The sequence below is a fragment of the Polypterus senegalus genome, chromosome 13 (genome assembly GCF_016835505.1).
Source record: "Polypterus senegalus isolate Bchr_013 chromosome 13, ASM1683550v1, whole genome shotgun sequence".
NCBI classification, from domain to species: domain Eukaryota; kingdom Metazoa; phylum Chordata; class Cladistia; order Polypteriformes; family Polypteridae; genus Polypterus; species Polypterus senegalus.
In genome coordinates, this window is record NC_053166.1 from 69893243 (window position 1) to 70037421 (window position 144179).

Here is a 144179-nt window from a genome sequence, read left to right on the forward strand (position 1 = left end):
TTCTTTTTAGGTCATCAGGAAATGCCAATTTCTGGTATAGTACTGGTGTTACGATGTTCATGTTGTAGTGAAGACCCATTATGTTTTACTGGCTACCTGTGTGTTGATGCTGTGAAGCTGGCACACTGGCTGTTTGTGTTTAAGAGCAGTGAGTAAATGCTCTTTCTGTTTGTGCCGTATATGACATTTGACACGACATGATAGTACCCCACTTAGGCTCAGTATTTTTGTTATATTGGGTATGTTAATCGTTACAATTCACACCCAGGTGTTAATATTCTAAACAAAGTGCCATTCCTTCTGAGCAATTTCAATAAGTCACATTATTCATTTGCTGCTGCCATCTAGTGGATATGTAGTGCTATTAATGTAGGATTATTTCAGTTTATACTGTATGTTTGATGACTTATGCAAAGTTCATTTCATCCAGTAATTGCCAGTAATGGACCATTATTTATGGTTACAGTCTTCTGTAAAAGAAGACGAAAGTTAATTTCCTTGTCTGTCCATCCATCCATCTTGCTAACTTCTTATCCAGGGCAGCTGGAGCCTTTACCTAAAAGCAATATTTTAGGCACCAAACAGGAACAACAATGGATAGGGTGCCAGTCCATCACATGGTGAACACATCTTCATACATACACTTTTTAGCAATGCCAATTTACTTAACCCGCTTGTCTTTGGACTGTGGGAGGAAACCAGAACCCATACAGACGTGAGGAGAACATGGAAACTCCACCCAAGGATCACCTGGAACGCAAATCCTGGTCTCTTTCAGAAAACTTTGCATTCTTTATTGCTAGTTCCAATCATGTTTTAAAGGATGGTGAATACATTTTTTTTTATTTTGAAAGATTTCTTAGGTCTCCTTGCCCCTGACTGGCCACTTGCAGTAATCTCACTTTTGAATCAACAGTACATAATTGTGAGGGCTGTCTACAAAGCTACTGTTTTTCAGGCTTGATTGCCACGCATAACTAAACCAGTGGCACGGACAGTGGCGATGGGTTGTGTTTTGGTCAGACATGCAAGTAAGAATTTCAACGTATTCTGCAAATATGACATCTCACTGCTATTTATTTTCCTACCTAAACATTCCAAATTGTTGTTTCTCACTTTGAAGCTTTCAGAAATGTGGCACCATTCTGTCCATTCCGTCATTGTCCGAAGTGGTCCAGAGTTAGGGTACAGGCTGTATAAGAGCAAAGGAAACTGTGGGAGATGTGCAGGTAACACCCTAAAGAAGAAAATACAGAAGTAGGAAGGTCATTGTTCCTGTTCTTTTTTTTGGGTAAACAGTATTACCCATAACATACTCTTTTTATCAATAGGAGCAAAAACCCAATATTCATGACAATTTTATTATTCCCTCCAATATACTTTACTTAAAGCGTACTTCACAGAAGCTCAGCTACACATCGCCATCCTTAAAATAGCCCAGAGATTCAGCAGTATTCAAATTCATGTTACTTACAGACTGTTAACATTACTGCATGAATTATGTTTAAGACTATACAAAGAGCAAAATTAGTAAATATAGTTTTCATACACTTCGTAAAAGATTTTGTTTTGCAGTCATCTGCAAACTTGAGACCCAACAGTATCAAAATACTGTTAGTAATATTTTGTATTATGTTTTATAATAATGACCTTAAGATCTGTTAGTAATCTATATCTGAAAAAGTATAATTGGAATATAAGTAATATTCAGAAAAATATTATAACCTTTTTTTAGCCCAGTAGAACAATATGAAATGTTACACTGTGTTATGATTTTGTCCTTGGGCTCTCTTGAATATTGCCAAACTCGTGCAGCAAATATGATCTGATTATACCTGGGGTGGTGCAGCATTTAGCCCTGCCACCACCCAATGTGGTTTTAATAAACAGAGGCTTGTTTGAAAAATGATTACTTAGTTACACCTTCTGTCCAGTCAACTGAAGGGAAAGGGTCATGCTTATGTTGGATGGTGATCTTTAATCCATATTGTCATTTTATAGTTAAGGCCCTCTCCATTTCACTAAAGTATTTTGAAACAGCACATAAGTATGTCTTCAGTTAAAGAATAATCCCATTTATTTAAACTTGAATTGACTCGATTCTCTTGCACCTTTGCTGCGCTAAACTCCAACTCAATGCCAGAGTTCAAATCCCTTCAATACCAAATTCACACTCTGATAGGCTTCATCTTACTAAACTGAGCATCAGATTTGGGCAGAGCTGAGTTGTTTCAAGGGGTTTTGAAATGGAAGACAGCGTGTTCTTCAAGAACAACTTGACAAGTCATCAAAATAATTGGGGATTCATATGATATCACCAATCACCAAAAGACATTTGAAAGCCAAAGTTAAAGGAACGTGTTAATAGCAGACACAGGAACCAGTCCTTATCAGGACCTGGACTTAGTGTGTTTATGCAAGTTTGGTAGAGGCCCACTTATACAACTCAAAGCATCCCCCAGGACTGATGTGTGTTTTTGGGAGGCATTTCTGTCTATGAAATGCACAATTAAATGTCAAAATACAAAGAACTGCAGGGTATACTTTATGTTTGATGCTTTGACCATACACCATTATAAACCAGCATGCCACCTACACATGGAAAAACAAAGAGGAAGAAAAAAGATTTCAGGATTTTGAACATTTAACATGGGTGTCAGGGGAGGCCCACTCCACACTAGTGATGTCTGATTTCCATGCCGTTTGGTTAGCTTTCACTTGTGGTCTGACACATTGTACGCATTCATTTCATACATCAACTCTCACACCTGCTTATCCACTTGAAGGTGGCAAACAGCTGCCTATTCCAGAAGCACTGGGTGGAAGATGGGAATGAATGCCAGTCCATCACAGGATTCACTCGCTCACACTGAGCCAATACATAGTCACAAATCTGTCACTCTTACTTTTAGGAATTGGAAGATAAACTCATGCAGACACAGCAAAAACATGCAAACGTCACTCAGGCAGTCCTGACATATAATACTATGTAGTATATTTAACATTTATAGCCATTATAATATATTGTGTGCAGACTATCTCTAGTAGATACTCAAATCCACCAGAGATAAACGTATAGCTCCAGGGAGGAGTAGTGCAGAAAATATCACTGCTATATACTACAGAGATAGTTACATAATAGATAGATTTGTAAGTTTAGTCTTACATCTAATGTTACTCAGTGTTTGCCAGCCATAACAATATCACTTGTAGGTGTTGTCCAGCAGCTCAACCCATAGACATAGAATTACTAGACGCCGCATGACCAGCAACATCATACGTCAACATCACCGCCATATTGCGAGTGGCACTGCTGTGGAACAAAGTAATGGATAAAGATGCCTCACGCATTTACTGCTTGGGATTGTACAAACCGCTGCATGCTCCAAACCAGATACAGGGGGATTACATTTCATAAGTAAGGTTGAACAATTGTTTTGGTTATATTTGGCCATTAGAAAATCCAGCTTTATAATCTTTAGCTACGCCAGGCTAAGATAGCAAAGCTATGCATTTATGTGCTCAAGTGAGCCTCCAAACAACATTTTGGCTAAACGTATTTAGTCACTAACTATGTGGATTGTTGTTAGCTGTTAACATTTCTCAAATTTTGAAGGTTTCCCAAAACCACCTCAGGAAGCAGTGGGAGGTAGCCCTTAGATGTGATTTTGAGAAAGCTGTCCTGTGATGTGTGACGTGCTAGTTTGGTAACAGATGCTGTACCGGCATCATATGATCAAAGCTACCACTTGCTCACATTAAAAAACAAAGGAGGTTTGATGATTCCTTCTGAGGGTACAGTCCAGGTGGTCAAAGTAGCTGAGCGTGTTATCTGACAGTCGACATTAAGGCAAGCTGTCAGCATATCTTTGATCAATCAGTTTGTTCGGACTGAGATTGGTTCAGATGATGTGTTTTTTCTCAAGAAGCACATTGAGGAAACATAGTTTGAAACTGACAGCCATCATTTTATATTCATGTCTTTAGTCTGTCTTCCACAAACTAAGGCTGTGCCATATTGCCAGACTGAAAACTCTCAAATTACAGGATCTGAGTGAGTGAGAGGGAGTGTCAGTCTGTAGGAGATCAGTGAGGTTGTGGGGAGCTTTAAATGTGAAGAGCGGTATTTTATATTGTATTCTGTAGTTAACAGGGAGCCAGTGAAGTTGAGAGAGAATAGGTGTAATATGTTCAGAGGATTTAGAACAGCAGGTTATTATCCTGTCAGAAGAATTTTGAAGAAGTTGTAAGTTATGGATACGTTTTTGTGGGATGCCAGATAGAATAGCATTACAGTAATCTATACATGAGGCGACTGGGCATTAACCAATACTTCAGTACTGTGTTGTGTAAGAACAGGACGAAGTCTAGAAATGTTACAGAGATGGGAGAAGGCAGTCCGAGAAATGTTACTTATATGGGAGGAACTACTTAATAATAATAATTATTATTTTTATGATTTAATAATTGCCATTATTAGTGTAGAAATGGATATAAATAATTGCATTTAAACGATTCACCAAAATATGTTGTATGGAAATGATACTGTTTTAAACGTTTTTTCATCAGCAAATCCGGTTTCCACATCTACCTGTATTAGTTTAAATGGCACTTTTGCCACTTGCAATATGGCGGGCGCACTGATGTATTGTGTCTACTGGGCAACACAGTGAATGTGGTGTCTTCCTATATATGTCTATGGCTCAACCGGCCGGGACCATTAAAGTCATTAAAGGCCTGGATCTTGGTTTTTATCCAGGAAAGTCACAAGCCCACTCTGACTCCTCGCTCAGTCTCTGAAGAGTATCGATCAGAACCTCCATTGGCTACATGAAGATCGCAGCATCGTCAGGAAAGTCAAGATCAGTGAATCTCTTTTCATCAACAGATGCCCGAAAGCATAACAAAATTATTAATTTCTGAAGCCAAAACACTTTTGTTACTGTGTTGGTTAAGATTGTGCCACTCTTCACACACCTTCGGCTTGATCAAATGAGTGTCACAGGTAGGAGTTAAAACAAGGACATTCTTCTATTAAATCTCACTTTGCTGCACTTGTTTTTTAATAGCCAACATCACAACTGAAAGCACTGACAGTTTCAGAATTACAACAGAACTCCAAGCAGCCTTTTCTTCATGCATGGCTGTGAACCTTCTGGACAGCAAAATGTGTAGAAAAGTAGGAAGGCTGGTAAATTTGGCAACTGAGACAAGACTGCTTCTGCATTTCACGATGTTCTCTGTTCAGACGTCTGAGCACAAACTGTGGATAAGATGTTACTCCATTGCAGTAGACAATCACACAAAAGTGGACCAAATCAGAGTCGACAAACAAACTAACACGACCAACAGATGTGCATGAGAACGGACAAGTCAGAAAAGTTAAAAATGGTGATTTTGTGATATTGTACACAAGTTATTCTACCAACCTGCACAGTAAAGAATACACAAAGAATCTTTGACTGCATCCATGCTCACTTTCAAAACTGAAAAAAGTGTGTGTATTTGTATTGCACAATTTATAAACTACACTGCAAAAAAAAAAAAACACTTAAAAATACTGCAGTCAACACAAATTAAAGATTTTAAATATTTTATAGACCTGAAACTTTTATTATACTTGTTGGTTTACTGGCCCAACATAATTTCCCAGATTTGTTACTTTTCCAATCTGAGTTTTTGGAGCCAAGTAGCACAGCTTTGTGTTGAGATCCACAATAAATGAACAACGGAAACTGCTTAAAAAAATAATAATAAAAGAGAGAGATGGAGAGCATTTTCCTTAAAATAATTTGTTGAAGACTACACATATACAATGTATGTAGTACTTTGGTTTACATAAAAGATGGTACCACTCCAATAAAAGATGGGTGGCCAGTCCGGAAAAACTATCACAGGGCTGTGAGGTTACCACAACTCAGTCATGATTCTATTAACTTCTGAGCCTTCTTTTCATTCCATCCCTGCTGAACTTCCACTGACTGACTGCAACATTAGCTTCCAGAGCCTTGCAGATGATCAACTTTGACCGCATGATTCTTGACCTTGCTTCTTCCTACTAGAGCTTTCTCTCACATGTAAACTGCTAAAACCCGCTTCCATTTAAAGTCCTTTTAATATTCATTTTCTTTCACTTGATAACATCTCCTAGGCCACCATGGGTCAGGGCTCCACTTTTAGTGAAGTCTTGGCCTGCCTACAGCTCCTATGGCTGGGATGGCACACACCAATTCCAGGGGAGGCGCAATAAAATCCACTTTTGTGCTGAAGTCAAAAACAATTTTTTCAAGGCACTGGTTAAGTCTCTCAGAGGTGAAAACGTCCATTTTTCTTAATAAAAAAAAAAGAATCAAACTTGAAATAATGAGTAGCAGGCAATGTTTCTTGCAGAAAATCTCAATCTTTTTCATGGGGCATGAGGTATCAGGTTTTTAAATCAAATGTAAAGAGTCACCGTATTATGGATTTTTCCCTCCCCATATGTCTCCGGTAGGACAGGGTCATGTTGGTTAACCAAAACAGGGAGCAGAAGTTGGAAAGAGCCTTTGTCTCCGAGGCTAGGAGTTCAGCCAAGGGTGCTGGAGGCACTGAGCAGCAGTGGCTCGTTTTTCAGGGATGTACTCCATCATGGGTAGCAAGAAATCACTGAACTGAGCAGCTTGCTCCAGTGGCCATTCATACTTTTCCAGTAGTACTTCATACAGGCCCCAGGGCTTCAGGTTTGTGATGTGCCGCAGCTCTCCTGTGTGAATTGAAGAGGAATGAACAAGGCATTATTAGGATTCATTTTTGAAAAAGTCACTCTCACTGTGACGCTCACTCTACAGATTCATTTCACGGGTCTGCTTTTATAGTAGCTTAACTTTTAAGAAGGCATTTCCTGAATGTTTCTGAAATTGTGAGACATCTATTTAGAACTTACAAGTCTGTCAGGCCAGAAACACAAGTCTACTTCTTAACTTAAAAGTAGATGACACACCCACCATTGCCAGAGTGTATCTGTATAATTTCATAAGTTTGGTAGATCCATACCATGTGGGAACCATGAACATTACTTGTAAATATTATGAACATTACTTTTTGTATTTCTGGTTTACTGTAGTTTAATGAATAAACGCCACATATATTTGAATAAATAATCCTACCTAAATAAACTGGATGACCTACTGAATAACTAAATCATAAATACAGAATGTAAGTTGGGCAAAACAACAGTTTTTCGTGTTGTTCCATCTATTAAACCCATATTCATGTTGAAAGATCATCGTCACTTCCATTTAATCACTGATATGGAACGTGGCCTTCACTCTTCGTAGGACTGAACCTAAAGAATATGGCAAATTCATTTGTATCGGCTGAACTGTTTTGGTGTGACAATGTGGTTTTGTAGCCCATGAATTACAACTCCATTTACAGATGGAGCTTTTCAAAGGCCTTAAATTCTACATTTTAAATTGTAGTAACAGTAATATGCATGCAAGCGTTTATAAACTTTGACTTGGTCATTTCGTAGTTGTGCATTTTTTGCCATGACCCCCATGTCCCACTGTTCTCCATTAATTTTTTGAATCGCCCAGTAGCCGCGATTTAAAGTTGGTTCAGCTTTATTATGCATGTAGTTTCATTAAGTTTGACCAAACCTTTTTGAAATGATGGGCAGTTTTTGGGTTGCCCAAGATGCAGGCACACATTCAAGTGACATGAAAACAGTTAATCTTCTGTATACCTGATTAGTACCCTTCCCAATCAAGAAATTAGAGAACAATCAGGCAATGATATCACTGGGTCTGACATCAACAACCATACCTTAGTCAAAGTCATTTAAGTTGTGTGTCCTGCCAATATTAATGTATGGCTGAATAGAAACTAATCCCCCTGCATTCTACACATCCAGTTACATTTGTCTCTTTGCATTAATGACCTGGTGGACCTAATAATGTGGCCACCGAGTGTATAATACCTCTTTTGGGAAGCAAAGTAAATAAATGACATGTGTCTTGATGCTCTTACCTTTTCTGTTGAAATACTCTCGAGAATATTTTCCAGACAGTGCAAAGTGAGGTGGGATCACTCCCAAAAGTTCAATGATATGAGCAATGTGATCTGAAAAGACAAATAAAGACACCATTGCACAGAATAAGGACTGTTTTTCAAAACTATAAATAAAGTCCTTAGACTCTGCCTACATGGCATACCTTCATCTCGAGTGTAGTCTTCACCAGAGTGAGGCTCAAACAAGTAGTCACCAGTGGCCAACTCAAAAGCCTGTCGAGAGAGAAAAAAAAAAGTATTAGCAGAATCTCTGATGGCATATTTTGGATATGTGGAAAACAAACAAACAATTCAGGAAGGGCATTTCAAATATTCTTCTATCCTATACTGCAGTGTTTTCTCAAAGTTTCTAGTGTTGCAACCAACCTTTTCTGATTCTGGGGTGGGAATGGGGGTTTTTCCCCTTTGGGGGGAAAAAAAAAAGGCAGAACATTTAAGCAGACCAAAAGTAACAGTACAGTATGCCGTCACCTTTCTTCATTATTCTTTGATTATGGTTTACATGCCATTAGGGGGCCCATACTGTGCTTTAGCCTGGTGTTTCATGGAGTGTTTGAAGGCATATCAATAACCTGTGCCTGTGCCATATGTGGACATATCATTTGAGCTTCATTTAAACAGTATCTTTAGATGCTGATGATGTAATTGTGGAAAAAAAAATGGACTTTTCAATAAATTATTCAACTGAAAAAAATAACAAATATCCCATTTCCACCTATGAAAAGAGCAAGTACACCCTTGGCTTTAATAGCTAAAATTGCCCCCTTTGGCTGAAACAACCACAAATAGGAGGCTGAGACATTTTTCTCACACCTCCATGCAGAATTCTTTAAGCTCTGCGATGTTGGAGGGATGTCTTGTGTGCACAGCTTGTTTTAAATCCTACCATAGCATCTCAATGGGATTAATATCAAGGCACTTACTTAGCCGTTCCAGAACCTGGCATTCAGCCATTTGTTAGTGGATTTACAGGTATGTTTAAGGTTCATGTCATGTTACAAGATCCACTTTTGGCCAAGCTTCTATCTTCTGACAGATGGTCTCACATCATTATTAAGCATCCTCGGGTATAACGAAGAATTTGCAGCAGATTCAATGTTGTTGAGCTGCCCAGGAAGTGATGCACAAAATCAGCCCCAAACCATAACATTTGCAACACCACGGTTTACAGTTAGTATCAGGTGCTTCTGGTCAAATTCTGACTTTGGTTTTCACCAAACATGTCTTATGTTACTGTGGCCAAATACAGTAACCATCTGTTCAGAGCACATTGCTCCAGAATTCCTGGTCTTTGCTTAGGTGTTCATGGGCAAACATTAGTTTTATCCTGATGTTCTTTTTTGAACTGCAAAGGTTTCTTCCTGTAGATCTAATTTGTGCAGCCACTTTCAAATGATAGACTCATATGTTTTGCTGTCAACACTGGTAAGAGCTATCTGTAGGTCCTGTGATAAAATTTTTGGGTTCTTAGTGTCTTATTTAAATTTCTTTCATTGTGCTCTTGAGTTGAACTTGCTTTAGGCAGCCTGGTCTGGATAAGCTGGCAGTTGCTTAAAATCTTCTTACCTTGCAAATGATCTTCTACCGTTAATTTCCAATTGTTTAGAGATCATTTTAAATCCCTTCTCAAATTCCTAGGCATGTATAACCTTCTTTCTGAAGGCCTCAGAGAGCACTTTCAATCTAGTCATGGTAATAACACACACTTTAACAAAAAGAGCAAACCAATCTAAATGTCACAGGTTTAAATAAGACAGTTTCCTTCAAAATCCTCTCTAATAATGTTCTCATCATGTGCGCCTGATCTGATGCACCAGATTCTAATTTTAGGTATCTGAGGTAGTGATAAATGTAGAGGTGTACTTACTTTCTCCACATGTGAAATTTATTTAAATTATACAACAGACTACAAAGTGTTGTATAGTGTCTGCTATTTCTAGATACGGTTTAAATAAAGATCAATCTTGATATTTCCATATATACAGTATTAAGAAAGAAAAAATATTTAATAGGATGCATTTCTTTATTCACAGATTGTACATGATTTGTAAATTATATTGACTCTTAAACTTTATGGCTATCCTGCCATACCTCACCTTGTACCCAAGTATTGTCAGGAAAACCCCAAAACAGCCATGCAAAGCCTTCCCCAACTTATACCCAGATGAATAATGCAAGTATGGCTTCAACAAAGAAGCAGGTAAAATGTTAAAACATGGGCTGCATGGCAAATGAAAACTGCAAACTGTTAGGAACTCGAGTAAGCAAAGCTGTTATCTGGCTATGCATCAGGGATGCACTGGCTTTGCAGTACATTAGAAACTGCTCTTCAACAAAGGAGGATAAAAAATATGCTCTGAAAGTCCTTCTGAAAATATTAGACATGCAAAGATTCACAATACACACCCTAAACATACTGTAGATATAGAAAGCACTTAATAAAATAAGCTTTACTATATCTCACTTGTAATGATAATCATGAGTCTTTGCAAAGGCTATCAAATGTCAGGTTTCTTGTTTCATTTAGAATTGTTTTGCACAAATGTAATCTAATGCAGAAAAATTGTTATTTATCATATAATTAATGAATATCAGCAATTCTTTTAAATGAGATGTTAGCGCATAAATAAGGTGTTTAAAAATGAAAAAAAGTATACTTTATTTCAATGTTATGGTTTTACATGTTAGAGCATTAATACTCATCTAGTTATCGAAGGCCTCAAAAATCAGATAACTCTAATCACAGGTCACAAAAACCACAAAATAGGTTATATTTGTCATTATTTACTTAGCAAAAAAAAACAAAAAACAAAAAAAAAACCCACAATATTCAGAAGACACCCTCTCCCAATTTCAGTACTCGTAGCCAGAGATAGATCCCAAGTCTAAAGGGCCCACTCTCCCCAACCCCTAACATGTTGAATAAGTGTGTTAAGCATCTTCATTTGGAAGAATATTTGTATCTATACTAAGTCAACAACAACCTAATAACATCATTATAATAGCGGAGTAGATAGTACATACTACATATTGTGCCGGGATTAACATGCTTTATACGAAGAGCTGGAAGCCAGGAAAAAAACACAACAGCCTATATATGCTTTGCATTTAACAATAAAATATGAACATTAAAACCTCTTGACAACACATCCTGCAATAGCATGAACTGGGCTGGCTTCCTTCCCCAGAAATAACCACAAAAATCACAATCATCAGTGTGCTGTCCTCGCTAAGGAAGTCACAATACCAAAATTCTGATAACGTAAAGCTACAAGCTTTTCAACAGTGCTGATAGTGAATGTCACTACTCTACTCATGTACGACTGAAATAGACAAATTACTTTGGAAGGCACAATAATATATAAGAAAAAATTGAGTAAAAACTACCTATAAAATGTCCAACACTGGTGATAATACAACACTGAATCAAAACATGTTCAGAAGAAAAAAAAAATACAGAAGACATGAAAAAAAAACAACCTTAGGAACACATGCCCTGGCTTTCGCTAATTTTACTTTCATTTCATTATGGAGCTAGTTCAGACAGTATGGCATATATGTGATTGGTAAAGATTAATTAGCTAGATGGAACATCAGTCCGGTTAATCTTTTAATTCCAGATTTGTACTAAGGCTAAGCAATAACAAAATTTGATCACTTGTGCAACAAAGGCCATTTTACAATAGTTCTGAAATAATGGAGTAATGTAAAACTAACAAGATTGTTTTCACAAAAGGAAACTTTAAAGTTTGGAGAAAGGTTAAAAAAAAGAAGAAGAAGAGGTACAGATTTGGACAATTAAAGAACCAGGGGTTTGTAATAATTGAAATTTTAATTATTTTGACTCATCCATTAAACATTACTCTTTAGTAAGCTTTTGTAGCCAGCTAATGATGCAAATATAAATCTTATAATACTAAATATTACAAAATTAGCAAACTGATTCCCTAACAAATCAGATTTTAAATAATGTTTTCAGAAAAACAGCTTTAAAGAACTTGTCTTGGAATTAACTAATTCAACTGGACAGATATAAAAATGTTTCAATTTTAATTTTTTATATCGTTTAAAAGCTGTATTTTTCTGCTGCCTGTGAGAAAATGTCAGAGAATAAATGCACATTGTAAGATTTAATAGTCATTGGACAATGTAGCCCTGGATTTTACTGATGTGTAATGTACGAGGCTGTAGCTGCTGACACACACAAGGTGCCATATAAACACCCAGCACTCCCGCCAGCAGTAAAATGCACTGGAGTCTGTAGCGCTACAGTACAAACAATGTTTTGGATTGTGTGGGAATCAAGGATAATAAATGTAATAAAAGTTCTATGAAGAATATATATGCATGCAAACTCCAATTCTTCCCTCCTTGCTTTCTCTTTCTGGAATGCAGTGTTTGATAACAAATTGGTGATTAGTTTCACAATTCCTGTGATGTACTATATTACAAAACAGGTTAAAGAGACATCACTTAAAAATGTTCATAAGTTGTTTCCCCTCCATTTATATTAGTATTTTCTAAGTATAACAATGAGTCAGATGATGTGTTTTTATCTTTAATTGCTGAAGGGGAGTCATTGGTAAGCTGTATGTTTTAAAAATGATTTTTGATTGATTTGCAACATTTTGTTTTTATGGTGTAACAAGGAATTTACTCCAGACATCATAAAGGTTTGGGGCAGCCACCTATATATTGTATCCTGGCTGCAAAAGTTTTAAATAATTAAACAGAGATGTTCACAAGACAGAGTCCAAAACAGAACTGCCAGACTGGAGGTAAGCTGGTGGCTTTAAAGGACCAAGGATGTCATCCAAATAACATGTAGCCTGAAGCGAATGAATAATTATTATTCCTTTATTTTTTCTCTTCTTAAGTTTCCGACCAAATATTTTATTAAACCAAATGGTTCAAGATGAATACAGGTATACACTGGTGTAAACGGAAACAAGTTAGATGAAGAACTGCTGGTTCCTTTGTCATTACATATTTTCTGCTATCTGACGTTAGATTTACCCAATTTTAAGCTTTAGCAGGGACATAATGTGTGTTGATTATGTCCTGAAATGTAAAACCACAAAACTGAAAGAAGGTACATCATTTTCTATTTCACATCACTGGACAACCATATAAGACCAAGTAGAGCAGGTGTTGAAACACCTTCAAGATGGGCAGACCTTCACTCACTTAATGAAAAATCACTCACTTTTCTGTCTCTGGCCCAGACTTTCCTGTCCAATCATGATCACTACATATAATATTTCTCACCATGCAAGCTGTGCTCCAGATGTCAGCCGGAGTGCCATACCCTGCTCCAACCAGAACCTCTATAGACCGGTACTGCCGTGTCTGAATGTCCTCAGTAAAGTGCTTGTGCTAGAAGAAGAAAACAATTCTTTAACTTCTGAGAAGCAAGAGCAGTTATTCTAAAGTAAACCAACTCATGCAGAATGCAAAAAACAAATGAAACATTAAACAAATTCTAGATATTTTAGTGCAATTTGTAAGGAAATCTATCAAAACTTCATTCCAATGCAGTACAAAGTCAATCTCATACTGGGGTATGATGTGATTAATTCATCAGCGATATCAAATTTTCACTTGTGTCATAATCTAAAAGCAACTGACATTGCTCACTTGTTTACCAAGCTAAAATCCCACTTTGGAATCCCACTTAATCTCTTGCTGGTGCCTGTGTCACCTCATTTTCACTCAAGTCCAGCCTAACTATTACAGTTATATATTCATTTCTATTTATATTCATGAATATATTAATTTCTTACTTATGCTTACTACACCTCAAGTCATTTGTCGCTCGTGAACTATCCATGTACTTGGATGGTTCTTGCATTTCAAAATGATGCAGTTATAAACTTCGTCATTACTGTGCTTGAGTTAACTTTTGTATGAATTTAAGAAAATAGTGATGTCCAATTAGGTTTGCAGACTAGTTGTTGCAAGATAAAGCTAAATATGAGCAAAATTGCAGTCTTTTATCATTTTTTAAATTATTGATCCATTAGATTGCAAATGTTGAGTTGAAATCTGGAGAAAAGACAAAATATAAGCTGTTTATTCTTCAAAATATCAGCATGAGGACTTAAATTCTATTTTTTTAAAGATTTCAGGTAGGAAGGAGAGATCCTTACAGCCACCATGATTAAAACCGGCATTTTCTTTGATTTAAAGATAAAGCAGCAAAAGAAAATGCATTTGTTAAGCTACAGACTCTACAGATAATACACTTGGAACACAAAATACATGGGATACAAAAATTGGAAATGATTAATGAACTTAAGGATGTATTATTCAAATAACAGAAACATTTAGATTTACTCAGCATTAAAGAGAAAGGTGCAGCTGAGGTAACTTTCTCTAAAGTTGTAGCTCATTTCCTTTACACCAATAGCAAAAATCTCCTACATATATTTTTATTCTATGCATTTCGGCATTAAATGCTCCCTCTGCTTTAGATTTTACTCAGGCAGGTCATATCACTTTCAATGTTCCTATATAGTATGTGAATAGCATTGGCATTCACTAACACATAGACCTGCACTATACTTAAACCATAAGTAAATTAAAACCCATTTTTATTCACTTGCTGATGACAGAATACATTTTCACTGATAGCCCCCCAAAAATATCATTACATCTGTTTATATTGATGACATGGTTGTTATGGACAAGACAGATTACATTGTACAATACCCGCAATGCAGTATGTATATGTGGCAGTAACAGCAAATTGATTTGATCTGTTAAAGACGGCGAATTTGTCATTTAAAAATGTGGACTATTATTCTTTTCCTTGCACCCACGTTGTGGAGGACAGGAAATGAAAATCTAGACAAATGGACACTGTAATGCAGTCTTTAGACCCTAAGGCTTTTAGTTACCTACAAGCAAATATGCTTTTCACCCCTTTCAAGGATATTCAAAATTTGCTTACCACCCAGCAAGCATTGCCCAAGTCAGCTATCTTGATACTAAGTTTATCTTCATTCTGAGGATCCAGTGGATTCAAGAGAAAATCTGCAGCACTGAAAGCTAAAACAGAAGAGAGGCAGAGGCTACTAAACTCAGAGAGATGAATAAACAACACTGATCAAATTGAACCATTAGGGTTTTAGTACTCCTTTGATTATAACAGTTTATCTGAGGCATATTGGCTCAACAAAGTTCACTGAGGGCTGCTGGGGGTAAAGACGTTTGATACAACCAGTGCCCTCTTGTATTTTTATTCCTTTCTAAATTAAACATGCTGCTGTCCCCAGTTTCCAACCTTACTGTGTCTGAAGGGAGACAGGAGGTGAGTACTTTGGTTAGGTACTGGAGTGGACAAGTCACAGTACATTGTCTAATTGACAGGATTCAGTAATCACTTAAACAGGCCATGGCAGACTCCAATACAAAGCATGGCAGCTGTTTTTTTTTTACCTCATGTTCTCCCATTGTTCATTCCTACATATAATAAATCTGCTATCATTTAATTATAGTATTCTTAAAGGTATTTCTGGCCGCAGATGGCTGTCACAAGAACATCTGCTATCACATTTCAAAAATGTGAATAAACCTTGTTGGAAAATTGTACAATCAAAATAAAATTAGAAACTGTGAAATAATCGTGTTTTTTAATTAACTGAATTGTAGGAACAAAAACAGCTCCCCCTTTAGCTGTCAGTGGATTAAGTTTGAAGTCATGGACCAATTTTTTTGTTTGCCATGTAGACGCAATAAAATTTGAAGCTTACTATTGGGTGAAAGGACTCCTCTCCTGCTGTCTTGCTCGGTAGAGTACCCAGAAAAAGCTGAACCTGACGTAGGCGAAAGAAGAGACCCAGACATCTCTGAAAGCTGAGACTCGGGGCTGGTAAAACGCCCATACCCAGAAGATGTGTGGCCATTACAACCTTCATAACCTAGTCCAGAAGAAGTAGCGCTTGACGGACTACAGGCAGCACTTTCCAAGCTTCCAGTTTGGCATCCATTTATTTTGCAGGTCTTAAGGAATGAGGATGGAAGGTGTTGAGGATTTGAATCTGTAAGAGTGGGTGTAAAAAAAAAAAAAAAAAAAAAAAAAAGGCACAAATGTGACTACTACCCCTCAATATTGACAAATATTTACAACTACAGTTTGTTATCAAATTAACTTTGTTTCTGTAAATGACAACATGAATTACTGCCTAATTCATTAAAATAAAAGTTGACAATAAAATGAATTTCCCTAAAAGCATAACTGTTCAAAACAGATCTAATACTGTACATTCTGTTGTGTAACTTTAAATGTATTGCATAATAATGGAATAAAATTTTACCAGCTTTGAATGAGGTTCACTTGCCAGTATTTGTGGATGTGTTCTCTTACCATATGTGTTACACTCAGGTACTGGGCACACAGTACTCTTGGCAATAGGAATGTATCATAGCCTCATCGACCAGCAGCACTGAAAGCTGTTCCTGGACTCTTAAATATGTAATTTATAAGAAAAGGAAAGTCAATCTGTTCATGAAAATATGCAAAGTGTCAGGGAACATCTATTGGGAAAGCCATGTAAGCATGTGTTGGATCTTTGCTAAGGTGAGCCTGTGACCACTCAGTTTTTGCTGAAGAGGTATTTTTTCCTGTGTGTTGAGTTCACCTTTAGACATTCCATTTTGTAAAAGGATTTTGTCTAGTAAACACATCATTAGTATATTCTGGATGGGATGAAAGCCAGTCCAACATGAAACAGTCTATAAACACAAGTGACAAACGAGAAACCATACAGTCTCATTCTGGCACCACACCACCTGTGTGCTTTGCTTCAGCTGACAGTTTTCATGTTGTCTGTCCACCCGGTTCTTTCTTTCTATTTTTTTTTCATGCAGTCAGCTCAACAAAGTATTTGGTATTAACTGAAATTAATAGCCTAAATTTAATAGCCTTTATAACATTTGGATGACCAAGAAAAATAGCAATGCGAGGACAGTTAATGAGCAACAATTACAGGATTTGAAAAGCTGAGATGGTCGATTTCTGACCTCTCTTAACTGAGAAGTGACCATACCATGACTAGTGCTGCGCAGATTTGACCTGTTGATGACATAACACAGTAAACTCATTTACATTGCCTCAATAACCCAGTGATCACACAGAAACTAGTTTTTAAAATGCTATGTAAACTCTTATTCCAGTTAGAAAAACCGGGTTTTCAGCCTTTGAGAAACCTGATTAACAGAGGTAGATTTTTCTGCTTAGGCGATTGCATTATTCCTTATTCTAGCTGAAATAAATTGTCTCAGTGTTTCAGAAATCACTAAATATATGCTGATGAGCTGAATGTACAGTGCTAAACTCAACTAGACAATCTTGAGAGCAGTAAGATAGTATGTAATGTAACGAGTAAGCTAAAGCAGTACTCTTATTGAAGTAAAAATACTTGCATTACTGTTATTCCAGCAGCACTGGGTGTAAAGCAAGAAAATCAGCACACGTTTCAGGGCCCAATTGCACAGCAAGCACAAAAAGAGGGTGCAATATGTATTCTGGTAATAGAACCCTATAAACAGAGTGTCAGTTTGACTATACATATGTATAAGACGCAACACAATTACTTGAGACGCCATGCTTATTTTAGGATTCACCGTGGCCGATGATCATATTTGTGCAGTTTAATGACCAGAGAATTTTGACAAAGAGGAACACCTGAAGATTACTTGCTCACGTAAACACAAATATTTAAGAAATCAGGCTTCTGCCTTAAACCGATTATGTGTGTGAATGTAAGTAAACTTCTTTCAGCTCCTCCCGTTAGGGGGTCACCACAGCAGATCATCTTGTTTCATATCTTCATTGCGCCTCTCTGACTTTGACCAACCTGAGCTGACCCTCTAATGTGCTCATTTCTAATCCTTTCCATCCTCATCACATCCAATACAAATCTTAACATTTTTAACTCATAAGCACACTATATAGTCCTAAAGATCTGTGCCACAAGCTCCCTTCATTATACTGTCTCTCTCAACATGAACCACTCACTCTCAATAGGCTGCTTTTCCAACCCTCCTTCAAACTCTTGTTCTTCCAATAGAAGGCTTCCTCTTACTGGAGAGCAGACAGGACAGGAATTTCTCTGAGAATGCAAGTCTCCATTGCTGCCTGTGGTAGCACAGGTCAGGGAAGGCAGTGGTAGATGTGGGCTCTGAGTACACAGTGGGAGGGAAGGAGAGGGTAGGGAAGACCCATCTAACTCCTCCATTTTCTGAATGTCTTTAAGTCTTTCTTCAAGTAGTCGCTGTTGTCTCTTCTCCTTCTTCTTCATCTTTTTCTTCTTATTCTTTGAAATCTTACCCGTCTGTAAACAAAAGATATTCCAATCAGCATTTAAAGCTAGCTAAAATAAATTCATCTTAAGATACAGGTGGCTAAATTTCACACCATTCATTACATTCACCAACAAACTCCATGCAGAAAAGACCAGATAAATCAAATAGTGGCAGATTTAGGACTTGTCTTTAAGCAGCTAAAGAAGGGAAACTTAAAAATTGACTAAAACCTTCACAGAAATTTGAAACTAGCAGTCACTCCTTATCCCCCCCACCCAAACCATAACACAGCTGTCAGTGGTGGACCAGTAAACAGAAATGGACGACATGGCTAAGCACAAATGCAAAGTGCTTAATAAAACAGGCCAGAATCCGCCTTGAACAACTGAAATAAAATGCATACAAAAAGCCATTCCACTAAGAAAGCTTCCGTGCTTAAGAAATAAAAAAAGGAAAAAAAAGTAGCGTACACTTTTTATAAAGCTGGGTTTCTTGTTTCTAAGAATGACCAAGAAAGACACAGTGATGGACAGTGAGTGAAGAAGGGTGAACAAACCAGTGACATCATTGCCTCCACACATACAGGACAACAAAAGGGATAAAACCTGCCATGAAGATTCAATGCTATCAAGAAAGAAAAAAACTCTAAACATAAGACAAGGCCTCAAAGAGAGGGAAAAAATTACACATATAAACAAAACTCACTCCAATTAGCTTTGGATTATTCACAATAAATTCTCAACATCAAAGACAATATACAGTATGCTATAAGAGTGTCATGGAAAGAATACCATACTAACAGATGGGTTATTGGACAGCTAAATGAAACCAAAGAACTATTTCATAAAGTAAGAGAGTTGGCTACTTTGGGCACATTAAAAGGAAAGTTAGCTATATGGAGAAAGACATCATTCAGGGTTGCACAGAAGAAAAATGCAGTGGAGGATGACAGAGGAGAAGACGAATATTTCTGACTGGACCAGGACAGGAATCAAAAAGCGGTCCAGGCGAGAGAAGACTGTGAGGCATGAAGACGCACTGTCAACCCTCCCAAAGAAGGACGGTATTGAAAAACAATAACATGACTACATTTTTTTAAGATTCATTCATTTTAATTGTATAACGCAAGATTTAATTTTAAGGACAGCAGTACAAAATAACAGGAGCCAATTATCTTTCAGATATGGTACTCCACACTGTTTGGGCCTCAAAAAATTTGCTTCAAATTTGTTTCACCTTCCCCTCATTAGATCTGAAGTCTAGAATTACTATTACTTTATTTCATGTTTTTGAAAATGCAGTTTGCACTACAGTGCTGAGTTTAAATGTAGGTTAAGTTTTGATGACTATGAATAAAACTGAACAACAGAAAAAAATGACTACTAAAGAGGTAATATATAACAGCTCACTCACTATATGTATGTAATGTATGTATTACTCAATATGAATATGGACTGTGCATGTGTCCAGAATCACAAAGAACAGTACAAGAGCACATTCAAAAATGTTGAAATACATTATTTTATGTTTACTCTCAAGTTACAAAGAACATACATACCAACAAATCTCATGAGTCTATCTTACAATGTATGGTTTTGGTACAGGACTTAACACCTTACACCTTTACATTTTGGTGCCACTGGCGCCAGGTCTCACCACAGTATTCAGCATTAAGTAGAAACCAACTCTACATGGGTTTGCAATGCATTGCAGGCCAGTTAGGAATGAGGGATCCATCCATCCATTATCCAAACCCGCTATATCCTAACTACAGGGCCATGGGGGTCTGCTGGAGCCAATCCCAGCCAAAACAGAGTGCAAGGCAGGAAACAAACCCCGGGCAGGGTGCCAGCCCACTGCAGGGGAAAAAGGGATATATGTAGAAAATGAGGGTTGAATGAGAAGAAAAGAAAAAAATTCTTTAGTATTAAAGCAATGCTTCTGCTTCAGGAGAGAGAGGATACTGACTGAATGCAGCCTTTGTCAGCATTTGGCTTATTACTGCAGCTCCAAAAGATACAGTTCCTGTCTTAAGCAAACTTCAATCTAGGATACATTTACAAATGCAAAGCCACAAAATGAAATATTCCATAGGCACAAGAGAATAATATACCACAGATTTCTATACTGCAGAAGGCCTGTGGCCACCATGTACAGTTGGTTATGCCAGACCTCCAGCAGTTAGCAAACACTGTTTCAGAGACAACTTCCAGAACAATGGACTTGTCAATGGTAATTTCACTGATCTGCCAGTTATTTGAATCCCATTACTTCCACTTGTTTCCCAAAATTTCAAGGTGCACTGCAACCCCCACATATGCCAAACCCTAATCAGAGGGCACTGAATAAGCATAGCGTCCATGGCTGCAGCTATCTTGTCTTTTATCTTCAGAAGTTGTGAAGTTTGAATGCAATATGTTCACAGGTTGTGTAATATCAAATTCCAAGCATATGCATCACCTCCCTCCTCAGACAAAGCAGTCAACCCAAAACTTGAATGCCAGTTGTATGAGTAAACTCCATGAAGCACTCAGCCTGGCAGAACACTACATAGAGGGAAACAAAAGAATCTATCGCTCAATTACATCCTTTCGAGTTTCGAGAATTCATTAAGATATAGAATTCAAAAAGTCATTATTAATTTATCTATAGATTTTCAATGATCAATATATTTTATGGATGTAGTCCTATTTGTGTTCATTTATTTTCTAAAAAAAATAAAGTTTAGGTTTCTGAAAAAAAAATTAGGCCTTCAGTTGTAATAAAATGTTCTAACTTTGAAACCTGAATGAACAAATCATTAATGTATAGTGCACAATAATAAAAAGCATAATAAAAAATAAGTTTTGATTAGGATTGGTAACTCTAAATTTATTTTTTCCCAGGGATATCATTGTAGATCATCTTAACAATTTTCTCCTGGTCATTTCCAAAGTGTGACCAAGATGCAGATTCTAAGGACATGGCTGACCTTCATCACTAGGTCATGGCCTTCATCCTGCTTCATGCAAATCCAAACCCAATTGTTCACACAGACACAGGAAATGCCTGGCAGATGTGGTTGCAACAACCAAATCCTGAGAAACCACACCATAATACCACATTTTCAGCAGGTTACAACAGTATTTTGGTGTCAAGCTCTAAAAATGAGGATTAGTATTTTGACTTCTACTAATTCATCTGCTTTCATCATTTAACAATAATTTGGATTCCAAAGTGCAGTTTGCCTTCCTCAATTATCAGAAACAGAATCACTTTTATTTGCCAGTACTTAAAGTACAGGAATTTGACTTGGTTAATTTGGAGCTGCTTATAACAGAACACAAAGACAAATTACAGAAATAGCATAAGTTAAAAAGAAAAACTTCATACAAAGTTGTAAAATAGTACAATTATAAAGGACATCTAAAATGATGATGTGCAAGTGAGAGTGTGTAGTATGTATGCACATGCACACACATACATGTACATATACTGTACACACACACACACATTTTCATACAGTGTTTGACAGAATGCATGAATATACAAAGAAGACAGTCTAAATTACTGGTTTGAGGGGGCTATGGTTCGGACAAAGAAACTACTGAGGTGTCTGTTAGTTTTAGTTTTAATTGACTTGAAGTGTTTAACAGAAGGGAGTTTTTGTAATAAGTAATGAGCTGGGTGAGATGACTCTGTGGTGATCCTTTTTGTCTTGGTTAGTGACACAAGATGTATACAGATCTACAACAGATGGAAGAACACAGCAAATTATTTTCTCAGCAGACATGCTGTTATTTTTGGAGTGTGCCGTTGCTGAACCAAACCAGACAACAATGGATTACACTTTAAATTATGGCTTTGAAAAATTGAACTAGGTTTGGCTGGGAAATATTTAATTTCTTTACTTGTTGTAAGAAGTACAACCGCTGCTGAGCCTTTTTAGTAATAGAAGTGGTGTTAATGTCTCAGCTAAGTGTGTTTGTGATAGTTGTGGCCAAAAATTTGAAAGATTCCACTATAGTGAATGCAGAATCATTAATTTCTAGTGGGACAGGTTGTAACTGCTCTTTGAAAAAGTCAGTGACCATTTCCACGGTCTTGGAGGTATTAAGGACTAGGTTGTTGGAAACATACCAAGACACAAAACAAGACACCTCTTTTCTATAAGCTGTTTTGTTACCATTAGTAATTAGACCAATAATGGTGGTGTCATCAGTGAACTTAATGGATTTTACTGAAGGATCAGTGGGCCAACAGTCATTGGTGTATAGGGAATAAAGTAGGGGGGAAGGTACACAGCCTTGAGGGACACCTGTGCCAATACGAAGACGGTCTGTGAGGAGGGAGCCCACACAAATGTATTGTTTCCAGTTTGTCAAAAAACGTAAATTAATTTATAGATGGAAGGATTCTGATCAGTCTGCAGAAATTTAGTTAACAACAGTTCAGGGACAATGGTGTTAAAAGCTGGACTGAAGTCTATAAATAGTATACTGGCCTAAGTTCCTTTACAGTTCAGAGGCTACAGCATTAAGTGAAGGCCCATTTTAATGGCATCTTTCATAGATCTATTTGCTTGATATGCAAACTTGAGATTGGTTAGCCATTCAAATATTTTATTAAAACTTATGTAAGAGCAATAGGCCTGTAATCATTGAAGCAGCTTATTTTATTGCTTTAGGGAACAGAAACAATAACAGAAGACTTAAAGCAATCTGGTATGGTACACTGTGCAATAGACTGGTTAAAGATGTCTATGAAGAGAGGAGTAAGCTGCCTAGCACTGTTTGATAGTTGCAGGTAAAACAGAATCAAGACCGAGTGACTTTTTGCAGTTCTGTTGTGGTTGTAATGAGGACAAGTAGCTATAAAAGCAGGGAAGAGATCACCTTGAAGTAAATCAACAGCTTTGTAATCTCCATTCCTGTGTCAAACTTAACCTTACACTTGACTAATCCTTCTGTTGAATCAGGGTTCTTTGTGGAAGCCAGGATACACCATTAAATTAAAACTAAATTTTCTGTATTTTAAACTTACAATCCACACACACACACACACACACACACTCTTAAAGAATTCACAAAGCCAAGTATAACAAAAATGAAATCAACAAAACTGCATGATTCACCAAACTCATAAAAGGCTTTGTTATCCTGCTTATCCAGGACTGCGATGGCAGGTCCTAATGGCCACCGTTACCAAACAACTTTATTTTTGTCACTCTTCTGCAGTTGTATAAGACCCTCATGTCCTTTTATTTATTTTTTTTGAAAGCTTTTCCTATATGCACCCTTCTGTTCTCAGTTGGGATGCTGCTACAATACTGCTCAACTTCATGAACTGCTTAAATGGTATCCAATAAAAACTCCTAGCTTTATAGTGAGATATGGGATTTAAAGGGGTGAGTTAGACGGTGTAGGAGAAACCCAAAACAAAAAGAGAGACTAGAGCGAGAGATATATAGAAGATGAACAAGAATCACTTACACCTGTTATTCTTGGGTTCACACAGATATTTAATCTAACCAAAGAACAAACTCATTGTTTCAGTACACAACACAGCAAGAACAAAAGAAATAACACTGAAATAGAACATGACAGTCTGCCATTATTCTGTACTTCAGACCAACAACTCCTAGTGCTCTCCATAAAACACCACTGGCACCTAACTACAGTATTTTATCTTGTATGTGAGGCCCACCTTGACCTCGAGATTGCGACCATCAGTTGGCCCGGCAGACTCTGACAGAATCTGTCACAAATGCAATGTGCTTTCAGGTGGCACTTCCATGATATTTCTATCTCATTAAGCACAGTGTCACGAATTTCATGTTTTAAAAAATGAAAAAGATAAACAAAAAGCATAATGTTGTTTACAAGATTTAAGTCTTCTTTTATGTGTCTTTTTAAATTATGAATACAACATAAAACACAGAAGTTAAGAATAATAAGATAAAGGGGGCAGAGATGTCAGGTTCCAGCTGGTTTTCTGTCCTGTCAGATCTAAGATGCTGTTAAGGAAATTATTTAAAATTTAATAACTGAATAGAAAATGTATACAATTTTAATAACATTTTAATAAAACACAGAAAAAAGCTAACAGTAATAAAATTAAGGGTGGCAGAAATCTGAGATTCTAACTGGTTTTCTGTCTTGTCAGCTCTATGATGCTGTTAAAAAAGAGAGAGAGGAGAGGTTGGGACCATGCACTGATACAGCGTGCTGCCGCACCCACCACATGACAAACCACCTCAGGATCTGAACGAGGGAGCTAGAGTGCTGCCGTACAATGGGTGACACCTCATTAGTTTAAATGGAACAATGCAAGTTCTTTTTTTTGCCTGGAGTGCCAATTCTGCCACTAACCCCCATGTTTTCCCTGGATTTACGTTAGCGCCATACCCAGGACAATGCAATCGCAAATTAAGGACCTTCCTCGAGGGCCCAATGGAATACAGTCACCTGGTATTTGCGGCATTCGAACTGGCAAATATCCGAAAGAAAACCAAATTGGACTTGAAGGAGGCAGTCAATTTGTTGACCAAGTGCAACTGAGGAGGATCACTCGGAACCATAACATTCACCCAAAGGTGCTGCTTATTTTGGCTAGACTGTCCATTACTACTCTTGGATTAAACAGGGGCCTGCTGGCTCCCCAATAGTCCTTTGAGGCTTATGCTAGTATATATATATATATATATATATGAAAGTTTTATATGTACATATATCTCTCTATTATAAAAAAATCTTGGAAGGAGATGAGACGTGATTTTCTTAGAGAGACACTTTCACGTCCCACGAGACAAGACTTTGTGCCAAAGAGATTTAATTATGCCCGGGAACGGAAATAAAAGACAAAGATTAGATGACAAAGTAGAACGTCATAAAGAATTCAAAAATGTTGGAGCGGTACAGATGCAGAGCAGGTTAGAGATAATGGAAGTACTAAAATTTGAAAGACTCAAAAAAATGATAGTAAAGATTGCATTTGCACAAACAAACAGAAATTATTACTTGGTGAAATAACGGAACAGCGAAACGAGATCGAACGTATTGTTCAGATTTAAACTTTAAGTCGGAGACTTATAGATTGTCTAATTTGTGTTGCCATCAGGGAAAAGTAGTGTTTCTTCCCAATGAAGAGGCGTATTCACAAGAATGAAAAGATTTGTTGTTTGATTAAAGTGAAATTCTGTGAGAAAAAATTTCAAGCCCCGCAAGGCAAGAGCTTATGCAAAGAGATTTGGAAAAGTCCTGCCCACATAACCACGCACACTGTTCAATCATTTCTCATTTTTGTGAATGCTATTGTCAAGACACATTTCTTGTAGAGAGAAAAACGATAGTCACTTATGGGCAGTTATATGTTGCGTTGTCACAATGTAATTCCAAACACAGAATCAAAATTCAATGCGATATTGACAAAAAGGCAAAAATGAAAAGAGATTGAATATATGGACATAGGTGATATGACAGAAGTATGTAGATATTGTTTGGCTTTAAACCTTAAGTCGGAGACTTGTAAATCGTCTAATTCATGTTGCCATCAGGGAAAAGTAGTGTTTCTTTCAAATGAAGAGGCCTATCCATGAGAATTAAAAGTTTTGTTGTTTGGTGAAAATGAAATCCCCATACACGTGAGGCAGAGCGAGCAAAGTGAGCAGGGGAAAACCTCCTAGTTCTCATAAATAAAGCTAACCTCAAACAGTACTCAGTATGATGAAGTGAACTTTAAATTTCTAACTTTCTTAGTAACTTTCCACAGTCTATAGGATGAAATTCCGCTTGTTTTCTGCCTTTATTTACTTCTATGCATGTCTGTTAGGCTAGGGATTTATTTGTCTAGTTAGAGCAGCTAAAGTAAAAATAGTACCGGTAGTTCTCTTACTGCTTTCCAATAGATTAGTTAATATCTAAATAGATATCTGGGCACCAAGCACTCTGCAGAGCGACTTCAGAATATTTATTTCTAAGCAATATATAACAATGCCCAGAAGAAGTAGGAGAGGGGAGGCATTCCAATACACAACTACAGATAAACTCAATCTTTATATCTCCAGACTTCAACAAGGCCTCAATTTTGTTGTTCTTCATATAATATTGATCATGACCTCATTGAAGTGAAAACAAAAATCTTCCTAGAACAGCACCGCATTCAGCAACCAATCCTGAATCAAAACAAGGCACCCATGCATAAAAACTACATTGAACTACTCAGCAGATCCTCAGATTGTTGTCCTGTGGACACATTGGCTTTCACATTTGTTCACCCCTCTAACCCAGGAAGAGACATACAACAACACCCAGAAGAATAAGATGCCTATGGCCACAAAGAAAACAACACCGACACTGTCTTACCCAGAGTGCATGAAAAAGGCCTCGGATATCCAGCATCTGAAATCTCAACAGTAAACTCTATTGATTTGAGGGGAAAACAGCTTTAGAGTCTTAAATATGGTAAATGTGCCTTCCCAGAGGCTGAAAAGTGAAATGTGGAGCTACTACACACAAAACAACCTGACTGATGCCTAATCTCTGCATATTTAAATAAAATACTCTTCATCACTAGAGGGCAGCAATCAGCCTACATTATGGAGTTATGCAGTTGTACTATGTACAGGAGCAGGGTTACAGCAGATGAGAAACTCATTTATCCATTTACTGAATTTGCTCCATCTAGTACATCATCATAAAAGTCTAAAACTTAAACTAATCTTAGGTGAGATGGCAGTGCAACATAGGATACTGGATGGATTACCTGCTTAATTTACCACACAAAATTTTTCTATGTATAATCCTCCTGGAAATCTAATCCAGCTTTTGTATTGTACCTTTGTCACTACTGCTGCCGTAATGCATGGGTTCCTAGTTTTTCCAATTAAAATGAAATGAATCTTGCTCTCCTTCAGTGAATGCTGGAAGCTATTACGAGAACAGGCACAGCTCAAGAGTTCAATAAAAAACAGACCAGCCCAGAATGAAAACACCAAGTACAGTTTCTGTGAACCTTCAGGTTTTGCATTTAAGTGATGTTAAAGTCTCATCCACTCAACTTGGCAGAGTCAACTTAAGATATAGGAGTACAGTAGTTCTGTACACATAACCTATCAGAAGTTAAACAATATGTAGATTGAAATGTCCTGACTCCACACACAATGCACGTGCTTAACAGAGATACTTCGCCAATTCTGATAGTGTATACTTCTCATTTCAAGTATTGGTTTATATTATTTTGAATGGGTGGCAAGAGAGCAAGTGTCAATAAATTTATTATATGAGCTTTAATGTGCCCTGCAGAAGACTGACAGGCGTCCAACTGGAGGGAAGATTGCTCCTGTACAACTGCTACCAGGAAACACAATTTGAAAAACTGGCAAGAGGACTATAACATACTCAACCCATTTCCTCTTGTATTGAACTAATGGAAACTTGGTCAAACAAGCATTTAACAAAATTGCATAAAGATTAAACTTCTATTAAAGTTTAGTGCACAGTGGTCAGCGTTGCAGCCTCACAGACTCCACATCCTTGGTTCACTGTGATCATGTTCTGTGTCTCTGTGGACTTGTATGTTTTCCTCAAGTCTAAATTTTTTCCTGGGTACTCTGGATTTTCTTCCACGTCTCTCCGACATGTGTGTCAAGTTAATTGTAAACTCTCTATTGGATCCATACTGGTGTTTTGCATTACAGGGCCTTGTCATGGAGTGACATCCTGTTCTGGGTACCTGGACATGCAGTATACAGATTACCTTGGACACACAGTACCTTAAAGTGCACTTCTGCCAATACAAGTAGATGCTCTCAACAACTGCAACCCTGAAATGGCTTAAGTGGGTTTGGGAATGATATGCTGTATTTCAATTTCAGAAAAGATTTAAGAAACCCAATATAAGATTGGAAAAAAAGGGTGGCAGGGAATCATACTTACATATTTTCCTTTAAATATATAATGTGGTTAAGTGCTCAAAGGTGAACCTGATTTCTTGAGGCAAACTATTCACCTATTAAATGTCAAAATAATCACTAAAAATAATATAATCAGCCATTTCTTTTAGTGGTGTCTCATCTCTGCTGTAGCCTATCACTTTTTACATTGGTGGTCCAGGGTTGGTTCTTGCTTCAGGCACCAAACACATTTATTAAAAAAAAAAAAAAAAAGTGTTGTCAGGAAATGGATGGCTTGACTACACTGTTGGCTAAAGGAAAATGGCTAAACAATCATTCAGAGCACCACTGGTACACTCTTTCACCTCAAATCCATGCTGATCTCCTAAATCTGTTCCAAGCTAGGAATATTATCATAAGATAAGCAATGCTGCTGGCCAATCAGATCATATGGTATATTCTCGAGTAATTCCCTGCACATTCGTACTTCTTCTATTTTGTCCAGTGAGCCAACCAAATAAAAGCCTAATTAAAATGACTATCATTTCTGGGAATATAAAAGGATTAAATGAAGAGTAAGACTCCAAAATAAAATACTACTAATAATCTACTATAACCAATGGTAAAATAATGTATAAAATATAAGAAATAATGTATAAAATCAAATTTGAAAAAGGCCTTACTGCCACAGTACCAATCTGACCAAATGAAAAATAAGATATAACCAAGTAGTGCTGTAACTTTATTTTAAACAAAAAGGAACAAGGCAATTAAACTAGCATATTTACAAAGGACTAAAATTGCAGACGACCCTGTTATTGTGAGTCTTTTAAAGGATAAGGAAGATAGCCACTCATATTGTCAATGAGTATGTACAATGCTGTGATCATTCCTTTTTACAGCTGAATATCTCTAATACAAATTATATGGTTGTAGATCACATGTGCATGCCTCTTTCCACAGTCTCAACTTTAATTAAATGAAAGACAGTGGAAATGGTGAAGCACTATAAATATTTAGGGACACTCTTTGATAACAGACTAATCTTTGATCTCAACACATTGCAAATTTATAGGAAGAGGCAGACACGGCTTTCCTTTCTTAGGAAACAACTGTTTAAAGAGGACAAAATCATAATAACACTTTTTTACACGTCCTTTATTTTATATGTTGTTTCACTTGCTTTTATGTGTTGGCTTGGCACCCTCAGTATTAAGAATATAAACCATTTTAACAACATTGTAAAAATTAGCAGTACAAGTTTTCGTTAGCTAATCTTGCCACTGAACCTTGTCAGTTTAAATGACTAAAAATCACTGGGCATGTCTAATTCACCAACTGCATGCCGACCTTCCAGCACAATCCAGCTTGCCACTTTTTGTGACAGCCAACATCATGCCGCCTAACAGAGATAGCACTGTATGAAGGCTTAACAGCTAGAAAACGTTCGGCTGCAATATCAACCCTTTTTGCTCTCATCAAACAATCAAGTTTCTCTTTTGTTTGTGAGGTCCAAAACACCTGCGTTCCTTGTATCTTGTTGCTGCATTCTATGCATTGTACTTCTGGATGAGCACTCATTGGTTGTCAGCTCTCACGTTCACAAGCCCACCCTTACGGGTTAGGACTAAATCATGTTTGATTTGTTGGAGTGATTCATAGACTAGTTGGTCTGAGTTGCTGGGCATGTCACATTACATCATTGGCTTCAAGGACACACGCTGCTTACTGCCTCCAACTCACTAAGATTATGTAAATGAATACTATGACTGAAAATCACTGTAGAAGCCATGTAATGTGACATGGTCTTAAGTAACGTGGAATGCTTAGGTAACACTCTAATGCAGGTGATGAGTTTGGCAAATAAAATGATCACTTCAGTCCCTGCAGTCCTCTTCTGACAGGAGGTATATTTTAGCATCTAACCCAATTCTTTAAAGCCATTATAAACAGCACCATCTACAATATGAACTTTACAGCTGATGGAATCTAAAACAGTAGCCTTGACCCCACATATACAGTTGAAGTCAGAAGTTTACATATACTTAGGGTGAATTCTTTAAAACTCACTTTATACCCCTCAACAGATTTACTACTAACAAATTATACATTTGGCATATAATTTAAGACACCTGCTTAGTACAGGGCAAAAGTAATTTTTTCCTGCAATGTTCACAGACAGATTTAACTTTTTATTGACTATATCACAATTCCAGTGGGTCTCAAGTTTACCTACACTTTGTTAACTGTTCTTTACACAGCTTGCAAAATTCCAGAAAAAGATGTGAAGCCTTAAGGCAATTAGATGATTAGCTTCTGAGAGCCAATTAGCCTAACTGGAGTCAACATGTGTATATATGTTAAGGTTTACAATCAAACTCATTGCCTCCTTGCTTGACATAATGAGAACATCAAAGGAAATCAGCCAAGACCTATTGACCTCCACAAATCTGGTTCATTCTTGGGAATAATTTCCAAATGCCTGAAGGATCCATGTTCACAAACAATAATACATAAGAATAAACATAACAGCATGGGACCACACAGCCATCATACCATTCCGGAAGGAAACACATCCCGTCTCCTAGAGATGAACGTACTATGGTATGAAAATTCAAATCAATCCAAGAACATCATCACAGAACCTTGTGAAGATGCTGGAAGAAACAGGTAGACAAGTATCTGTATCCACAATAGAATGAGTCCTATATCAACATAACTTGAAAGGCTGCTCAGCAAGAAAGAAGTCACTGCTCTAAAGATGCCATAAAAAAGACAGGCTTCAGTTGCAATGGCATATGGGGACAAAGATCTTACCGTCTGGAGAAATGTCCTCTGGTCTGATTAATCCAAGATCGAACTGTTTGGCCATAATGACCATCGTTATGTTTGAAGGAAAAAGGGTGAGGCTTGTAAGCCAAAGAACACTATTCCAACAGTCAAGCATGGGGGTGGGAGCATCATGCTGTGGGGGTGATTTCATGCAGGAGAGACTGGTGCACGTCACAAAATAGATTGTGCACCAACATCTCAAGAGCTCAGCAAGGAAGTTGAAGCTCAGATGAAGCTGGGTCTTCTAAATGGGCATTGACCCCAAGCATACCTCCAAAGTTTTGGCAAAATGGCTTAATAAGGACAAGGAGGTCAAGGTATTGGAGAGGCTTTCACACAGAAATGAAAACGTGTGTGTGAGCAAGGAGGCCTGAGAACCTGCCTCAGTTAAACCAGTTCTGTCTGAATGAATGGGCCAAATTTTTGTGGAAGGAATGTTTTGCTCAAGTTAAACAATTTAAAGGCCGTGGAATGGGACCCGGACACAGACAGGCGGACATTGTTTCTGCACCCAACACACTCATTTATTATCACCACCACTATATACAATATATACAAACTTTAGTGCACGTCCCAGTGCCTCCAGCACCGATCCCCCAAAGTCCAGGCCTTTCACAGTCGAAAATGCCTGTCTTCTGGCCGCCTCCAGTCTTCTCTCCAGCTCTGTCCTCTTCCACCCGACTTCCGCCTTCTCCTTACCTGCCGGCCGGGAGCCAATAAGCACGTCCACTCCGGGCACGTGTTCTGCTGGGTCTTGCAAAGGCTCTTGGGATTTGGAGTTTCTTTGTTTAGAGGGCCGGGGTGGCGCCACTGGCCGACTGCGATCCGTCTTTTCTATTTTATCAGCGGATCGTTCAGTCACGTCCCGTCCCTCATTACCTTTAATTATTGCTGCCGTTGCTTTGCCTGCCTCCCCCTTCCCCTTCAGGGAGCTCGAATCCATCGAGGAAATGCTGACCTTACCTCCGGACTGTTGTCGACCTTCTCCTTCCCATAGTCCATTTGGCGAAATCACGTGCCCACTTTCGGCGAATGGAAGGCGACCCTCATGGTCATATGATCGACTGTAGTCCTTTAGAAGTTCCCAGCCTGCTCCGGGATAGGTCACATGACTCTCTCTGTCGAATAGGATCCCCCATTTTCGACTCCTAGATGGGCTAGCCTCTTTGTCATCGCGGCCAACTTGCCTAGGTGGGAAGTACTTCTCCGACTCATCATCAGAAACGAAAAGACAGGCCTCTGAAAAATAGGAATAATAATTTCCCGGTGCATCGGGCGTTTTTCCAGCACATGCCTCTCTATTTAAAGGACGTTTTCCCAGTCCATTTAGGCAGTTCGGCGTGTCCAATGTCTGGCGGCCTTCCTGCTGCCGTAACGCATGGGCCCTTTCAGCTTCAATCAATGCCCGGTCTTCCTCACTTCCCGTCAGGAAGGTCCACGTAATCGCAGCATCATCTAGGGCCTGTTTCCTTGGGCGATCCTCATTCTTCCTCCCAGATTTTTTCCCCCATGGTGTACCGAGGTATAGACAGGCTTTCAGTTGTAGCGCTCTTTGTACAGTAGAGGGTAGCGTTTTTACCTCTGTGCGTTCGAGCGGGACCTTCTTAGGATCGTCTGCGTACACAAATTTTGTTTTGAATTCAGGTCCTCTGCCAACAGACGGCCAGAGAATCCTGCCGGCTACGCCAGTGTCGCAGTAGGGGGCGCTCATACGGCAAAAGCCACCACGTGACCTCGCGCGATGGAGGCCAGGAAGATGGTCAGAGAGGATCCTTCGGTGAGGTCAGTAGCTCCCCGACGGATCCGAGCTTCCTGAAAGTGAAGGGGACGGCGGGCGAAGCAGCACCACAATGAAGCAGGAATAAAGAGAAGCGGGAAGTGACTGAACGGTCTGCCGACAAATTAAAAGAGGCAGATCGCATTCCACCGCTGCAGGCTACCTGATCCTCTTCGGACTCCATGTCCCAGAAGCCTCCATGAAGCCCAGCAGAGCACGTGCCAGGAGCGGACGTGCTCATTGGCTCCCGGCTGGCAGGTGAGACGAATGCGGAAGCGAACTTACCTCCGGCCGAAATAACTAATTATGGACTTACGGGAGCTCGAGAAATACCTCGAGCCCGTGTATTCTGTCTTCCAGGGGTTGAAGGAGCTGAGCTGGGTGGTCTGGAAGCTGGAGGATTGGATTATTGATTGTGTTTATTGTAGTATTGTGATTAATTTATGAGTAGTGTGGAGTGGAGGGTGCTTGTACGTTATTATTATAATACAAAGAATAATTGTGGCACTTTTACCAGGTGTTTGGCGTGGTACCTTAGGGTTCAAGGGAGCACTAGCGCCCCCTACTGCGACATGAAGCCCAGCAGAGCACGTGCCAGGAGCAGACGTGCTCATTGGCTCCCGGCTGGCAGGTGAGACGAATGCGGAAGCGAACTTACCTCCGGCCGAAATAACTAATTATGGACTTACGGGAGCTCGAGAAATACCTCGAGCCCGTGTATTCTGTCTTCCAGGGGTTGAAGGAGCTGAGCTGGGTGGTCTGGAAGCTGGAGGATTGGATTATTCATTGTGTTTATTGTAGTATTGTGATTAATTTATGAGTAGTGTGGAGTGGAGGGTGCTTGCACGTTATTATTATAATACAAAGAATAATTGTGGCACTTTTACCAGGTGTTTGGCGTGGTACCTTAGGGTTCAAGGGAGCACTAGCGCCCCCTACTGCGACAAGGCAATGCTACAAAGTATTAAAGTGTATGTAAACCTGTGACCCACTGGAACTGTGATATAATCAAAAAAAGTGAAAAACTCTTGATTGTGAACATTGTTGGAAAAAATTACTTTTGCCCTGCACAAAGTACAGTACAGCAGATGTCTTGAATGATATGCCAAATTTAAATTTATAGTTTGTTAATATAAAATCTATGAAAGCTCTGAACCGCACAGTGAAAAAAAATTATGGGATAACCCTTATCTCATACGTACGTGAAAATATCTCGTACGTACAAGATACTTTCACTTACGTACAAGATGTTTTCACGTATGTACGCGATAAACTTAGACAATAAAAATCCGCCGCAACACGATTTAGATCTCTGCTGTACTTTTAAAGATCGCAGTTCGTTTTGCACAATGCAACGGGTGACCCAATGTGCCAGGTTTGCCAGTGGATTTCACTAGGATATTCAAGTTTGGCTTTTTAGCAAGGGTACATTTCTTGTCTGAAAACGGCGGGAGTTAAAGTAGCCCGATTTGGATTTAACTCTTTAGATGCACGTTAAATCCCACAGTTTATTGGTGCAGATAAGTGATCGAGTGTGCCAGGTTTACCAGAGAATTAAATTTGTGAACCCGCATTGAACTAGGTAAACTTCACACGCAATAAATACGTGAAATATGAATTCCTTTTGTAGCTTGTGCGAATAACAACCTGCGGGCTAGAAAGTAAATGGCTAACTAATGTAATTTCCTTTTACTGTAAATTAGTGCATTGGTTAGCGGTGCTGCTTCGCAGATTTAACGATCTGGGCTTGAATGCATAGCCTGATTTTATAAACTTGCCAATATTAATTTCTGTGGACTGTAACTGTATGAGGAAAACATCAGACTGTTCAGTGATATGTCCTGTTTCCAGAAAATTATGTACAGTAGCACGCGATGGCATTTGGTGCTCATCTGAAAGAATGCGGTGCACACTCAGTATTGGCAGGTGTGACCTTAAAAGTGCCTGGTGCGCAGGCTATGGTAAGTGGTAAGTTGTACGCACAAAATTGTTTCCCAGGAAGAAAAAAAAAACACCAGATCTCTTCAGTTGCTCCGTACGAGCGTGCAGACGAATACCTGTAAACATAAAGCACGTAACTAAACCGTTACCCTCCCACAAGCCTAATCTTAACCATAGTGTAACGGGGTATACGATGGGCATTTTGTGTTTGACATTCTGGGCATTACCTGACGTAGGTACTGCAAGCTGCTGTTAAACCCAACTCTAACCATCCCACACTCCTTTAATAAATAAAAGCCCATCCGTCTGCTTTTTTATATCACTGCGCTACAAGAGCTGGAAGTGACGTCAAACTGAAGCGCCAAAGCCTTGGTAAGGTCGTAATTAGGAAGCCCCGAAGCACACTTTTGTAATATTTTAATCTAAGTTTATCTCGCGTACACGTGAGCATTACATAAAGTATCGTGAACGTACGTGAAAACATCTCGTATGTACGAGATATTTTCACGTACGTACAAGATATTTTCATGTACGTACGAGATAAGGGTTCTCTCATAATTTTTTTCACTGTGCGGTTCAGAGCTTCCGTAGAAATCTGTGGAGGGGTTATAAAGAAGTTTAAAAGAATTCACACCAAGTGTATGTAAACTTCTGACTTCAACTATACTTACTGTATGTTAGGTCATTAGTCTTATATATAGAGCATTCACACTGAAAATAAAACACAATATGGTAATATATCAAAAATTGTCATACAAAACAGGTCCCTACAATGAGACTGATGTAACATTTAAATCCACAGCCTTGAGGTCTGAAAGTGTCTAGGCCATATTTTAACAAAGTACCATAGACTTCCAGGTCACCATTCAAACAATAATAAAACAAACTCTAGGTTAAAATATTTGAATAACATCTAGGTTTAGAAATTCCTAAGAGAAAGGAAAACAATCTGATACTTTCTACCAGTTCTGCAAAGGTTGTTTTTGTGCAGCAGAATGTTATGATAAAAGTTCCAGTCTAGAATGATAGCTAATCCCTTTCCTTCCAAATTACCTTGTGCAGCGAATATGCTTTAAGAATTAACATTTTCATGGTTTTCTGTGTTGTAGCATATCAGAAATGTAATATGAATTAAGTGTAATAAAATATAATAATATATATATATATATATATATATATATATAAATAAATATAAATATATATATATATATATATATATATATAAATAAATATATATATATATATATATATATAAATAAATATATATATATATATATATATATATATATATATATATATATATATATATATATACACACACACATACATATACACATACATACTGAGTACCAGAGGTGGGTAGTAATGGGTTACATTTATTTGAGTAACTTTAAAAAAAAAAATTGTACTTCCAAGAGTAGTTTTACTGTACCATACTTTTTACTTTTACTTGAGAACATTTGTGAAGAAGAAACGCTACTCTTACTCCACTACATTGGGCAACACTCGAATAATTACTTTTTTCCATTAGATAAAGTCTGACAGACAATTTTCAATCTGCTCTGTGTAGCGTATGCTTTCAAGTTGCGCACACGCCTTCCACTGTGTCTCCAGTTCTGACGCGAGGTTTTGGATGTTCCCCAAATCAAGGAGCTGCAGCTTTGAGGACAGATGTTGCATTTTTCGTTTGAAAGCATTAGCTGAGCTAATCATATTGACCATGGTTTTCTCTTTTCCTTGCAGCTGTAAATTAAGATCATTCAACATGCTGGTTAGATCGGAAAAAAAATGCCAAGTCTCAACGAAGGCATCTTTTATCATCTCTCCATCTTGGAAGGACTTCTTATGCTTAATGATCGAGTGACTCACCCGGAATAATGCTTCGGTGTGTCTGCCTTTGCTTTTGAATTCAGCCGAGTGAAAAATGATGGCTGTCCAATTAACTGTGACTTTAGTTCCTTCTCCTTTCTCTTTCTCAGATTGCTTTTTGTAAGAAAGTCAGTTTCGTAGTTTTTATGAACAGTACCTTTCCACATTTTCCTTCTTTGGAATAGCAATGACAGATTGACAGATCAGACAAACGCACTTCGATTGTGAAATTGTGAGAGAAAAAAATCCTTTTCCAATTCCACATCCAGCCCATAACCAACAAATTTTTGTAAATCCCTTCTTTAGTCGATATAAATTGGAAGGCTAACTAGATCACTTAGATAGCCGGAGTTTTGCAGTAGCTCGCGTGTTTGATCGTGCGTGCAGGATGACCAGTGTGTTAGAGGAAAAGAGATCTCAGACTGGCCACCCTGTATGTCAATCAAGTGGCAAATGTCTTAGGGAGGATATATGATAGACTAACATTTAAAAAAAATTTTTTTTGAATGCAACGCTATCTACCTGCAGTACCTTTCCAATCTACTGGTCGATCGCGATCGACGTATTGGGCACCCCTGGTCTAGGGAATGAAAACAGTTTATTTATATGAATATTCAAACAGAGGTGTTTTCATCCTTCTCTAACTTAAGTTGAACCTGTTGTTAACATTTAAAAATATAATTAAAAAAAGTCTTATTTATCACATCCCAGATTGCTCAAACCAGAAATATTTAGCATCCATGTTGCTTACATTTATTACTGAGGTTAGGGTGTGCAGTAACAAAATAACAACTTTAGGAATCTAGTGGACTATTATACACCAGCTAGTAAACAATACCTAAACATCCATCCATTTATCCCCATCCTGCTTATCCAGTTCAGGGCTGAGTGGAGTTAATGCTTAATCCTAGCAGCTTTGGGCACAATGTGGGAACCATCCCTGGATGGGATGAAGAAATTATCTCCATTATTTAGGATACCCAACTCTTGTCAAAATTTCACAACATTGTAAATTTAAAGAGAAGAGGAGATTGCTTTTGGTTACTCCCAGAAGAAAATTTAAATTTTTAATTTATTCTGAATTTTTATTTTAAGAAGCAGGATTAATCCTCACAATAATGACTTTTCAGAACTGACTGCTGCACATTTCTGAGAATATTTTCTGAAAAAGTATGTCATATTTTATCATATTTGAGATATACAGTGCATCCGGAAAGTATTCACAGCACATCACTTTTTCCACATTTTGTTATGTTACAGCCTTATTCCAAAATGGATTAAATTCATTTTTTTCCTCAGAATTCTACACACAACACCCCATAATGACAATGTGAAAAAGTTTACTTGAGGTTTTGCAAATTTATTAAAAATAAAAACTGAGAAATCACATGTACATAAGTATTCACAGCCTTTGCTCAATACTTTGTCGATGCACCTTTGGCAGCAATTACAGCCTCAAGTCTTTTTGAATATGATGTCACAAGTTTGGCACACCTATTCTTGGCCAGTTTGGACCATTCGCAGCACCTCTCAACCTCCATCAGTCTGGATGGGAAGCGTTGGTGCACAGCCATTTTAAGATCTCTCCAGAGATGTTCAATCGGATTCAAGTCTGGGCTCTGGCTGGGCCACTCAAGGACATTCACAGAGTTGTCCTGAAGCCACTCTTTGATATCTTGGCTGTGTGCTTAGGGTCGTTGTCCTGCTGAAAGATGAACCGTCGCCCCAGTCTGAGGTCAAGAGCACTCTGGAGCAGGTTTTCATCCAGGATATCTCTGTACATTGCTGCAGTCATCGTTCCCTTTATCCTTACTAGTCTCCCAGTTCTTGCCGCTGAAAACATCCCCACAGCATGATGCTGCCACCACCATGCCTTACTATAGGGATGGTATTGGCCTGGTGATGAGCGGTGCCTGGTTTCCTCCAAACGTGACGCCTGACATTCACACCAAAGAGTTCAATCTTTGTCTCATCAGACCAGAGAATTTTGTTTCTCATGGTCTGAGAGTCCTTCAGGTGCCTTTTGGCAAACTCCACGCGGGCTGCCATGTGCCTTTTACTAAGGAGTGGCTTTCGTCTGGCCACTCTACCATATAGGCCTGATTGGTGGATTGCTGCAGAGATGGTTGTCCTTCTGGAAGGTTCTCCTCTCTCCACAAAGGACCTCTGGAGCTCTGACAGAGTGACCATCGGGTTCTTGGTCACCTCCCTGACTAAGGCCCTTCTCCCCCGATCGCTCAGTTTAGATAGCCAGCCAGCTCTAGGAAGAGTTCTGGTGGTTTCGAACTTCTTCCACTTACGGATGATGGAGGCCACTGTGCTCACTGGGACCTTCAAAGCAGCAGATATTTTTCTGTAACCTTCCCCAGATTTGTGCCTTGAGTTAATCCTGTCTCGGAGGTCTACAGACAATTCCTTTGACTTCATGCTTGGTTTGTGCTCCGACATGAACTGTCAACTGTGGGACCTTACATAGACAGGTGTGTGCCTTTCCAAATATTGTCCAATCAACTGAATGTACTACAGGTGGACTCCAATTAAGCTGCAGAAACATCTCAAGGATGATCGGGGAAACAGGATGTACCTGAGCTCAATTTTGAGCTTCATGGCAAAGGCTGTGAATACTTATGTACATGTGCTTTCTCAATTTTTTTATTTTTAATAAATTTGCAAAAATCTCAAGTAAACGTTTTTCACGTTGTCATTATGGGGTGTTGTGTGTAGAATTCTGAGGAAAAAATGAATTTAATCCATTTTGGAATAAGGCTGTAACATAACAAAATGTGGAAAAAGTGATTCACTGTGAATACTTTCCGGATGCACTGTATTATTTCCAGCACAGAATAGAAAACCAAATAAGTCTCTTAAATCTTTTTGTTTTTAGCTTCAGCTCAACAAACCTAACAAGAAATACTAACTGACTGCTAAGAAAACAACTTAAGTTCCTTTTACCGAAAGGCTTAGCCTTCTTGGGGTTGGAAGCGGATCTGAATGGTGTACTAAAGGTTTGTGGCTAAGTATTTATCATTATGAATAGCGTATTCACTGACATGCATTTGAGAACTAAACACTACCTTGAATGTGAACTTGGAGAACAACAGGGATGAACAGAAAGCAACAAGGAACCAAAATGTGTGTTAATCTGTTTTTACTGTTCGAAGAAGGTACACAAATTCAGTGTTTACTAGGGCTGCAGTTCAATTCAAAAATGTAACTGCAATAATCACACAATTAAAATTTGTAATCAAAATTAACTGCCTATTAATAGAAATTTCACATATTTCCTCCATGTATTATAATATTGGTTTGTAAAGCAGAAATAAATCAATTACTTTCTCATTCAAAAAAGTTATAATAACCACTTTCCTAGGTACTGTATATTAAATTATTCCAGTTAGTTTATTGAAAAGTTTTATGTAAGAGAAACAACTGAATAAATGATGAAACACTGATAAGTCAATAGCTCAAAGTAAGTTTTTTTTCATTTTGAGCCAAATCATAATACAAATTAGTCTAGCATTTTGATTGTTTCTGCCAATAATGCAGTCGTTAAAATGATATGAAGATGAATAATAAGATATTATTGATTTTCTGACTATTAAGCAATTAGCTGAATGAGTTACACATTTTTCAAGTCAAAGTTATTTCTTCACAAAGATAATATAATGTTTATGCATTTGCCCTGTGAAATTATATTTCAAAGTCCAGCGTTTCCTGTAAATTAAAAAAAAAATGCTCACATTGACATTTTATACTGGAATTCACGGGGCACAGTTACAGTCAAAAAAAAAAAAAAAATCTCAAAGTCAAAGAGAAGTGATGAACACAAAGCTATGTCTGGTGGTAACTGACACAACAGCTACCTTCTTGGTAAGGACTGAGAGTAGATCCCTTACTTTACTATTTACAGACACTTTCTTAATGTCTGAACATAGAATATAACCAAACTTCCATGCAATGACTGCATTGTTTTCTTGAGTTCTTACAATTGGTTCACATGCAAAAATGGCAACATATGTATGGTAAGGGCACAGTGACACTTTGAATGTTTTACCTGGAACTTTTCTGTCTTTATACATATACAGTACATACATATTCCTGCTGAGAAATGTACATTCATTTTTCTAGGTCTCAACCTGAGAAACTGTTCGACATTCCCGGGATTTGTGACACTGATTATCCATTGATGCAATCAGGACATTACATTAAGACATCAGGACATTACATTAAGACAAAGAATTTGTACCTCTGTCATGAAAATGTTTATAAGTAACTCGTAACACATCTGATTCATTTATGTAATCTTTTAGGTTATAATTAGTTAACACTGTATTTGTGTTGTTCAGTGTTTAATAAAAAGAAAATAATACTAGTGTAGAAAATATGACTGGCCCATATAACAATTAAACTGTTTTTAATCATTAAATATACTGTACTTTTAGCTATTCAAGATCAAATTATTGTCACGTGTATAGAATAAAGTGACATGTTTATTTGTACGTCTGACCAATAAGTAACACGCTTACACTTTTTCAAAGCCTCACTCACTCCCACACTGCAAACGTATGTACAAAGTAATTAGGTTTTGAATGGACATACCTGCTTCTCCTGAGGGGCGGAGCTTACTTGAATCAGAGCAGGAAGTAAGAGGACAGGAAACAGGAAGAAATGGACAGGAAATAAAAAGGCACCATTAGATCAGGCAGAAAAGGCATGAGTATAGGGAGCTGAATGAATTATAGGGCAGAAGAAGATGGACAAGCAGCTAATGTACACACTAAAAAGCTCAAGAGATCTTAGCAGTGTGGTGAAGTGGGTAGGAAACTAGACTGGAAACCATTGAGCTCACTGTTCAGTTCCTATTAGTGACTTAGGCGGTCATCATAAAGATATCAAATTAATCTTAAAACTGACAATGTAAATCAATTTTCGTTTCTGTTCTACATAAACCTTTGAGTTAACCTTATAACTGATTTAATGGAGGATTTTACCATTATGATATATACATTGTTATATTTTTTACTTGAATTACCTGCTTTTCAGAAAAAATAAAAATAAAAAAGCAAACAAAAAAACATCACTGTGCTGACATGGCCTAGTCATTTTGCTTTAGCATGAACTTGTATTTATTAGACCTTTTTCTCCAATAATTCTAGTGAGATTAAAAAAAATATATACACATTGAACACCTCCTTTTATTACATATCTTTCAACCTTTCATCACATATCAGTGCTACTAACAGAAAGACAAAGCCATCATTGTCATGCACTGATCTGACATTTCATTCATACACTAAACAGTTGAGAAAACAATGAAAATAAAACATCTTCCATCCAAATGAATTTGTCAACATTTGCCTATGGAGTGGTCCTTTTCAGAATGTAGCTAACCTGAGATAGTTGCAATTTGGACAAAAATTTATATATACAGTATATATGTAATTGATTTTCATATATTGCAGTGTTTCTCTGTATTTTAATTATTCATATTATAATTCCAATTACTGTATACCACATTGGGCTCATAAACTGAAGTCCACTTGTGAATAAAATTGAACTAGCAAACGACAATTGCAAGTTAGTATAATACAGTTACTTTTACTAAAATAAGCATAAATACTAGTATGTGTAAAATTATTTTTTTAAAACAGCAATTATTTTATTTTAAATAAAATAAATTTTAAATTATTTTATGTTATTAAAACAGCAATATACTGTAAATCAAAGTAGCAAATGGAAACTCAAGGTCACAGTTGGAGCATGTACATGTCTAGAATGTACTGATCTATTGTTATCAAATTGGGAAACTAAGATTGACAACAAAAAAGGTAATAGGGAAGACATGAAGAAGGCTGACTGCATTTACCTGAAGAGCCAGAGGGTGGTGGCCCCCCGGACTGTTGCCATACAGTGGCCTCAGCTGCCATCCTGCGGATGTAGATATCATCAACACACATGAGGATGTTCTCTGGTTTGATGTCCGTGTGAATGATTTTACATTTAGTGTGCAAATAATCCAGGCCTTGCAAAACCTGCAAGAAAAGTACAGTTAAGTACATTTAAAGACATCCATCCATCCTTTATCCAACCCGCTATATCCTAACTACAGGGTCACGGGGGTCTGCTGGAGCCAATCCCAGCCAACACAGGGAGCAAGGCAGAAAAAAAAAAAACCCGGGCAGGGCGCCACCTCACCGCAGGGCAAACACACACACTAGGGACAAGTTAGAATCGCCAATGCACCTAACCTGCATGTCTTTGGACTGTGGGAGGAAACTGGAGTACCCGGAGAAAACCCACGCAGACACGGGGAGAACATGCAAACTCCACTCAGGAAGGACCCAGGAAGCTAACCCGGGTCTCCTAACTGCGAGGCAGCAGTACTACCCACTGCGCCATTGTGCCGCCCCACATTTAAAGACAGCTGGATTCAAAATTATTTGTGGTATGTTCCAATATAATGGAATTCTTATATACTTTCACGCTGTGCATAAAATATACATGAAGTATTACCACATACACAACTACAGTACAAAGTAAAGAGGTGCACCTCCCCCTTACTTGTGTTGTTGCTTCTCACTCATATAAGGATGGGATGAATACACAGTGACAAAAAACAAATCCTACTCCTTCATCCAGCTTTGCCAGCAGTGATCAAATGATCCTGATTAATTCACAGATTAAACATAAACTTCACGAACCAATGTAAAGGTCACAGTAATTTTGGCAATGGCTCAGGAAGTTAAATCCGCCTTCTCAGCTCATTCATTGGCCAAGTGTCCAGCTTAATCATTGGCTACAATTGTGCTTCATGTGATATCAACAAAAAACATGTACTGAGAGACATATAAAACTAAAGATTCAAAGTTAAAGAAAAAAAATTAGAGTGAAAACATTATCAGAAAGAGAATATGCCTACTATCTGTGCATATCTGAGATGGTTCAAAAAGCAGGTCAATTCACCCTATGCACAGATTGTCACAAAATAATATAAATATACGATGTAATGACCAGAGGCGAGTTTACAATTCAAATGCTTGTTCACACCTTAGCGAGTTCCATCTTTGTTCACAAGATAATTTTCTTGAAGTGGTTTATTTAACAATATTTCTGTCTATTATATTAAAAAAGTGTCTGCATTATTCAGCCTTGACCATTTCCCTCCACACTGCTTGCCCAATCATTACTCCTACTGCACACATCCTCTCTCCTTACTATCCTATGACACTCTCAGTGCTAACTCACCTGTCAACAGGGCCGGTTATATTAGCAAGGCAGAAAAGTAAATTATCTATTCATGAACGTTAAATTTTAGTTCACGACAGAAAAAGGGCAGCGAGAGCTCATAATGAACATAGAAAAAAAGAAAATGAACAAAAAAGAGCTGCATATCATAAAAATCAAGAACAATGAGCCATTCAATAAATGAAAATGAGAAAAATATCCCAAGCAATATGTGAACAGGAATACAAAAAAAACTATGTTTATAGAATATAAGAGAATAATGTAATTCATAACATTGTTTTGGATGAGACATTATTGTAATTTAATTTTTTATTTACTTTTTACTACATTTTATTATTCATTGGTATTCCTATCTATAATAACTAAGCACCAAACGGTCTTCCTCTTGCACCCCGTATACTCTTCTATATACCATCTCTTTTAATACAATCGCTTTCTCCAAAGGATAAGAGCCCCAACGCTCTTTGAGTGACTCAGCCGCGAGTTAGCACGCACCTACCCCCGAGGGTTGGCGAGAAAAGCGAGCAGGGGGCAGAGCCCCCTAGTTATTAAAAATGAAGTCTTTGGGACATTATGAGCATATAAGGTCAGTAGGAACAAGACAGAATCCATGTGTGTAAATGAGGGGGAGGTCAGTTGAATGGTGAGGATGCAGGGAGTAAAGCTGGAGAAGGTGGGTGAGTTTAAATACATGGGATCAACAGTACAGAGTAATGGGGATTGTGGAAGAGAGGTGAACAAGACAGTGCAGGCAGGGTGGAATGGGTGGAGAAGAGTGTCAGGAGTAATTTGTGACAGACAGGTATCAGCAAGAGTGAAAGGGAAGGTCTACAGGATGGTAGTGAGACCAGCTGTGTTATATGGGCTGGAGACGGTGGCACTGACCAGAAAGCAGGAGACAGAGCTGGAGGTGGCAGAGTTAAAGATGCTAAGATTTGCATTGGGTGTGACAAGGATGGATCGGATTAGAAATGAGTACATTAGAGGGTCAGCTCAAGCTGGACTTTGGGAGCCAAAGTCAGAGAGGCGAGATTGTGTTGGTTTGGACGTGTGCAGAGGAGAGATCCTGGGTATATTGGGAGAAGGATACTAAGGATAGAGCTGCCAGGGAAGAGGGAAAAAAGGAAGGCCTAAGCGAAGGTTTATGGATGTGGTGAGAGAGGACATGCAGGTGATGGGTGTAACAGAACAAGATGTAGAGAACAGAAAGATATGGAAGAAGATGATCCGCTGTGGCAACCCCTAACGGGAGCAGCCGAAAGAAGAAGAAGAAGTGGACAACTTGCTTTGTGGACTATTGGACACAAGTAATGTAAGATTTCTTTCTTAGATAATTTTTTTATATTGTTTGCTAAGTTCCTGATATAATAGGCATCTCTGTTCTGCACAAAGCATAAGATTAAAAACTTTACTTAACCATTACTAGATTATATATTTATTAGATTATTTATTTATAAAAGCACATTTAAAACAACAGAAGTTGCACCAAAATGCTGTACAAAGAAGCATTCAAATAAACACAAAACAAACAATAATACAGAAGTGGATAAAACAACCAATTAAAACCTCCCATCATACAGTGAAAGACATAAGAAGCAAGTTGGTTTTAAGCCAACTTTTAAAAACCTTGATAGAGGATGATGTGGTCATTCAAAATCTAGGAGCAATCACTGAGAAAGCTCTGTCTCCCCTAGACTTCAGTTGAGATCTCAGAACTATAAGGAGTAGTTGTTCAGATGACCTTAACATTCTCTGTGCCACATAGGGGTGAAGGAGGTCGCAGATGTATTTTGGAATGAGACCATGCAAGGCTTTTAAAAAAACAAAAACAACAAAACAAAAACACGAAGATTTTTAAAATCAATGCAACACCTCACTGGTAACCAGTGGAAAGAGGCTAAAATGAGAGAGATATGATCCTTTTTCCAAGATCCAATTAAAAATCTAGTTGCTGTCTCACATATAAGGAACTACAATAATCTAGCCAAGATGTAATAAAGGCATGAATAACTGTTTCCAAGTTCTTCTGTGAAAGAAAAGATTTTAGCTCAGAAATTTGCCTCAATTGGTAAAAACTAGACTCTGCTACCATGGTATTTTTTTCAAAACTTAGTGGTTTCTGACATCATTATGAATCACTGCTGCCAAGAAGCCCGAGTACCAATTTCAACTGCAGATGTGGTGGGACCAAAAATAATGACCTGTGTTTTATTTTTGTTTAATTGTAAGAAATTTTCTTCTATCCAATATTTAATATCCTCAAAGCATTTCAATTTTTATTTATTTTTTTAACAGATGAAGTGATGTCAGGACTAACTTTGAGGTATAGCTGCATATCATCAGCATAACAATGATGCGCGACATCATGTTTTTGAAGGATGGTCCACAGGGGGAGCTGATATAAGGATAATAGAAGAGGAGCCACAATAGAACCTTGTCGGACATCTTGTATGAGAGGAGATAGCCGAGAGAAGTTCCCATCTGTTTTAACAGAAATAGAACAAGGTAGGAATCAAACCATTTCAATGCACATTCTTGAATGCCCACATCATTCTCAAGCTGTTTTAACAGAACCCATGGTCCACAGTGTCAAATGCTGTACTAAGATCCAATAAAACTAAGATTGCAAAAGAGCTAGAGTCCAAAGTTAATAGAATATCGTTTGCCACCTTCATCGAGCTGATTCAGCACTATGAAGTTTTTTTAAAACCTGAGTGATACACATCACATACTGTACATTGTTAGCCTCCAGATATGAAAGTAACTGCAAAGAAACCACTTTCTCCATAATTTTGGACAGAAATGGGAGCTCAGAAATAGGCCCATAAGTTTGAAAGAGCTGAAGGATCAAGAGTAGACTTTTTCAGCAGAGGCCAAACAATTGCACATTTAATGTTGTCTGGCACTTTACCAGATTTTAGACGGTTGTTAATAACAGCCAAAACAATTGGACTAATAGCTCTAAAAGTATCTTTAAATAGGCACAAGGGTAAGATATCTAGCGGATAAATGTAAGGTTTCATATGCAGGATTATATCAGCTAGCTGAGAAGAGGAAATAGGCTGAAAGGAAGTAAAGTAAAAGGGGCTGGTGATGTCCCAAAATGATCAACGCCTGGAAGAGTAATGCTGGATCGAATGGCTTGGATATTATTTATAAAATAATTGAGGAAAAAGATTACAGGGTCTCAGGCATATTCTCAGGGAAGCTGCTTACAGGTGGATTTAAGACAGTCTTTATGGTGCTAAACAGCACCCTAGATCTCAAGGCAGCATTTGCAGTTAGACAAGATAACAAACTTGATTTTGCTGCTTTCACAGCCTTTGGATAAGACTTTCAGCAAGTTCTGAGAATCTCACAAGAGACCTGCAGTTTGTCCTTTTTCCACCTCTACTCAGCCTGCCTGTATTCCTGTCTGACAGCACAAGTGGTGTCATTTAACCAGGGTTGAACACTGTCTTTTACATTGGCTCTCCTTAACTTTAAGGGTGCCACCAGATCCAGAGTATCCTTACAAGTGAGATCTAGAAGCTTAACCATATCCATAATATCCGAACACACAGAGAGGGCTTCAAACACCAAGGGTAAATGAAAGTCAGAGAAGATATCACAGAACTGCCATGCTGTGTCAGCATTTATACTGTGTGAATAGCGCTATGGTTTAGTGAAACTGATGAGTGAACACAAAAAATGTAATTGAAAAATAACGTGATTAAAAATGCCGGCATCAGAGATCTCCAGGTTATTTGCAGAGAGGCCAAATGTTAGAACTAACTTGTATGTCTCCTGATGTGTGGGACTTGACACTACCTGAGTAAAATGAAGAGTCCACAAGACCTAGAAATTATTTAACCAGGGGTTTTGTCAGACAACAGACATGAATGTTCAAATCTCCTAGAATCAGCATTCTATCAGTGCATGACACCATGAAAGGTAAGAACTCTGAGAACTCCTGGACAAAATTCTTATTATATTCATGATGTCTATGAACCAGTGCACAGTATGGGATTTGTAAGATCAATTTTAAACAGCTGAGCCTCAAAACTGGAAAAACTGTCTACAGTCAAAAGTCTACATTCAAAACTATTCAGTAGCTAGCCCACCACCTCGACCAGTGATTTTAGGTGAGCTAAAAAAGTTATAATCAGGAGGAGAAAGATCATGGAGAGAAACAGAGTCGCCAGCACTTAACCAAGTCTCTGACATAAACAGAAAGTCCAGGTTGCAGAAGGTAAAAAAGGCATTTAAAATAAAAAATTTATTGGCTATTGACAGAACAGTCATTAAGGCCATTTTTAATGAGTCGTTTGAAGGCGTTTCATGGTCTGTTTGATTGGTCTTTATCATACTTGAGTATTTAAGTTAACTCCTCCGAACCTCCCACTTCATCCACCGAGAGAAAATCCAAGAGCAGAATAGATGGTGGCAATTAAACTGATGGTCAGGGAACCGGAGGGCATACCCTGGCATATTAAGTTCAAAAACGCGTTAGCCAGCCCCATGGCAGATCGTACACACAACTGAACAAAACCTGAAAAAAGTTGCAACTTGCTCATGGTATGCCTGGTCAGTCAAAAGTGTCAAGAGCAAGAGAGGGCTTGTGCACTACAAACTATATGGAGTAAATAACATAAAAATATTTTTTGGGTCAAGTATTCCTGGATTTAGTTTCCTGGGCCACCCTCAAATCTCCTTCTGGGTCCGAGACATCCTATAAAATCCTAGAGCCACTATGTTATAGGGTCTGATTTTTGTTAAATACAGAAAACACAATGATGGGTGCCAATTAGTTCAGTCTGTTTCAAATTATTTTAGAGATAATTGTGGGTTTTACCATGAAGCGGTATTTTACAGAGATGTACATGTAATTTTACAGATTTTAACTTAGAACAAAAAGCCCATGTTAGGAACAGCTTTCTAAGTAAAGCAAGCTGGGAGTTAAATCTTGAATAAAGAACATCAAAAAGTTTCCCAAACTAGTTTTGTGATTACAACAGATTGATAAAGAATATAAAGAATTCTCATAGAACCAAAGAGAATGCATTTCTGTACAGAACCCATAATTTCTGAAAAAAGTATACAGCAGATTAAATTCCTCCAAGATGATTCTTTTACAATACAGTACACCACATACAGATCAAGAAACTCTTACCAGTAGGTCTTTAATATAAAGCTACCTCACCTGAACACAGAGTTATTACTAGATCTTTTTGAGGCAAGTTTTGCTTCAGCCATTCTATTTCTATCTAGGGAGCAGTAGGTGTAAGGAAGGAACCAGTGCTGGATGGGGCTCTAATCCATCTCAGCCCACTGAGACTCATCCATGCACCCTGACTCATTCACACTGGGCCAATTTACAACTGGGGTGGTAATAACACAATTTTAAACAAAGTCTTATTGGTAATGTCTACACTGTAATAATTCCATCAAGTAATTATTTTTACCTGCCGCAGGATGCTCTTCACACAAGGAATTGGCAGCCCCATATAGTTGGACTTGATAATCCATTTCAGTAGCTGATGGCCTAGTACTTCAAGTACCATACAGACATCTGTGCACAAAAGTCAAGGTCTAGAAAATTCTGTACCATGAAAACAAGACATGTGAATAAAAATGAACATTTTCTTTTCCTTGGGGCAAACACCTTTCTTCAAATTGGCCTGAAAGAGCTTTATTGTAAATATAAACCACTTAACAATTTTACATTAATAAAAATAAAAACGCACACAAAAGAATACTGAAATTAAACAAAATGTAATGGCTGTTCTTTGTGCAAAAACATTTTGCTTGGTTGTTGCCCTGGTCCATTTGTTAACATATTCTTTGCTGATTAAATTTATAAAATTCACAGTGTTGTCTAGAATAAAAAGCACTTATACTAGCATACATTCAATTCCACCCGGGGGAGTAAATGCTATCATTAATTTTATTTTAATTTTTTTCATTTTTATTACTATTTAATTTAATATTGTTTCTTTGTATCAGTATACTGCTGCTGGATTATGTGAATTTCCCCTTGGGATTAATAAAGTATCTATCTATCTACAGAAAAACAACTTATACTTAAGAGATGTCCATCAGAATTTATTTTTTTACAATGTAATTTCCAGGTAGGTTTTTGCCCGTGTAGACTCAAAGTGAATAGGATGTATACTCCACCCTGCTGAGAAAAGCAGAAACAGTTACACAAATGTAATGAAAGAAATTAATTGCTTTTAAAATTCAATACGGAACTCAGTCAGTCATTGTCTAACTCACTTAAGTCCTGAACAGGGTTGTGGGGTGTTGCTGGAGATTATTCCAGCTAGCATATTACATCTGGCATTAAATAAAGAAAAGAAGCTTAGTAGGTCCCCCTGAATAGTCGCCTGGTAAAAGACTGTAATTGCAAAGACATTTTCAATTCAGCTATTCCAAATTTGTATGAACACAAAAAACTGGCTACTGCATTTTATTTATGAATTGGCACTATGATTCTGCAATTGATCTGGAAATGTTGTACCAATGATCAACCAAAATGCACCTTTTATGCACCCAAGAAACCATTAACAAGACCTCCACTCCTTCCTCTAAAAACCTCAAACATAGCTTAACTCATTGTTCTTCTCTCAACAACTTACAGCTCTCAACCTGGCTGTAAATTCTGCTGTTCATCAGAGACCTAGTGCTGATAGAGTGTGGCTGTAATAGAAGTGAGGGCAATCCCTTTACTCCAAATGGCAGCTGTGGTAGAATGCAAGGGTAGAAGACTTGTCTGGAACTGGGGATGGACAAGGGTGCCATTAGCCCAACCGTTGCTTGCTGAATGACAGCAAGTGCAAAAGCAGAGAGAGAGAGAGAGAGAGAGAGAGAGAACGTTTGTCTTGTTGACAGTGGCAATGACTGATCACCAGTTGATCGGGAGGTGTCATTTTGGTAGCAATCAATGATACTGTCTGTGTAAAAACTTTGAAGGTAACTTACAGTACTGCCCACAACCACCAGGAGGAGTCCCCAAAATAAAAGAGAGAGCACGCTGAAGATTCTTACAAAATGTCTGGAGAACACCGACCAGGAAAGGAGCAAAATAATGCTTATCTTAAACCATAAGTACAACTACTTTGATTTCAAGAACTATTAGCTGTAATTTAATAGATAGGACAAAACCAGTTAATGCGTTATGCTACTGGTGTCACTGTAACTGAAACGTGGTAACCTTGTGATGGATACATTTTTGGTTATTAAGAGTTTCTCATTCTAAATTCACTAAGAAAGTACAGAGCAGTATTTTACACAAACACAGAGAAACCTCTGCACAAGGGGTGGTAAGCCAGCATAGACAAGCCATAAGCAAATGAACGCCACAGTGCAAACACCTTGAACATATGTATTGAAAGACCAGAATGCATAAGTTATATGTTCTTCAGGAAAAGATCGACCTAAGCCAAGAGATAGAATTAAAGTTACACTAGGTAGTTTCGCCCCCTGCTTGCTTCGCTCGCCAACCCCCTCAGCCTGCGCTACGCCCCAGCCACTTCACGTTGTGAAGAGGGGGGCTGAAAGCACTCCAATGTGACGCGGTCGGTCCTATGAAACCCCCTTTTAATGAATAAAAATGAGTGTGCAAAGGGCATTGTTGACACTTATACATAAAACTGAACATAAATAATCTATTAGGGCTGGGTGATATATCGAGATTTTAAAATATACTGGGATATAAATACAACAGGATATGGATTGAGGCAGTATCGCTGATATAGAGTTTAAATAAAGTTTTGTTTTAACGTTGTGGAAAGACTTTTTTCTTATGCCTCACTGCCTGGTCCAGGATTCACTACATGTACATTCCAGTCAGACGTACCCTTACTGAGCTGATCGCTAAACTAAAACAATTTGTGTTGACAACTGATATGTGGTCAATCCACACCTGCAACCCATATTAAATGTGATTATTCATTTCTTTGAAGAATGGGAGATTAACCGTGTGTGTCTGCATGTCCCTAAAAATCACACTGTGGAGCACATAGCAGAAACTCTGCAAGATACCCTGGAAGCTGGATGAAAAGAGGCTCATTGCTACCTGAAGTGACAATGGGAGCAACAACTACTTTATCCAGCAATTGGTTAGTGCAATTTAAAAAAAAATTAACATTAACTGCTTATGTGTTATATTTATCAAAGCCAGAATTAAGCAGTAAAAAAAACTTTCAATGAAATGTGTGACATAGATTTATTCACTAAAAAAACAAGTGCAAGTTAAAATTGTAAACAATTGAAATGCATGTGTAGCCATGTGTTAATCAGATTTCAATAGGCCTAAGTGAGCTTCCTTTTAACATACAGTCATATGAAAAAGTTTGGGAACCCCTCTCAGCCTGCATAATAATTTACTCTACTTTCAACAAAAAAAGATAACAGTGGTATGTCTTTCATTTTCTAGGAACATCTGAGTACTGGGGTGTTTTCAGAACAAAGATTTTTAGTGAAGCAGTATTTAGTTGTATGAAATTAAATCAAATGTGAAAAACTGGCTGTGTGGCTAGTTCAGGGACTGGGACCCTTGTTAAAGTCAAGGGATGGATGAATTCAACCCAATATCAACAAATTCTTCAGGATAATGTTCAAGCATCAGTCACAAAGTTGAAGTTACGCAGGGATTGGATATTCCAACAAGACAATGACCCAAAACACAGTTCGAAATCTACAAAGGCATTCATACAGAGGGAGAAGTTCAATGTTCTGGAATGGCCGTCACAGTCCCCTGACTTGAACATCATCGAAAATCTATGGGATGATTTGAAGCAGGCTGTCCATGCTCGGCAGCCATCAAATTTAAGTGAACTGGAGAGATTTTGTATGGAAGAATGGTCAAAAATACCTCCATCCAGAATCCAGACACTCATCAAAGGCTATAGGAGGTATCTAGAGGCTGATGTATTTGCAAAAGGAGGCTCAAATAAGTATTGATGTAATATCTCTGTTGGGGTGCCCAAATGTATGCACCTGTCTAATTTTGTTATGATACAGTACATATTGCATATTTTCTGTTAATCCAATAAACTTAATGTTACTGCTGAAATACTACTGTTTCCATAAGGCATGTTATATATTAAAAGGAAGTTGCTACTTTAAAAGCTCAGCCAATGATAAACAAAAATCCAAAGAATATGACTGTAAATGTAAAATATTAAAAAGTAAAAGCATGTTTTATTGCAGAACATGGCATGGATGATGACCAAGAGTAACCTGGCAATTTCTTTCAGCAAAAGAATTGTGGGCTTCTCCTACAGCTGATGGAGGAGGAGGAGGGAGCTGGCTGAATTTCAGATGCAGCTGGGTTTGCCTGCACACCAGCTCATCACAAAAATACCAACACTCAAGGGATCAAGAAAGAAAATGATTGAGGGGGTTCCAGAGCAGGAGGGAGCACTTTCAAAAGTCCTGTCCTCCGACAAAAAATCCAGACATCTTGTCTTACCCGGCAAGATTTAGAGGTACTTGAAGTGGTCCAAAAAGCTGTGAAACCTCTTTAGGAATTCACAGATGCTTTGTACGAGGAGGACTATGTTACCCTTTCATAGGCCCAACCAGTGCTCCAAATTTTCAACTCTACCATCCTGGCACACGATGAAGGAGACATTGAGCTTGACAAATCCATGAAATCTGCCATTGTGGGTTACATGAATAAAACATATGCTGACCCATCATCTAGTGACCTGTTGGACATGGCATCATTTGTTGATCCAAGATTTAAATCCACTTATATTGCAGCTGACAGGATCGAGGCACTAAAGCTCAGAGTTGAATTGGAAATGGAATTGTTGGCCTCTGAGGAGAGCTGCTGCAGCACAAGTGACTCAGCTGAGATCAACTCTATGTCTAAGCCAGCAGACCCGCGAACAGAGGTACCACTTTAAAAGAAAAAAATCCCTTGCAAGCTTTAAAATTCAGACAACAACCCCCACCTGCCCCACAGAATCAAAGTGGCAAACAACTGAGAAGTAACTGTCCAACTACACAGAGTCAGGGCCAGCAGAGCACAAAACAGAACCCAATGCATGATGGAAGGAACATGCAGTCATCTTTCCCACTTTAAGCTGCCTGGCAAAAAAATACTCATGTGTCCCTGCCACCAGTTCACCATCAGAGAATGTGTTTAGTTGAAGTGGCAATATTGTCTTTTGTCACTGGGCATCCTTGAAACCTGAGATGATTGACAGGCTGGTACTTCTACCTCAAAATCTTTATACCAAGATGAAATGCTTAGATAAGGCTACCTCAGCAAAAAATACTTTGCAAGATAAGTGGCTAAACAAGTTAGTGTTGTTACTTGCACAGTTGTGTACAATATTCTGTTAAGGAAAACCTTAACGCACTTGTTATTGGCTACAGTTTATTAACTTGTTTGTTAAACAGTGGAGAGCAAGTAAGGGACAGGTCATATATTTATTTATATTGTTACTATTATTTTATTTTAATATATAATTTTAAATACAATTTCAGAACACTGAGGCCTGCCATTTTTTATTTACATTTAAACATTTTATTTACATTTACACTATGTTCTTAACCTGAAAGCAGATAGTTCTTTTAGGTACTGTGGTCATGTAAGTTAAATATATATTAATTTGTTATGTATTTCAACCTTTATTTTGATTAATAAATACATTCTTGTGATTTCTTATATGGCTTTAGCTTACAAGTGAAAATTTTAGCTACTTCACAAACATATCTAGATATTTGGCCATTCCGCCAAAATATACTGAGATATGATTTTTTGTCAATATTGCCCAGGTCTAGAATCTGTATTCATAGTAGATTTTTTAAGAAGCACTTCTATCAGTTGCACACTCAGACCTCATTTCAATACAACACTGAAAACAAAGATGAATTAACTTTAGTGTCAAGCAAGTGACAAATTTGAAAGTGAATCTAAATGTCAAGGGCATTAGTGAAAAAGGATACGCACTCCATTGACACCAGAGATTCGGAAGTCATCAATGAGCTGTACAACTTTCTCCCGTTTCGGATCAGTAGGATCACTATCTCTCACCTGCACAACAAACAGAAAGCAAGCAGACTTGACTGAACAACAGTGCTCATATTTACTCTGATCATGCACAGTGGATCATGAATGCTTGGCTCTTGAGCACTCTATGAACTTTGTAGCGTGCCAGTCATGCTGGGTAAAAAGTACATGAACATCTCCCAGTTAAATTCATCTAGTCAAGGTAGGAAGCCTACCCTGTCTGGTGCTGCAAGAATATGGCAACTGAGTGGAAATACTCTGGTCAGTAGTGGTACTTGAAAGTAAAGATGTACTTACACATTTCAGAAGTTTTATCTCATCTAGTGCGGTCTCAGTATAATGCTGGGCACTCTTCACTACTTTCAGTGCAACAAAGCGTTTTCGACTGTGAAAGAAAACAAAAAAGTCACCCACACATAAAAAACAGTTACCAAAACTACTTTTGATCAAACAGCAGCTGAACTCTTACATCTGATTAAAACAAGTCTGTCTTACTGGTCATTTCAAAATATATTTTCTCTATGACAAAGTACATTCCAAGCATCAAAATCATTCAGACATGATCCAATGTGACCGGCTGTAAAGCCCTGCAGTGCTCACGGAGGGTTAGACAGACAAGAGAATAGAGCCAACGTCAGTCATGTTTGCTAAAAGTTGTAAGAGGCTATAACAACTGAGGCTGAGGGATGTAAATTCTATAATAGATGTACTTGTTCATCATTAAAAATGACAAGATGAGAAACTCTATGGAAAGGCAGGACAGTTTAATTATTGCAATTTCTTCTTTATTTATTTAAAGCAGGGCATTATTCTCCAAGTTAAGGCATGTTTTTATGCAAATGACCTGAGGAGTTTGTTTTATTTGCCACAGAAGTTTTAGAAGTGTGTTAAAAGGTCAGTGAGAAATCCAGCCTCATCAGCTTCATCCCAGAGGGAGCAGGACTAAGAAACCCAAGACTCCCTCAAATGCTCTTTTGGAACACTGTGAGCAGCTTAGTAACTTTATTACCATGGTTTAATGAAATTCTTTATTTTACTAATCTTCAGTACAGGCTTCTTCTAAGCGCAGCTGTCTCCCATACTTGATAGTCCAAACTGCATTACACATGAAATCTGTGAGTCTAAAATAAAGAGGTCAACAGGACACTGAGCAGTGGAGAGTGCTGGCTTTCATGTCACACCCAACAAGAAAGCACTATCAGGACTGTCCTGAAAATATCTGCCCTCTCAAATTAGGATAGCACAACATTTATTACACTGGGCTACAAAAAAAAAAAGCTTTTAACAAAAACACTTATTTAAAAAAACAATTTTTTTGAAACTGATATATTGTGGAAATGGTTTGCAACAGAGAAATTTTGATTTCAGAAATGGATTCAGCATACCATAATCAAAGTAAACAAATTTTTTTCACAGAAGAATTTTGATGCAGACCTGTGATATTTGAAAAAAAATTCTATGTTTGCATGGTTAGTGAATGTTATGTTTAGCTGAAACTCCAACATTACATATTAAAGTAGTTTTACTGGTAGACTCTATATCCAGGAATGATAAAATGATAAGGGCCTGATTTGTGTCTTCAGCTTATTTGTAGTTAATTTTTTTTGAGTCTGCACATTAAGTCAGCCTGCATTGGTACAAATTGCATGGATTTTACAACCTTTTGGACAAACTCTGCCCACTCAAATTTTCCCTGTTTTTTAAAAGCAGCTAAATACAGCAATGATAAATGCATTGAAAAAAAGATGCAAATGATAAAAATAATTATTAAATTCTGTGCAATCTGCTCTGTGTTTTTGACGTAAGACACAGATCCTAAATATATTTTACAAGAATTGAACTACATAAATTTAAGGTTTAACATTAAAATTTCACAGGTGGCCTCCAAACAATGTGCAGGAACATCTTAACAATCATCAACAGAATGGAATGCACCTGAACAAGTTTCAAGTATCATTGCAAAGGTTCTGAACACTTGTGCCAATGTCATATTTCAATTTTATTTTTAATAAATTTGAAAACACTTTGTCATTTTGATGTATTGAGTGTTGCTTTATGTGGAGAAAAATTAATTTAAATGATTTTAGTAAAAGGCTGAAACACAGCAACACGCGAAGAAAGTGAAAGGATCTGAATACTTCCTGAATCCACTGAATGTTTCTGGGTTGCAAATCCAAATTACCAGGAGAAAACCCCAAAGAACATGGAGATAAAGTGCAAAGTCTAGCCAAAAACTATATGTTTTAATTGTGTAGATACTAGTCCTCTCCCTCTAAATCCACTTTGTCTTCAAAAAATATTAATGAGTATGTCCACAAATGGGCAGCCCTATTTGGCAATGTACACTTTACAGATAACTTTGGGATAAGTGTATAGAATTCAGTCTTGCTAGGGGCCATGGGCTAATATAGTTCAGTCTCACAAAGTGGTGACCTTTATTCACATTATTGCATTTTGTTCTCATTCCTTCAAAAGTCAATTCTTTTTGCACTGAAACACCACATGTTTAACATTTAAGAAAAAAAGTCTTCTCAGCCTTAAAGCTAATTTGACTCAAAGAGAATATTTTTTCCCAAATACAATTGTCTGGCCATTTTGCATAAACCTTTAACTAGTTTAAGGTTGTTCAGCAAATCTCAAGGCAAAAAAAGTAATAATAAGAATAAAGCATGTTTACCACCATGTGTTCAGTCTTAAACACAGAGGTCGCACAAATAATTGAGACCAGAGATGCAAACACCATATTTTGTTGCCAACTTCAATATGATAATTAACCTTCACATGTCTTAAGATAGCCAAAAATGTATGTGTACTTTAGTTTTCCCCTCAATGCAAACTGTAAAATTATCAGGTAGTCAGTATAATAACTTCAGCTAACCTAGTAAAATCCTCCTGAAAAGCCTTGGGTTCCTGGGGCAACTCCATTTATCTAAACAACCATTCAACTTATTTAATTTAAGTTAACAATCAGGGTAAATATGCAACTTTATCTGATAAAATCATGGGTAGTACTAGTGAGTGGTTTTATTTTGCTGTTGATTTATAAGTTAGCATATTTTATTTTAACCATACTGCACCAGTACCACAGTCAATGTAGGACATAAAAATCAACATTATAGGAAGTTTTTGATTTAATGTCCAATCTATAGTAATAATCTAGAGAATAAGCTGAGATCTAACAGCACATAGTGCACTCGTTCAAATGTTGTGGAATACAAGAATATTCTAGGTTTACATATGAATGCTATGTCAAATTTTAAATGTGTTACACAGTACGGTGGTAAAGTATGTAGCACTTGGCTACAGAATGTTGTGCACAGGATAACAGCAACTGCTTCAGTCTTACACAGGATAAATATCTAAAGCAAAGGATGGACCTCACTGAACACATTATTATACCCCATCAAACTGACTACATCAATAGCTTTATAAGCTATAATTGTAAATGATTTCCCCAGGGTTAACAATAAGTATTAATCTTACTTGATATCCCAGCAGAGCCATACAGTTGAGAAGTGTCCCCATCCAAGCTTACGAACTACATGGTAACGACCATTGAAAAGATCCCCAATTTTAACAGGATAATAGCCCCCTGGGAAAAAAAAGAAGCAGCAGCAATGTGATTTTGCTAATTTAACATTGCACATTTTATTTAGCTTAGTAACACAGATTTTTTTTTCCCATCATAAGTAAATCAAGGCAGTCTGTGCTACAACTCCCTGGACAGAATGTGTTCATCAATAACAGCCTAAGAGAAACTGAATTGGGATCACCTTATCCCATATATGCAAAAAGTATAAAAATCAGCTAGCATCCATACTGATGGTAACAGTATCAAAGCCATATTATTTTCACTTTCATCTGTTACCATACAGCCAAATATAGTACACACCACATCATTAAAGTGTGCACTGACATAATCTTGCAGAAAAAGAGATCAATGTCAATATTAACTTGAATGGTGTCCAGGTTCTTAAAGACATGTTAAGGATCTTCCTGAGGAATGAATATTAATCTATGAAACGGGAAGCATAGATGATACAGAGACTGCAAAGATTATTGTCAGAAGAAGTCAGACAAGCTTCGTTCTCAGATTAGTTTTGCAAAGGGACCAGGAAAGGAATGTTTTCATGTTGCTCTGGTATGTGCAATATCCCAAACGTCTACATGACCCTGACGCCACAGTATCTGCAGTAAGATAATTAAAGAATCCTCCTTGAATCCATGTGATAGAGCACATGAAGATATATCAGAAAAGCCATGATTAAGATACTGGAGCATTTGGTCTCTTTGGGTTTTTTAATATTACTAAACAGGTGCTTGCAATAGGCATGTTTTATTAGCCCACTCCTCTTTTAGCTATACATCTTATCTGCTTAAACCACTTTAGGCATCCACTTCATCAAAGGAATAACTCACCCAAAAATAAATTTAATACTACTTACCCCATGTAATTTGTAGAGATAGCAGAGAAAATGTTTAATGTTAAATTTTTACGCAGAATAAATATAAACAATTTTTCAGGTATAATTGGGGTCTATGGTGACAAACAGCAAACAATATTAAAAAGTACAAATAAAAAAATCTCTTGTTACTCATCTTCCAATTCACATATCAACTCATCCAGTTTAATGCTCACAACATCCCCAGCACAAGCAGTTTTACTAAAATATTCTCAAGCAAACCACTACAAGCTACATGGGGTTACATACATACACACATATACATACACACATATATATCATTTTTGAGTGGAATATTCCTTCAAGGTCAGTGGCACATTAGATAATTTCTAGTAGGAATAGATGACAATGTTGACAACTGTAGTTTCTGAACCTCTTTGTCAGCTTACATGACTCCGTGACATCCTTCTAGCACACTTTCAAATTTCCCCAAGAACTGCAAGCTCACTATATGCTGACAGCAATTAACATGTTGCCTGACAGTGTTAAAGTCTATACAAATGCTTTCCAGGTATGGCGAGTTTAGCTGAATTCATAGCATTTTTTTCCTTTTTTTCTTTTTCAATTGTATCTTAGTATGTCAAAACACAAGAAAGAGGAGACTCTCTTCTGTTTGTGTGATCCAAAACATCATCTTTCCTTATTCCTCAGAGGTGCATTCTACATATAGTAAATCCGGATGAGCACTCTTTTGTTGTCAACTCTCATACACACAGAGACAACTCTTATGACTTAAGACACAATCAAACCAATCTGATTTTGTTAGGGCAAGTTACATAGCATGTACTTTTCAGATATGAAGTGGTACAGTGTTGCTGTGATTAGTGCTGCTGCCTCATGACCCCAGGAGACTGGGCTTGAGCCCCAGCTTAGTTCTTGTCTTGGTGTCGTCTTGCAAATTTCAGTGCTTTTGTCTCAGTACTTTAGCTTTCCCACTGAATCTCTAAATGTGTGCGAGTAAGGTTAATTAGTTGCCTTATATATGCTGGTGTGGATGTGTACCCTGAGTTGGGCAGGTGTCCCAACTAGAGTTAGTTCCTGACTTGTATCTGACGCAGTTCTCCTCAACTCTATACTGGAGCTCAATGAATCAGAAAATGTGTTTTGACATGTACCTATGGTTATATATACTATGTCTGCTAAAACTCACCTAGGTAAACATAATCAGCAAAAAGCAGGATGTTCCCATCCAAACTCTCCCACGCTGGCATGGGTACTCCCTCAATCAGACCTGCAGAACCTTGACTCGGTGAAAATTTAAGTGACGGTACATACAAAAATAAACTGTTTGAAGTGGCTGACACTTACTTCACATAAAGAAAGTAGCCTTAATATTTTATCCCACAGGATAACCAAATGTTTAAAAGTAAATTTGAGCAAATGCTGCCTTACCCCTGCAGTAATCTGATGGGTCCTCTTGTTCTTCATCATCTGATCCAAGAAGTTCTGTCGGTGGTGGTGTAAAGTTGGCAGGGGGTGGGGTTAGCATAGGAGGGGGTGGGGTCAGAGAGGGTGGTGGTAGTGGTAAAACAACAGGTATTGGCAGAAGAGGTGGAGGTGGCGGTGGAGGTGGGGGAGAGGCTGGTGGTGTAGTGGAAGGTGGCAGGTTGAAAATCTCAAATAGGTCCTCATTGTTTGGGCTCTGGAGTCTAAGGAGGAAAATTCAAAAGACAATCAAGCAATAGCTAAAATCATGACATCTTTGGTAGTGAGCTCAAGGAGGACAGGAATAAATACAGCCACTTTCTTTGAATATTTACTCTGGTAGAATTTTCTATCTCATAGCTTTAAGTTAGAGATGGGGGCCTTGATTTGAACTGCTGGATAAGTCTCTATTATCTATTAAGTGGGGATGTTTCTCCATATATTTAAACAAGATTTTTGGAGAGTTAAATGCAGTACTTCAGAAGGTCTCCTAATGCTAAGCAATTCTGAATATTCACAGATCCACATGATACTTCTGCAATTACCATGCCCTGTTTTGCAGGTTTCCATTTTTTTTTTTTTTTTTAATTATTAAGATCAGTACTACTCTGCCCTGTGGCTTGTTACTAAAAGCTCCTGTATCCCAGCTTTAACAGGTCATCTGTTACATGGGTCAGTGACACGATAAAAAATGCAGAAAATAAATAAATAAAATAAAAAAAGCAGACTTTAGTGCAGGAAATACTGTATGTATACTTAAAGCTGCAAAGCAAAACACTTGATTAGATGTATATTTCATCACTAAAATACTCCTTACTTAATGAGCCCTTCATCATTCAACTCATAGAAATTTCTAAATGACACCAATAAATGATGCATATTATAATATTGTATACAATGGCATCCACAAGGGAAGGTCACACTTGCGTATCCGGTCCCCTGCCAAATCTAGTAAGTTAATTTTACCGAAAAAGATGCTAAAATTCAGACTTAATCCATTTAACTCATAAAAGGGTGTTGTTCGTTTTTAAATACAGTTTGCGTGAATTTATTCAACATATTCCACTGCTATTCAGTATAGCAATTCTATATAACCAGTAGTGTATTAAACACCAACATTTTTTTCACAGTGTAAATAGAGGAATTTTAGATTAGTTTTCAGCAGAAGAGTACAAAAACAAGCAAAGACACAATACCATTCGTATAGCAGTAATGTAAATTAACATGCAGCAATGGCATCATGTTAATTTACATTACTGTTATATGAATGATTAACAGCTACAGCAAGCCCAGCAACAATCTCTGCCCTCTATTTCTTTTTCCATTCTGTTATGGTATGTAAAATACAAGACATCAGATAGCCAAGACTATTCTGTTTGTGAAGTCCACAGCCCCAGTGCTGCTTATGGCAGCTTCCCAAAATATTCAAGCACTAAGAAATTAAAGAAAATAGTTAAGAAATTATAAAGAAAAAAGTCATTATAAAAAATATAAGACTAATAATTCCTGCAATAAGAAGGCATATTAGATTGATAGCAATGGTTAAAAAGGATAATGGGAAGGGTAAAATACAGCTGAAGAGAAATATTGCAGAAAAGGTGAACAAGATTCTTTCAATATTTTAGCATTAAAAGACAGGTCAAGAAGAAGATAAAGAGTATTAGGAAGTAGGAACCGTGTGGGCAAGTTAAAACATACAGACATTGGAACAGCAAAAACTTTCAAGTTGCACTTACAGTGGGATGCAAAAGTTTGGGCAACCTTGTTAATAGTCATTATTTTCCTGTATAAATCGTTGGTTGTTACGATAAAAAATGTCAGTTAAATATATCATATAGGAGACACACACAGTGATATTTGAGAAGTGAAATGAAGTGTATTGGATTTACAGAAAGTGTGCAATAATTGTTCAAACAAAATCAGGCAGGTTCATAAATTTGGGCACAACAAAAAAGAAATGAAATCAATATTTAGTAGATCCGCCTTTTGCAGAAATTACAGCCTCTAAACGCTTCCTGTAGGTTCCAATGAGAGTCTGGATTGTGGTTGAAGGTATTTTGGACCATTCCTCTTTACAAAACATCTCTAGTTCATTCAGGTTTGATGGCTTCCGAGCATGGACAGCTCTCTAACTCACACCACAGATTTTCAATTATATTCAGGTCTGGGAACTGAGATGGCCATTCCAGAACGTTGTACTTGTTCCTCTGCATGAATGCCTTAGTGGATTTTGAGCAGTGTTTCGGGTCGTTGTCTTGTTGAAAGATCCAGCCCAGGTGCAGCTTCAGCTTTGTCACCGATTCCTGGACATTGGTCTCCAGAATCTGCTGATACTGAGTGGAATCCATGCGTCCCTCAACTTTGACAAGATTCCCAGTCCCTGCACTGGCCACACAGCCCCACAGCATGATGGAACCACCACCATATTTTACTGTAGGTAGCAGGTGTTTTTCTTGGAATGCTGGGTTCTTTTTCCTCCATGCCCCCTTGTTATGCCCAAATAACTCAATTTTAGTTCCATCAGTCCACAGCACCTTATTCCAAAATGAAGCTGGCTTGTCCAAATGTGCTTGAGCATACCTCAAGCGGCTCTGTTTGTGCTGTGGGCGGAGAAAAGGCTTCCTCTGCATCACTCTCGCATACAGCATCTCCTTGTGTAAAGTGCGCAGAATGGTTGAACGATGCACAGTGACTCCATTTGCTGCAAGATGATGTTGTAGGTCTTTGGTCTGGTCTGTGGGTTGACTCTGACTGTTCTCACCATTCGTCGCTTCTGTCTATCCGAAATCTTTCTTGGTCTGCCACTTCGAGCCTTAACTTGAACTGAGCCTGTGGTCTTCCATTTCCTCAATATGTTCCTAACTGTGGAAACAGACAGCTTAAATCTCTGGGACAGCTTTCTGTATCCTTCCTCTAAACCATGATGGTGAACAATCTTTGTCTTCAGGTCATTTGAGAGTTGTTTTGTGACCCCCATGTTGCTACTCTTCAGAGAAAATTAAAGGAGGAGGGAAACTTACAATTGACCCCCTTAAATACTCTTTCTCATTATAGGATTCACCTGTGTATGTAGGTCAGGGGTCACTGAGCTTACCAAGCCAATTTGAGTTCCAATAATTAGTTCTAAAAGTTTTGGAATTATTAAAATGACAACGGTGCCCAAATTTATGCACCTGCCTGATTTTGTTTGAACAATTATTGCACACTTTCTGTAAATCCAATAAACTTCATTTCACTTCTCAAATATCACTGTGTCTGTCTCCTATATGATATATTTAACTGACATTTTTTATCGTAACAACCAACGATTTATACAGGAAAATAATGACTATTACCAAGGTTGCCCAAACTTTTGCATCCCACTGTATTTGAAGTTTATACTTAAGAAGAAGCCAATTACCTCCAAAACATTTCAGGGACTACTAAGGAGACACTTAGTGACTTGGACATTGTATAGAGTGAAGTATTGCTTTTATTAAATAGGTAGAAATCTAACAAATCACCAGAACAGGGTAGTATTCATCCTCTAATGCTTAAGGAAAATAGCGAGCATATACAAAATAAAAAGGGTAATGGGACTGATCCAAGTAGGGCAGTAAGCTTAATGTGCACCACAGGTAAATTAATAGAAGCAAATATTAAGAAAAATACATATCTACAACAGGTGTATGTATTGGAAAATACTCAACAGGGTCCAGATGAAGAAAGCTGCGTTTTGCTATAAAGAAGCAACAAAAGGATACAATGAGACACATGCATATAATATTATTTATCTGGATTTTTAGAAGGCTTTTGATAAGGTATCACATGAAAAGTTGGTGATCAAACTAAAAGAAGTGGGAAATCAGTGCACGGTACGTAGGTAGGTACAAATTTGCCCCAAACATAGGAAGCAAAGGAAGATGTTGAGGGGACCTTTTCAGAAATAAATGATGTTAAAAGTTGCGTCTCTCGGGTATCAGTGCTGGGGCCACTGCTCTTTTTAATATACATAAAGAATTGGGAGAAGAATGCAACTAATACACTGGTTAAGTTAGCATAAATCTTGGCAAGTTGTTGAATTTTGGAAACCAGTGAAGATGCAGACTTATACAGATTAATATTTGTGCAAATATCTAAACACTGATTGCTACATAGGCTTGAGGTGAAAACATACCATAATACTTTATTTCCACCTTCTAGTTTGGATTGACTAAAAAGTGAGGGTCAAAACTGAAGTGCAAACACACACACACACACACATACATGAAACAGCTGCTCAAATGGTGCATCTTAACATAAGGTGCAAATTACTAGGTAAACAACAGTCCTCCACAAACATAAACAAAAGAAAACTACAACCAGGTACCCCTGAAAAACCAAGCCTTCATTTACATAACCTTAGGAAAATCACAGCTCTCATGGAGACAGGTAGTGTGACAACCCCAAATGATGACTGTGACTTTTCAAAAAAAAAAAAAAAAAAAATCATCGTTTGAATTTACCATAGTGAGTCGCTATTCTTAAAAATGATCTCTTGAACCAATAAGCGATAAATCAGAAATGCCATGAATATAATGCACGCAAACTCTGGAGAACAAGGGTGACAACAAGGAAAAGTGAGTGTTTAGACTGTGTAAATGGATGAAGGGCATGTGGAATTTTGATGCCAACATATATCTGTTGTCACAGACGGCTGGGGTTCTTACCTGGCCGGGACACCTAAAAGGACCGGAAGGTGGCATAAAAAGCTTCCGGGTCACGAGGGGGCAACCGCCCTGGATAAAAAAAGGACCATGGGAAAGGGACAAAAAGATTTTAACTAGTTGGGACCCGTGGTCACCACCAGGGGGCACCTTAAGCCTCAAACAGACAAGGAGAATTGTCACTTACACCACACCAGGCAAGATGGCGGATGAACCTGCCAGGGACGCCCAGAGTGCTTCCGGGGCAAAGGGCAGCACTTCCACCACACCACAAAGTGTTGCCAGAAGATCGTCACCAGTCACCTGGAGCACATCCGGGCTGGAATAAAAGGGGCCACCCTCTTACACTCAAGGAGCTAGAGTCGGGAGAGGGAGCAGGACCAAGTTCCCAGAAGGAGATTGGCAGCTAAGGACTGAGGAAGAAAGGACTGAATTGGGGTGATTATTGCTGTGTGCATTGTGTGGTGTTCTGGGACTGTGTTTATTATGATTAATAAACGTGTGAACTTTATAAAGATGTGGTTTCCGGGCAAGTCTCACACTGTTCATTTGAGAAACAAATGAAAAAAATTTGGACGTGGTCTCCCCTAGACTTTCTCGTATACTCAGATATGGGGATGGATATTTGAGGAGTAAACCGGAAGACAATGATTATATTTTTATATCATGTACATTAATGAACAATCAACAACAAATTAATAATATATCGAACAATTATAAAAGTAAAGTTGAATAAATCGGACTCTGCAGCTGTATGAATAAAAGGTAAAGTACCACTTCCGGTTAATGGAAATAGCTCAAAAGTTCATAGAAATCTATGCTTTGTACCTAATACTTGCATGCAAAATTTGGTTGACCTAAGTGAAAGCATACTCAAGTTATCGTGTTTACTTACACACACAATTCCAAAAGAGATATTTTGGGACTCAGGAAGGTTTAAAACATCAAGATTCATCAAGATCTCAAAATGGCTTTCCCTATAATTCATATATGAGAAAGTAAAAAGGATGGTTTGAGATTGTAGATGTATTACAAATACCCAATAGGCAATTGCTCAATTACGAGGATGACTATATGAGTTCATGTCAACTGGATGCCAAAACGAGGTGAGTAAACACATGTTTACAGAGGTGAAAGGAAAACCATTGTGTGTCTCATTGGTAAAAAAATAAAATCAAATTAAAAAAATCTTACAAGCAATATATGAATCATGAACGCTAATGAACTAAAAGTAGGGTGAACAGAGGTCCTGTATTACCCAAAATGATCGCATATTTTAACTTTAATTTCGGAATTATGACTTATTCTATGAAAATCTGCATTAATCTTATACATGTTAATAATTTCAGTTTATGTAAACATTGTTCTGTTCAGATTGCTTTATATACAGGGCACTGTTAGGTCTACACATTTAATTTCTAATCACTTGACCTTTATTCAAAACAGACAAAATCTGACCAATCATATGTTCTGTAACTGAAAAGACTAGAAAGATTTCTATAACAATGTGTATACCTGGTGAGAAATACAGCCCTCAGATAGAGAACAAGCAGCTAAGCATTTCGACCAGAGAAAAAAAAAAATCAGATTTTTCTTTCTATTAGTTTTTTGCCGTCTTAGATTTAACAAGGGGACTTTTTTATGCTTTCAGAGAAATCATTTTTGGGTAGACACTAAAATTGTTGTCCTGAACTTAAATCTACTGAATTTATGATTCTGTATGGGATGTGGGATGTATGCATGTTAATAATAGTTCATACAGTTAAACAAAAAAATCGAGTTCTTGTGTGTTTTTGATAAGAACTAGCTTAACCATAAAGGGAAAAAGAGGTGGTTTAGTAATGAGAGATGCAATTCAAGGTAAAGTTATGTACTGTAAATGATTGAGTTAACTGGATAAAATATTATTTTATCTTTTTGTCATGGAGTGTGTGTGTGGATTATTAAGATTTAGATTATTAGTTAGTTCATTAGATTATTAACACAGGTTTGTTCATTCAAAGAAGTGCTGAGAACGATAGTATAACAAGGCCAAATTTAGATTTTATCTAAATCAGAATCAGAATATTTACACCTGAGAGAAGAATGAATCATACTCCAGAAAAGCCCACTTATAGCTCACAGAAGAGAGTGATGAAGAACCCTAAGGAGACAGCTGTGAGTCTTAATGAGGCAAAATGCAGTTTAGAAGCACATCACTACCACTTTCAAAAGTGATCCAAAAGCCAAACGAGTACTTAAGTGGCAAGGGTGATAAACAAGAGGAAGTTCACACTCCATTTTTAATAAGCAGAAACAAGCCGTGTCAAATATCAACAGTAAGTTTATCACACTGGACTTTTTAATCTAAAATCACTGCAGGAAAAAAAATGGATACAGATGACCAAATGTGCATGTCCTTGGGCATTTTTGACAATGTAGAGTTTAATAATGCAACACTTTTAAAGACCTTTTTTGGGAATATGCCAGGAGACTCTTTAAATGAAAGTCCAAAGATGGTTCAGGGTCAAAAATTCTTTTGGTCCAAGGCCACAATCAGGCAGAAAGACCAATTATTATATGACTGATCCTTCTCCAAGACAAAGAGGAAATTGTTTTTACTGTGTAACACAGAGGGGAACATTGATATATTGTATAACAGTAATTGAATCCTTAATTCCCAGACTGTAGTGAAGATCTTGCATTCAAATGAGATTCATCTCTTGAAATTAAAATAACAGTGCAGTGATAGCTAATATTGATTTCTGAATCATACTGCAATGATTATAATTTATAGCAAAATAACACATGTTGTGATCACTGAAAATAGTTTCTTTGTGAACAGCAACATTTGTACAGCCAGGTCCCTGAAGATACATCAGTAGAAGGATATTGCTGGTTTGAAAAACAACAAAACAGCAACATGCAATAGCTGTCACCTGTGATGACATGATGCTTTCATCAAAGCTCTCATTTAAACTTTGTGATTGCTGATCAAAATGTCCGGAGCAGCACACTGGCTGATGGGAATTGTTGCTCCCATTTCGGTATTTGCACAAGACTGCAGATAAGATGAACGGGGTGGTGGGTAATACATATTAAACACCTTTCTTTCTGGATCAGTTATGTAAAATTAAATTCACTCACAGCCACAGCACCTGGCAAGCACTGCTAAATGCGTCTTCTTCGAGCTTCGATGATCTTTACTCACTTCATCTCTACAGACGGTCTTCATTTGCATAAACCAGCAATCGTCATTTCTCCATGCAATTGCTGTCAGTGATGTGATAAAATGGGGGAAGCGGTGTGATGAAATGTCCCACTTACTACAGCATTACTAATGACAAATATAAACAACCAAAAAAAAAAACACACCAGCTAATTTTCGATTTTCCATAGATACAAATCCATCAAGGCATTTTTGAGATTTTTGGGAATTAATTTTTCGATTTTGTCTGTTTACTCCTAAATATTGAGATATATATCTATACTAATAAAAGGCAAAGCCTGACTGACTGACTCACTGACTCATCACTAATTCTCCAACTTCCCGTGTAGGTAGAAGGCTGAAATTTGGCAGGCTCATTCCTTACAGCTTCCTTACAAAAGTTGGGCAGGTTTCATTTCGAAATTCTACGCATAATGGTCATAACTAGAAGCTATTTTTCTCCATTTACTGTAATGGAGTTGAGCTCGAAAGCCGTGGGGGGCGGAGTTTCGTGTGACATCATCACGCCTCTCACGTAATCACGCATTACGTAGAAAACCAGGAAGAGCTACAAAAAGCGCTGAAGAAAACATGCATTATATAATTAAGAAGGCAGCGAAACAATTAGAAGCGAGTGAGTGACATATAAAACCATATTCAGTGGCTCACGTGAAATGACACAGTGCGCAGACAAAAAGCAACAGTTCCAAAGAGTGCTGAACAAAAACCGAATTACACTGCTACGCTCAAATAGACAAACCGCACGCCGTGGCAATAGTAGAGGCTTCGCCTCTAGTGCTGACTTTCAAGGTTCGATTCCCGAGAAGGGATGCACTAAGTATGTACACTCGCTTCTCAATTCATTTTAGCCTCGCATCCCCTTGGTTTGAGACGATGAAAAATATGCGTTAACAGAAAGACAGATCACCAATTGAAGCTTTATGAATAATGGATACTTTATTCGCGATCAATGATTGTTTTGGTAAAGCCATACTCAGTGTATTCATTAGATGAACGGTAAAAAAGTAAGAGCAAGGGGAGGGTAACTTATTGAGGCACACAGGCAAAACCACAATAGCACGGGCTCGATGTACTGTAGTGCGTCAACTCGATCTGAATTGCGCGATCACATTCGAAAAATATTTCTTTTCAAGTTCTATTTAGTCCATATGTGTCAAACTCAAGGCCCCAGGCCACATCCGCCCGGCGTGTAATTATATCCGCCCGAGATCATTTTATATACTGTATTATTGTTATTAATGGCCCGGGATATGAAGGCTGGTAACACAATAAACTACAGATCCCATAATGCAGCGCTTCAGCTGCCTTGCCGAACACTTACCGCGTTAATCAAGTCTAGCTTATGATGCTGCAAGTTATTGCGAAGCTAGCCCACACGATGCCAAGAGAAAAGGTGATTCTGAACATAGAGCCTTTAAAACCGATGGGAGGCTGAGTATATGTTTACTGACATTGCCGGTAAACCCGTGTGTCTCATTTGTGGAGCTAATGTGGCTGTAATTACAGAATTTAATCTAAGACGGCACTATGAGACAAAACATCAAGATAACCTGAAAGACCTGAATGCAATGCACAAGATACAGAAAGCAGAAGAGTTAAAGAAGAATCTGACACTTCAGCAGACGTTTTACCGTGCAAAATCACAAAGTGATTTCAAGTGAAGCTACTTTTATGGGAGACACAAATGCACCAGTGCAACTTGCCCCACTTTCCCTGTTGCCAAGTAATGTTGAACCAAATCGGCACAACGGTGTTCCCAAATACGCACTTTGCTGATAAACTGAGCGCACTGAGTTCGCACGGCGCTTTGGTGACTTTGAAGAACAAAAAAAGAATTTTGAGTTGTTTCGCAACCCATTTGCCGTCGATGTGGAAACTGCACCTGTGCAGATTCAGATGGAGGTGATTGAGCTGCAGTGTAATGGCACACTGAAGGCAAAGTACGATACTGCAAGCCCGCACAGTTTATTCACTCCATTCCCGCAGAAATGCTCCAGCTCCGCCTACATGCGGCTCGAACCTTGTGCATGTTTGGTAGCACATATCTGTGTGAGAAGCTCTTCTCAGTCATGAAGACTAACAAAACAGCACACAGGAGTCGCCTCACTGATGAGCACCTGCAGTCCATCCTGAGAATCTCCACAACACAGAACCTCACACCAAACATAAACAACTTGTTGCCAAAAAAGATGCCAGGCGTCCCATCTGATAAAATGACATAAGAGCAAAGACAACTGAATGATTTGATTTGTTATTGCTGAAAAGAACAAATTTTATTTATATTTCCAGGTTTTGTTATGCACCATGTTCATATTTGAATTTGTATAATTTTGACAGGATATATTTTTATGGAGAGCAAAATCTTTTGGGATATTTAAAATTTAAGTTTATTTTTTATATAAAATTACATAAGAGTAAAGAAATTTGAATGTTTGTTCTTTTAACATTTACTTTATTTCTAACTTGTATAATTTAGACAGGATATATTTTATGGAGAGCAAAATATTATAAGTTATTTAAGGTTTGAGTTGATTTATTCCGAATAATATTCTGTCGACTAAATAAAAATTCCTTCTATTTAAAATTTAAATAGAACTTGAACAGATACGATAGTTCATAATATCCAGGCAGACTTGCACGTAAGAGCGGAGTCATCCGTTTTAACAAACAGCGTATTGCACTGATACGAAATAGCCTGCCCATTTAATTATTTAGGAATGGATAAATAAATTAAGATTTTGTACAAATAATGTTTTTCATTTTTCTTCCTTCATGGATTCTGGCACCCCAGCAACAGTTGCTCGCACAAAGACTGTATATATATATATATATATATATATATATACTAGTAAAATACCAAGCTTCGCAGGTGAAATACTGTCTGAATATTTTTATTAATAAAAAAGTAAACATTTTTAGACTGAACGAAAATATGTCAAAAATTAATTGTTAAGGATCTCTCTGTATACCACGTTGTCAGTTCGGCCCTCTGGTTGTAATATGACTAAGCTGTGTGCTGAGCTCACTCTTGAGCATGCAACATACAGTTGGCCATGTGAAAAGCAATTCCGCTTCAAATTAATGCCAACCTTTTGTAGTGTTTGTCCCTGAGACTTATTAATTGTCATTGCGAAGCAGAGCCTTACTGGAAATTGAACGCGTTTGAATTAAAATGGGAGATTAGATGGTATAACGGGGATGCGAGAAATAAAAACTGTGTCACTGAGGCACTGCCAGTAAATATAGTTGCTTCAATTAGGTTGTTTTATAGAGATGTGACCTGAAGTCTTGTGCCATTACAAAGTTTCGGTGGTTGTAAGTTTCTGCTTCCTTGGCGAAGGTTGTAAACGAAAGAAGACACCGCAGTGACACACAGAAGAAACCCGTGGATTAAATAAAACCTACACAATAACTGTAACAATCGTAACAAATGAACAATAAAATAGAAGAGAACCCGTGAATTAAATAAAAAGGTTGCTTCGTTGGTGAAGCAAGGAAAAAGCACTTTCTTATATGTCGCTCGTTTTTAAAACAGTGCAGAAGCTATGAGAAAGCTGCTTCCTTGGCAAGCTCGTAACGAAAGAAGACACCGCAGTGAACACAGAAGAGAACCCGTGGATTAAATAAAACCTACACAATAACTATAAAAATCGTAATAAATGAACAATGAAACAGCGGAGAACCCGTGGATTAAATAAAAGGCTGCTTGGCAAGCAAGGAAAAAGGACTTTCTTATATATCGTTCGTTTATAAAACAGTGCAGAAGCTCTGAGAAAGCTGCTTCCTTCGCAAAGTAAGGAAATGACTGAAGAGACGGCGGTGACGCGATAAGTGTTCGGCAAGGCAGCTGAAGCCCTGCATTATGGGATCTGTAGTTTATTGTGTTACCAGTGCTTCATATCCCGGCCATTAATAACAATAATACAGTATATAAAATGATCTCGCGGGCGGATATAATTACACGCCAGGCCAGATGTTGCCTGGGCCTTGAGTTTGACACATATGGAGTAAATAGAACTTGAAAAGATGTATTTTTTCGTACATCGAGCCAGCGTGCTATTGTGGTTTTGCTTGCATGCCTCAATAAGTCATCCTCCCTCGCTCTTACTTTTTACCGTTCATCTAATGAATACACTGAGTATGGCTTTACCAAAACAATCATTGATGGCGAATAAAGTATCCATTATTCGAGTATGTAGATCGGGATATATATATACATATATATATATATATATATATATATATATATATATATATATATATATATATATATATATATATATACCCGCAGCGGAGAAGTAGTGTGTTAAAAAAGCTAGAAAAAGAAAAGGGAACATTTTAAAAATAACGTAACATGACTGTCAATATACAGTATTTGTTTTGTGAGTGTTACTGAGTGTTGCTGTCATCAAGGATTTGATTATCATTATTTCTTTCAATCAGGTTCGTATTTGTAGGATGTGTTGTGTTCAAGTTACATTCCGTGTTTGTCAATCGTTGTAAAGATGACAGGTTTCTTTCATCGATTCGTTTCTTACTGCATCAATAAACAGCTCGTCTTCCTCTTTATCTGAGACCAGACACACTGCATGCACGGGTTTTTTTTACACTGTCTTCCTTTAGCGGGACATTGACTTTTTCCACCGTGTGCTTTGTTTCCACAGTAGCTGCATTTATGAATATGCTTATCAGACGCTTCATATTTTTGCTGCCTTTTCAATTGTGTAATTCGGTTTTGTTCAGCTCTTTGGAACTGTTGCTTTTTATCTGTGCACTGCGTCAGTTCACGTGAGCCTCTCGGTGTACATGCATCGAAGTTTCCCAGCTGTGCTGGTGCCATCTCATGCTATGTCCATGGCTGTATTTAATGTTACCTTAGTCCTGGCACTTAAAACTTTCTCTCGCAGTTTCGCTGAGTTTGTGCCAAACACCACCCTGACCATCTCATCTTCCTCTCCATAAGCACAGTCGTTCACCCGTGAATATTTAGTGGGAGTTTGCTATTGGATTGCCGCTGACGGACGGCCTTATATGGGCAGGCACTAAATTACAAACGCCAGCGCAGCCTGTCTATGAACTTAATTTAAAGTGTAGGTTTACATCGTGCTTTGTTTCCGAAGTAGCAGAACTCATGAATATGGTTGTATATGTCACTCGCTCGCTTCTTATTGTTTCGCTGCCTTCTCAATTATATAATGCATGTTTTCTTAAGCGCTTTTTTGAGCTCTTCCTGGTTTTCTATGTACTGCTTGATTACGTGGGAGGCGTGATGATGTCACACGAAACTCCCCACGGCATTGAAGCTCATCTCCATTACAGTAAATGGAGAAAACTGCTTCCAGTTATGACTATTACGCGTAGAATTTCGATATAAAACCTGCCCAACTTTTGTAAGGAAGCTGTAAGGAATGAACCTGCCAAATTTCAGCCTTCCACCCACACGGGAAGTTGGAGAATTAGTGATGAGTCAGTGAGTGAGGGCTTTGCCTTTTATTAGTATAGATAAATATATATATATATATATAAATATAAATATATATATATATAAATATAAATATATATATAAATATAAATATATATATAAATATAAATATATATATATATATAAAACATATATAACCCATAACTGCATGACACTTCATTTCAAAATAAATAAAAGGTGGGAGGAACAGTGCTGAGTCCATATTTTCAATTCAAAACTAGCACCACAGGAATACTGATATATAAGGAATTTCTTGGGAACACTTCTTTCCAATGAAATCTGGAATGTCATGTGGAGAATGCATAAACTCCTAAACTCAACACATCCAGCAAACACTGACCAAGTCAGGATTTCAACTTAATATCCTGAAGCTGTGAAGTAGCAAAACAGTACAGCGCCACCATGTCACAATTGTTTGAGAAAAATAATGTACTAATTATAATATAGTCATTTTTTTTAAATCTTTAAGATTCTAGATGGAATTAAATCCTAATTTGAAATAAGAAACAACATTTCCCAAAGAAAAAAAAAATATTCATGACAGAGGAATGTGTAATGCTAACCTTCACGACGGTGAACACTCACTTTGTGTCATTTGAAGTCACTGCAATTAGTTGCAGGGGTCTTCATTAAGCAACTTCTGAATTTAATCTTTGGCAAAAGCATGCCTTCAAGACACTTGAAGACTTATCCATGAATGACAACTTCTTGTCATTCTAACTAGTCTCTGAGAAATGCAAGTTGCTACAAAAATACATTTTCCATTACTTGCAAACAAGTGATTTTTCACTTAGTTTCTAGTCCTATCTATCCCCTTCCTTCTCGTTTACAGAGATGTTGCTACAAAATAACCCCATAATAAAAATTAATATTAGGCTACAATACATCATCCAGACAAACTCCATTCTGAATGCAGAGATGGAAGCAGGATCTTCTTTAGTGTCTCAATATATTATATGAGACATATAACCTCCCACAAATACCAACCGCATTTTGTTCAATGTTCAGTCTAATGTAACTGTCTTTTTATACTGTTAGCTTGCGACCTAATTTTGCTAATCTGGAAAACTACAATAAAGACATCTACTTTGCACTGCCTCAACGGCATGTTGTATTATGTATATTAACTTGGAGAAAAGATTAATTTTCTAAAAGAAATTCATTAAAGCTATCCTATACAGTATAGTGGCCTTTCTTCAAAACACCATTCAATTTTCAACCCCAGAGCAGTCAGATGCCCTTTCCTTTTGTTCTCTACTTCCTGTTATCTGTTGTAGTGGATTATCACTGGGGGGAGAGAAACATCACAAGAGAGACAACATTGAATAACTAATATAGATGTCATGTGCTGTATTATTTAAAAAAAAAATTAAAATAGTATGAAGGTTAGCCATAACGTTTTTAGGCATATATTAAAATTAAGACAATAGTGCAGTAGAAATTCCAAGTCATTTTTCACAACATTCTCCATTACATTTTGATATAATCTACTATCATGTTATGTTTGGTATATCATTTGATATATACATGATTAACAAATGCACAGACCTATCCACAGAAAGCGCCACAGCTGACAATATTATAGCACAAACCAAGCCATGAGGTCAAAGGAATTGCCTGCAAAGTTTAGAGACAACATTGTGTCGATGCACAGATCTGGGGAAGGCTATAAAAATATTTCTGCAGGACTGAAAGTTCCCAAAAGCACAGAAATCTTAGTAATTCTTAAACTGAATAAGTCTGAAACAACCACAGATCTTCCTACTGAGCAATTGTGGGACAAGAGAGGTGACCAAGATGGTCACTCTGGCTAAACGGCAGAGAACCTGTGTGGAGATAGGACAAACTTTCATCAGGACAACCATCACTGCAACACTCCACTGATCCATCTAAAAATAAGTCTCTCCTCAGTAAAAGCACATGGAAGCCCATTTGTAATTTACAAAAAGGCACCGAAAGGACTCTCAACCTGTAAAAAACAAGATTCTCTGGTCTGTTTCTGATGAAACCAAGATTAGCATAATGTCAGAAGGAAATGAGGCACCACTCAGCACCTGTGCAATACCATTGCAACAGTGAAGCATGGTGGTGGCTGTATTTTTCAGTGATAGGGACTGGGAGATCAGATGTGTTTGAGGGAAAGCTAAAATGAACAAACTACAGGAATATCCTTAATGAAACCCTGTTCTACAGCACTCTGGACCTCGGACTGGGCCAATGGTTCCCGTTCCAAAAGGACAATGATATGAAGCAGAAACGAAATACAACACAGGACTGGTTTAGGGATAACTCTGAATGTCCCTGAGTTGCCTGCCCAGATTCCCGGTTTGAAAACAATGAAACATCTCTGCAGAGACCTGAAAGAAGCTGTCCACTGATGGTCTCCATTTGACTTGACAGAACCCGAGAGGATATGCAGAAAAGAAAGGCAGAAAAATACACAAATTCTGGTGAGAGAAGCTTGTGGTGTCATACCCAAGAAGAATCCATGCTGTAATCGCTGCCAAAGGTACTTCAACTAAGTACCAAGTAATGTTTTTCCAGTGTGATATTTAATACATTTGGAAATGTTTTGCCTTGTCATTCCGAGGTATTAAGTAATGATTAGTATGGGGAAATATAACTTTAGCAGAAGGCTGCAGCATAGTAAAAAGTGAAAAAGTGAACATGTCTGCGTGGGTTTTCTTTGGGTGCTCCGGTTTCCTCCCACAGTCCAAAGACATGCAGGTTAGGTGCATTGGCAATCCTAAATTGTCCCTAGTGTTGATTGGGGTGTGTGTGTGTGTATGTGTATGTGTGCGCCCTGTGGTGGGCTGGCACCCTGCCCGGGATTTGTTCCTGCCTTGCGCCCTGTGCTGGCTGGGATTGGCTCCAGCAGTGTTAGGGTCCAGTGGATAATTTTGTATACATTTGGCACACTTACTCTTCGAGAAAATTTGTGAGGGCATTTCAATTTTTGTTAAGAGCATGCTGTACCGTGTTTTGAAATTTCAAAACCTCCCACTGAAAAGTAGTGGTGAATTTGAAACTTGTCTATCTTAAAAAAGAGAAACATTCTGTGCAACTTCAATTAGAGATTAGATTTCTGTTTCAAATTTATGTAAAAAGAGGTTACTTCAATACATTTATTTTGTATATTTTTCTCCTTTACTAGTCAGACTAGCTCTTCAGTACAAGTTTGTCAAAACTCCGCAGGAGGTGCGCGTTTACACTAGCCACACATACATCAGCTCACACCTCCTGGTTTGGGTAAATTAAATGTAAATGCAAAAACAGGAGGGTCCTCCATCTCTAGTTAAAAGGCATTTGAACTAATTAATTACATGGGGAAGCTGCAGCTCCCCTAATTATTGTAAACATAGGAAGGGTTTACAAAAGGAATTGCAGTTGATATGCAGCCAGTAAGGTTAGAGCCATGGAGCATGCAACAAGGACTGTGCTGTGATGTACAATTTAGATGGTTCTTGAAGAGGCTAATTGGGTCACAAATAACAGGGACTGAGGAGAACTACAGTGATCTCAGTGTGCTGAAAGAGCTGCCTAGTGGTAAAATATATGTGTTGTGATTTAGGCTGTAAACTGATGCTTCATATCCTGTTTCTTTAAGAGAAGCCATTTGTGTACCGTTGTCATGGTCACATCCCACATCTCTAGAGTATCCAGGGTCATGACCTTGACTTGGTCAACAGCTGGCATGAAAGGTCAACCTTTCACTTGGCTCCTTATCTGATCTGCAGATAGAATTCCTTACTTTCATTTTGATATTGTTTTCTTTCTTTTCTTGTATTGCATGGTTACAACTTATTACCTGTTATTTGCCTTTGACTTTACCTCTCATCTAGGTTACGGTTGCTAAAGTTTATTTTCTTTTGTTTTGGCCTTTTGCCGCCTCTCCTGGTTTACTCACAAAATCAGCCCTCCTGTTTTTCTGCTGAGTCAGGACAGTATGACTAAGACTGAGTTGGGGTTACAGTTTATCTGAGCCTGAAGAGATGCTTTTGCTTCGGAGTATCTTGAAAATGAAACTAAAATCTTTAAGAATAGTGTCTCCTTTGGTATATCAATTATACAATAAATTAGCCCATTTCCAAGTTGCTTAGACACTTTTAATGAAACTCTGGGTTTTTATTAATAGTAAAAACTAGGTGGGGGCCTTTGTGAATTTGCTTTTCTAGTTCCATGGAGTAATATTGATTGTGATTTTATTCTAGTGTTGGTCATTTTGCATGTATAACTATTTCTTCTGGTAATTTTTTTTATTGTATATATGCTGGCATTCAGTGGGAAACTGACTACTATGATATTGTTACTAAAGTTTAGAAAGAGGGGATTGTATTTACCACACTATTTATTGAGGCGATTACTGGGAATTACTTTTGTTGTTATATATATAAAAAAAAACAAAAAAAAAAAAAAAACACACACACACAACATAATTCAATATTTCTCTCATACTACAATTTATCAGCAAAGCTCAAGATCTGCTCTCCTTCCCTGTCTGAAGCAGTCAACAATTTTATCTTGAGACTTTAACAGAGACTTTCGGTACTCCTTATAAAAATGCTATTTTTAAGAAATTTGAACAACAGTCACACACACCCACCACAACTGAAAACAACACAACAATTGATGCAGGACTCTGCTGTCTATGAAAACTATTGTGCCACCATAAGCATGTCTGGACTATATTTTTTAACAACATTATATCATAAAGTGCTGTTAAAATGCACATATCTGCATATGTTATATAGTAATTCTTAAAAATGCATAGATTAAATTATTTAAACATAGAATTTTGATTAATTAAAAGTGGCACAATGATAACCTCCATTGTTGCTGAGATATCACCAAAACTACATGAAAATTGACAGAATTAGTTTAATAACTATTCATCAAACAAACCCCATTAAGACAATTCTCTTCATTAAATACCGAATAATAAAGCTGTTTTCTTATTTTTCATCACTTCAGGGTTAACATTCAAAGGAAAAGCCTTTCCTGGGATTATTATAACTTTTTCCATAATCTTTTTTAGAATAGTGATATACAAGATAAAGAATGAAGAGATGTGAGCAACATCCGACAGGCTGACTGAACCATGGCACATGACCAGAGCATCAACTGTGATAAAAAAAAAAAACCTGTTTTTGCATGTACCCAACATCCAGTCTCGCTCCATTCTACAGGTGGTAGTGAGGTGTACTTATAATGACTGTGAAGCACACACGTTTCATAATTGTCCCAATTTCAGTCTTCATAACTGCAAAAATTCAGTTTCTTTGTGGTATGTAAACTGAGAAAGGGAATTAAAATGACCTTATTTGTTTATTCAAATGTTTGTAAAGTAGCTGTTTGTAATTCTGGGTAGACGAGCAGAACAAACAGTTTTGATTTTTTTAAGTTTTTAAAAAAGCACAGATATTTCTTGAGGACAATCACTTTGCCAAAGACAATGATGCTGATAACAAAATAAACAGTAAAAATAATTAGACACAGCTAGATTTCAACTGCTGTATGATATGCTGCTTAAATCTAAATTTAATTGAGCCTTAAATTTTACCAAAGAAATTAAACACACTTCATTATTTTAATTGCTTGATTTGTATGAGCAGCTGCTCTGCCACGGGAGGGTAAAAAAAAAAAGAAAAGTCTCCTTCCTCACTCAGGGATTCCCGACAAGCTGAAGCCATGTCTCATCGATTCCAAGTGTCAGGCCTGGAGGAGAATGAGAGCTCACACGCCACACCAATTTCTGTGCGGGTGGCTGCCAGCTATTTATTTATGCCCTGATCTCATTCCTGATCTGGCTCTGTTCAACACAGAGAGGCTGGACAGAGCTGTAACAAGAGAAGCTATTTATAGGCTACAGCTGTGACAGCTCCTGGGTAGGGGGCTGGGCTCAGGGCCAGCTCGCTCTGGTTTTTTCACACAAACCAACCATTTGATTTGGTTTAATGGTGGGAAGGCAGGGAGGGGGTCTTTCAAAAATTTCCAAAAATAACCAAAACTTGTGATGAAACATGACAGATGCAAAGTTCATTAGGACAGCTCTCATATACCCAGGTATAGACATTAAGGGAGAAAAGACACAAGAATGAGCCTGTAACACTAGTGATATCAAGCCTAAAGGCCCACAAAAACCCATTAATCGAATGTGTTCAACTAGCTTACCATCTTTGAGATGTGCTGTTTTCACTAATCTAAAATAAGGTAGGCCAAGGATACTGTACATGAAGGTCATGCCTAAGTGACAAAAATGAACCAGAAGAGTTCCCAATGTATATTTATTTACTTTTTGTTAAGCATCATTACATTTCATGAGTTCTTAAATAGCAAATTGTCCCACTAACACATTACATTGCTTACATGATGCACAATATTAAATTTCCTTCGTTTGATATCCTATGATTAAATACTATATATTAGAGAAATTGTAAGGAGAAAGAAACTGGATCTTGTCAAAGAAATGCTGCCATATTTTACAGAGAAGATGAGTATATCCCATTGGGCGATCAATTTTTCTTACACTAGATACTGTAACACATCATTTAGTCATTGTAAACCAGACTGTAGTGCAATTTTCTTCAAGTTTATGGTATGCTCGCAACATGACAAAGGCCAGTACATTGGAATTATTATGTAGAAGGGCTGCATCAACAAGGGCATTTCCAAAACAGACAGTTAAAGGATGAGAGTCTACTGAAATTCCAAGGTCGCCAAAAGTGAAGTAAAAATACATGTTTAGTCAAGTCCCATAATACAGTAAAGCTAAGTATGGCTAAAGGTGTCTGGAGCTTGAGGATACCTTTCATAGCATGATCAAGTCAACTTTTGATAATTAGGTTTAGAGATCACAGATTGAATGCCTTGCTTTTGAATCTCACAACCAGTCACTTCCGGTCTACAATTTATATTCATATCCAGTCACTTTCTGTGTTGAATTTATGCTCTCACCAAGCCTGTATGTTTATTTATGGATATTCTAGTATTCTTCCTAATCTAAAAAGGCATGTTGATTAGGTCAACCAGACATTCTAAACTGGCTGAACATGTTCAATGCAGGGATCTGTATTAATGCACTTTTACTGATGCACACAGTGTGCTATTAAAAAAAAATTACAAAATATCACAGTATGCAAAGTTGTAAAGCTATATTGGATTAAGCGAGTTTGAGAATGTCAGTTTATAAATCCATGTCTGCTATAAAATAAAAAGCAAAGTATTCTTCAAAGAGTAGCTTTCCAGTCATCGTCAGTGACTATGAGATAAGATATTTCCTTCATCTTTAATTCAGCGAGATTTAAAGTGGGTTTTTTTTGTACATTCTGCCATAGCACTGTAGAGATTTTGTCTGTTACTTGCAGAACTTTTCAACAGCACAGTCTCTGTAGTGTAGTTCTCAAAATGTTTCTGACTTAAGAACCCCATTTGTAAACATCAAAGAAATGTAGGCCCACCTAAGGCCAACAGCCATTCGTTGCCATAAATTTTGCATTACAATTATCACATTCCTTACTCTATAGAAACTTGTGAAAAATAATTAGCAAATGTACAGAGAATAATAATTGGTACACAGACTTAAATACTGAGTTAGTAGGCCTAAATGGGCTGTTTATTGGAAAGCACCTCCTTACGTTCAGTGTGTGTGCTAATCCAGATGTTGTGTCTTTGGAAGGTAATCTAAGCCTTGCAACACAAACATACATTAACAAAATTCTGTCAAACTCGCTCTGTTCCTCAGGCCCTTTCTATATTGCAAACTAATTCCCAAAATGCTAGTCTCTGAGCTAACATGCTGGTTCTTTTGAGCTATTTCCACTAACCGGAAGTGGTACTTCACCTTTTATTCATGCAAATGCAGAGTCTGATTTATTCAACTTTACTTTTATAATAATTGTTCAATATATTATTAATTTGCTGTTGTTGATGGATCTTTAATGTACATAATATAAAAATCCTATGAAAAAGAAAAGGAAACATTTTAAAAATAATGTAATATGATTGTCAATGTAATTGTTTTGTGACTGTTATGAGTGTTGCTGTCATCATGGATTTGATTATCATTATTTCTTTCAATCAGGTTCGTATTTGGAGGTAAACTGATTTGGTCATGAACCGAAGCAATTGATAGGATTGTATGTAAATACAATTAATCCGTTCCAGACCATACGAACTGTATGTAAATATATATTGTTTTAGTTTTTAAGCATAAATATAATTATACCATAGAATGCACAGCGTAATAGTAAAGTAAATGTAAAAACACTGAATAACACTTAGAAAACCTTGAACAACAGAGAAAACTAACACTGCAATAGTTCGCGCTATAGCACTACCAACCGCTGGCTAAAAGCACTTTTTTTAATGAGTTTTAAGCACAGGGAAAAAATTAACATTTGAAAAAATCCGTAATTTAATAAACCACCAAGAAAAATATTGCAACAATGCACGCTCTGAACAGATCACTGGAAACAGAAGTGAAAACAAAATCAAGACCAGTGCATTCTTTAACCGCCTTTCTACCTTAATGCGTCCAGCCTGTGTGTCTGCGTCCATCTCTCGCGCTGCCTCTGTGTTTGTGTGTGTTGCGCTCTCTCTCGTGCTGCCTGTGTGTGTGTGTGTATGTGTGTCGTGCTGTCTTGCGCTCTCTCTCTTGCTCGCTGCACAGGAAATGCACAGGGAGAGACTGAACATGTACAAACCGAAAGGGAAACTGGCTTGTTCGTATACCGAGTGTGTGGTCGCGAATATTTAGCTCAATTACGTGAGAGGCGCGCCGATTTCAGCAGTAGCTGCACTTATGAATATGCTAAGCACAGTCCTTCACCCGTGAATATTTACCTTATATGGGCAGGCACTCAATTACGTGGGAGGTGTGATGACGCGGACGCAACTCCGCCTCACATGGCGACCGAGCTGCAGGCTATAGCCGTATATATGGACGAAAGTATGTTCCAGTTATGACTGTTATGCGTAGAATTTCAAAATGAAACCTGCCTAACTTTTGTAAGTAAGCTGTAAGGAATGAGCCTGCCAAATTTCAGCCTTCCACCTACACGGGAAGTTGGAGAATTTGTGAGTCAGTGAGTGAGTGAGTGAGTCAGTCAGTCAGTGAGGGCTTTGCCTTTTATTAGTATAGATAATCATTGTCTTGCAGTTTACACCTCTAATATCCATCCCCATATCTTAGTATACAGTAATCCCTCGCTATATCGCGCTTCGACTTTCGCGGCTTCACTCTATCGCGGATTTTAAATGTAAGCACATCTAAATATATATCACGGATTTTTCGCTGGTTCGCGGATTTCTGCGGACAATGGGTCTTTTAATTTATGGTACTTGCTTCCTCAGTTTGTTTGCCCAGTTGATTTTATACAAGGGACGCTATTGGCGGATGGCTTAGAAGCTACCCAATCAGAGCATGTATTACATATTAACTAAAAATCCTCAGTGCTATAAGATATGCTTCCCGTGCGGTGCTCGATTGTTTGCTTGTCTCTGCCTCTCTCTCACCCTCTCCGACATTTTCTGTGCCTGACGGAGGGGGTGTGAGCAGAGGTGCTGTTTGCACAGAAGCTGTTTGCCTAGTGGATACGAACGCACCTCTAAGAAATGCCGGCGCTTTATCGCGGTGCTTCCAAAAACACACTTATTGATTTTTTGATTGTTTGCTTTAATCTCCGACGTTCTCTGCGCCTGACGAGGAGATGTGAGCAGAGGGGCTGTTTGCTTAGAAGATACTGACGCTCCTCTAAAAAATGCTGCGGCAAACTTAAAAGCACACGTATTGACTTTTTGATTGTTTGCTTTTCTTTGCGAGCGATCTCTCTCTCTCTCTGAAATTCTCTGCTCCTGAAGAGAAGAAAATATATTTGCATTCTTTTAATTGTGAGAAAGAACTGTCATCTCTGTCTTGTCATGGAGCACAGTTTAAACTTTTGACTAAAATGTGTTATTTCATGTCTAGAGGGCTCTAATAATGCTAACAGTGTGGGAGAGTTTCTAAGGGCTTAAAATATATAAAAATAACCATACAAACATATGGTTTCTACTTCGCGGATTTTCATCTATCGTGGGGGGTTCTGGAACGCAACCCCCGCGATCGAGGAGGGATTACTGTACAAGAAAGTCTAGGGGAGACCACTCCCGATTTGTTATTTGTCAATATTTATTAATATAATGCTATCTTACATTCTCTGTGCTGCATGCTTTATGTATATGAAGGGCACAGCAGAAGTAATTGACAGGCTGCACAGATAATACCACTAAGAAATAGGATGGACAGATGACTGAAGACAGGGCATTGTCCTGGACAGGAGAAAAGAGACATGATCACACTGTGAAATAGAAAGTGAAATTTCATTGAAGCTCAAGAAGATGCAAAGCTCAACGATTAGCAAGCACTGTTGTTTGCTGTTGACCACCAGCACTTTTAGTTGTGTACTGGCTCTTGCCTTAGTTATCTGTTCGTGTTGCTGAAAACTGACCCTACATCCCACCCCTGCTCTTTGATCACAACACTTAAAACATTATGGGAGAAATGCTGGTCTTAGATAGTGGTGCTTGAATTTCTAATACGGAAGCCCAAGAAATTGTGTTTGTGGTGCTCAAAGCTATTGCTCTGTGCTCCTTGTGCTTCACATTGACACTTCAGCATTAAACATGGGGTACTGGCACTTCAAGCAAAGCTTTGCTTATAAATTCACATCTTAGGACATTAAAAGGGGGCCACATACAACTGACAAAAAAAAAGACAAAATAAATATTGTACTTTCGTCATTGGGATAAACAAATGAAATTCATAAAAATCTTTCCTGTAAAATGGTGTTTTGCAATGACCCACACGTGAGAAGTGAGGACAGTAAACACTTACACATCACATTGATAGTGTATAGTTTGCAAGAAGAAAAGAACACTTAGCTATGACAACTTTACAATTCACCTGAGAAGAAGCAGGTTATATATGCCAATGTCTTTCTTTTACAAAGTAGCCGAGCTACCCAATGTTTCTTGAGTAACTAAAAGGGTGGATATGTAAAAGAGTTCTTACAAATGATACACTACAATTAAACTTGTTGTACATAGTACAGTATATAACTTTTTTTAGTACTGGAATGCTTGTTTATATACCATAGTTTTTTTTTTTTCCTTCTAATGCAAAAACTGAAAATTTCAAGAAATAATTTTGGAGAACCTAGCAGGACCCCTGATTACCAGTGGGTATTTCATACACTGGTGAGGACCACTCACTCTGACCATGACATGCTCTTCAGGGGTGCCAAAAAATATATATCAAAAGCCTTACTTATGCTGCTTCAATCCACCTAATGTGGCCTGAAGCCATGACAAAGATAGTAAGAGAAATACTTGATAAGAAAAGTTAAATGTAATGAGTGGGGATTGAAATACGATTTATTGGTTGAAAGGCAAGCATGCTACTCCTCACATCCCCATCACAGCTCACTTGGTGGTTTTTCACAGTAGTATTTCTTGTCATTCACTCCAAGCTGCCCCTACAACCTCCAAGGACTAAAGTTGTATATCAAAGGCCTGACTACAGTAAGTAGCAGCAGTTTTCCACTTTCCACATCTGTGGCTTAAAATATAGAGTTGTTCTTTATTGATATAGACATAGTTACCCAGCAAATCACCATGATAATCTGACTAGGCCAACAAACTTTGTTTCTGTGGTGTGAATTCATTAATAATGTTCTTAATACAAAAAGATTTTCTTTTGTTGGTTAGAGGAACATTACTGGTGGCTGAAAAGATGAGGACTCAAAACATGGTATCACTTAAGGCACCAAAAAGGCTTGAAACATTCCTGCATTCCAGGATCTGCAAAAATGTGTTGCCTAACTAGAACTATTCCATACCATTTGGAAAGGTCAACTTGAAGTCAAATGCATAAAACTTGGACATCATGGAATCTAAATATCAGCACTAAATGCAATGGCATATTTGACCAATGTCTACATATCAACAAACTGCTGCCAAGGAAACATTTTGATATTAGAACATGATAAAATGAAGCAAATATCAGTATACAAGCTAAAGTATTTCTTGTTAGCGCTTAACACAACTGAAGACAGCCAACCCCACTGGATACTCATTCTTTTTGCTGGACTTCACCTGAACAAAAACAACAGGATGAGTAGAACAACATTAGCAGTCAACTAAAAAACATGGCAATGCTGCTAGGAATGAGTCATAGTCAGTCCGTCACCTGTTGCTTTTGCCCAGTGATTAGGTGCCAAGTGCAAGCAGACAACGGCTGTGAACGGCGCTCATTCAAGCTTGAGCCTCTGAAAAGCGGTGACTCAGTGGACTGCTGTGCCGTGTTGGGGGATGGGGGTGGGCAGGATTGTCTGGATGACTCACAACAGATGCAGTGATCACTTGCTAAACAGGAATCATCACTTTTACATGCAGATAATGAGGTTTTTGAATGCAACTTCATTTCTGATCTAAAGTTAAAAATAATAAAACAATGAATGAATAAAGCGTCATCTCATGAGCAAAGACACAGCTCTCTTCAACATTAGTAGGTGAAAGGAAGGAATCAACTCTGAGTGGTGTGCTAGTCCATTCTAGGGTACACCCAAATAACTCTTAAGTGAAACTAGGCAGGAAAGTTGGTATTTTTCTTTCTTTGAGCTGGATGCCAAGCCACAGGACCAGCAGCAAAACACCTAGGAAAAGAAATGCTATCTGAAAGATTTGTGGGAGTATCCTGGTTGAAAACCAACATTATATAAAATCCAAAACAATTTCATTACTACACTACAAATCACTGCATGAAAACAAAGTGCCTAGACCTCTGGTTTACTTCATTCTTTCTAGGAAGAGACCCCTCTGTTTAAATTCCCATTCTGACACAGCAATTTGATTCTGTGTGCTTTGTAAAGGAGATTTTAATGTGATATATAAAGTTTGATAACTTACGTTTGACATTGGAGGATTACTGCAAAAACAAACACTGCTCACACATAAAGGACCTACATACAATTGCAAGACAAGTTGCTGTTAAGTAAACCCATCATAAAACAGCCATACCAGCCTTCGCACTGACAAAACCGCGACGGACAAATGAGCGCCGACAAACCCGCTAACTGGTTTTCGACAAATGCGCGCCGAGAAAATCGCGAGAGAGGCCAAGAGAGTGGGAGGCGTACGTGCGCATTATGTACACATTATGTGCTAGGTTATAACTGCTGAACAAATAACTCAGTCGAGGGTTGGCATAACGCGTCGTACACAAAGCAGAATTACCAGCAGTCAGGCAGCCAGCAAGTCTAAATACGCTCAACTATCAAGACGTCTTGCTGCAATTCTTCCTACATATGCAGGGCGTGATCTTAAGGACTATCTGCGTGCCGTGCTGATGGCATGCCGCACCTCATAATATTGACTTCTAAAATAAACATTATAATATATGCTTTAAACTAGTAATTCATATTTAATGAAACTTACGTGATTTTGTCGGAGCGATTTTGACGCCGCGTTTTAATCGGTGCTATTTTGTTGGCGCTCATATGTCTATCGCGCAAATGTCGGGTCACATCTGTTACTAATACAGCCAATGCCCAGTCCCAAAATTAACTTTTCTTTTTTCAATTCTTTTAAATTCATTTGTAGCATCTAACACTTAAGGGAAAAAAATAAAAGGTCTGCCTTCCTTCTACCATCAAAAGAACAATTACTCTTGAGTTTTTCTCTTTTAATACTTTAATTCTGCACTGCTACTGATTCACTAATATTTTTATTCTGACGCTGCTTCAAACACATTACAAAGATTTGCATCCTGATGATGTATGTGGTTTCATGATGCAATTTCAAGCGTGCACTTTGCACACTGTTAATGGATTCCCCAACATCCTTAGCTATGTTGTCATATGCTATCCCCACAAACAGGCTTGACTTTACGATAAAGTAATAAAAGTAACATTTCTATGTGACACAAAGAAAACCTCAAAACAAGTGCAGCTGGAGCAAACTCTCTACTTCTTGGTGGAGGATAGACCAACAGGCCAGTTGTGTGTGAGCACAAAGTCTGATGCTTCCAAGACAGGCTCTGGACACAACCCTGAAATGAACTGTATGTTGAAAAATGGATGAAAGAAAAAGCTAATTATACTACTTGTTAAAGAGAGCACCTGGAAAAAGGGAATTTTTCAGAACTTCGGGGGTCCTTTCTTTGAAATTCTAAAATTGAGTTCCTGGTGAACAACAATCCATTTCTGCTCTCATTCTAACCGATTTCTTACTTAGAAGCGTAATTATTCCCCTTTCTAACTACCTTATTTCTAGTTCTAAATATGTTAGTTTAGAAGCATTTGAAAGCATGCAAATACATTTACAATGTAACTCGTTAAATCATACACCCATCCACTTCCAATCCAGTTACCCTGTTATCAATGGACACAAACTGTGCCCAGGCCTAGATGGGGAGTTTCATTTAAATTAGGGCACATTAAAGTAGGCACTGCCACCACTTATATAGGGAAAATGTAGAATTGGCAAATAACCAAGCCTATATATCTATAGGGATGCCGGACGAAAACCCATACAGACACCGGGAAAATATGCATATTTCACACAGTAATGCTGACAAGGATTTGAACCCAAGACTCTGGAGATTTAAAGTGGCAGCAGAACCTGCCACAGTGACACTAGGCTATTTAAATAATAATTTTAAATAATTAATCAATATAGACCTAACACTTTCAGAAAGGTTTGATTTTCAGATGCTTCTAACAGTCACAGCTGGACTAAAAACAAAGAATGTCTACTGTTGATACTAAATCTGTTTAACCTTAAACAAGAACTCTTTAACATGGTACTTAAAATGCCAAACGCAGTGATGGTACCTCCCACTAGAAAGTGTCACACTTGTCATAAATAGATGCTGATCCTGACAGCAGACATAGTCTCAACCACTTCAGTTTAGCTAGATGCATGTCTCTGTCCAGCTCCCCAGATTTTAAGCTGTGTCTGCTTCACTTTCTGAACAGCCATTTCATTAAACGTTAAGCCGCATAGACTGTATACTTAAGTCTGACATGCCTCTCATTGATAAAGAGTAAAATGGAGAGAATATAGAAAGAACATCAGTAATTTGATGATGTGTACCAATTCTCATGCAACATGACCAGATTAACTGGTCTCACATTATATACTCCACATGTTTAAACAGTCACAGTCTACAACTTGAGCAAACAGCAACATCTGGATGCCTACAATTAAGACTGACTGAAGACAATACAATTTAGGAGGACCTATATAATTTAAGAAGGGTTCAAAAAATGCTACATTCAAATATTTATAACATTTAAGAACACCTTTTACAGCATTGATGGCACGCTAGAGCGGTCTGATGGTTCTCTCTACATCTGCAAGAGTTTTCTCCTGCTAGCTCTAGTTTTCCCTTCATTACACATACAGTTTGGTTAATCTACAACTCTAAAATGGCCTCACAAGACAGAATACAGGTGTGTGTACCATGTGATGACCTGGCACTCAATATGGGGTTGCATACTGCTTTATATCTTACACTGCCAGGACAGGCTGCAGCCCCCATGACCCTGAAATGGAAATGTGTTGGTTTGGCAATGATTGGTTAAAAAATAAATTGCACTTTACACGCACAAGAACATTTTTTAAGTAATTATAAATAAGATTGTGAGAGATTATTTTATAATGTGGTGACACAAGTGGCAGGTCTAGTGTCTGCTCTGGTGTACCTGTGTGAGTGTATAATATCTTCTGTCAGCACTGGCTTTTCCTTCTGTCATTCTTTGTTGTACTGAACACTGTGAAATGCACTTCATAAAATAATTACTGGTGTGGGGACAGCAACTGTTCAAAGTGCAGCTTGAATGCATTATCTGATGTCACAACCAGATGATAACATGAACATCCGCTCCAAGTGACCTTCAACTGGATAAGCAGGATAGAAAATAAATGCCTGGTTGAATGTTTTACAGAAAATGATCAATTGACTGATGGCAAATAATACACTTAATACGCTTTGTAAATATGTATAGTGCAGAATCAGTATTTTAGTACAAACTATTAAACCGAGGATGAGCTGGCCCTTGGTGCCTGCCATGGCATGTTCTCCGACTCACCCAGATTATTGCACATATATTGATACCGCAGACTAGATTCTCACATGGCCCAACTACGCCAAGCAGCCACAGACTGTTACACGGTTATATAGCAGGTGCAAACAAAGTTCCACTTTCCCCAATAACATTCACCGTCTTCTAGGAAAAGCATCTCTGCTTCTGAAACCATTTTAAAAGTTGCTGGTTAATCCCATATTGCCCACTCCTGCTATAACCCAGGCTAAATCAAAGACCTCTAGATGCCTTAGAGTGTCTACTGTTTTCCTTAGGTACAGAATTGCAAGATACTGATGAAAGGACACTGCCCTTTGTGGGAGGTACTGTTTGCCCTATGTATGATCAACCCATAAAGACTGGACAGAAAACACAGATTAGGAAATAAAAAGCTTTAGTACTAACTTGTTGACTATAATAATTCAAATTAATACTTCAATTAAAAATTATTTATAATACATGTGCGACTGTTCTCGTATTAGTTAAGTCATATTTATTTGGTAATTTTTGTGCGTTTGAAGGGGTTGTAGTTATTTGTTAAAATATTTCAATATTTCTTGAACTTTTATTTCCACTTGGTAAATGAAGTACTATCTACAAGACAACTAGTAGGTTAGATTGCATTTGTACTGCAACAGGATTGCCTAGCTTTGGCATTCTATCTTATCTCAGTGGTCAGAGTGCCTGTCAGACACAGGAAAAGGATGGTTTGTACTTATTAAACCATAGGCCAAGGACAATAAATGAGAAAGGTTTTGTGCAAACATTACATAACAAAGCATTCTCAAATCCACTTAAGTAACAAGGGGCACTGAAGTGTATCCAAGCAGCATTAGGAACATGGCAGTAACCACTAGCCCACCATACAGTACATACGAGGGCAATCCCAAAAGTAAGGTCTCCTATTTTTTTAGAAATACAAACAACCGTTTATTTTCTATAATATTTACATCATTTTAAAGGTTGAAGAATTATTTTTCTACATAATCGCCATTTCAGTCGATGCAGTTTTAGAATGCCCATGTCATACCAGCTCGCCGCCATGTCCTTCAGAAAGTTTTGAACCTCATCTTTCACCTCTTCGTCGGAGCAGAATCGCCTTCCGGACAAATGTTCTTTCAACTTAGGGAACAGGTGGTAGTCACTGCAGTGACAGCATCCAGAGTGATCTGCAGATCTTCACGCAGGTTTTCCTCAACCTTCGTGACTGTCTTGTTGGAAATTAATGGTCTCCCGCTCCTTTGTTCGTCGTGAATTTCAGTACGACCAGCTGTAAACTCTCTACACCACTTGCAAATGTTTTTGACATCCATGAACAAAGGTCCATACACTTCCGTCAATTAGCGATGAATTTCAAACGGTTTAATGCCTTTTGCATTCAAAAAATGGAATAACTGCGCGAACTTCGCGGTAGCATTCAAAGGGATCTCCATTTTCATGGGCTGCCAAGCCAAGATTGAGCATCCCAGCGAAGCCACACATGCTTGTTTGGGAGTGGAGGAAGCACCAATCACAACAGTGTGGCCAACAGCCATACAAACAGTTTCTCTACAACCCCACTGTTTTGGGGTCCTTACTTTTGGGATTGCCCTTGTATTATGATCTAATAAATATTTATTACCAGTGAGGGAAATTCATGATCTCTTTTGTAAGGTCAAGGGTGCCCTCCCAGCCAGCAGGAGCTATAGCAAAGACTGGTGCAAATTAATGCCAGCCTGATACATGTGAATTTAAGGAGCTGGTACAGTGTGGTGGCTGATCATGTCTTTTCTATAAAAAGATGACAGGTTATACCAGAGGTGAGCAATATCGGTCCTGGAAGGCTGCAGTAGCTGAATATTTTGGTTCCAACCCTATTTCTTAATGAGAAGTTGGTTATTGCTGATGAAGCACTTATTGCTCAAGTGACATTCTGATGATTCATTTTAGGGGTCTCGCTTGTTAAGGTTGTCAATACTTAATTGCTTATTTCAGTCTTCAACAGCTGCATTGTTTTTAATGGCTCCGTATTAGCAATAAGATGTTAATGACAAAGGAGCCAGCAGTTCTCCATCTAACTTGATTCCATTTACACCTGTGTACATACATTGTGCACTGTTTATTTTTCTCTTAAGTGTTTTATTAAACCAATTGCGACAGGCTCAAGTGATCCATTTTAGGCTTCAAATCATTTGGATTATATCCTTGGAAAAGAAAAAATCTACAATATAAGAACATAACATTGCAGACTAATAAGCCATAATAAGACTGGCAAGGATTGGCTTCTAATTAAGCGATTGGGTTAGAATGAAAACCTGCAGCCACTGCGGTCCACCAGGACCGACATTGCCCACCTCTGGGTTATAATGTACATGCACTATAAATATACAAACACACACACACAGATACATGCTTGCTCGTCTCTGGGTTTTGCACACATCTGATCCACAGGGAACACTGTGAAAGCTGGTCATTACTTATATACAAAAACACACACACCTACACATTCCCATACCTATACAGTTTATATACAAAATTACACATATGCTCTCATCAGAACTCCAACCATATGCTGTCCTTGGCAAATACGTCACCACATCCCTTCCTCCTCTTTGCAACACACAGAGGCATGTCAGCTTGCTAAATTCAGCTCAGGCATATTCACTGCCACACAATGTGCCTTTCCAACTGCCTTGGTGCGCCGTTTTGAATTAAAATGCATAAGTCTGCAGATATAAAGTGAAATATAAAAATCACTGCCATTACAACACCAAGCACATACTGTACTCTCTCTTAACAGCCATCAAACATTTATTTTCTCTGTATTCTTATCACATATCTAGCCAAAGGATGTGGCAATCATATTTATTTACTTAATTAAAACTACAGTATAAAACAGGACAGCCTTTGAGCAGGACATAAAACTGTTAGACAAGATGAACTGAGTGAAGGAACACAACAGAAAAGGCTACGAAAAACCTTAATAAATAAGGGGGTGTAAACCTTGAACAGAGTACAGCAAATTGTTATTTTTTGTTTTTTCAGCAATGACCCAAAGCCAATATTCAGGAAGAGAACACACACACTAACACACTTACTTGTAAATGTTTAAAGATAAAATGTAAATTATGAGTCAAAGAAAGCCATGTGAGAATTTAGGCTGCATTATCTAAAGGACTTCTCCCCAATATGGTCTTAGAGCAGGGATTTCAAAATACTTCTTGTTGTGTACTCCAAGTTGTCCGTTACTGAGGACTATATAGAGATATAGAAGGGGAAACAAGACTTGGTGTCTAGCTAGCTTCAGGGGAAAGAAAGTATTTTAACAGAGTGATTTTGTGTAGAATCTAACTAGGAAAATAGCTGAAAATGAGGAACACAAAAAATCCTGTGGCGAGTCCCTTGCGGAGCAGGACAACTATAAACGGTGACATCACATTAGAATGAAAAATAAGAGGTGAATATGTGGAAAGATGTGCAGTGCTGAGTGAGATGCCTCTCTCAATTTCCCTTTATTTATAACATTCATATGTTAAACAGCAATCAACTCCTAAAACAAGTTTGGAAAATAAAATAAAAAAATATAAGTGTTAGAATTTAGAGTGGCATCCCTACCTACAGCTGCTTTCTACTTAGCCAGTACTGCTAAGAATGGGACGAGCGAACTATGAGGCTAAAATTGGATTAAAGAGCTTGTAGTAAATAGATCACAAAGCCTTCAAATTACTATAAACAGTACATAAGTTAAATTAGCCCACACCATATCTTGGCATGATATTTTGTAAATCTCTCAACTGTTATGTGGTCTTTATAGATTATTTCAAATAAAATCTGAAGTTCACATAAAACAAAGAGAAGGTTTGACTTTGTCACCTTTAATTATTGAAATCTTTCAATGCTATAACAATATTGTACAGAATAACACCAGCTGGGATAACATTATATAATAATAATAAAAATAACTTTGAGAACTGACAAGATTTGAAATTCAGCTTACCCAATTCAATTATCAAACATCAATGAGCTCATATAGCTTAATATAACACACCTGCCACAACTCAATAAGAGTTATGTCTTATATTATCTAAACACTGGAAAAACTCCAAGTTTAACTACAAGAATAGTCCAAAGCTTTTCGGAATATGGTAAGAACTCATTAATGCTGTTCTATGTGTGCATGTGTAAGTATACTGTATATACAGTGTACACTCACCTAAAGGATTATTAGGAACACCATACTAATACGGTGTTTGACCCCCTTTCGCCTTCAGAACTGCCTTAATTCTACGTGGCATTGATTCAACAAGGCGCTGAAAGCATTCTTTAGAAATGTTGGCCCATATTGATAGGATAGCATCTTGCAGTTGATGGAGATTTGTGGGATGCACATCCAGGGCACGAAGCTCCCATTCCACCACATCCCAAAGATGCTCTACTGGGTTGAGATCTGGTGACTGTGGGGGCCATTTTAGTACAGTGAACTCATTGTCATGTTCAAGAAACCAATTTGAAATGATTCGAGCTTTGTGACATGGTGCATTATCCTGCTGGAAGTAGCCATCAGAGGATGGGTACATGGTGGTCATGAAGGGATGGACATGGTCAGAAACAATGCTCAGGTAGCCCGTGGCATTTAAACAATGCCCAATTGGCACTAAGGGGCCTAAAGTGTGCCAAGAAAACATCCCCCACACCATTACACCACCACCACCAGCCTGCACAGTGGTAACAAGGCATGATGAATCCATGTTCTCATTCTGTTTACGCCATATTCTGACTCTACCATTTGAAGGTCTCAACAGAAATCGAGACTCATCAGACCAGGCAACATTTTTCCAGTCTTCAACTGTCCAATTTTGGTGAGCTTGTGCAAATTGTAGCCTCTTTTTCCTATTTGTAGTGGAGATGAGTGGTACCAAGTGGGGTCTTCTGCTGTTGTAGCCCATCCGCCTCAAGGTTGTGCGTATTGTGGCTTCACAAATGCTTTGCTGCATACCTCGGTTGTAACGAGTGGTTATTTCAGTCAAAGTTGCTCTTCTATCAGCTTGAATCAGTCGGCCCATTCTTCTCTGACCTCTAGCATCAACAAGTCATTTTCGCCCACAGGACTGCCGCTTACTGGATGTTTTTCCCTTTTCACACCATTCTTTGTAAACCCTAGAAACGGTTGTGCGTGAAAATCCCAGTAACTGAGCAGATTGTGAAATACTCAGACCGGCCCATCTGGCACCAACAACAATGCCACGCTCAAAATTGCTTAAATCACCTTTCTTTCCCATTCTGACATTCAGTTTGGAGTTCAGGAGATTGTCTTGACCAGGACCACACCCCTAAATGCATTGAAGCAACTGCCATGTGATTGGTTGATTAGATAATTGCATTAATGGGAAATTGAACAGGTGTTCCTAATAATCCTTTAGGTGAGTGTATATGGGAAGGTTATTGAACAAGTAAGAAATGCTTAATAAATTATTTGCATTTTCTATCAAATAACAAAAAATGCATAACTACATTTTATTAAATTTATGTTGCCTAAAACAAGATAAGGTAATGTAATAGAAATTCAAATTCACAAAAGCATGTAGCCAAAAAAGCAAATAATGGTATATAACAATACTGTATAATACCCTGAAATAATAATAATAATAAAAAAAAAAACAACACCACCAGCAATCACAACCCACCCTCCCTGAAAGTCAAACAACAGAGAACTTGGTTTGCAAGGCAAGGATCACATAGGAACTGAAGGCGCAGTTCACCAGGGGTGCCTTTGGTAGTATTGCCGCACCACATGCACTATAGAAAAGGTCATCCACCTGAAGCTAAGCATATACAGGCCTGGCCAAGGCTTGGGTTGCTGCTGGAGATATTAGCAAGGCCAGCAGGGGGATCTTACCCTGTGGTCTCAGTCTGGATCCCAATACCCCAGTGCAGTAAAACCCTTCATAAAGGGTAAAGTGTATCCTAAAGTCCAGGCTAAATTGCCTTCCACAACCTAGTCATTCTGCTCCCCTAATCATCTCCGGTCTCTAAGTTGCACTCTCTCTCACCATTTCACCAACTACTAGCTCATGGTGGTGAGCGTACTGTAACAAAAATGGCTGCCATCATATCATCCAGGTGGATGCTACACATTAGTGGCGGTTGATGTGTAGTGAGAAAAAGCACTACATAAATGTAAAGACTTATTAAATACAGAAACAAGAACAGAGGAAGAAAAGGAAAGGCAAAGAAACATGATTCATGGACCAACCACTGCACTAGGTAGTCAAAGATGCTGCTGGTAATTCCCAGTGTCCCAAGTACACGTTCTATCTTCACCATCTAAAAGGAGTAAAGCTGCTGGGAGGAGACTGTGATACTATGAGAGACTCATCAGCAGGTACAGCATGTGTCTCAGTTAGTGATGCTTTTTGCAACTCCAGTATGAGGAGGTACTGTATAATTATCAAAAACTACAGGAATTTTAAGCAGAAGGTCAACAAATTATACATACTTGTGGCTCAGACTCTTAGATGATTTAAAGTGTAATACTATTTCTTCAGTCTTTTATTATTAAGCTAGGACTGTGCTCCCCTCCCCTGTTGATAAGTGCACAGTGGAATGTTTTCTTAAACAAGGAGAAAAAAGCCTTTTTAACAATATTTCACACAAGTGAGTCCCTGGACACAAACTCAAAATCTCCTTACTGTGAGACAGCTGCACTATCATTGCGCGATCTATGTGGCTTGTCGACTGCTAACACACAACTTAACCCCTACTGTTTGTTTTTTAATATATACTTATTTTAAATTTGTTGTATTGACATGAGAGTATTATTGTTGTATTCTCCTAATAACGACAAAAAAAAATGACATATAGATGTATACTACAGTATATGACATAAAATGAGTGTTGCATGAAAATGTTGCATGGTCTAGGTAATGCTTTTATATATACAGAGTAGATTTAAAGCATTTTTCTGCTAAATAAGTAATAAAACAGCGGGCATTTTGCCAATTTCCCATGAATGCACATTTTTCTACACATTTTTAACATTTTCTTAAATCAAAGTTAAAGTAATGTACATAATGTGTCTACTCACATAAGCTTGACAGAATGGTCCCGGACTGTATGCGTCCTCTGGTGGTAGACCACCTGGACCCTCTGCAGTTTGCCTTTTAGACAAAGATTATCTATCTGCTCCACAACACTTACTCTAACCTGAACAAAGCTGGCAGCACAGTGAGGATTGTGTTTTTTGATTTCTCCAGCACCTTGACTACTTCCCAGCCATCCCAGTTAAGGGGTAAACTCAGAGATATGTAGGCAGATGAGCCTATGGTGTCCTGGATAATGGACTATCTGTCAGGCTGACTCCCGTTTGTGAAACTCAAGTACTGCGTTTATGATGTGGATGTGAGCAACACTGGAGCACTGCAAGGCACAGTCCTGTCTCCTTTTCTCTTCACTTTGTACACCTCAGACAATTAATATAACACAAGGTCATGTCACTTGCAGAAATTCTCTGATGATTCTGCACGTATGGGGTGTATTGATAAGGGGGATGAAACAGAGTAACAAAGTACAGGAAAAAAGGGGTGAAGGTTATGATAAGGAAGGCTACACAGTGTAAGCTTTCCCTGTTTGACCTTCACTTTTTTCATTTAGCAGACAAATGCTTTCAGTATCTCTTCTATAATGAAAGGAAACATATAATTTGTTTGCATACGGACAAAATTAAAATTGCCCTGCTGCTACGGGCACTACCAAACATACAACAAGATACAGGTTGCCCAGAAGACAACCCTTCCTGGTCTGGACCTCTGCAAACCATTGTGGAAGGACAGAGGGTGCTGCATATGTGATGAAACTGAGAAACCAACAGTAAGGGCCAAAGCATGGTGCCCTTGGAAAAAAACTTAAAATCCTCAACCTAGACACTAGAATGCAAACCAAATCTCTGACAGACAGGGGTACAAATTACTAAACAACAACCACCTGGTGAGAAACCTCAATTTATGGATTAGTATGTTATTCTCCCTCATTCCAAAATATGTGCATGTTAGGGTAACTGTGTTAACAGTGTATGGGGGTGTGGGCCTTGTGGTGGACTGCTTCCTGCCATGCACCCAGTGTTGCTAGCTTTGAGGATTTTATTCATCTGTCTAGCTATACGGAGAAGAGAGAGAGAGAGAGAGAGAGAGAGAGAGACAAAAACATATACAAAGATACATACAAAGGGGAAAAAGTCCTATTTTACTGAGGTGACATTTTTTGTTAATTTTGTTTGATATCATTGCTTAAAAAAAAGAAACGTTGCATGCAGCTAGACAAGAGGGGGATCTCCTAACCAACCGACGTGGACCCCGACACTGTCTCATGGTACGCCCACTGAGGTTGAGTAAGGCGTCTCTAAATTCAGAATGCAGCTTATTTATTTAAAGAACGGTGACCTTAAAGAAGGTACTTCGTCAGCTCCAGGTGTTAACTTTATTGCAGGTGTCATAAATATGAAACCCGAAAGAACGGCAAACACCCCGCCATCTGTGTAATGCCGGCGGCACATTTCCCCCCAGGTCACACGATCCTTTGCCGAGCGGTCGTGAGTATTTGTGGAAAAAGCAAGTCACCAGCAGCTCCGAAAGCAGGTCGCCTATATATTATTTTTAGCGCAGCACTTAGCCGGAATCAGCAAGCCTCTCACTCACGCACACGCGGACTGTCACTTTTCATTTCTGTATTCTTCTGAAGTAACCCCGCCACTCCCATTCCTGTCGCCCCCCAGGTTTTATAGTAGGTGGCTGACACTTACTCGGGCTGAAGGTTCGAGAGGTCTCCCACTGTCTTGCGGTCCCTTTTGCCTTTTCGTTTGGTTTTCTTGCCGTGACCGTTAGAGTTGGGGTTAGCAGAAACTACAGTGGATGGGAAAGAGAGAACAGTAAATGAGGCAGGCATGTATCTGGTGCAATTGCTTTAGCCTCCGTGTAGCACCACACCGGACCCTCTGAACCCACCTCATCCTTGACATCTAGTCGGCTTGTTTTGTTACAGATAATGCTGTTAAAGGAAGCAGATAGCTATACACATTTTCTATCATCCTTAACGCTCTTTTTCATTTAATATTAAACTCCCTTACCTTTCACAGAGATCATTTCGCCTGCTGTCTGCTAACCGTGCGAGGCTGACGGTGAGCGCATGCGCAGTGGGCACAAAGTCCGTTCAGGAAGGCCGGTAGAGGGCGAAAAAAAAAATCCCATTGGCTAGGAGTGCAAGTTTTCACCGGCTCGGTTTATTTATTTTACTCCTCCAAAACTGCGGGTGCTGCGGAGGACGAGTAGGTATTAAGTTTCATATTTCTAGTGTAGACAATTAAGTCCCTTTTCATTTTTTGTCGAATTTAGATATCACGCGCTGGGGCAAACTGGTAGAGCACGCACACCGGGTTTAGTGTCTCCCCCAGCAGCATTCTTCGGTTATTTCTGGCTATTCCCAGGGTGTCACTGCGTTATAATCCGTGCAGTGTGCGATGGGTCTGCCTTTACATCTCCTCCCAGTCGGCTGCCAGTCCTTACCGCACGTCCATTTAGCCTCAAGTAGCGCCCCGAAGTACTCGCCGCCTTTTTCAGTGGAGTGACCCAGCAGCCCCTGCGTCGGAACCTCACTCGAGCCGTCGTCTATCTGAGGATGTTGGTGAAAGGCAAATGACTCGCCTCGAGGATCCTCTGCCATCTCATCTTCTCGTCACTCACGAACAAGAGTCGCAGTCCATATCTGACCTAATGGAGAGCGTGGGAGCTCCACGCAGAGCGCTACTTTATTTACCAAGCACTGCGCCGCCCTGATCTTTATATCTTTATATAAGAGGTCTGCGATATTAATTTCATACATTTTTTTTTGTTATTTTTATTTGCATTTATGAACATAAAAATAAAATTAGAATGTTTCCAACACGACACATTTGCTGTCAGCTGAAAACTTAAAAGAAATGTAATTAAAATTTAAATTTAAGCTTATTCACGTACACACCATTGTAAATTAACATGAAAATATTTAGTTAATTCAACACGAATGACTGTAAAGAAAACAACAATATGTTTTTATTGACTTGCATTTAACTTCTCTAGTTCTTGCCACTTTTTAGTTTTTCTTAATCCAAACCTTAGTTTGGTCGTCCTTCCTTTATACACTTTTTTTTGGTGTGTCCCCATGAATCATCCAGTAGTAGTCCTCCATCACTAACCAACATCCCTGGTACCTTCTTTCCATGTCCTTAACATCTTGATGGAATCTTTTACCAGCTCATTACCCTCTGCTCCCAAGATTTTTAAGGGAAACATTTCAAGTACAAATGCAAAAAGTGAACTTAGACTCATATTGCAACCCAGTTCCTTAAATGTAACTACAAGGAGAATCAAAAAGTAAGGGCAACTTACCCTTTAATACCAGTCATTGTGAACACATGAACATAAGTTATCACTTCTCCATGGTCTCTCTGCAGGTCAATACATATCTTACATGGTTCCACTACCTTCTTCATTCCCTGGGAGAAGAAGCTTTTTCCAAATCCAGGTCTGCACCACTACCTTAATCTAATGTTCAGAGGTGAACCTGCAACCGCGTTGAACCTCTAAGTGGACTGTGGATGTGACAGTTGCATGGATGGTGGTAGATCAGGGCCGTAAGGGGTGTATGGAAGATGTTGAAAACACAGCTGTTGTGGTTGCTGCATCGGGGATATGTGTTGTCATGTAGCAGCAATGCATTTCTTTTTCTACAAATTCCCAGTTTCAGTTTCTCTCTAAGCGTAGCACACCAAACTGATCACTGATTGTCTATGTTCCTGAAAATGTGCCAGAATAGGACCCTTTATGTCCCAAAAGAAGCCGATTATGATTTTCTTGGAAGAGGGCTGCCATTTGACTGTTATATTGACTGGAGAAGACTGGTGTTTCCACTGCATGCTTTCTGACTCACAGTGATGGACCCATGTCTCATCGCCGATGATAATTCCTTTCAAAACACTTGGATCTTCTGTTTCAGGAATTTGGTTGCAGCCTCCACACATTGTTGCTTGTACAGATCAGTAAGCTCTTTGGGTGTCCGTCTTGTGCAATCTTTACTGTACCCTAAGTCACAATGGCATGTGCCGATCCAGCTGAAGTTCAAATATGCAGGAATAGCGGACAAAGGCATTTGTCAAGTTGATGCAGACTTCTGTGTGCAGTGTTGATGGTGGACCAGATTGAGCTTCTTCTCTTTAAAAACATTTAGCCATTCATAAACATTGCGTTGAGTATTGCTGTTTTCACTTGCATACTGAGGCAACATCCTGTGGTGACTTTCAGCAGGTTTCACTGCCTCTGCCCAAAGAAATCTCACTACAGCATGTTGCTCAACAATTTACTATTTTATTTACCCTTTTAATTCACTTTTTTTAAAAAAATATGTTCCACTACAATGGAACACACAAAAAAAAATAATAATTGAGTTACTTATGAACACTCCAATGTCAAGTGTTTTTTTTTTTTTTTGTTTTAATCCAGGGTCTCCTGACTCACCAGTACAAGAAAATCCACACATATGTGATGTGATAGTTTAATTCCCAGAATGAACCTGTAGAAAAAATGTGTGTGTACCTGTGCACTAGCTGCCAAACACCTTCAAAGTAATCTTCTTTCGCAGCTTTGTATTTAGTTAGACCACATTGCCATTGCTGGAAACATACTGCATCTGGAACTCAGTTTCTGGAATACCCTTGAGTTCCTTTGCCACATTACACTGGATGTCAGAAATGCCTGAAAACCCATGTCCCTTCATAGTAGTCTTTTTTTTTTTTTTTTTAAATGAGCCAGAAATTTCAAGGGGCCAATCAGGTTCTCTGGGTGGATGATCCAATTTGGTAACTGATATTTTAGCCAGGAAGTTGTAGATACTAAGCTCATCATGTCTTGGAGAATTTTAATGATAGATAATCCACTTCTGGCATTGTTGTTCACATCATCTCTTGCCTAATTGAACCTTTTACACCACTCAAAGATGCTGGACTTTTTCATAACATTCTCAGCATGTGCCACTTTCAACAGCTCCAACATTTTAACAGCATTATGCAAGACTTCAAGGTTTTTGAGGTTCCCCCATATTTTTGGCCCTGTAGATCTGGAAACTCCATTTTGGACCACATTTTGTGCAGGAAATTACACCCTCATGATAAGGCATAAACCAATAGGTGTCTTCAGCCAAACTGATCAGAAGGTTCACCTCCTAATGGGAAACGAGGGGTCAAATTTACTCCTTTTCACAAAACTTTAAAAAAACAGGCATTTCAATTTAGTCTCAGAACACACATGAAACGTCTGGTACAAACACATCAGAGAGGATCCATCTTTTGATTGGTAATATAGGCCAGTGGAGTGTATTTTATTCTACTTTGAGGTTGCTGACCTCAGATACGAAAATATTTTTTATATTTAAATCTTTACTGGTGGTCCTTGCACTCCAAGAGCCACTTGCAGAATAAAAATGACAAATTCCAAACATAAGCTTGTGAGGTATCATTTTAGACTATTTTAAGGTCAGTGATTACAAATATTGTGTTATAAATTTTTGACTCTTTACTATGGATCTAGCCCTTTAAGGACCTTTAAATATTTACATTGAATCATACATTTTAGTATTTCAAACTAAGGCCACAAGGGCTGCAATTTATCTAGCCTCTGCCTTTATTATCTAGATGCTGCCTTTATTTTGACAGTTGCCTATAAGCAACTGACTCACTGAAATTTGAAATTAACTGGTTTCAGTAAGCATATGTAGGAATTTTTAACAATGACAATAATTCTAGCAGGATTACTCCTATTGTGCACTATAATCTCATTTTATTTGACAAGAATCATAGCCAAACCTGATTTAATAAACAGACCTTGAATGTTTGCGGCTCTGGCCGATTACCTTTTTACTTTTAAGAAAGGCTGTAAAAGTATTCTTACAATATATTTCTTTATTATACAATTTAGCAGTAAATAAATACATCCAGATACACAGGCAATTTAATGTGTTATATACAGTACATACATATACAGACAAACTATACACTGGGTGTATTTACTGTACAAAATAATTAAATAGCATAAATTTACAAAGTAAAAGAGTAGCAAAAAAAATTCTCATCAACATCAAAAGGAGAAAGACACACAATAAATGAAAAAAAAACAAAAAAACTGATAACAGAAATTTCCAGCTGACTTTACACTTAATGACTAGAGCCTTATTGTTAAAACTCTCCAGTCACACATCTAGGTTGACAGGGCTTTGGCACAAAAAGAGTTCTGAATTCACATTCCACAGGTCTCAGTTTTGGGTATAGATACCTTTAGGTAAACCATGTTAGAATGCTTCTGGCGTACAATACTGGCAGGCATCAGGTACTGATTTTGGCCTCCAACCACCACAACAAGCATACAATACAGTCCTTCTCCCTTCCCTGCCATTGATCTTTAATTTATTAGGAAGGGAAAAAGTACAACCATGCTTATTTGTTGGTGAAAGATTTTCAGAAGTGTAATGCCAGGGAACTGGATTTAACCTGTCCAATAAATGTAAAAACACAGTTCATTTATTCCTTGTTTAGTCCTCTTTTGCACATAAAAAGGTTATTGCATGTTTTCTACTTTAGAAAGTGCAAAGAACAGAGGACTGTAAAGCATTTCTAGTTTGCAAACATCTTATTTAGGGTTACTTAATATATTTAAAAAGAAAAAAGTGCTTACATATTAACAGGCAAGATTCATGTGTATCTGGTGTTCATAAATCATCAATTTATCAACTTGGCAAAACCCTTGTATATTACCACAAATGGACTGACTAGACATTTTCTAATGGTGCACAGGCTCTGAGGGGTCTTCAATAAACTAAGCCAGCTTTCTATAAGAAAAAAGGCACCGCATCACCATGAGTTCATAGTGAAATCCCCAACAGCCTACAGTCCATGTGATAGACCAGCAAGCGTCTTAGACTAAACAAAAATAAGATGTGCAAAAACAGACATCCCAAAGCTGAATACAATAGGTAATGAACAGGATACATTTCCGATTATGTAGCAACTTGCATCTAGAAGATCTTTTTAGCGCAAAGCTCAATAGTTTTCCAATGAAATCCAAGGTCTTTAAACAAATTATATTTTTTTAAAAGTATGGGATTGCAGAACTACATAAAATGTGACAGCACACCATACAACAAAGAACTGAGTACAATTAATGTGGTGACAAAACATTGTTGTCCAATATACTGTGGAATCAACATGGGAGGCCTAATGCATGTTGGCATGAAAATAACTGCACAATATTCAAGGAGGAATACAACAACAGTTAAAACACACATTATACTGCAAGATAACCAGAAGAGAAATGTAAGAATTAGTTGTGATGCCAACTAATAACCTCTCACCCCAATTCATTCCACAGTTCTTTTGCTCATTATATTAAACTATTACACCATAATTGATACAATAGTAATAATGTTTAGTTATGTCAAATTCTAGAAACATGTACTTATGCAGTGCTTCTAAATTTCAAAATATTGCTATCTGACACAAAAATGAGAAAAAACAAACATTAACTACACTAGATAGCTGCACAGTATGGTCCAGCACAGATAATCTACATAATTTTAAATAGATTTTTTTATACAAAAGTTCTTTAAAAATGTTTCTTAAAAGAGTCATTTTTGGAAAATTTCATATTACAAAATCTTCTATTAAAAATGTAGTTTTAAACAATTTGCCATCTCCCATATGAAATACAGAAATTCACAGACACACAAAGGCACTTTGTGTTGACATAGACTGCAACAAATATTTATACATATATTAACAAAAAGAACATTTTTGAACCCTTTGCATTGTAAACATTGAAGATCAGTGTTGCCACTAATGTAAGATGATAAAATCCCAATGGTATTTCACAAATGCGTACAAAAGCCTAGGCTACTGGGCAGTCCTGAAAGCAAATACAGAAATCCAAGTTATAACTGGAGATCCAAACACTTATAAGGAAGAAAAAATGTTCATCAAGAGCACTGTATGAGACATAAGAGGTCAGGACAAAAAGGTTGTGAATCCACTGCAGATGCTTTGTTACACTGTTCCCAAATTTCAAAGCTCAAGGTCAAGTCCTCTGTGATGACATTGCAAGCTCAGCGATAACTGGAAGTCTTTTTTGAGGAGCAAACTTGCACTTTGCAACTCCAGTAGCTGAATATTTCCAGATTAACCTTTTCAGTGGCTGCACAAGCAAGAAACAGGACCCAATGGAACAGTAATATCATAAATCTGTTACTTTGTTCTCCACAAGTGCTGCCAACTGCTGAAGACGGCATGCTAGTTGCATTTTCTGTCCAACTGGATCTTCTTCCAGTGCCATAATTATCTGAAAGAAAGGGCAGGCAAAGACTAAACATGCAGCAAGTAAATCTATTAAACATGGCATGGAATTTGCTTTTCCTCCTGTAGTGTAACAGACTGAGATGATCACACTAGATTTCTCTTAGCTCCGTAACAATTTGCAGTGCACTACTGGGAAATTCTGATTGACCTGGCTGTGCTTGAGATTACAGACTGATCTAAGATGTGTGGATATGTTTTTGTTTTCCCTCAATTAAACACAAGCTAAAAACATAAAATAACTTAATTGCTAAAATGAAAAAAAAAACAAAAAAAAAACATGAAAATAACTATAGTAAAGGTCCAAGACTGAAACTGAAAAATGTATTCTCATAATTCCTTCTTAAGTAAAATTATAAAACACACATGCTTTGCTGTAGATTAAAAAACAAAAAAAATTAAAACCATCTTTGTACATTAAGGAAAAGATCAACAAATGTGCAGTCTGGAATGAAACTATCACTTACAAGATTACCTACAACTCAGCACCAAAGATACAATATGTCAACACTACTACATTTTCATTTAAAAACTGTGTTTTTAAATGAAAACAAACTCCAGCCATACTACCATTTTCACATTACTTACAAAATGATCTTTGTCCACATTAAAACATTCGAGAATGCACATGTAGATGTTTGCCTAAACTGGGAATGTGCACATCAGTGGAAAAATCCTTGAAGGGGTAGTAATGCCACTGGCCATTGGATTTATTACAAAATTATCAACCAGTAAATTATTTGTCTTTTGCACACATATGTAATAGTGCTAGGCAGTATAATAGTTCATACCAAAAAACGTTTTTTTATTTTTCTTATGATATTGATTTTTCTTATACCGCAACACCAGTTTAAATTGCCTAAACAACGTTCGGAACATGGCACAGCAGGAAACTGTTTAAGGAGGGACCTTTTTCACTGCTACACCACTAAACACGTATGCAACGGAGTACATGCGGTAGTGGAGGTATTGCGTGGTGAAAACGGACAAAGAACATTCCAAAACTGAAGCTGTAGAAGATGATAAAGTTGAACATGATGACACAGAAGAACTTTTGCCGAAAAAAAGGACTTACGTCCGTTGCCTGGTGATACTTTGGTTTTAAAAGGTCGGATGTGGACCATTACGTTCTAATCAGTGAATACTGTTTCTATACTACTGGATAAGACTGCAAGCCAAGTTGTACTTGTTTTATTTTTTTTCAATACCGTGTAATGTACCAGGGTACTGTATAATAGTGTGACGACATGTTGACTTTATTCACGACATGTTGACTTTATTCTCGACATTTCCACTTTAATCTCGACGCTTATGACGAGAATAAAGTGGTCATGTTGACTTTATTCTTGTCATTTCTACTTTATTCTCTGCGTTAATGTCAAGATTAAAGTCGACATGTTGACTTTTTCTCGTCATTTGTCATTAAAGTAGAACATCGTAAAACTAAACTTCATCGTAAAATGAATATTTAATTTACTAGATTCCTCAAACCCCGTCATAAGTTATGTAGAACACTAAATGCTTTGTGTTAAGTGTTCCCTGAGCCATATTAAATCAGCAAGTGCTTCTTAAACTGACTTCTTCTTGTACTGAGGAGGCACCGGCAGCGATCGCCGAACAGAATACATTTACTACATTATATTCCTGCTCCCTGAATATTTAGAATGCTAAGATAAATACTTGATATAATTTTCATGATGAAATGCAGTAAAGCATGTATTACTCATGTGGGGGCACGGTGGCATGGAGGTTGCACTGCTGCCTCGCAGTAAGGGGGTTCTTGGTGTACCCTGCTTTGAATTTGCATGTTTTTCTGGTGGGTGTACTAGGCATGCTTCAGTTTCCTTTCAAAGTCATGTAGGATATGGGGTTTTGTTATGCTATATTGACCCTGCTATTGTATGTTTTGCTCGTATGTGCTGGCGTTCAGGATTTGCTCCTGCCTCGCACACAATGCTTGCTGGGATGGGCGCAACCCTGAATGGATGGCATAATTAAACATGTATAACAAAGATTTTTTTTAAAGTTCTGAACACTCCATGGTCTAAGTTTATAACTAGTTTTAATTTCACAAAGACGTTTATCGTGTGGTGATTGATTATGTGGAGAAAGAAAAAGGAAGGATAGGAGCTGAGGGTCTGGTATATCAGAGAGAGATAGCACGCATGCAATAAAGAAAGCCCACTCAGAAGAACATCCATTGAATTCTGTGTTCGTGTCTCCGAGCACCAGATCACAAACCCAACATTTACACAATATATAAGTTAAACCTGTGTGATACCCATTCATACATCCAGTTTTTTGCAGTCTCGTCATACCTACCATAAAGTTCTCTACACTGAACGTACACCTGAGGACCACTTACTGCGAGGGAGCAGCACTACCATGACACTACTGTGCATGTTTAATACCTGCTTTAATGCATTTCATTCTGAAAGTGATATCAAGTATATATGTTAGCATTCAAAATTTTCAGAGAGCAGGAATATAATAAAGTGAATGTACTCTGTGCAGTGATCGCTGCCGGTGCCTCCTCTTAGTGCGGAGGAAGTCAGATTAAGAAGCATGTAGTGATTAAAAACTGGGTCGGGGAACACTTAACACAAAGCATTTAATGTGGTACATTAACTTATGACAGGGTTTGAGAAAATCTAGTAAATTAAACATTGATTTTAGGGTGAACTTTAGTTTACGACATTCTACTTTAACTATAAAATAAACTATGAGAATAAAGTGGAAATGTCAACTTTAATCTCAACATAAGTGTCAAGATTAAAGTGGAAATGTCGAGAATAAAGTCAACATGTCGACTTTATTCTTGACATACTGTATAGTATTTTTTTTTCTTCACTGTGGCCCTAATACGATTCCATAGGGCTATACCATAAATAGCATTATAAATGCAAGTTGCAGTTTTATTATTTATGTATATAGCTTAGCTTGAAGCAAGGTCCATATTAATGCAATTTGCCTAAATGATGGTTCAGTTGGTAAAGATGTCATCACCAAGTTGCACTTGTTTTATTTTATTTTTATTTGGTGAATACTGTGTAATGCATCTGGGCTTAAAGTCCTAAAGTATTAGAATTATTACTGGAAGTTGCACTATTATTTATTTTATTGTTATTATTTATTAGTTTAAATATTATGCAGTTTAATGATGGTAAAGTTGTTTAAAAAGTCACTTTGACGTGTCAGTGGACAGAGATTGTTATCAACAGAAAGTGTAGTTGGTTTACAAAAAATATTTACTATTTATTCCTTTTCTAAGACATGTTCAGTGCAATACAACTTTTGACAAGCACCTCTGGATATTTTACTAAGTCTAAATGCCTCTTTGGATTGTTGAAAATATGTTGTCAAAATTTTAGTTTAAGCTGTTTGCAAACTTTGTTCAATAAAAAGGTTCTATATTTTGACTGCATCTGTCATGCAGTGTGATTCCTTCACTTCATTAGTGCCACCCCCTTGAAAACTATCACTTTATAGGGTCATGCAAGCCTATATTAATACTTGTGTGCACATTAAAATGTTTTTTGTACAATGTACAATTCCCATGACAGTGGAATAGGTTATTCTTAGCCAGTCTATTGCAGTAATTGCAGTAGAAAATGTGGTTAACATCCACTCATACATTGGGAAAAAAATACCGTTAAATACCGTGAAACTGGTATAATTTTGAAAAATACTGTGATATAGAATTTTGGTCATACCGCCGAGCACTAGTATGTAACATTCAAAACTATACAAAATACATCCTAGATGCATACAGGTAAGCACACGCTGCCTCAGCCGTGCTGTCTATTGATCTGCTGTCATACATTCCTGTATGGCCCTCGCAGTTCAGAAACAGTTTCATCCGAAGAGCTATAAATGCACTCAATCAGTCCCTCAAGTGCTCCTTGTAGAACTATTTGTACTTATTAGTACAATTACCTCACTGTAAACTTCCAATACAGTTATAATATTGCAAAACCTGAGCCACTTTATAGAGTGCGTATTTACATATGATGACGATATCATTTTTAAGATGAAATGCCGCAAAATATGTTTATTACATTATATAGATAAAATGTTAACATAATTGAAATAATCTATATTGTTAATAATTAATCATGCAAGGACATGATGGCGCAGAGATAGCTAGTTCAGGGATTGTTCCTGCCTCACGCTTTATTCTTGCTGGTGCTGACGCGACACTGGAAGGATAGATGGACAGATTAATTAAACATGTACTACGAAGATATTTCAATTTTCCTTAAAAGTTTTGAAGAATTGGCATTCTAAGCTTACAGATGGTTTAACAACTATTACAGAGCTGATTGTGCGGAGATTGGTTACTTGGGGAAAGAAAAGGAAGGACAGGAATTGGAGGTTAGTACGTTTGGAAGAGACAGTACTGCTACAATAAATTATTTTATCCAAGGTCACGCACGGCGCAGCAAGCATCTTGTGGGAAGCATGAACAATCTATGGACAGGGCACCAGCTCATCACTATCACTGCCCCACCGTGTTCCCATGTTTAATAACATGATTTAACTCCTAACATCATGAAAATGATAACAAGTATACATCTCAGTATTTTAATTATTCAGAGAGCTGTAATATCACAAATGTAATGGATTCTGTGTCCTGTCAGGGGAAGAGAAAGCCCATTTAAGCAGCATGTAGCGATTCAAACACAGAGCATATAGAAGAACATATACAAAACAAAGCATTTAATGTGCTACTTTAGTTACGATGGTATTTGAGAAACTAGCAAATTAAACGATTTAAAGATGAAGTTTATGATGTTCTACTTTAATGACAAAATAAACTACATGATTAAAGTGGAAATTTCGACATTAAAGTTGACATTGAGCTTTTTTCTCACTGTGTCCCTATTATTTTTTTCTTTTCTCTGTACCCTAATAAGCTTTCATATGACACTCAGGCAGTGGCTATGACTCGCCTTTTCACGGCGACTTTGATATCTGACAACTTCTTTTTTATTTCGGGAACTGTGCGACTTTGTGAACTTGAGCTTTCGAGTTTCTCCGACAGTCTGTTACTTGATCAACTTCCTTTTGTTGTTTATACCACTTGGTATTCGCTGAAATTCTTCTATTTTCCCCCGTGCTTTTACTATTGCCTTTTCACAGAATGCTGAACTTAAGAGCTATTTTTTTTGATTTGCATATTCAATGAGGCATAATTCTGGGAGGAGTTTGGGTGGGGCAGCAGCAGCATGCATGTGCATTACTTTTCACGCTGACCGGGATTTATGGAGCGGAACATGGAAGTCGGTGAATGCACATTTTTATGCATCTGGATTTTTTGTGTGTACGCAGATTTCCACTTTTGTCCTTATGCCATGTTTTAGTGTGAATTATACGCATGCTGTTATGCATGAGGCCCCAGGATCCAATCAGGGAAGGGGCACAAAATTGTACAAACCAATCAGTGTGAGATTAGTGTCGGCGTTTTCAAAAAACTACACTTTAGCCCATCCACATTACAATGGTTAGGTTGCAGTATAAGGCCCTGAAGAGCGTTTTCAAAAGTTTCAGTTTTCAGGGGTTGAAAATGCTGAGAGGCAAGTGTGGATGAAAGGTGAAAACGCAGACTATTTTCTGCTTTTTGAACCAAAAAAGTAATAGTGTGAGTGGGGCCTAAAAGTCTCAATGTTTCCGACTATCAAACAATTTTTAACTGACCATTATGAAGACTGAAGGTTCAGCCAGATACCTTATCAACAAGCCAGCCAACACATACAGCACTGTCACACTTGTCAAAGCTACTTTGCCAGAAAATAAATGAATCATGAGCTGACCCAGGCCACAGAGGCACAACATTTCTCAGCCACATCTTATTATCACTGATGAATTGTGCATTATTAAAATGAAACTTCTCACCATTAACAAGTGCAATAAATTGTTCCAATTATATTAGAAGAACCAGACACTGCTGCAAATTGCCTTTTTATATTGGCAGAAACATGTTATCGTGGTTGCATATGTAAGAGGTTGATTAACATAGTCCATATATGGTTGTTGCAGGCTGGCAACCAGGCAGGTCTTGAGGCATGTTCATGTATGCACATTTACAAGATAATTGTGATTTACAAAAGGTAAACTGCATACAAATATACAGTATATTAATTTATCTGCTTCTTGTTGTACACATACTTTCACGCAAGTCTTGTAGCATCAAATGAATTGCCAAACAACAAAATTAAGGTTCAGAGATCAAGCTGACTTCTGAATGAAAACTGTATTTGTTTCTGCATATGTTTGTGCATGTGTGTCTGAATAAAACCCACATGACTATTTTACTTTTACTGTAAGAAATGCATCAATATTAAGCAGCTTCCTTATTTAAACCGTCATCTAACAGACAAATCATTCTAAAACATTTTTAAATACAACACACATTGTTACGACAGACAGATCAGTCTGTCGTGGTGAAAAAGGAGCTGAGCCATAAGGCAAAGCTCTCAATTTACCGGTAGATCTACGTTCCTACCTTCACCTATGGTCATAAGTTGTGGGTAGTGACCAAAAGAATGAGATTGCGACTACAAGCGGCCGAAATGAGTTTCCTCCGCAGGGTGTCTGGGCTTTATCTTAAAGACAGGGTGAGATGCTCAGTCATCCGGGAGGGGCTCAGAGTAGAGCCGCTGCTCCTCAGCATTGAGAGGAGTCAGATGAGGTGGCTCGGGCATCTGATCAGGATGCCTCCTGGACGTCTTTCTGGTGAGGTGTTCCAGGCATGTCTAACTGGGAGGAGGCCCTGGGGAAAACCCAGGACATGCTGGAGGGACTATGTCTCTTGGCTGGCCTGGGAACACCTCGGGATTCCCCTGGAAGTGCTAGAAGAAGTGGCCGGGGAGAGGGAAGTCTGGGTATCTCTGCACAAGCTGCTGCCCCCATGACCCGACCTTGGATAAGTGGAAGAGGATAAAAGGATGGATGGATGGATGGACACACATTGTTAAGAACATAAAGAAAAATAAAATCAAACAAGAACATATTTAAAATGAAAAAGATTACAAATTAACTGCTTTTGCAAATTGATACCCTTGCACATGTAGAGAAAAAATTACTATATACTGGCAAATTATACTTTTTACATGGTCACACAGTCTGATCCATTGGCAAATGATGACATATCTGTATGAAAATTACACAAAATATTATTTAACAGTTTACAAAGTGATTCAAGTTAGGGCCATGTCATAGGAGATCAATATTTTTTTCTTTTTGTAGCAAAGAAGTTTAAAGAATGTCATTAAGAATTTAAGAATGCTGTCCTAATTGCAGAAATGCATTCATCAAAGGTAATTCTTTAAAAAGGCCAGTAAAATTACTGTTTTCAAAATACATTGGAGCACAGAAAGTAGGACAGTGCAGCTCTGATTTATAGTATCTGCAGATGAACAAAGTCTTGCTACAACACTGAATTCAAAATACAAAGTCAGACCCAAAACATTTTGATCTCAAGTTGCCCAATGATCACTTGTTTTTCTAACTCAAAACAGTTTTTCATTCTCAGTATGTCTGCCTGCCAGATATTGCACCTGGTGTGTTTGTTCTTATTTCATTTCATTTTCAAAATTAACAATCAGGCTGATAGACATCTAAGATGACGTGGCAGTTATTACAGCAACAAGTAAAGAACAGACACTTGGAATACAGAGGTCTTAAAATACAGTTGGTCAAAACATTATTTGCTTGCCTACACAGAGTATAAAAAAAAAATAGTAAAACATTTTCATGTTTTCCCAATATTTTTTTTTAACTGGGAGCATAAAATGCCTAATTTTCTCATGAAAATGAAATATTGTACCCGTTTTATTAAATAAGAAATGTGACAGAAAACTCAAATTTCATTTTTCCACATTAGAAATTTTGGTCAGTCTCAATCTGAGATTCTGGCTTTGTCTTCGGTTTCTCCTCATAGCTGGTTTTGCCTAGTACGCATCTTCACTAGAGGCCAAATATTGGCTCCTCTCAATCTAGTGGAGCAGTTGCTCTACTCATTGTTTCTCCAGGACAATCAAGCTCTTAGCATGTTGTATAGTCTGAACCCGGTAAGCCTGCTTAGGAACATTATTTCAGCTGGTTGTGCCCCATAGCTCATATTTGTCTATACTGAAAACTTCTGAGCAGAAGAGGAGATGAGGACATGAGGACATATATCAAAAACGTATTCAAAGAACGTGGTACCTGCATTATAACTATTGCATTGTGTAACTTCCACAGTAATAGTGCCATTGCTCCAATTCCTTGCTCCATCTCCCAATCAATGTTAAGATCAACAAGTAGTAACCTTGTCTTTTCCAGGAGAGGACCATGAACTCAGGAGGCACGGTGGCACAGTGGGTAGCACTGTTTCCTCGCAGTTAGGAGACCCGGGTTCACTTCCCGGGTCCTCCCTGTGTTTAGTTTGCATGTTCTCCCCGTGTCTGTGTGGGTTTCCTCCAGGTACTCTGGTTTCCACCCACAATCCAAAGACATGCAGGTTAGGTGCAGTGGTGATTCTAAATTGTCCCTAGTGTGTGTGTGTGTGGGTGCCCTGCCCAGGGTTTGTTTCCTGCCTTGCACCCTGTGTTGGCTGGGATTGGCTCCAGCAGACCCCCCGTGACTCTGTAGTTAGGATATATAGCGGGATGGATAATGGATGGATGGACCATGAACATTTCCTAATAATGCTGTACTTAGCTGGGAGCAAATCCAACAAACATCTATGATCACAAGTAGATGAGGCCATATATTCTTAGTCTGAAGATAATACATAGGAATGGAGATATTCTCTTGGCAGAGTTCTATACTCACTTTAAGGTTTATTTGATGCCAAGTATGAAAACACATCTCTTGCTCCACAAATGCAGAAATGAAATGACACAATACAGTACAGTAGCAGCTTTGAGACTCCACATTCATGTACAACTTCCCAAAAAAAAAAAGTCTGCAAAACAAGTGCAGGCAGAAATAGCAAACTACTTTGACCCCACAAATATCTCTGCAAAGATAAAGAGCTGATCTATTATTTACTGGCTAGAGTAGCACATTGCATCACCTGGTTTGAGCATCAGTCAGAGTTTTAGCTGTACAACAATTAAGTTTCCCAGGTAGGCTTACAGTGTTGTTCCAGTAACTACCCTACTGTGCTCATCTTTAAGTACTTAACCCCCTTCCGTGCAATATTGATTGGGCATGTTGAATAAGATACCCTATTGTACTACTAACAGCATTTACAGGCTATATCTCATCTACAGAATCTGATACATCATCACAAGATGCTACTGACACTCACTCCCTTTGAAAAAGGTGTTTCCTCCAGATTTAGGGGTCACCGAAAAGGATTCTTTTGAGAACAATTACTCATTCTTATTGAAAATGGGTTAAACTGCATCCAGCCCACTTTTCACAAACTGTTGAATGGTTTGCCAAAACTGTCAGAGGTTAACTGAAATTCATTCCCCATGACCCATCACCAGTCCCTTCCCACACATAAATCTTGAAGGTCTTGAATAGAATCCATTCAGACGCTCTGTCCCTTACACACTCCCAAGACATTAAAGAAGGTTTTTTTGGCAGAGAGCTGAGCCTCTCCCAATCAAATGCATCTACTGCCAGATCTCTGGATGCTCTATGTGTTCTTGTCAGGATGCCAAGCAGGCAATCTGTCATTGTTTGCCAGTTCACCATCAAGTATCAGCTGACAATTCAGCAGCTCTCTCTTCCTCTCTCTCTCTAGTAATATTAGCTGAATAAATCAGCTTGATGAACTGAATAGTCTCCTCTCATTTGTTAGATTTTTATGTTGTATAACATCATCATCATGGAATGTCTATTTAGGATTACAGAGTGAATGAACAGTAAATTTGTTAAAACTAAAAATGAAAAAATAGAATTATTGGCTATAATGGGAAAAACAGATTAATTGAGAAAACTTGACCATCTTGGCCTATGTGTAAAACCAGATAGAAAGAATGTAGGTGTTATTGTTAATTTTTTGCTGAATTCCATTTCCTAGTACGTAGGAACGTAACAGTTTTAGCCACACTTTATTGGCTTACAGTATCTTTTGCAATTGATTTTAAAATAAATAATAATAAAAGGCAAAGCCCTCACTGACTCACTCACTCACTACTAATTCTCCAACTTCCCGTGTAGGTAGAAGGCTGGAATTTGGCAGGCTTATTCCTTACAGCTTACTTACAAAAGTTAAGCAGGTTTCATTTCGAAATTCTATGCGTAACAGTCATAACGGTCGATAATGGTCGACAACATCCGTCATGTTGAACTTTCTTATTTACAGCCCCATCTTCACGAAATTTGGTAGGCGGCTTCCCTGCGCTAACCGAAACCGATGTACGTACTTATTTCGATGGTATGACGCCACCGCCGGCCGCCATATTGAACTTTCCAACGTCACTAATTCTCCAACTTCCCGTGTAGGTAGAAGGCTGACCCCATCTTCACGAAATTTGTTAGGCGGTTTCCCTGCGCTAACCGAAACCGATGTACATACTTATTTCGGTGGTATGACGCCACTGTCGGCCGACATATTGAACTTTACAATGTCACTAATTCTCCAACTTCCCGTGTAGGTAGAAGGCTGAAATTTGGCATGCTCATTCCTTACAGCTTACTTACAAAAGTTAAGCAAGGTTTCATTTCGAAATTCTACGCATAACGGTCATAACGGTCAACAATGTCCGCCATGTTGAACTTTCTTATTTATGGCCCCATCTTCACGAAATTTGGTAGCCATTTCCTTTATCATTCCAACCGTACCCCCATTAACATGTCTATCGAGATGATCACAATTGATCAAAGAACTGTCACTTACAGAGTGGTTTCCATGCCCGGAGAGGGCACTTACCTTTTTCATTCTCTGTGTTACATATTGCACGGCCATATCAGGCTCACTCTTGATATCCGGAGGAACATTGTGTCTTATGTAATGAATGACTGGGACAGGTTCAAGGTGTGGACTGATGATGGTACAGGAGATAATTATACTACACAGGAGCTCTATAAAAGAGTGAAATGCTTAAGCCCTTCACCTATGGTTCTGCATGTGAGTTGATGGCTGCCGCTAAATTGTTCGGTTGTCGCTTTCAAGTGTACCGAAATGGCCAAATATTTTACACCTTTCGACAACTGCCAGTGCCTCTTAAACATCTTAGATTCACAGGTGACGATTTCAGTAGTGGACACTTTGATGTTTATGAATGTTTAAACTCTCAAAACCTGGATGTGAAGTTATCGATGAAACAGGTTGTATGCTTACAACGCTTGACAGATGCTGAATGTCACTTCAACATAAGTCCTGCAAATACTATCGTAATTAAAACAAACCATGAAACTCAAACCGATTATGACAGCAGCAATCCAAGCTGTGAGATTTGAAACAAGATTACTGTTCACATGGCCAACTGTATGTTGCATGCTCAAGAGTAAGCTCAGCGCACAGCTTGGTCATATTACAACCGGAGGGCCGAACTCAAAACGTGGTATACAAAGAGATCCTTAACAAATAATTATTGATATATTTTCCCTCAGTTTAAAAAGGTTTAATTTTCTTCTTAATAAAAATTTTAAGGCAGTACTTCGCCGCTGCGAAGCATGGGTACAGTGGAACCTCGGTTCACGAACGTCCCGATTCACGTACAACTCGGTTCATGACCAAAAAGCTCGCCAAACTTTTGCCTCGGTTCAGAACCACACACTCGGTATACGAACAAGCCAGTTTCCCTTGCCTGCCTGAGCTGAGCTGAGCGAGAAAGAGAGCAAGAGCGAGCGAGCACGTGCCTGCTGGGGAGGGGGAGGAGGAGATTGCTGCACGTGTTGGTTTGCACTTACTGGCTGCAGATAGGCAGGCTGGGGAGGGGGAGGAGGAGGAGGAGATTGCTGCACGTGTTTGCCTGCCTATTTGCAGGCTGTACGTGCTAGCGCACCATCCCCCCAGCACAGGCAGCCTGAGAGAGAAAGAGAGAGAGAAAGGGAGCGAACCGCATGGCTGCAAGAGCTCTCTGTTCATTGTTCTCCTTCCATTGGCTTCTAAGCAAGTGAATAGTGGTGAGAAGAAAATTGAAATCGAAGTAAAGAAAGAAATTACAAGAGGTGGAAAAACTGTTTACCAGTTTACTCATTTACCAATCTGAGAACCCTCGTGCTTTCAAGCAGCACAATGTAAACAAAGCCAGACTGCCAGTAATGTGGGGCGCAAAAACGAAGGATTGGGTCACAAGGAGTTTGTTTTTGGAATGGCTACAGGAGGCTTTCACTCCCACAAGCTAAACAGCTAAAAGCACCAGAAACCCAAGAAATCACAAGAGAGAAAACACCTGAAGGAAAACACTTCATGCCAGAACTCGACTCATGCAAGGTTAGTTTTCTTGGTGGTTTGTACTGTACTGTACAGTAGTTTTTGTATTATGGATTTTTCCAAAGTTAGTTTTTCAGATCATGCGGTGATTTGTTGCAGTGTTACTTTTCTCTTTTTTTCAAATGTTCGTTTTTTTCCCTGTGCTTAAAACTCATTAAAAAAAATTGTTTACATGGAGGACTTCATTGTGTGATTTGTTGCAATGTTACTTTTTTGGTTGCTTGTGAGTTGGTTTTTAAATGCACTTCGGATTTGTCCGCTGTTCGTTTTTTTCTGCTGTGCTTAAAACTCATTTTAAAAACAGTGTTTCAGGCTTTAAGCGATCAGGCTTTAAGTTTAAATGTGCTGATAAAGAGAAGCGGCTATTCCATCCCCCACCAATTTGATCTCCTGCAATCTTTCATGTTTTGGTTGCTTGAAACTTTTTATATTCTAGTAGTAGATGACAAAATGTGCTATATAATGTATGAAGCCTGAAGTCCAAATAGCAAAGAAACATTTTCACAAGAATAACACAATTGCACTTTTATTCAAACATATAATGCAGAAACAAAAGCCGCCTTAACATGCGACATTGACACCAGTTTACTGTAACTGACTCCGTGGTTCAATAGACTCAGCCCCGCTTGGGAATCAAGGGTCGGGTTCGATCCTGCCCCTCCGTTTTGAGAAGTAAACTGCTCTTGTCTTACTGTTTTAGAATAAAAGCATACATTTGATTTCAGTCTGTAACAGCCGGTGCAATTTTTGTTTTAATGTTCGCTATTTTTACCACGATGCATACTGCTGTTCCTGCCAGTCCCGCATGTTGCTGTATGCTTTTCTTTTGTACTACAGGACATGCAGAGGAAAGAATGGTAAAGACCAGTAACCGGCGCTATATTAAAACTCACTGTTAATATTTGAATGTGATGATTTTATATAGCACGGAATGAAAATCTGCACTTCTTAGCATTGCACCATGCAAGTGTCGTATCAATCGCCTACTGTAACTTGCTTTCTTTTTCTTGGTTATACAGGTAGTTTTGAATAAAAGTGCACTTGTTTTGTTTGAGAAATGAAGTGTCTGCGTGCACTTTTCGTGGCATTACACGTGTATTTTTTGAGCATGCCCGTTTGAGCAGTATAAAAAGTATTGAAAAGTATAACAAAACAACGGGCAGATGGGGAGTGTCTGATGATTGCATATAGCGCCGAACTTACTGCTCTTTACTATTCTCTCCTCTGCGTGCCCTGAGTACAAAAGAAACAGAATCAGCTCTGCGTTGTACCACGATGCATACTAACGCCCCCACCGGTTCTGACACACAGGCGGCTGGCGAAGCTGCCTTCAGTATCTCACCGTCACTTGATTTTCTTTTTATTCAGTTTTATTGAGTGTTCCTGCCAGTCCCGCATGTTGCTGTATGCTGGATAGAGAAGTGTGTACACTGCTTCTTACAGGAAAAGCGATGGAAAAAGTGCACTTGAATAAAGTGCACTTTTGTTATACTTTTACACCAATATATGTTCCTGTGCTTGAGCGACACGGGCAGATGGGGAGTGTCTGATGATTGCATATAGCGCGAAGTTACTGGTCTTTACCATTCTTTCCTCTGCATGTCCTGTAGTACAAAGAAAAAGCATACAGCAACATGCGGGGACTGGCAGGAACACTCAATAAAACGAAAAGCAAGTGACGGTGAGATACGAAGAAGGCAGCTTGCCAGCGTTGTGTGTCAGAACCGGGGGGGTGATTGCGCGCTTATGCATCGTGGTACACTAGCGTCTTTAGTGAAAAACAGTGTTTACAGCGATCAGGCTTTAAGTTTAATAGCGTGATCTCCTGCAATCTTTCTGGTGTCAATGTGCATGTTAAGGCGCTTTTGTTTCTGCAGTTATATGTTTGAATAAAAGTGCAATTGTGTTATTCTTGTGAAAATGTTTCTTTTTTGTTTATGCCTACATTTTGTTGCTTGTGAGTTGGTTTTGCATGCACTTGGATTTGTTTTAATGTTCGTTTTTCTGCTGTGCTTAAAACTCATTTTTAAAAAAATGCTGCGCGAGCACGTGCTACAGAGAGATTAGAGAAGCGAGCGAGCAAGCGCAGAGAGAGGGAGGGCAGCTGACAGGGAAGGGATGGGGGGGATAGTGTGTGTGTGTGTGTGTGTGTGTGTGTGTACGCGCTCGCTACAGAGAGAGAGAGAGAGTGCGTGAGCCAGGCTGCTCCTGTAGCTGAGGGAGGGAGGGGCTTTGGTGGTGTGTGTGCTACAGAGAGGGGGGGAGAGAGCGCGAGCGAGCCAGCTCGTGTAGCTGAGCAGGGAGCCTGGGTGTTTTGTGTCAGTGTTATTCAATGTTTTTACATTAGTTTACTATTACACTGTGCATTCTATGGTGTAATTAACTATATTTGTGCTTAATCTTTACATATATTTACTTACAGTTTGTATGGTCTGGAACGGATTAATTCTATTTACATACAATCCTAAGGGGGAAACTGCTTCGGTTTACGACCAAAGTTCTGGAACGAATTATGGTCGTGAACCGAGGTTCCACTGTATTTTGCTAGTAACTATATACAAAGCACAGTTTCACACATGTATTTATTTCAGAATGGTTCTCTTTATGCACTATAAATCATTCTCTCTGATCCTTACAAGTTGGCATTCTTGATTTACAGTAAAAGAAGTTTTAAAAGACTGAGGAAGCAAATTATTTTATGTACCAAAAATGTAGAATGTTTTGGCACTTATACATCAAGTGCAAAAAGTTATTTAAAAAAAAAAAAGTACACTAACAATAATATACTGTTTAATTTTGGTATTATTAGGGTTACGTAATATATAGGGTTATAATTAATATATTATAACACAAATTATTTTGGCTTAAAGTTTGCTTAACATACATGTACGACGATATGTATGACATCTATTTATATGTAAAACATTGTGGCAGTTAGTATGATCATCACCTATTAACATATTCTCCTGTTCCTTCTTGTTATTCTGATGTTGACAGTGGTACATGGTGTCACATTTCTCTGCAATTCTACAGACGCTCTTTCATTATCAGAGATCAAGGAATTTGTGACAGTAATTTGGATAATGTAGCATATACCACAATTCCAAAGGAAAGTAATGGTTCCATTTGACCTAGATTAACAAGTCTTTTTGTTTTTAAACTATCTTTGACTGCAGTCACCAGATATTTATTTTCTCTAGAATTATGTCATCTAAAATAGGAGTAGTTTTCTCTTTTCTGTTGCCATCTGGCCATATTCAATATGAAAGCTAACATAATAAATCAGTGACTCTACAACATATACATTTTTAAGAAAATAAGGTAATGATTTTAACAAGTTTTAAGTTACTATGTGGATATTTGTTGAGGTAAATACTCACTTTTATATGTAATTTCAGTAGCTGTTTTTTTAAACTAATATCTTTTTATCTTGTTTATTATAGATTTAATAAAGCAGTTGGGGTCCATACATGAAATGTGCAATTGTTTAATTACTATTTTTTATTACAATTAGTATATTATTAATGTTGACTGCAGAGCTGAGTCAGGCTATATCTAGTTGATATTTTTCTGCAACCATTACTAGCTCCTTTACTGTAACATCTCAGTAAGTAAATATTTATTACCAAGGTCTAGTATCTCTATGCCCTATCCTACATAGACCTGTCATTTGACTGGTATCAACAGTTTAACCAAACTCGTTTCTATTCAGATGGCTAAAAAACAAACACTCTACACGGAATTGGGGTAAGTTACATCAAGTTATGCTGGTCACCAAGCACTCACTAGAGAATATCATTCTACCATTGCTTTGGACTGGGTTTTGGTATGTTTTCTTGGTTTGGGGTTTAAATTAATTAACTGATAATCACCATGGGAATCTAATTTTTTTAGTAACTCCTCTTATTATCACTATTTTCAAAGAGAAATATTACCAAGGCCCCTTACAGTATAGCTCAAAGGATAATTTAGGAAAATAATAATCAAACCTCATAATCCTGGGTTGTACCATAATAATTTAGCAAAATAATCAGGCATTGATTATAGTTGATTATAATCAGTCAATAACAATTTATTTGCTTAAAATAAGGCATATATTTTTGAAAATATTAATATTAGGTTAAAGATGAATGAATAGTTTTTTAAAACTTAATTTTTATTATTACCTTGTCGTAATATTTATTGATGTATTTGTACAGCTCATGTAGAGCCACCAGGCTGTTCATTTCAGAGCCAAAATTCTGAAAATATAAGAAAAAAGAAAAAGATGATTTAAGTGTATGTTCCAAGAGTATAAAGTGGTTATCTGCATAGGATTCTTTTTCTGCCATTCCAGTTCATGTAAATAAGCCCGGAATGTAAAAGCACAGAGAAAGTTAAATGTTAGTTTTACAAAAGTGCATATAATATTAGATGGCTTTATACAGTATATAAAAATTATATATATATATATATATATATATACAAATAAACACACACACATATACATTATATAAACATACACACATATTTACAAGACCAACAGTCTCTGATTTACATGCATACAAGTTCAATCATACACACATTTAAATGGGTGACTTGGTGCAAGCATAATTCAAGGCTGATAACTAAAAGTGCTAGAGAACTGGCTGAAATGTGGCTATCCACACCATTAACAGACATTTGGACATGAAACCAGGATATGCAAGCTTGAAAAGATGAAGATGCAAATAATAAGTAAGCCTTTATGACCAACAACCTCTGAACCACACCTTATCAACACCCCCGTCTCACGCATATACCTATCCTCCTCTCCTTATTTGCTGTATATATTGCCTTGGGTTACTTTAAGTCTAATTATTTTCCTCTCATGATTCCTGGTAGGATTTGAAAGCTTAGGAATAAAAAACTAATTTAAGATACAGGATTGATTTGCTCCCTTTGTGGATTTCCAGCTACAAATATGAAAACTGTATCACAGACCTTTTGCCTCCATATATATATATTATATATATATATATATATATATATATATATATATATATATATATATATATATATATATATATATATATATATATATATATATATATATATATATATATATATATATATATATATATATATATATATATATATATATATATATATATATATATATATATATATATATATTATATATATATATATATACACACACACACAAAGTATATATGCTCAGCAAAGAGGCCAAAAATAAAACCAGGGGCCTCATGTATAAATGGTGCGTGCGCACAAGAATGTTGCATATGCCCATTTCCACTCTCACAATGCGATGTATAAAAAGTAAACCTGGCATAAAGCCACACACATTCTTATGCCATCTCAAGCTATTGCATACACAAGTTTTTGGCTTGATTTTGCAAACCGTGGCACCCAGCGTCAAAGGAGTGCTACGGCGGTGCAGCGGTAGCGATGAGCTGACACCCTGTTCAGGCATTTTTCCTGCCTCACGCTGTATGCTTACTGGGGCTGGTGCGACCTTAGATTGATTGAAAAATAAAACATGTACGACAAAGATATTCCAGTGTTCCTTAAAAATGTTGAAGAATCAGCGTTCTAAGGTTACAGATAGCTTGACATTTATTACAGAGCTTACTGTATGGCAATTGGTTACTTGGAAAAAGAAAGGGAAGGACAGGAATTGGGGGTTAGTATATTTGAAAGAGACAGTACTGCTATAATAAATTATTTCTTTGAGGATCTTGCACGGCATAGCAAGCATCTTGTGGGAGGCAGGAACAATCTCTGGAGGGGCGCCAGCTTGTCACTAACACTGCGCCCCCATGTTTAATGCATGCTTTAATTTCTATCAACATGAAAATGATATCAAGTATACATCTTAGTATTTAAATTGTTCAGAGAGCTGTAATATCATTAATGTAATGTATTCTGTGTTCTGTTGGCGTAAGAGAAAAACTGTTTAAGAAGAATGTAGTGATTCACACTCATAGAGTACATAGAAGAACACACAGAATACAAATTTCAGGCTATTTATACTGATTTGCATATTCAAAGAGGCATAATTCTGGGAGGAGTCAGGGAGGCAGGCGCATGCACGTGCATTACATTTCACGCTGACCAGGATTTATGTATCAGAAGAATGTGGAAGTTGACGTACGCACAGATTTATGCATCTGGGTTTTTTTTGTGTACACATATTTCTGTTTTTGTCCGTATGTAATGTTTTAGTGTGAATTCTACACACAGCGTTATACATGAGGCCCCAGATGATCAAAGGAATATAGATAGATATGAAATGTTCAAGACAGATATCCCCTTATTAATTTATTTTTTAACAAAAGTCCAATAAATAATATAACAAACACCCCACACCAATACACACCACAATTGCTAAAACGATAGAAAAACTTCTGACTTGGCCAAAGATAAAACAAGCAGCCACAGCCATAGTGAGGCATTATAAAGGCATATTGTCATTCTTATAAAAGAGCTCCAGTAGCAATTCTTAACACACGTTTGCTGAATAATCCTTTGTCTGAAAGTGCTTAATACTAATGTGTCAGAAGAAGGATAAGAACATTGTACTGTACATAATGGCACTCAGTTTTTTTTTTCTTTCATTCTCTCCTTCACTACTAATTCCAGCAGGTCAATAATGCATCCCATAATTGAACCTACCTTTCTAATCAGCTTGTTCATTTAGTGAATGATTTTACCATCCCAGCACACCACAGTGTAGAATATCACACTGGCCATCATAGAGTTCTAGGACATGTAAAGGATGTTACTACCCTCATTAAAGGAGCAAAGTCTCTCTTAGAAAAAAAACATGTTCTGCTCTTTTTATATAGTTCCTCTGTGTTACCAGAACATCCTATCACTGATGTGAACCCCCACATATCAGTAGCAGTGCACCTCCTTCATATTCACTAATGACCAGGCACAGAGGCTGTTTGGTGTGGCAAAATCCAGTTCCTTGCGTTTGCTGAGCTTATCCCCTAACAGGGATGGCTTGATGGTATTGAGGGCACTGGAGAAATCAAAATTCTTTCTACACCAATAAACAAAAGTTCTCCACCTGACTCTTATACTCTGTCTCATCCACCTTATCAACAATCTATGAATTTCTGCAAGTGACATGTCCTTGTGTTATATTTATAGTGCAAGGTGTACAGAGTAAAGAGAAAAGGAGAAAGGACGGTTCCTCCAGTGTTGCTCAAATTCACATCAGAGATGCAGTCTGATCCATTATCCAGGACATCATAAGCTCTTCCACCTGCATATACCCGAGCTTACTTCTCAACAGGGATGGCTGGATGGTACTGAGGGCACTGGATACATCAAAAACATAATCACCATAGTGTTGCCAGCTTTGTCCAAATGAGAATAAGCCTTTTGATATGAGTGATATAAGTAGTAAATAACAACAAAAACAAACTACAAAAAATCAAGAACAAGTATTTTCCTTTAAACTGAAAATAACATCAAGTAGCTAGGGACTACAAGCAGGACCATCATCACCATTGTGTTATTTTGTGCATTGCCCCCTTTACCCTTTATGGCATTTTTAATAAAAACATGAAAAAACTAACTCACACTCACCAGCTTAATTTTTCACATTATAAACAGTTATATGTTCTTGATACTGCCCATCATGTCTATTTTTGAATATACAGACTATCCTTAAGTGTATAGAATCTGACATTTTTATTTATTTGCTCATTCTTATAAAATTAAAATCTTTTTTCAACAAACTTTTTTTTTATGAAATCTAAAATTATTTTTCATAATCATTCAAAGGTCTAATGCACTGTAGATTTAAATATTGGACTAAGTATATGTAATGCAGATAAATGTATTACACAACTTATTTCCACAAAATAACTTAAAACATACAATTTATTTTGGCTTTCTTGTTCCAATTTATGGTAATGACTGCCAGCACCTACCTAGAAGCACGGTCACAAGACAACTATCCTTGCTCTGCATTTACTTAAAATGGACTGCTTTAGTCACCCCCTGGTTTGTGAGGGGGAAAAAAGAAAAGTCTCCAGCAACAGAAGAAATGGTACAATCTGACTTGAGCATATTGCACAGAAAGAGGAAACACTCTTAAATGCTTTACATTCAGTGTATTACAGTGTATTGCACAACTGCACCATCAAAGAAGAAAAAATGCTTGGTGTTTAATGGCTAATTGTAGGCAGTACTTTGACATGAAGACCAGTTCCAAAATTTGCTGATTCAAATAATGAAATGGTTTGTGCTGCTTAAGATAATGGAAATGGTGAAGACAAATGAAAGCCACTTCTTCAAAATTTTAAATCTAAAGTATCATCCTTAGAGATTTTTTGAAACACAACATGTTAATCATTTTGGTATTCCCCTGAAGTTCCCTTCTTACTTACCCTTGAGAGCTCAGCAAGACCAGAGTTCATCTCCTGATAACACCCTGAGCTGGTAGAACGAATATCTCTGTAGTACCTAATACAAATTCAGAAATTAATTCCAGTTTAAATTTAGGCAGAAAGGTACATACATTTACTATTGTAGTTAAAGCTCATACAACATTACAAAATACAGTTGGTATAAACACAGGAAAAAAAAAATTTGGATAACAGGTGACATAAATGTTTGAAGATGGTCCATTTCTTGAAAAACGATTTAAAATACTAAACTCACAAAGGCACACTTTCAGTCTTTCGGTGTAACTAAAGGTACATGTAAACAAGTCAAATACAGTAAAGCACTGTGAATGGTTTACTACCATATGTTTTTGTTTGAATTCATCTTAAGAATTAACTGCTTAATAATCTATAGATGTGACTTTTTCCATAATGAAATGTTAATATTCCTGCTATATAAACTGAAACAATTGTAGCATTGCCAGTTTTTCAAAGAACAAGCCTACTAGTCTCTGGAGCGGTGGTACACACTTACCTGGTGTGATCACTTGAGCACATTTAATTACTTCTTGTAATAAAAAGTTTCAGAAACAGCAACATTTGTACTATTCTTATAATTTCAATAAAATAAATTACTTACTTCTCAACCAGCTTTTTGTAGCGTGGGATTTCTCTAGCATACAGTAGTTTATTAACAGGTGAGTCCTATACAAAAAACAAAATTAATTAACGCAGCAAACAAGCAAAGTTCTTAAAAAACCCACAGTGTATGGCAACAGCCATCACAGATTTCAAGCTACCTTGAGGCAAAGAGTTAGAAAATTTGAGTGGCGATCCATAATTGACATAACTTACACACAATATTCACACTTGACTAAGTTTGAATTGATCAAATTATGTGAAAACAAAACTGCAAAAAAGGGGAAGTGTTCTGTTTTAGCTGGGTCAACAATATGCATTTTACTCATCACAGATAAGGTAATAAAATACAGTTACTAATCATCTGCTATGTATGGCCATAATAACTGCCACTCCATGTGGTACTTAACAGTAATAGACTCAAAACATTTTAGAGGACAGGGAGAGATATTTTTTATATTCAGATGAAATAATTTTTTTTACAAAATTTTGTGGTTGCTGACTTTCACCGCATCAGAAAGTCTCTATGTCCAGTGACTATTCAAGGAATGGATGTAGACGTGGTGCATTCCTACAGATACATGGGGGAGCACATCAGTGACAAGTAGGACTGGTCTCTCAACACAAAGGAATTGTATAAAAAAAAACAGAGAAGGCTCTTTTTTCTTAAAGAGACTGTTCCTTTAATGTTGATAATGACTTCATTCACAAATTCTACTACTCTGTGATGGTCCGTGCAGTTTTCAATGCTGTGCCAGTAATATCACTTCAAGAGAGGCCCACCAAATCAACAAACTAATTAAGAGGGCATACTTAGTTATGTGACACACTCTAGGAGCCCCCGGAGGTAGTAGCAAAGGTGAGAATTAAAACAAAACTAAATGTAATTATGAACAATGCTGCACATTCTGTCTCTACCGCACTAACAATGAGGACTTTCAGCCAAAAAAATATTTAGCACAAGTATGTCAAGAAACGCTACTGGGGCTCTTTTATACCAACAACAATAAACCTATATAATGCCTCACTGTGAATCGTGAATTAGTTAATGATTAAAGGTATTTTATTTTAAATGTATGCATATGCTAATAAAATCATAACACATTTTGTGAGGTGTCATATCTTATTTGTTTAAGCAATAATCTGACATAAAACATTTTGAGATGATGTAAATGTACAGTGGGATGCAAAAGTTTGGGCAACCTTGTTAATAGTCAATATTTTCCTGTATAAATCGTTGGTTGTTACGATAAAAAATGTCAGTTAAATATATCATATAGGAGACACACACAGTGATATTTGAGAAGTGAAATGAAGTTTATTGGATTTACAGAAATTGTGCAATAATTGTTCAAACAAAATCAGGCAGGTGCATAAATTTGGGCACTACAAAAAAGAAATGAAATCAATATTTAGTAGATCTGCCTTTTGCAGAAATTACAGCCTCTAAACGCTTCCTGTAGGTTCCAATGAGAGTCTGGATTGTGGTTGAAGGTATTTTGGACCATTCCTCTTTACAAAACATCTCTAGTTCATTCAGGTTTGATGGCTTCCGAGCATGGACAGCTCTCTTTAACTCACACCACAGATTTTCAATTATATTCAGGTCTGGGAACTGAGATGGCCATTCCAGAACGTTGTACTTGTTCCTCTGCATGAATGCCTTAGTGGATTTTGAGCAGTGTTTCGGTCGTTGTCTTGTTGAAAGATCCAGCCCGGCGCAGCTTCAGCTTTGTCACTGATTCCTGGACACTGGTCTCCAGAATCTGCTGATACTGAGTGGAATCCATGCATCCCTCAACTTTGACAAGATTCCCAGTTCCTGCACTGGCCACACAGCCCCACAGCATGATGGAACCACCACCATATTTTACTGTAGGTAGCAGGTGTTTTTCTTGGAATGCTGTGTTCTTTTTCCTCCATGCATAACGCCCTTGTTATGCCCAAATAACTCAATTTTAGTTTCATCAGTCCACAGCACCTTATTCCAAAATGAAGCTGGCTTGTCCAAATGTGCTTGAGCATACCTCAAGCGGCTCTGTTTGTGCTGGGGGCGAAGAAAAGGCTTCCTCTGCATCACTCTCGCATACAACATCTCCTTGTGTAAAGTGCGCCGAATGGTTGAACGATGCACAGTGACTCCATCTGCTGCAAGATGATGTTGTAGGTTTTTGGTGCTGATCTGTGGGTTGACTCTGACTGTTCTCACCATTCGCCGCTTCTGTCTATCCAAATCTTTCTTGGTCTGCCACTTGAGCCTTAACTTGAACTGAGCCTGTGGTCTTCCATTTCCTCAATATGTTCCTAACTGTGGAAACAGACAGCTTAAATCTCTGGGACAGCTTTCTGTATCCTTCCCCTAAACCATGATGGTGAACAATCTTTGTCTTCAGGTCATTTGAGAGTTGTTTTGTGACCACCATGTTGCTACTCTTCAGAGAAAATTAAAGGAGGAGGGAAACTTACATTTGACCACCTTAAATACTCTTTCTTTCTTACCAAGCAAATTTGAGTTCCAATAATTAGTTTTAAAAGTTTTGGAATCAATAAAATGACAACGGTGCCCAAATTTATGCACCTGCCTGATTTGGTTTGAACAATTATTGCACACTTTCTGTAAATCCAATAAACTTCATTTCACTTCTCAAATATCACTGTGTGTGTCTCCTATATGATATATTTAACTGACATTTTTTATCATAACAACCAACGATTTATACAGGAAAATAATGACTATTAACAAGGTTGCCCAAACTTTTGCATCCCACTGTAGTAGCAAACACTTTTGCAAAGTAGTGTGACCAATTGACCGCGGTGGTCTAGAAGTACAAATTGTGGCTTGTTATGTGAGCCTATGATTAATTTTCCTACTTCCTCAGTTGCAAATATCTTTTTGATGATAATAAGGAGAAAAGTACCTTTAAAATGTGTCATATTTGGAATTTTTTAAATATTTGTCTTTCTATACAAGTTAAGCACAGAAATATCATGGAAATTGATCAATGGATATTTCAGTTGCCAAAAGAGTATATATAACTATTTTTGATAGTTTACCAAGTTTCAAAGGTCAGGAAACCCAGTCTTCTCAATTTCATGAGCTGGACAAGATTTAATTTAAAAAATGTTTATTTTTATACACATAAATAGCTGTGTAGTATCTGCATATCTGTGTAGGACACACACTGCAGGAATTGTTGGGAATGAGGCACTGAGAAGTCCATGTCATCTCTCCCTGAGCCACAACACGCAGTGCTAACAATATCATCCCAGTTTAGCTGTGGATGATAATTTAATATGATACTTTCTAAGATAACTTTATTATAAGTACTGTAACAATGACAAAAATAACACACATTTTACATCATTATATATATGCATTAGCACGGTATGCTAGTGGTTAGAATCTTGGGTATGAATCCTCAGTCGAGTACTCTCTACAAGTTGCATTTTCTCCATGTGTCTATGGGTTTCTGTTGGTTCCACCCACATTATAAAGATGTGACACTAAACTCTTTTGGCTCATTATGAATAAGTACAAGTGCATGATTGAATAAGCAGTGCAATATACTGACATCTTGTCCAGAACTGGTTTCTATTTTGACCCTTATTATTAATGCATCTAAAAATAATAAACATGTGACACAGTGACATGGCCATTGAAGTTTAAACTAAATTTGCGGCAAATCAATCCAAATCTTCAAATCCCTCTTTGATCCATGGGCAGTCACTTAAAGTGTCTGGTTTGAATTCAGATCATTCATCCTGAATTAGCTTTATCTAAAGTGACTATATATGTCTGTCATTTATATGTCTGACAGTTTTTACAGAATTCATTGTGTTTCATATAAATTGTTTCATATAGATATTACTATTTCATATAAATATCTCGCTCCCACAAACTAGAGCATCTGAGACTGGCTGTGGAAAATGTGCTCCCACAGAATGACTTGATTGTTATCAGTAGTTGAAAATTACTAGTTTTTCCTTGCGATAGTCAGGACTATAGAAAGTAGTCATTCATAATCTAATGCAGAGAGTTATCTTTTTGATAATACAGGAACGCTACCTGAATGAACATGATGCTTCAACACAATGCTGCTGAACATACCAATTCAACTATAAAGCAAAGCATCAGGTACTCACACGGCCCACTTTATGTTCTGATGTGGTGCAGGAGTCAATGAAGGTCTGGGCGATGACTGACAGGATAGCATCAACATTGTCAGACACTTGAACATCAAAGATGAATTGTGGGTTCTTTAGTATGTTAACCCAAAATCTCAAAGGGAGACTAAATTAAGGGTACAAAGAACAATTCATCAGGTTTTAATATTATAAACAGTCTGGAACAATAAGAATATTGTTAAACGTGGACACAAATCACCATACTCGTCTACTCATGTCACCTTCACAGAAAACAGTCTCAAGCTTTTTGATCAAGTGTTAAATGCAGAAATGTTCAGATTAACCATTTTTCAATGTTTTTGCTTGTACAAAAAGAGATGAAAGAAGCTGAGAACTGTTGCTTAGCATATTTACCTTTAACAAACCCATAATAATGAATGTAGCTATGCTAGCAAAATTACCAATACTTATCCTGTGTATACACAATAACTATCAGTTGACAAATTAATTTACTGAACTGTACATTTTTGAAGGTGAGAACATAAGTTTTTGAATCTAGCAGTGAGATCCATTTGCAAAAAAGTAGTCCCAGAAAGTGGTTTTGACATAATAAAAAGATAATACAATATGCCCACTGTTGGTCATGTGAAGTGATTTTGATATAAATTAATATAAATGTACTATGTTTTTATACATACACAGAGATAATTCAAAAAGTGTGCAGAACGTGAATACTTCGTGAATCAATTGTGTGTATGTTTGTATATATATGTTTATAAACAAACACCACTAGCCCTGTAGGCCACACAAACTCCATGCTGTACAAAGCATGAAATGTCATTTGTAACATGGAATTACAAGACACAGCAGTACTGCAAAGGCAAAAAATATTATTTTAGGTATGAAAGGGGAAAGTATTCGGTTTATAGTAAATTATGTTCTTAACGTTGTAGCAATGTTTTTTTTTTTAAGACATGGCTTTCTTGTCCTGCAATATCATAGAAATATTTCTTAAATCTATAAGGTGGAGTGGGGCACATTAACTAAGTGTATTTTGTGTAGGCAAAAATTAGCTTTTATTTTTATTAAATGTATACACATTTTCAATATGCATAAACCTAACGGCTGATTATAGTGAGTTAAATCAACTTGTTTTTCTTAATGACTGTGGGCCACAGAAATAGATTTTATCTGAGATTTATGCAGAGCAGAATTTTATTTTTCTCTTTTGCCAGCTGATCTGCTTATGTTTAATAAATTATGATTTTACTTTTTTGTATGATGATTTGTGTTTTGTTTTTAGCTACATTATACCTGTATATGTATACAATGCTCTGAGCGTACCGATGTGAAGCATGATGCAACAAAAGTAGGAAATTTAGTTGAAATTATACTAGGACAAAGTAGTGCCCAAGCTTTAAACAATGCTCTCACCTTACTGATGTGAAGCATGATAAAACAATAGTATGAAATTTAGTTGAAATTATATCAGGACAAAGTAGTGCCCAAGCTTTAATAGTTCTTATAAAATTTCTTTGAAAAGTGAGTATGAAGTGTTTTTTTCCTAATACACTGATATCTGAATGGTATTGGTCCTGGTACACACAGACCAGGTAAGAATGACCCTCCAAATGCATATTGCTCTCTAACAATAGGAATTAAATGACTTGATTTTGTCATTTTCTGAATCAGTGTTAACTTGGTTCTAAAACAAACAAATGCTAGGAACTTGAAATTCATCTGTTTTAATACACATGTGCTAATCTTTGGCTATTTACAAAATCAGTATTGCCAGAGTAATCCTTCCAGGCTTAGGCTCTAAACTTTCTAAGTAACCCTTCAATTTCTGAAAGCCTGAACAAGTGGCTTTTTTTCATTTATAAAGTTTGCTTATAATGTCATTCAACAAACATTAATAAAAATTGTGCATGATGAATAAGAATACTCCTTAGTATGATAAATATTACACATTTCCTGGTTTTACCCCGACAAAGCAATTCACTTAAAGGTTCAAAGATATAGAAGAATGCATTTTTTACTTAAAGTCAGTGGAAAAGCAAAAATATTTTTTTACAGCATAGGGAAAAGCAGGTGACAAAACATGCATTATATAGCACACCTATTTGTTTTCCAAATGTGAACAGTTTCTTCATCATCTATACCATGTTTCTCTGCCGTTTCATCCAGGAAATCAAAGAAGTACCTGACAGCAATTGGTACAGGACAGTTTGTGCTAAGGATGGATTGAAAAACATCATCCACAAACTTCTGAAGAGTGCCCTGTGTTGAAAGAAGCATTGAAAATCAATATCTCTGTATGTATCTAATGTGAACATTTATTTCAGCATATTAAACAAAAAAATAGCACATTTAGTATTATATACAGTATTAAGCCTTAGTAAACATTCTAATTCTTGCTAGTTCATTTTCATACTCACTTTTACATTTTTGTCAGATTTAGAAAAAGACAAAAATGTGATTTCAAGTACTGTATCCCTTTTTCATTTTTTTCCTATAGAATTATCTCTGAAGAATATACAGTATTTGCTTGTTTCTAAGTGTTCATAAGCTGCTTGTTCAAATGCAATGAAAACAAAATTCTGCAAATACATGCTTTTCTAAAAGAAATAAATAAAATTATCTGCAAAAGACATTTTTGCATAAACAGCTGAATTGGCCGTTAAACTTGTAGATGAGCAAACATCAAGCACATTAAAAAGACCCTTCACATAAATTTTCTCTCTCTCTCTCTATATATATAATACTAAGCCTAAAAGTGCAATGATTTTGTGCAACAAGTTTATGTCACTTTTTTGTCACGCTTTAAATTGAGCTTATTTTAAAACCTACATATATATGTTTGATATCATTCTTTTCAGAATTTATCAAAGTTTAATGTGCTGTTGTTAGATTTCCAGATTCTTATTCCGTTTTTAAATTATAAACAAAAAAAAAAAAATCAAGAACTCACGTACTGTGAGACTTAACCAAAAGTGCCAAGAGATTTAACCATGCCCGGGGCTGGAAATAAAAGTCAAAGAGTAGGACAGCTGCTGTACAGGCTTTTAAATGTTCGAAGCACTGTGTGAGATGCAGATCATGCAGCACAGCAGAAGAAGCAAGCCAGCAGCTGATCGAGTAAAGAGGAGGTAAAAAAAAAAAAACAAACTGTATTTGTTTCCCATTGTATCACCATTTATGAGGGGGTTTCAGAGGAGTGACCGTGTCTCCTTGTGGTTCCCCCATTTACAACAAGAGCAGCAGACTGGCCACAATTGGGGGTTGGGTGCTAAAGGCACCAAGGTGGCTTGCTCCCCTAGTAAAACTATAAAAAAAGGAATCACAATCCATAATAATGATAAACTATTACAATGCAATAAACTTCAGAATAACTGTTTATACTTATTACCATAAATTTCATCATGAGAAGTTCTTCAGCAAAATGTCTAAAAATGTCAATGTGTAATATTTTTTCAGTTTACTTTTCAAAGAGACATGTTTGGGATAACCCATCTGTCATGACTGGTTTATATCCATCTTGATGCATGATGGGCAGTACTCATTATTGCTATTAAAAGTTGTGCCTGCCCTGTCCACATAGGTTTAATCTTATAGCCTTGTTTTCAAGCAAAATAGTTTAATGATATGTGTCTTAATAACATCAGCAACAGAAAAATAAATCCGTTTTCTGTATCTGATTTTTCTTTAAACAGAGGTCTTAAAATTGCAAAATAAATTATGTAAGTAGGTAGTTTCACAATCTGAACACTACTTTCTATTTGTTTTTTTTTTGTTTTTTAAGTAACCTTCTGTTGTGTAATCTTGGAATTATTTGTTAAGATACACATCATTGCTTCTAAGACTGTAATTCTACCACAAACTTCATAAAGCACCTCTCTATGATGACAACTTTTCTTTAAGGTGATTCACAGATGCACAACTATGAAACATGAACAATGTACATGGGTAAGAAGTTATTTGTTGCTCAAGCAGTATAAAAAGAAAAACAGGATCATACAGTTATTATATCTGGCTTTTTATTAAAAGGAACTCCTGTCTGATTTCAAGTTAACATACAACACAGCATAACACTTTTGTAGGGCCTTAATTGTTTCTACAAACAGGTTAAATAGTGTTTCTTTTTTATAGGGTATGTAGTGTTCTAAAATAATGAACCACAGTTTGGCCCAGTTGCAATTCATTGCTCACACTAGAGCTGAAGAAAGCAAGACATACTCTGTTACCTTCCAAAAGTACAAAGCCCACTACAGAGATGTCTACTGGGTTTAATTAAAATTATTTTTGGAAGGATGCAGGTCTCCTCAGACTCATGCCACTGTCAAAAAGTACATAAGCAATGCTCAGTTTGTAAACTGCCCAAATGTGACAAGGATCTAAAGGACATGAGAAGAAACAGTAATGCTTATGAACATATGTCAAAAACCAGTCTGTTTAATTATCCTATTCTCAATTTATCCAGAGCCCATCTTTTTTATTTAACTTCCTCTACATTCTCATTCCACAGACAGTAGAAAAAAGCAACATTTCATGTGCCTACCTTCATTGATAATAACCTTGTTAGAAAAATCTCTGGAATGGCTTTTGCCCGTTCTCGCTCCCGAAGACTGCTCCTCCTATGCTTTGGAATCTCTGGCTCCTCAGTAGATTTAACCAAATGCCACAGCTTCACACCACCATCTTCTCCATCCTCCAGCATAGGGGTCTCTGAGAAAAGATATGCATTAGCATTAATCATGACAAAGAAAGACTAAATCATTATAGAATAAGACACTTGCATGTAAGATTAACTGAATGGGGACTGTAAAAGCTAAGATCACTTCAGCTATGAATGTATATAAAAATAAATGTGGAGAAAATGTAAGACAACCACAAACACATGTAAAGAAATTTAACAATAGCAATGTGTGTTAATAAAATTTCTTGATTAGATTAAATTAATTATCCTGAGCAGGGCAATATATTTCCATCCTTTTAATAAAACACATTAATATGTACAATAATCTGTAGCCCTGAAAAAATGGTCCTTGAAAACTATTCTCTTTTCTCTGACCATGATACAAAAAATAATTCATAGGTAGCAGATAGCAAGCAAGTAGACATGTCAAAGGTGGGCCTCCAGTCTTCAAATGTTTTTAATGTCCTAAGTTAAACTTCCCTAGAAAAATGCTGAAGGAGGGCAGCTTATATTGCATCCGGATTGTTCTTAATATTACAAGAACATTATTTACAAACTCTTAAGATGTCATGTTGGTTAGGCTAAAAGAGAAGTAGTGGTTGTGTCTAAAGAGTAGGGCTTCAGTTCAATTAAAAAAAAATTATTGCAAGTAATCGAATCGAAATATATCATACTTCCTTCAAGCATATTAAGAAACAAAAACATAAAATACTGGTTCAGCTTTAGACCACAATCGGCACTGCTATAGCTCAGGTTGTGTTTAACTGCATGTACACAAGTCAACTCTGAGGAAAAGTTATTAATTCAGGCAATTCCACTCTGTGTCTCATGCTCTTTAACTGCTCTGACATAGGCAGCACCTGCACTGTGCTGTCTCAGGTCAGAGATCCCTTCATAGGCAATCGAAAACATTCCACAGCAAACGTATTCGTCATCAGGGATATATATATGACCTGCGGTGGGCTGGCGTCCTGCCCGGGGTTTGTTCCTGCCTTGTGCCCTATGTTGCCTGGGATTGGCTCCAGCAGACCCCCGTGACCCTGTAGTTAGGATATAGCGGGTTGGATAATGGTTGGATATGTATGACATTCTGTTCTGCACTCATACCTCTACCTTAACAGCTTATTGCGTTTCATCGGCAAATTTGCATTAGCAGACATCACTTTGTGTTCCATCTTGTTCTGGATGTTCCACTATACTATGAAATATGTACAACAATAGAGGTAAAATTGTGTCCCTTACCGATTCAATACAGTATGCTGTATTTTATGTTCCAATGTAGACGATTCCACATTACAATGGGACAAGTGGCGACTCTACTGGTGTGTGTGAGGATGAAAACCATTACCAAGAAACAACACAGGAAACGATCAGGCAGTATCAATAATCATTCATTCACTTGCCACTGTTTCATTAAGTGTGAAGCAAGCTTATGTTGACAGGATTAAATTAATGCAATTTGGGGCTAATCACAGAAATTTTCAACGTATTAATTGTACATGTTAATGGTAATTAATTAAGCAGCTCTACTGAAGAGAACTCACTGATGCGAGTGAAAACACTTTAATACAAGCATGCTTATATAAACAAATAATACATTTCTGGGATCAAAACTGTTCTAATAATTTTGCTAATCTTTTCATCATACATGAATAAAACTGCACTGTAACCACATTCTCCAAATAAAAGTTAATTCCTTAACTCAAACTGAACTTACTCTCTTCATTCCATCCTTCCATTTTTGTTTCTTCTATTGGAAGAACTGATGTGTGCATTAATAAAAGCCACCACCAGTCCACTTCTGCTGGTCTAACTTAAAAGCAGAACTTTTGTTTTTTAAAAGTGTGGCTTTCTTTCACAGTATGTGTGCATCAAATCTGTTATATTTGTGCAAGAAATAATGGGTGTTTGGCAGTGTTATTTCTGCTAATGAAAACTAAAATTGGAACAAAATGAAAATGAGATAATAAAAGCTAAAACAAGTCTGAAAACTAGAACTAAACAAAAATGAGAAAATAAAAACTAAAACCAGTTTTTGTAATTTTAACTTTGATTCTATAGATTAATCATTTCAATCATTAGTTTCCCATCTAGAATTAAGAGAATGTACCAAAGCCTCATCACTCGCTAATGACATATTCTGTGGATTTCATTGGACCTAACTGACCCTCAGTCATGGATGAGAGCAAAAGACAGGCAGCCTTCACCAAACTTCAATGAAAAGGCACTTAAAATAAAACACACCACGCATTACATTCTAAATAGTTTGAAAATTAGAGCCTTGGTGAATTTGTCAAGCTTGAATAGCCCACTCCCAAAAAATGTTCTCTTTAAATGCTAAACAAGGAAAGAAATTCAAAAAATGCACCCTTACTTTGCCAGATATTACTTGTTGTTGATGGTACTTTTGCAATACAGTGTAGAAAGCAAACAATGTTATCAAATGAGCCGACATTACATGTGTACATTTAGTTTTTATCAGGTTATTGGTGCTGATATTTCAATGTGTGCCATATAGTGTTATATAGTAAGTTCCTCTCACACTATTCTGATGAACTTCTCTATATTAAATGCTTCATTGATACCAAATACATGGACTGCAATTATCTTAATATATTTAGAATGCTGCAGTATTGAAATGTTTTTTAAAAGAGGATTGTAATCTGCTGTGCTTGTGATCATCAGCACTGTCAATTCTGAAGTACAGAATCACACTCAGGGTATATTTTAACAAGAGTAATGTACCAAATCTGCTCTATAAACTCTAGAGATGCATCTGTGTGCAGTGAATTTTCTTAATCTAATATTGCCATGTTTAACAAATGGATCATTGGTGCTAAAGCACTAGAACTATCTGATTCATTGCAAACTGCATTCTAGATATGCCACATGTATGGAGGACTATTTCGGACAAAATTAAATAAATAAATGCGCAAATAAATAAAAGTATTGTGAAATGTGAGCCTTAATAAATAAATGTATCATGAAATGAGAGCATAAATAAATAAATGTATCACGAAATATGTTTTTCGTTGCTTATTTATTTAATTTTGTCCGTAACATTCCTGCAAACCGTCATGAAATACGACTTGAAATAATTTCACTCGTCAAAGTTGAGAGGGTGGGCTCTAACACGCCCTCTAGTTACTGATTGGTGAATCGATAACACAAGAATTAATTAGAAAAATGCTTACCACTGCAAATGAAATGGATTCTGCCGAAGATATTACGTATTTCAGAGAGAGAATTGAAGATTTATCGAAAGAAATTACAATGTTGGCGGCCCTTTTAGACTCCGATATAGATGAAACTATTTTTGAAGTTATTGAAGAACAGGTGGAACAGACTCTACTACACTCCATTTCAGGTGATGCAGTACCCTGCTCTGGACGTCCATCCTTTTACATTCCAGCTGAGTCAATAGAACACCTTCTGTTATGCGATTTAAAAGTACGACAGATTACAGATCTATATGGTGTATTGGAGAAGACGATCACAAGGCGAATGAGCCAGTTTGATATACGGTAAGCTGCAACAGCTGTATTAGTTTAGGTACTTTGACATGGAATGCCCAAAGCAGCTTCAACTAATATTTTGAACTGAACAACTTTGCCACTGATCAGAGCTGTACAGTTGTTTGAAAAAGTAGCTGCGAATATGCACCTGACTTTATACTCGTGAAACGAGTGTCAAATACTCAGTTCAAAATATTAGCATCATGTGTTTAGGTTTGATTTCTAACCTGGTCATTGTCTGTATGGAGATTGCATGTTATCCCCGTGTTTATGTGAACTGAGCATGTGTAACTTCAGATACTGTTTTACAGAAGGATATTAGAAGTGTGTTATTAAGCACTCTCAAATTGCCAAACATGTTTATTCCTACATGTGCTGTTAAATTACATCCTCCCAGCTTAGGCTCGCAGGGAGCTACCTATATCTTGCATGTTTCTTATTAAGTGAATGATCTAAGCTATAACCCATTTTCAGCATTTGATGTAAATGGTATGCTTGTAGAAATGCAGTATACACAAAAACTTTCATCTGTATTCTGCTATTATTGTTATTAACACAGTTCAAGTAGGGACTTCAGTATTACAAAAAAATGAAGCAAAGTAAGAATTCCCTGAAAAAAATACACTTTTAATGTCTTGAAATAGGTAGATGACATATAGTTAACATCAGGAGATATCAAAAATAAATATAAAGTAAGAGTGTGTGCGTGTGTGTGTGGGTGTGCAATGCTCTTACTGCTCGCTAAAGGAATCTCAAAAATAAAAGAGTTTTTGAAATTAAATAACTATTTGCTTAAACTTGTTTCACGTTATAGTAATAAATGCCATCAATTCAATTGAATCAGGAAGCTGGTGAGTGTCTGGCCAACCCAAAGTAGTGGGTGTAAAAAAAAGAAAATATGACACTTAACTCAAAGTAAATTCAAACTCAAAGATAACTCAAAATCTGATCAAAGCCAACAGAACAGCAACTATACTTAGTGGCACCATATAAGATCAGAGCACACTTGTTATTTGATTCTTGCATTTTTGATTATACTGGAAGTCTTGAGCTATCACATAATCATGAAAAATCTTGAGTTCTGTCATAGACTAAAATTGTATGCATTAAGTTGACAGGTACAACATGAATGGTATACAATTTGACAACTATGAAGAAAACCGTGTTTTTTCACTTGCAAAACTGTATCCATGTGTAGATTTTTGCTGAGTAATATAAAACTAAAAAAAGTGACAAAAACTAAAAATGAACTGATCAACTAAAACTAAATTAAAAAAAAAAAAACACTAAGAGAGAGAGAGAGACTAGGACCAAACTCATTTTACTCTGTTTCAAAACTGAAGCTTTTTTTCTTCAGCACTGGAAACAGTATATATCCGAGTAGTGGCTCAAGAGTAGAAGTGTTCTTTTCTAGTTTCTATACCGTGCATTATACATATTAGCAACAAATGTACATGGAAAATTCAGGAAAATTATTAAATAATTTACATTTATGTATATGTCATTTTTCTTATTTGCAAACCTAAAAAGCACTATGATATGAACAAACATCCAAATGGAATGCAATTTTGCCTTTGTCATAGTTATCCACATCATTAAATCCAATACATTATTTTCAAACTTTTACAATATATCGGGCATAAGTGTTATTACAATAATGTTAACGGTGAGAAAAAAAGTTTAGCATCTAACTAAAATGTAAACAGTCTGAACAGTATGAATAAATATTTCATGTCTAAATTATGCAGTAAAGAAAACAATTTGTTGTTGGGGGAATTTAGTTATTATGTTACTTTCTTTATCCAGTCAATGCTGAGCAATGGCTTGGTTCTTTTTTGCTTACAGGAGATCATTCACTTCTTTTTTTGTACAGAAACCATCACATCTCAAACCTTTTAATGCTCCCTTTTGTGCTTTTAAACTTTTCCACCTTTCATTTCTCACACTGTTAATTTTGTTTTTGTTATGTCTTGATTTACAGATACAGGACAAACATTTTGTATACTAAATCTATCACACTTTATTAAATTTAAAACCACAGAACCCTTTCACTTTACATAGAACCATTCAACAAACATTAGTTTAAGATTATTTTGGGAAGTCAAAAAAAAATGTTTACATACTTTCACCAGTTATGAAAACTTGATTCACACCATGTTGAAGCCCATTGTGCAGCCTAGGGATTAGAGCCACTGTTGCACCATCTGGGACCTTTTGGATAGGGGAAACGCCAGATCAGAAAACAGCAAAGACATCAGAGAAAACAAAGCCATAAAATTCACTGATTAGAATGAATATAGCCTATGTTAGCCTGCCTTAAACATGTTTTATTGCCGATATTGATTTTCAAGCAAATCTACTGTACATGTGAGCAAAAGCTAAAAAAAACAACCTTAACACCCACATGGTATTATGACAGTCTTTTGTAAAATATGCCAAGCTAAATATGCGGCAATAGTGCAAAATAATTCTGTCACTAGCTAGAAAATTCAAAACATGTGAAATGAAAATGATTTTATTTTTGTTTTGCTTGGTTACAGGTTTTTAAAATGTATAGAAATTGGATGTATTATGAAATAACAAACTAGTCTCCATCTAAACCATGGAGGAAATAGTGATGCTACATTTGGGAACAGAAGATAATGCTGCAGTATAAAACCAAATTAAAATGATTTAGAAAGATTTGGCACATGAACATAAAATGCTTTAAACTTTGGAAACTGTAGGATTTTAGCAGGCTCCTAGATTACCTCTCTTCTAACTTGGGGTATACAAGACTGAATGATACAGACTCAGAAAATTAATAAATTGTCTTGTAAGTTAAAGCAAATTTTTGAGATAGCCTGGCAATGTCTTGGTAAATATTTAGGTATAAAGGTTGGAGTTGATACACAAAACACACAACAACACATCTTGCCTTATAGTGCTGAAGAGTGTTAAGTCGTTTCCAGCGTCCTTGAACCACAGCTGTCACATCATCATCTGACAAGGTCAAGTGACCAGCCATTCCAGCACGCCACTCTGTCATCAAAACAGAATAAAGCATAGTACAGCTCAGATAATATTCATAAGAACTTAACACAATAGGAATTGAATGTCTTTTGCATATGAAATGCATAGAACCTACCTAGATGATACTGACTGGAAGTATTGCTAGAACAATTTTGTTTTTCCCCAAGGCACAAATACACCTAACTGTTTATTTTAAAGCTTTTATTTATTTCCAGCTATTGTGTGTTTGGTGATCTGTTTAAATAACATGCACATCATAAAATGAAATTCCAGTTGTAATGATATGGCATGAATAAAGGCAAGCCACAATAATCTTCCATATAGATAATTTGTGAAGTGTGGTCACAAAAGAAAATTAGTATATTATTTTGAGGACAATATATATTGAGCAGTTAATCTGAGGCAGCCAATATTCCTATCTTTAACAGCATACTAGGTCAGAGGCAAATTAAAGTAAAAAAATATTTTTAAGACTACTGTGGTCCACTTTTTAAAAGATTTTATCACCACCCACACTTACTGTTGCACACAGCCAACCTCAGTCCCATTCCCACCTGCAAAACAGAAGTACTTTTTTTTTCTCCATTCTGTGATTTCATTTTGTCAAGCACTGCACATTAATGGGAAAAATAAGCTTCAGCTGCAGACAAGAGTGTTTGAAGTAACTAACTTTCTCATGTCTGTCAATAGATATGCAAACTTGTGTTTCCATTCCATTGCTGCTAAAGAATACTGTATGCACTTCTGAGAATCAGTTTTAATATATGACCGTTACAGTTTAGTTTTGTAATACTCTACTGGGTAGAAACTATGTTTTTTTCCTTACTGTCGGTGGAAAAAAAAAAAAAAGATGTGTCTGCATTAAGAATGAAACATCAACTTGACAAATTCAGTTTCTGAATTATTAAAGATGCTGTCACCCCTTCTTTGATGTTTTGGGCTCAAAGGGTGTAACAAAGAGAACTCTGTCCACAAGTTCATAATTATCACTGGTGTAGTGAATAGTTAAAGACAGAATAGTTTGATGCTGGCACTCTATATAGATAAATTGTCACAGCAAAGTAATTTCTCTGTGACTGTGTAATTCCGTCTACATTTGCTGCACTTAGGTAACATGCTCTTTCACTCACATACATTTTTGAATAAATATATATCATATTTATATATATTTATAAAATGCATACAGAAAATTAAGGGGGTTCTGTTGAGCTAACTCAGAAAAACATGCCTGTTAAACCTGGACCACAATAAACACTACATTGCCTACAAAAAGAAGCAACAATCTATTTTTACCAAGATCCAGAGTAGACACTGAAGGTCTCTGTGAAAATGGAGCTCCCTTACAGATCTGGTCAAGGATTTTCTCTTTAACTTGGGTGATGGTGTCTGTATCCAAAACTCGTACAGGAATGGGTTGCACTTCCATGCCATTCTTTGTAATTACTGTTAGTGTCTATGAAATGACAAAACACACAAATTCAGATAGGGAATATCTAATAAGAATAACACAATAGCAGAGAATCAAATGCAAATATCAAGTGGCACAAATTTAAATATCTTACAGTGCTTCTAGTGCTAAGTTATATTGACTAGCAAAATAGGCCTAATGAAAAATTGTGATAAGACACTTTTCCAAACAACTATATAAAAATAAGATTTTTGTCTTAAATCAAAATATTTGCTACTGTACCTGTAATGTTTGGATAAATGATATTTTACTAAAAGTGACCAAAAAT

The 144179-nt window shown here is 37.5% G+C and overlaps 2 protein-coding genes across 5 annotated transcripts in view; both read right to left on the reverse strand.

The window, feature by feature from the left end:
• Nucleotides 1–5576: 5576 nt before the first annotated feature.
• Nucleotides 5577–99985, reverse strand: srpk3 (SRSF protein kinase 3). 2 transcript variants are annotated; one of them, XM_039774991.1, is made up of 17 exons: nt 99388–99985; nt 99064–99163; nt 60759–61015; nt 58387–58495; nt 55201–55288; nt 54840–54927; nt 49340–49446; nt 42517–42682; nt 41250–41275; nt 26703–26759; nt 18074–18389; nt 15807–16094; nt 15005–15102; nt 13321–13428; nt 8196–8265; nt 8011–8103; nt 5577–6742 (listed from the first exon to the last, which is right to left on the reverse strand). In XM_039774991.1, exons 1-17 carry the CDS (start codon nt 99401–99403, stop codon nt 6558–6560), a joined length of 2172 nt encoding a protein of 723 aa, XP_039630925.1. In that variant the 5' UTR covers nt 99404–99985; the 3' UTR covers nt 5577–6557. The 2 variants fall into 2 exon arrangements, with proteins under 2 accessions (XP_039630925.1, XP_039630926.1); XM_039774992.1 differs by lacking the exon at nt 26703–26759 and having other exon boundaries at nt 99388–99984.
• Nucleotides 99986–103228: 3243 nt separating this feature from the next.
• plxnb3 (plexin B3) overlaps nt 103229–144179 on the reverse strand; it is a 260187-nt gene continuing 219236 nt past the window's right edge. For all 3 annotated transcript variants that reach the window (XM_039776222.1, XM_039776221.1, XM_039776223.1), the window contains exons 27-36: nt 143737–143896; nt 142349–142452; nt 141555–141642; nt 135779–135945; nt 133340–133500; nt 131239–131386; nt 127097–127161; nt 126460–126535; nt 122236–122310; nt 103229–105673 (exon numbers count right to left, since the gene is read on the reverse strand). In XM_039776222.1, coding sequence (XP_039632156.1) covers nt 105569–105673; nt 122236–122310; nt 126460–126535; nt 127097–127161; nt 131239–131386; nt 133340–133500; nt 135779–135945; nt 141555–141642; nt 142349–142452; nt 143737–143896 — 1149 coding nt within the window. In that variant the 3' untranslated portion in view covers nt 103229–105568. The remainder of the gene's footprint in view (nt 105674–122235; nt 122311–126459; nt 126536–127096; nt 127162–131238; nt 131387–133339; nt 133501–135778; nt 135946–141554; nt 141643–142348; nt 142453–143736; nt 143897–144179) is intronic.

Bases quoted from the DNA above. Each gene is read 5' to 3' on its own strand.
- srpk3 (XM_039774991.1), bottom strand. The intron at 55,289-58,386 runs GTAAGATTAATA...TTTCTTTCACAG, and splicing joins TGGCTCTGCTGGGATATCAA to TCGAAAACGCTTTGTTGCAC. The intron at 15,103-15,806 runs GTAAGCTTCAAA...CTTCTGTTTTAG, and splicing joins AGGAGTCCTTTCACCCAATA to CTTTCAGTGCTGCAGATTTT.